The sequence below is a fragment of the Engraulis encrasicolus genome, chromosome 1, assembly GCF_034702125.1.
Source record: "Engraulis encrasicolus isolate BLACKSEA-1 chromosome 1, IST_EnEncr_1.0, whole genome shotgun sequence".
NCBI lineage: Eukaryota > Metazoa > Chordata > Actinopteri > Clupeiformes > Engraulidae > Engraulis > Engraulis encrasicolus.
Genome location: NC_085857.1, coordinates 53996257 through 54120616, shown reverse-complemented (window position 1 = coordinate 54120616; position 124360 = coordinate 53996257). Strand labels below are relative to the sequence as shown.

General features: G+C 42.0%; 5 protein-coding genes and 2 long non-coding RNA genes across 12 annotated transcripts; 3 read left to right on the top strand and 4 right to left on the bottom strand.

Annotated features, from left to right (window-relative positions):
- Nucleotides 1–4671: 4671 nt before the first annotated feature.
- LOC134441266 (uncharacterized) lies at nucleotides 4672–8219 on the bottom strand. Of its 3 annotated transcripts, XR_010033147.1 has the most exons (4): nucleotides 8196–8219; nucleotides 7748–7815; nucleotides 5959–6068; nucleotides 4679–5016 (listed from the first exon to the last, which is right to left on the bottom strand). It is a non-coding gene; the product is annotated as an uncharacterized LOC134441266 (long non-coding RNA). The 3 variants fall into 3 exon arrangements; XR_010033135.1 differs by lacking the exon at nucleotides 8196–8219 and having other exon boundaries at nucleotides 4672–5019; nucleotides 7748–8182; XR_010033132.1 differs by lacking the exon at nucleotides 8196–8219 and having other exon boundaries at nucleotides 4680–5016; nucleotides 7748–8182.
- Nucleotides 8220–15885: 7666 nt separating this feature from the next.
- LOC134454525 (uncharacterized) lies at nucleotides 15886–22800 on the bottom strand. 4 transcript variants are annotated; one of them, XR_010035845.1, is made up of 7 exons: nucleotides 22442–22800; nucleotides 21170–21239; nucleotides 20299–20919; nucleotides 20038–20113; nucleotides 19714–19929; nucleotides 19332–19476; nucleotides 15886–17533 (listed from the first exon to the last, which is right to left on the bottom strand). It is a non-coding gene; the product is annotated as an uncharacterized LOC134454525 (long non-coding RNA). The 4 variants fall into 4 exon arrangements; XR_010035844.1 differs by lacking the exon at nucleotides 22442–22800 and having other exon boundaries at nucleotides 20299–20389; nucleotides 20827–20919; nucleotides 21170–22101; XR_010035843.1 differs by lacking the exon at nucleotides 22442–22800 and having other exon boundaries at nucleotides 21170–22101.
- A 4547-nt stretch (nucleotides 22801–27347) lies between these two features.
- Nucleotides 27348–28736, top strand: LOC134458355 (uncharacterized). Its single transcript, XM_063210641.1, has 3 exons — nucleotides 27348–27362; nucleotides 27538–28352; nucleotides 28709–28736. The coding sequence occupies exons 1-3, from the start codon at nucleotides 27348–27350 to the stop codon at nucleotides 28734–28736; spliced, it is 858 nt and encodes a 285-aa protein (XP_063066711.1).
- Nucleotides 28737–31415: 2679 nt separating this feature from the next.
- On the top strand, nucleotides 31416–87118 carry LOC134454517 (uncharacterized). The gene is made up of 24 exons (XM_063205577.1): nucleotides 31416–31896; nucleotides 35286–35434; nucleotides 36096–36191; nucleotides 46793–46865; nucleotides 52115–52206; nucleotides 53472–53609; nucleotides 56608–56738; nucleotides 58182–58210; nucleotides 58446–58545; nucleotides 60178–60272; nucleotides 61678–61787; nucleotides 62186–62258; nucleotides 63056–63127; nucleotides 64357–65544; nucleotides 66153–71877; nucleotides 72454–72984; nucleotides 73879–74332; nucleotides 76811–77026; nucleotides 77554–79278; nucleotides 79855–80010; nucleotides 81058–81211; nucleotides 84571–84676; nucleotides 86491–86672; nucleotides 86981–87118. The coding sequence occupies exons 1-24, from the start codon at nucleotides 31872–31874 to the stop codon at nucleotides 87037–87039; spliced, it is 11679 nt and encodes a 3892-aa protein (XP_063061647.1). The 5' UTR covers nucleotides 31416–31871; the 3' UTR covers nucleotides 87040–87118.
- Nucleotides 87119–100868: 13750 nt separating this feature from the next.
- On the bottom strand, nucleotides 100869–102981 carry LOC134455025 (histone H4). Its single transcript, XM_063206095.1, has 2 exons — nucleotides 102170–102981; nucleotides 100869–101200 (listed from the first exon to the last, which is right to left on the bottom strand). Exons 1-2 carry the CDS (start codon nucleotides 102196–102198, stop codon nucleotides 100918–100920), a joined length of 312 nt encoding a protein of 103 aa, XP_063062165.1. The 5' UTR covers nucleotides 102199–102981; the 3' UTR covers nucleotides 100869–100917.
- Nucleotides 102982–103045: 64 nt separating this feature from the next.
- Nucleotides 103046–103696, bottom strand: LOC134455003 (histone H2B 1/2-like). Its single transcript, XM_063206081.1, has one exon. The coding sequence runs from the start codon at nucleotides 103666–103668 to the stop codon at nucleotides 103294–103296; it is 375 nt and encodes a 124-aa protein (XP_063062151.1). The 5' UTR covers nucleotides 103669–103696; the 3' UTR covers nucleotides 103046–103293.
- A 7612-nt stretch (nucleotides 103697–111308) lies between these two features.
- LOC134454944 (histone H2A-like) lies at nucleotides 111309–112227 on the top strand. Its single transcript, XM_063206030.1, has one exon. It carries the CDS (start codon nucleotides 111472–111474, stop codon nucleotides 111850–111852), a length of 381 nt encoding a protein of 126 aa, XP_063062100.1. The 5' UTR covers nucleotides 111309–111471; the 3' UTR covers nucleotides 111853–112227.
- Nucleotides 112228–124360: the final 12133 nt, after the last annotated feature.

Genomic DNA, 124360 nt, shown 5'->3' with positions numbered 1-124360 from the left:
AAAGTGTAATTTTTCCAGTCATAATAAATACTTAGAATTTGATGCTGGTGGTAAGTATTCATGAAAAAGGTAACATTAATGAATGGGCAGCATGAATTCTGGAAATAAACAACTACAAATCTCACACAGTCTCCGTTTGAACACTATAATAATCTTACGCGTATCTCTCAGGCTTTACTGAACATCAATCTATGGAATGTTACACAGACACAAGCAATCAATCACCCTGGCGGTGATGGTAACTAGGCATACATAATAGAACACAATGTCTATTCTGAATCCACCACACGTCAGCGAAACCACAGACCTGTATTAACCTAGACTGGCAATGGGCGGTTCTAGCCAGTGGCAGCTTTTCGGATTGACTGGGCGCAGCCATCTTTGCCTTTTTCGCGCCCTGTGGGCTCCTCCCACAGACGTAGCCCCGCCTAGTGGAGACTATCGCAGCTGTGAGCCATAGGAATGCATACGATTTCAAACGGTGATTACAACGTTATCAAAGTGGGTTTCAATCATTTTTTGTAAGATTTTGACAAGTCGTAACGTCTAAATTCTCACTCCACTAATGAAATAACCCTCACTACCTCCAAACGTTTTATTAGAGAGCCTGAAGCTGAGCGGTCTTGCCAGATCGGGCGGTTTCCCGCCCAATCGGGGCCGTTGAGGAAGGCGGTCTGTGGGTAAAAATGGACGAAAATAATCAGTATCATCTGGCAACCCTGAAGCCGACTGTTTCCGTTGCCGCTTGCAGGTTTGTGGATATTTGTGACACTGAATCGGCCATGCTTACGTGTGTAAAGCTTATTTTATGTACTTAACTCAGATGTATTGACAACTGTGAATATAGGTATGTATATTTCTTAAATAAGCCGTACGTTTTCAGTGAAGCTACCGGTAACTGTGCTATTATTAATGCCCCCCCCCCCCCAAGGATGCTGAAGGTAACCTAGCAACAGCACGGCACAGCACATTGCAGCTGTGAAAATAACGAGCCACTTGAGAGCGAGACTTTTCTAGAACATTAATTTATATAGTAGAGCGGCTACAGGAAAAATCGTGCAAATTATGATACAAGCGTGAAATTCGGCAAGTATGTGCTTAAGACCCATACGATCAAATCTACCCGATTGGCCACTTGAAATGGCGGCCATTTTCCAAGATGGCTGCCAAAAAAGACCCCAGAAATTGATTTATTGCATAGAATTGACCTAGAAAATTATGATACAAGCATGAAATTCAACATGTATGTGCTCAAGAACAATATGATCAGATCTACCTGATTGGCCACTTGAAATGGCGGCCATTTTCCAAGATGGCCGCCAAGAAAGACACCAGAAATTGATTTATTACATGTAATTGACCTTGAAAATTATGATACAAGTATGAAATTCAACATATATGTGCTCAAGACCAATACGATCAAATCTACCTGATTGGCCACTTGAAATTGTGGCCATTTTCCAAGATGGCCGCCAAAAAAGACCCCAGAAAGTGATTTATTGCATAAAATTGACCTAGAAAAGTATGATACAAGCATGAAATTCAACATGTATGTGCTTAAGACCAATACGATCAAATCTGTCTGATTTGCCATTTGCAATGGTGGCCATTTTCCAAAATGGCCACCATGAAAAACTCTAAAAATGGATTTGTTGCACAGAATTGAGAAAGGAAATTATGATACAAGCACAACCAAGAAATTTGGCAGTTATGTGCTTAAGACCAACACAATACATTCTAAGTAATTTTTCAGTTTAAAAGACGTCTATTTTCCAAGATGGCCGCCAAAAAATACCATAGAATGGATTTGTTGCACAGGATTGATCAAGCAAGTTATTATACAAGCATCAATTTTGGCATGAATGTGCGAAAAAAAAACAATACAATCAAATCTTTCTGACTCGCCACTTGAAATGGAAGCCATTTTATAATATGGCCACAAAAAGGCTGAATTTAGCCCAGAGGTGAGCAAAAAAAAGAATGAAGTATGCAATTTTGTATGTTTGTGCTTAAGAGCAATAGACCTTTAATCAAATCCACTCATTTGCAATTTGAAAATGTATGGTAGCCATTTTTAAAGATGGCCATCAAAAAGACACTAGAACTTCATTAATTGCAATTAATCTAGCAGATGTGGCCCAAATCAATGTTAACATTCACTGTTTGAATTTCCAATGATTTCATCATAGAACGAAACACTATCAAGCAAAAAGGCACATAACTATAGGCTACCGAGGGTAACCCCGGCTCTCTGAGGCATATGAACCAGACATCTCAGTATGGGTAACGCCCGCGAGCATGAAACTTGCTTTCAATCATGCCGTCAGGCCAATGAGCTGCACAGCTGGGGATCCCGCCCCCTCGGGGACAAAGCCCAGGTGTGCTGGGCTCTGAGCTTCAAACTGAGGCAACTAAACTTTGAGCTTGTGGGTGAGTGTGGCAATCTAGTGAGATGTCTCGATCATCTCCCTCAGAGAACCAGAGTTACCCTCGGCAACCTACAGTTCTCTTTCTGTCGAAACACTCGACATCCCACTATGGGTATTGAAAAACTCCCTTTACCTAGAATGCGCAAACAAAAGCTTGGCCGGGGCACAGACTATTCTCCTGCCGATGCCCAGAGCTGTTGAAGGCGAAGAGGCAGCGTCCATCAGCAGTGATAAGCGTCATGCTCACCCAACGCGCAGCCCGAGACACAACAGCCGCCCAAGGGCTCAGGGTCTTCGTTCCGAACCCGAAGAAGAGAGGCTAGGCACCAGGCACACAAATGCAGCGTCCAGACATCCAATACCACGGAGAGCATGCAGTGGAGGGAACCCAGGGCACGGAAATCACCCGTCTGGGTGTAACCCATGTGGAGCCCACAGAGGTGTAGCGAGGCCCCCAATACCAAGTGGTATTCCCCAATGGCAAACCAGGCCTTGGCACAAGGGGGGATTTCCAGCATGTTCAGTACACAACATCCACAGGTGCAACCGTGCTGGCAGAAAAGACCAAGCTCCAGCAGGGCTGTAGGTCCAAGTTGCGGACGGAGAACCTAGTAGTAACCACCACCACAGCGAGTTGACCAAGCCAGCCCCAATAGATACCCGTTTGAGGGCACACACTATGGTTCCCAAAGTCCAAGGGGGACATCAAAGATACACTTCCCCTCGATCATGCATCCTGGTCGAGCAGGGGCCTGAGATACTTCATTGGAGAAGTATGGTCTAGCTAACCACGGTCGCCCTACCCAGGGACAGCACTCCAGGCAGCACAATTGCCACTCACACTCCTGCTGAACGAATGAGACACACACAGTAAGGGGTGACCGACCCAAGGGAGACACGTGTAATGCGTCCTATTAGGAGAGGCGAGGATCCAGGTGGCCTTGACACGATCAGCCTTCTCACCCTCGGGTAGAGGGCGCAACTGACTAGAGAAGTTGCGTTCCACAGCCTCTGGGAGGAGGCTCTTATCTTTGAATGTTCCAGGCTGACAAGCCAAAGCCATTATATGATAGCTAAATCAAACATGTTAATGTCAAGTCCAGAGCAAATAAACTAAATTCATGACAATTCTTGTTTCTGGTGTACCTTTTGTTTAACAGCAATATCGAGAGAACCACGAATTGCCATTATTGACATATTATTACCGCAGAGTCATGGTATTATTAGCACTGGGCAAAAAGGCTCTGTTTCCGGGGATGTTTGTATGAAGATATTTCTGGATATTTACAATATACGGAGATATATTGATAGATACGGTACTGATACGCTGGTGCCAATTTTCATATATGGAGCATATCCGAATCTCGGAATGGGACAGTTTCGACATGAGACAAATCCGGATGCCGTTTTCTCACCTGATATGGCACGTGCTTCACGTATTTGATGCAGATACTCTCACGGATGTGTTCCATTCTTGTAGTTGTATATCTCCGGATCTGTGAGGCATGGGACGACCCATACCTCCCACGACCAGGCAATAAATTGATTTCACAGGCATTTATGTACATGCCTTTATCACGCTAGGTGTTCTTAGCTTCTTCCCCAAAGTTGTTACAACAATGAACTCACACTTACTGGACAATGTTCATCTATAAACGACTGTGCACCTTGCAGGGAAGCTCAAATCTCAGAATACTTTGTATAATGACAAAAAAAGCTTTCTATTCTATTACTTAGGCCTATTACAACTTAGTCTTGCCTGGTTACCATCCTAATCACGAGTGAGATTGTCTTTCAGATCGAAACGATTGTGGAAGCTGAGGATTTCCCAGGCTAACATGTGACGGGCATGTTGCCACATCTGTGATGTTGCCAAAGTTGCCGAAATTACTTATGCTGACGTTAGGTTAAACTGCCCTACAAAAGGTAAACAGCAGTGCCAACAATGAAACTGAGGGGAAAAAATGCCTTCAAAGACTTGGTAGGTTGGATATTGTAGTTACTGCAAATTTGACATAGCAATATTTGTAAAACAGGGCACATTTTGACCATAATTCTTAGTCACAAGATAAAGGAGGTCTTTATGAAAATCATTTTCAGAATGAACACATTTTCAGAATGAACCTACGGTAATTGGTTACTGCACTTTGCCTTTGTAAGGCAGTATACTTCTTTTCAACATAATATAATAGACACAAATCTACTGCAAAACAACAATTAGGCCACCTTTAAATTACTGCTAAATCCCAGCTAAAATCATATTATAACAGACAATTATTTTGTTGTTTTGAATGTTCTTTCTTTAATTGCTTATTTTACATTTACATTTAATCATATTTCAAGCTTTGTCGGCCGCAGAAGGGGGGGGGATGGGGGGGTCACGAAGGGAGAACCGGCCACTATCGGTCACTCGCTGGCTGGGCTTGCTGGCATCAATTGAAGTACGCCAGCAAGGCGCACACTTCTCCATCTCAGACAGAGCACAACAAATGTGCACTTGTTTCCCCATCAGGCACAAGGCTAGCATCAGCTCCTTTGAGGTAGTCGAGGTCGTCCTCCTCCAGGACATCCTGCGCCACCAGCACCACTGCTTGAAAAGCAACAAAAAAATAGGGCAGTTTTAAACAATGTGTTAAACATTAAAAAATATGTACAGTTCAAAACCCACACTCATGCTTGTTTACCATGAACATGCCAAAGAACTGGTCACATGAGATAATACAGCAGGATTTTCACAAGATTATCCAGCAGATCAACCAAGCATAGTTCAATTGTGGTTTATCCACAGGAGTACAGTAGCTGTCATAGTAATATCCCTTACAAAAATTAACCATGGTTCTACTATTTAACTTTGATACACTATTTGCCATAAACCATGGTTCCCCCAAACCACGTGTTTTAAAACTATGGTCCCCCCCACGTTTCCTTATGCTTGCATCTCTTAAGCCTGGTTTAGACTCGTCCTTTAGTTGGAGGACACGTACTGTCAGCAGGGTAACGGCAGATCAAGTACCCAAACAGCCACCACGCCCTCCCTTTTAGCGCTGAATAGACCCCTTGCCGCGATCAACGTATAGTTCTCCCAGTTTGAATTGTTCGCGATCTGCCACTGCCCCCCCACTGACAGTATGTGTCCCCCAACTGATGGAGGAGTCTTTTTAAAAAAAGATATTATTGTCTTCATAATGACAGTACAGTGCAGATGATGACAGGAAGCAAGTTGGGAGAGAGAGATGGGGAAGGGCTGGCAAAGGACCCAGGCCAGGAATTGAACCCGGGTCGGTCGCATTGCAAACGAGTGCCCTGCCATATGCTCCATGGTAGGGCCTGACGGAGGAGTCAAAACAGACCTTTAGTGTTGGCTGCCCATTTGCAAATACCTTGTACCAAATGCGGTCATTCTAAAAACTAACAATAGTACTCGGAAGAAAGAAAGGGGATATTGGCTAATTGCCCCCTGAAGTGAAGTAGTGACAAAAGAAAGTGATGGCAGTTGTATGATGGGGTTGGTAGTTGTGGTTTTACCTACCCGCTCACGTCTGCTCATCAAATTTTTCCTTTTTTTCTCACGTCATCAGTCTTCCCCGCAAGGCCCAGTTGTTTGACTTTTAAGATTCTCAAAGAATCTATTTCAGGCTTCTGCGAGACAGAAAGAAACTGAGTTAGTCTTTTTTATACATCATAATCACATAAATGAGTTATGAGTAAACTCTCTGGTCCCCAGCTCTACCCAGAATCCTTACTAGCCTGGATGATGGCATTGGTGACCTCGTCACTATTAGGTAATCTACAGCTGAACAGAAAACATACAATGCTGTACACAAGTTTTCATTACTTTATGACTAAACGTGTAATGGTGATCCAAATATACAGTGCACGGCAATAATGACTACACCCCTGTTGAAAAGTAACATTGTGAATATATATATTTTTAAAAACACATAAGTTGTTCCCAAAATGATTATAGAGTAAGTGTAATACAAAAATGTTTTCATCTTATGGCAGAAAAGTAAGGTCAGTAGTATAACTTGAATGACATATTTGTCCATTTTTTTGTGCAATTATGCTATGTTAAACTGTCTGAGAAGGGGCGTGCTGGCCCGAAACGTCTTGAAATTGAAATGGATTTAAAGGGAGGTCATCGTTGTGTGTGTTTCATCCTTGCCTTACAATGAACTTTTACATTATGAGTCCCCACCAGGCCAAAATAGATGTGTGTGAGATTTGAATGAAATCATGTGGAGAGTATGTATCATGATCTGCTTCAGTAGTCACAGTACATGTCGACAAGCATGTTTCTTTTGGTGAAATTCAGCTTCCTCCTGTTGATGGCATCCACACAGCCCCAAACCGTGCAACTCTCACTACCATGCTTGACTTTAAGCATGGGCACTTTTCTTTGTTGAGAAGGATACAGCTGATACTAGGGAGGGGGAGGTGGGGGGCGTGGCCAGGCTTATGATAGGGTCAGGGGGGTGTTTGGAGGCTTGTGATGAGTCCAAGGGGGCGTTTGCTCAAAAAAGGTTGAGAACCACTGATCTAAAGCTAATTTGTTTATCATGGTGTCATTAGATCACAGTACATGGTTCCATATCCTTAGTTTGTTTGACTCTGATGAGACCATGATAAACAAATTTGCATCAGTAGATGGTGTCAAGCATGTGTGGTGGTAAAAAGTGATTTGTAGAAAGAAAAGTGCCTCATGCTGAAAGTCAAGCATGGTAGTAGGACCGAAATGTTTCGGACCTGTACCGATGCCGTCCGCAGTAGGAAGCTGAATTTCACCACTAGAAACATGCTTGTTAACATGTACTGTGACTACTGAACATCATCAGATCATGATACTCTCCATAGGATTTCATTCAAATCTCATATACATCTTGTTTAGCTAGGTCCAGACTCGAAATGTAAAAGTTCAATGTAAGGCAAGGATGAAATGCACAGCGATGACCTCCCTTTTAATCTTTCAAATTTGTGAAGATTCGGGCCAACACGGCCCCTCCATAGACAGTTTAACATAGGGGTGTACTCACCTTTGCACCAGCATAATTTCACAACAATGGACAAATATGTCATTCAAGTTATACTATTGACCTTACTTTTCTGCAGTAAGCTGAAAATATGTTGTATTACACTTACTCTATGGTCATTTTGGAAATAACTTGTGTGTTTATTGAAATATTGTTCAAAATATTACTTTTTCAACAGGAGTGTACTCATCAACATATATGGTCATCTGGTTGCATTACATCTTTCTCTATTAATAGCACTTTGATCACAGAAGTATGGGCTGACATGCTCAGAGTAAACCTGTTTACCTGGCCTGTGGTCCAAGTCGTCACTGCAACTCTTCCTCCAACGCACGATGTGTTCGCCTCACTCATGCCTGATGAAAAAAAAAAATGATAACACAATCACATATTGTTATGCTAAGAAATTTCAATGTGATTCACTAGCCGAAATGGGATAAATGCAGAGAAAGAATTTCCCCTAGGGGACCAAAATTGGCTCCAATCCAAATTGGCTAAAAAATACTGTTACAAACAGTGGACAATTGTTTCTTGAATTTCCCACAGGATGAATAAAGTGCTTAGTAATACAGTGAATAAAGTACCTTATCTGTAAAAGACAGCCTGAACCTTACTGATGTTTTCTCTAGTTTGACGATGAGAACCTCAGGGTTATTTGAGATGGTTAAAATGGAAATTGCACATGTAAAGTCTAGATCATTTTCTTTCCCTTAAAACATGCAGTCAAATATATTACCGACAGGTCCTGAGGAACTCCGGAACAATACAGCCACACTTTCAAGACTATACAAGGTGATAACTTAGTTGTGTGCGACATTCAGACACAAACTGCATGGACAAGTGTCCATGATGTCATTAACTTTTAGATATCACGGAAAATAAGCTTTATGTCAAACAAATCTGTAACCAAATATTAGTCTCCTCCTAGCTAGTTAAAATGTAGCAGGTTACCAAATGTTGTCGTAATTTCAAAATCTAGCCCCTGCAGATATCCGACGTCAATGTCAGTAAAACTGCATACATTCATTCGTGACACCGTATCACTTGCCCAAAGGTTTAGTATTTTTAGGTGGTGGCAGGCTAGCGTTAACATCTGCCTACCAGACCGAAAAAGCTAGGCTAGCTAACATGCTAAGATAACCGTCCTTGTTTAGTGGACAGTACAAGGCGCTGGTTAGTTAGCAAGTTAGCTATACGGTCAGTCAGAAAACATTAGGAAAGTTAAACATTACAATATTCAGGCATGCTTTAATTTTGATCTAGAGCTACTTTAAGACAATACACCGTATGTTCCTCTAATCTGTTACTTCAACTTACCTCAGAATGCCTTAAAGGGTAACGTTTAGGTTAAATTTATAACTAAATATATACTGGATGTTGTCAGGAGAGGTGTTTTGAAACATATATGTGAAATTCACAGTCTATAACAAAGCCAAACTGCAATATTTTTATGAAAATGTATCATTTTACAGCTACTTCTGAAGTATTGGGCTCCTCACTGGCAGAGCCTCTATGACGTAGATAGAGGGAGTCCAACTAAAGTTCTGGCTCAGCTCTCGCTTGTGGATGTTGGCTTACCAACCATTTTGGTTCTAGTAGAGAGGCTGGGAAAAGTGGACAGTTATATTGTATGTGGGCTATTGAAAATGGTCTATTACTGTGTTTGTGCATTGTGTATTAAAAAAGACAGATCAGCGGGTCTATCGGTTTATCTAGAATATGAAACTGTTCTGGGTATCCGCGCTGTCTGTGGCCATGCGTAATTTGCGATTATAAACAGGGGGGCGATATCTAGGCCTATCTCTCCTTTGCTTTCACATGAGAGATGCATTTCATAGGCAAATCTAAAATAGTCTCAAAGTAGACCATTACATAGGCTACTTAGAAATAGCGACTACCGGTACTTTAATATTTTTTCCCAAAAACCGCCTATGCGCCCTCTGTCCATGGTGCTGAAACCGCGGCACTACTCCTATGTGAAGCGCGTTACAGTTTCACGAGGGTGTTGGCTTACAGGCTACAAAAAGACCAAACTATATAATAGGCTATGGTTGAAGGCCCTACCCTTTGCCGACAATGATGAGAAATAATATGGTCACTCACTGTGAGTGGCATTGCGTCAAACGTTTCCTACTCGGTGCAAAACAATAACTCATAGCACCCGAGAAAAATGCCATGTTGTAAAAATGGCATATAGTCTATTTTCAATTTCAGTTCACTGCTCAGTAGGCCTATTACATGAAACTTCAATAAAGCTCATCCACATGCAAGTCACAAAACTGCGTCTTTGTTTTGTGCTGCGCGCACGTTTGAGTGCCGGTTTTACAAATTACGGGGATAAACATGCCAGGTCCAAATTACTAACAGGAAAAGAGGGACGATGACAAAGGAGATGAATCGCCAGGAAGAAAGGGATGATCTTTCTCGCAGAGCAATGTTGTCTGCAAGAGCGAGTCTCGCCTGGTTTTGTGTATGGTTACGACACGCAATCCACCGCTGGACCAGCTGGCTATCAGCAATCGCCGCAAGAATCAAACCTGTTTCAAATCCTGGTCATCTCTCGTGAGTGTAGGGTACTGCATATAGGTTAGTTAAAACATTGCTACGACCCAATTTGGCACACTGTCCACTCCATGTGCTCCTGTGATTATTTAATTTCAAATAGATACGCATCTTTCGCGGCTCACGAATGTCAGAGCAGTTTGATGCAACAGCAGTTTGATGCAATTCTGTTTGATGCTGTGCGCAAAAATGACCATTCTCCTTCACCGGGGCAATGTGGATGCATGTCTCCCGCTGCCCGTCAACGACTAAAGACAATGTCTCGTGATAGTGGTGGGAAATGCAATGTCATCTCATAATCATCTCATATGCGATGTAGGCCTAGGCTATAATCTCGAAGCGTGCAGACGATTTCATCTTGGCCAGTCAGAGATGGCACCAGTTTTTTAAAATGTCTGCACCCTGTGCGCCGGGAAGGCTGTTTTCTTAAAACTAATAAAGAAACCTGCTTCATCATTGGCGGGTATGCAGTGACTTAACTGTTTGCGCAAGAGCCTCCAGTATAAGCACCTGTTCGGCGTGATCTAGCACAGTCGCAACAGTTGCAACCTCGCGCATGCAACTCCATTAAAACGTGGACTTCGGTATGAGGTCTATTCTGAGCAATATGAACCAATCGAGTCGGCTTTGCTACTAAGCAAAATACTTCACTTATGTCTACTTTACTAAGAGGTATTTTGTGTAGGCCTAATATTTGGAGACATCACCTTTCCCTTTCTGCAAAGCGCTTTCGGGAAGCACCTCTCTCTCTCTCTCTCTCTCTCTCTCTCTCTCTCTCTCTCTCTCTCTCTCTCTCTCTCTCTCTCTCATACACACACGCCAACTCGTCCAACTCTTCGCAAGACGACGGCTATGTTTAATGTCACATGGCTTGTCTTGTTGGATAGGCTACCAGGCAAACTTGCAAGCACCTTAAGTTTCGATTGTGCCGCTTGGAGAGGAGGCATTTAAATGTTACAATTTAGGCTATTAAAGTAGGCCTAGGCATCGCCTACACACGTTCCGAATTTTTGTGAACTTTAACACGTTGTGCAAAATGAGTAATTTAAAACGCACCGGTTACAAAACCAGGCCGGCTAGGCCTACTAAATGGGGCCGGTGTCTATTTTTCCGATTTCTCACAACACCCGGTTACAAAACGAGGCCGGCTACTATTAGGAGCCCGGTTACAAATCGAGGAAATACGGTAGCCTAATAACGGTCTGGCACACCCTCATGGCGCTGCTGCAGCGCATTGACATGGAGGAAACCTACAAAAAATATTATTATTTTAAATAATAAAATGGTTCAGACGGTATCTGGTGGATACTGCCACTGTTTAAGGCCATTTAACTTGTTGAAATTTAGCCTATAGGTCTGGAAAGGTGTTACAATATTATAATCTGGCCTATTCTCTGCGGTGCTTAGTATGTCTGTAGAACGTGGCGACTCCCTCTGTCTACGTCGGATTCTAAATGTTTGTTTAAAAGAAGCCGCCGTTATTTTTGACAAAGTTTTCTGAAAATGTTGTTTATGCAATAATTCGGTATTTTGACATATATCACATCTAAATTTATGTATTAAGGTTCTTAAAATGAGATGTAGTGGTGTTTAACCTGCAAGTTACACTTTAAAGTCTGGTCCATCCTCATCATGAAATGACCTCGAACAACCTCGCCAGCCATCTCACTTGGACACCGTCTCGGAGTCCTCATAGTCCCATAGCCTAGAGCTAGAACTAAATAAGGTTTTTTGATGGCTTAACAAGTCTGCGACAGATTTCTGGAAAGTCTGTGATAAAGATGCTGCCAACTAACGTACGACAGAAATCCAGATAGGAAGCGGCGGGCTGCCGCGCAGAGCTTCATAATCATAACGGCAGAGGGAGGGCCAACATTCTATTCAATGCGATTGGCAGCACACGTCATTCAAAATACCGGTATCCAGTCAAAATATCTCCGTATTCACCAAACACAATTCCGGAGTCAAAATATGGCAAGATTTTCACGGATTCTTGAAAAGTCGGGAAATGGTCGAAATCTGGTCCGAATATGCCGCGTGTCATAAAACATATCCAGTCAAAATATCTCCGGATTCAAGCCTATTTTGCCCAGTGTAGCATCTCATAACCTTCGGGGTGTGTGGGGGGGCACTGCCTCCATTAATATTAAATTAAGAACTGGCCTTAGCATGTCATCACCATGCTATATCATATGTCATACTGTGAGTGGCTTACGTGTGTAGGCATTATTACCCCTAAAGTTTAATTCATTTCCCCTCATTTACGAATGCCGGCCATTTTGTAAGATGAGGCCACCATTTTCTCTCTATACTGTACCTGGTTCGAATTACGTGGCTCAGCCCCGCCCCGTATGTATAAAACCCCTGGTCAAGGTATGCTATCGCCTATTCCCCTAGGCCCGACGCCCTAGGCCGGACCCCGACTTCCTCCATCGAGATGTGAGAAGTGCCGGGACACGTCTCCTTGGAGAGACGTCTATTTTAGAAATTATTGAAACTGTAAGTTATCTTGGCCAGGTTAACCCTACGGTCGATATATTTCTTCCTTCAACCGGTTTTTCGTTTGTATTGCATTTGACTTTTGCGGACACTGCTAGGAGAGCAGTGAGTCAGGACCCACGAGGAACTCACGCGCTATAGGATAACTTTTGTACGGACAATTGTTAATCTTTTACTAGTACTGAAATCAAAGGAACCTCCCTAGAGTCGAAAAAGATTCGGTTGAGGCTTGATTGTTTGTGCCCCCAAGAGAGTGGACAGCCGGTATAGTTATTACGCGTGGAACGGACCTACGTGCACCCGCCCTTCTCACTGGACCTTCGCAGGACGGCACCGCAAAGACAATCGGATTACACAACGAAATACCCTTCCTTTCCCGTGCAACGAAGCAAGACCTTTTTGGACACATTGCAGCCTCGCGCCGGAACCGCGTGGTATAGCTTGGAGAACAAAAGGACCTCGTGCGCACGAAGACGCACACACCCACCTCGCCCGAGAGATCAAAGGATTTCTCTCTCTTCCTACCAAGGATAACGCAGTAAGCACGAAATTGGGCAAAGATACGCAGTTAGAACTGTTACATAGCTTTGAGGAGTTGTGTTTAAATATCCACACTTGTAGAGTGTGATATATTTTATTTTGGGTTATTTTGTTCTATCTGTTCTTTCTTTTCTTTCTCTCTTTCTCCCCTCTCATCACCACAGATAGCCACACGCTATTCTTAGTTTACATTAGTTGCAATATTGCCATAGGCCATACTTGCACCCACATGTAAATTACCCACTCACAGAGATACACGTACCAGTGTTTTAAACCATTGAGTCACTGAGTCGAGGACGTAAGCTATTGTCGGAAAAGAGCGCCAAACGCTCCCTTTTCCCTCCCCCCACACATACTGTAAAGCCTTTAGACAAAGGACAGTATTCTCTGATTAGCTTGAATTCTATCTTGAAGATAAGTTCCCGCTTCATCAGCCGAAAGCTTAACGCCCCTCCTCGTATCTCATATTTCGGTCCTGCGCGTAAGCGCTGCGCAGAATCATTTGAGCCATAGTTCATAGAACATACATCTCTCACTCTCTCTCTCCTCCCACCGCTCCGCACACGCGGTGTCAGAGATGCGCGGCTCCATCGAGCGCGCGCCTCCCCCTTCTCTCTCTCTCTTTCTCTCTCTCGCATAGCGTACACACACACACACGCATCCTCTCATACCCCGTGTATATATATTGTATATTTTACCTAAGTTCTTATGCCCTGCAAGTCACATTGGCTGTATCAGTGTTATGACCGGATGATGCTTTTACAATAAATGTACATTGTGGTGAACTGTGTTTGTCTTATTTGAACAATTTCTACGAAGTCAACCAGAAAAGAATTCACACAAAACCTTCAGATTATTTGTCAATAATGGTCATGATTTTATGAGACGGTCATGACTAGGGTTGCCAACCGTCCCTTGAAATACGGAATCATCCCGTATTTGGAAACAAAAGTACGGGTTCCGTATTGATGTGTAACGGGACGCAAATTGTCCCGTATTACCGTGAGAGTCAACACTAGGTTTCAAAATGTAAATGGGATGAATGAATAGGCTGCTACGTGCCGCTAGAAGGCATTTTACGGTAACATTAACATTCTATTCTTTCTCAGCCCCCCTTTCCTACTCTGTGACCAATGATCAGACAGCACACTCCCATCCGCGGGAAACTTAAACAAATCACTGCAGCGCAAACACCTAACAACGCTACGTAATGTACATACTGTACACACGCTGTAATGAGCATCCTGTACATATACTGTACATACTGTATGCACACACTCCACACCCCCTTTTTTAGTAAACAGAATTAGCTTTGGTGATAACTGACATTAAGCTATGGGTGACCAGGTCGAAACCACCGATGATCCCAATACTACTCCTCCGAAAAAAAAACAGAAAAGGCTGCAGAAATACAGGGCTGAGTGGGAGGAGGAAAATCCATGGGTAAAAAAAGTGCCTGAAAACATTTATAAGGCCAACTGTACCGTGTGCCACCGGGCATTTTCAATATCGCATGGCGGGCTGCATGACCTGAAACAGCATGCCTCTAGTGCCGGGCACGCAAACAATATGAGGGGCAAAAAACAAATGCAAACCCTGGACCAGTTTGTCGTCCAACAAGCGTCTCCAGAGGCAGACAAGGTATGTAAAAAAACATCTGGTTTGTTAAAGGCCACCACACCAGCGGCGATACGACTGTGATTAGGAGGAACAAATCTGGAGTCCATCTCAATAAGCCTCTATGATATACCGTCCTCGCCTAGTACAGGAGTGTCATGCAACAGCACAAGCCAATATACTTTTCTCATTTGCACACGGGATGTTGAACAATAAAAGTTCCCCAAAAGTTGTGCCTTGCCCTTGGCTGGCAGCGGGACATCATTTTCTCTACGGGGGTAGGGCACAAGGCATAAGGCCAGGGCCGCGTTATCCTATGGTGCAACCGGTGCAGCAGCACCGGGCCCCACCACTAGAGGGGGCCCCGGACGTCGTGAGATTGGAAAATATGAAACGATATTTTGAGACAATCAATTGTATGTTTGATGCATTTCGCCATCCGTAGGCAAGCAGAGGCGCATATGCATATCTTGTCACCAGGCTAGACAGGCAGCTTGGGCCCCCCAAGACTGTAGCTGGGGAACAGAAGTGGCGATTTGTTACAAGTGTTCTTTCTTTTTAATTTTCACGTGGCCCCCCTACTGAGCCTAGAATCGCCTCTGCATGCACGCAGGAATCGGAGGTCTTCGGAATAATCATTTCAGTCAGATGCTTCTGGTTGTGTGCCACCAGTGAAAACGGTGGTCAATATTTTTTGAGTTTGATGATGGGATGTCTAAAAAAGATGTGAGAAACTCGGCGTCGTCAGCACTTGCTTCAGAAGTACGGATAAACTTCAGCCCGGCATGGATTACCGCATTGAAGAGAAGATTGGCAACGTTAGTCATTTTTGTAAGGTCAGTGTTATAACCCAGTAAACAAAATGACGTTTAAAGGACGTCTTTTTTAGGTCATTTTTGGACGTATAATTTAGGTCATCTGAAGGTGCAGACTGTTACTCCAGACGACGTCTTTTTCGGACGTCTAATGGACGTCCATTTTTGACGTCTGTACTACGTCCATATTAGAGTCATCTCTAGTCCAAATAAGGTCTTAGAGGACATGTTTTTGACGTCATTTTGTAGGTGGTTTTATTGACGTCATCTTTGTGGACGTCTTTTTGACTTCAAATTAACTCTGTGAGTTGTCATTCAAACATAAAAGTGACAGCATTAAAAACCTTGAAACTTCTAGTTTTCAAAATATACAGACAATTATCACATGGAAAGTGACAGGGGGGGTTTACTTTTATTTAGAAAACACTTTTGTTTACAAGGTTCAATCTTCAAAAGTCTTGACTACATACCTCTGCAACGTTTTTTTTTGTAGAGTTGTGTTTACATTCAATTTAAAAAAAAAATTGTATTACATTAACTTTACTGTCATATTATTTTTGTTAGGCTTTTCAGAAGAGGGGGAGATAACAAATGTGATCTTTTTCAAGAATAATTAACATCACTGCGAATTTCATGAAGTATTGATGATTATGACTCGTACACTATCATCTCTTAACAACATTACCGGTGTATTACAAAACCCGAAAGTCTTGAAATTCGAAGTAGTGTTAAATATTCTTGAAAATAACATTCTTATGAAATAGGTTCCAACATATTGGAAGAAAAGACATTGTACCTTGGGTTAAGAGACAGTTCATCTGAATGAAAACTCTGCATTACATCAATGGGTCTTACATCTGCCACATCATATAATTTCACAATCGTCCAGTTTTACAACATATATATTTTTTAAAAATATGATGGTAACACTTTATTTTAACATTACATCGCTTAGCACTAATACATACAATGTTAACCCATTGATGCCTAAAGCACTTGCAGAAAAGGGTGCTGATGCCATACAAAACTCCAGGCGCCAGGGCCAATGTTGCACAACGCAACATCCAGTATCAATGAGTTAATGCCTGTATAAGTAACTTGTAAGGCATGTACTAAGCGAAATCAAACATTTGTTAGGTCCTTACTGAGGTTATATTAGGTAATAAATCCCAAATTGTGCATGAACAAGGCATTTGCGAATACATGCCTAACGTATGTTTGATTTTGCTTAGTGCATGCCTTACAAGTTACTTATACAGCATACAGGCATTAACACTGTATGTATTAGAGCTAATAGATGTAATGATAAAATAAAGTGTTGCCAAAATGATAATCAAAATAATTCCCTGTAATAATCCTAACAAGCATGAACACAGATAAATTGTCATTAAGTGGTAAATTATGGAGAATCGGTCCTTGAGAAGGGACACAAAATGCTCTTTCTTCAGGTGTTACTTGAAGCTGCATAGGCTGTCTGAATGTCAGTGGATTCAAAAGAGTCATTGAAAGATACTCCCATTTCTGTTGTTGTGGACTGGTGTTGTCTACGGAGGTGGTGTCTACATAGTAAGTCCTTGTACACTTGAACAGCCATCTTGGCTGCAAATTATCATCATATCCTGTGCATCTGACAAAGCGTGTACTTGACAAAGATGCCAAACTACTTTCTTGATGTCTGTAGTAACTATTTACATTTTGGGCATAAACACATGTTGTGATCACTGGGCTGCTGGGAAGCTTTGAGAGAAGTTGTAGTGCCTTTGTTCGTTTGTTGGTTGAGATGGGAGCGTCATAAACATATTCAAAGAAGGTGAAAACAGAGCTGAGCTGTGCTGGATATAACAAGTTGCAGACCCAGTAAAGCTTGAACAGCTTGTCAATTGTGCAAGTCAGGCCGTCTGCAACGGGAATGGTCACACGGTCATTCCTGGCGGTTATGACAGACTCTTCAGGTTCCCAATGCAGATCACTAGTGGTTGGGTTGTGGATTCCATCTCAGTGTCAGTAGTGCAGTGAAGAGGGATGTGAAGTTGGTTCCAGACTGAGAAGAAGAAGAAGAAGAAGAAGAAGGAAGAGAGAGAGAGAGAGAGAGAGAGAGAGACATCATCAATAATACTTAATAGCAAGTTGTACTTAACTGATTGAAAGGTATGAAGCATACCAGTCAAACTAAGTATAGCCGAATCAACTACACATGCATTGATATCATGATATCTTCTTAGCTCTTCATTAAACTGAGTGAATTTAATTTCATTCATTTTTCATTTCATTATTTATATACAGTATACGTATGAAGAGTTTATTGCAAAACGGTGTATCTACCTTTTTTTTGCATTTTATTATTGAAAATGGCTTTCCAGAGCTCCTATCACCTATGTGTCAATTCTTGCCATTCAAATATTTTGAGAACATACTTTTTCAACTTACAGTATATCATGCAAGTGAGTACACCCCTCACAGTTTTTGCAGATTTGTGAGTATATATTTTCATAGGAAATCATTAGAGAAATTTCACTTTGACACAATGATTAGTGACCTTTTAACAACATATTTAACCGCTTAAATTTCTTGTTCACTCAGAAAAAAACTAAATACAGCCCTTGATGTTTGAACATGTACTCACAAAAGTGAGTACACCCCAGATTAAAATCCGGTAGAAAAGGGGCTGTGTTGGCTCGAATCGAAACAAAATGAAAAGGGATGAAAGGGGAGGTCATCAGTGTGCGTTTCAACCTTTCTTTGCATTGAACTTTTACATTTTGAGTCTGCATCTGGCTTAAATAGATCGTTGTGAGATTTGAATGCAATCCTATGGAGAATATCATGATCTGCTTCAGTAGTCACAGTGCATGTTGATATGCATGTTTCTTTTAGGTGCATTTCAGATTACCAATGTTGACAGCATCCATGCATCCCCAAACCATGTCAGTCCCGCTACCATGCTTGGCTTTTGATAGGATACATTTTTTTTACTTACTTGTTTACCACCACACATGCTTGACACCATCTAAAGTATATTTGTTTATCTGGGTCTCTTCAGATCACACAACATGGTTCCAGTGATCCATATCCTTGGTCTGTTCATCTCTCTTGAGACCAAGATAAACAAATTTGCTTTAGATAGTGTCAAGCATGTGTGGTGGTAAACAAGTGAGTTTTAGAAAAAAAAAGTGTATCCTCTCAGTAGCCACGCATGGTAGTGGGACTAACATGGTTTGGGGATGCATAAATGCTGTCAACATTGGCAATCTGAAATACACCTAAAACAAACATGCATGTCAACATGCACTGTGACTACTGAAGCAGATCATGATATTCTCCATAGGATTGCATTCCAATCTCACAACGATCTATTTAAGCCAGATGCAGACTCAAAATGTAGTTTAATGCAAAGAAAGGTTGAAACGCACACTGATGACCTCCCTTTTCATTTCAAGACGATTCGAGCCAACACAGCCCCTTCTCTACCGGATTTTAATCTGGGGTGCACTCACTTTTGTGAGTACATGTTCAAACATTAATGGGTGTATTTTGCTTTTTTCTGAGTGAACAAGAAATTAAAGCGGCTAAATAAGTTGTTAAAAGGTCACTAATCATTGTGTCAAAGTGAAATTTCTGTAATGCTTTCCTATGAAAATGTATACTCAAAAATCTGCAAAAACTGTGAGGGGTGTATTCACTTTCGTGATATACTGTATATGAAATTCATTTTGCAATGCGGTATACGTATGAACTTATACAGTATAATATCAGGAAGGAGCCAAGACTGACTTGCACCAACACAGACCCACACGCAAACACACCCAAACGCAAACACACACACACACACACATTCCTACCAAAGATGTCAGCGATGCAGAGTCCTAGCTGGCCAATAGTGTGTGAGGTGTTAAGTTCCGCCTGTCCGTGCAGCAGCAGCAGGTTGGAGGGCGGGACCTTTAGCTTGACTGACAGCTCTTCCACTGCATGCTTCAGAAGCTCTGTCTGCAACACACATACACATAAATATTACTGACACACACATCAGCTGTATAGGGTGATCTACTTTCCATGGCTTCCCCCAACTATAAAACAGAATTATAATACTTCCTGTAAAAAGTCTTTGACTAGGCAAAGCGCTATACAAAACAGATGTACTGCTGTGTGTGTGTGTGTGTGTGTGTGTACCTGTGCTAGTTGTATTTGGTGTATGTCTGGTCTGTGGCGTATCTTTAAGTTTACCAGTCGTGCCGGTGTGTTCTGCTGATGCTGCTGCAAGCGTTTTCATTGGCTGGTTTTCCTGCGAGGGCGTGGACTGCATACGATGGCGATGTCTGCATCGTCAGACTCCTCTCCTTCATCCTCCTCCTTTAATTGGCTAGCTGCCGCAGCAATCCCGGCCCCTCTGGTGATGGACGCAGCAGGGAGCCAAGCGCATCCAGCCTCATGTTAATCTCCCTGTCACACGCACACACATACACACACAATGTAAGGAAAGTTGACAAGTCACTGTAGAGAAAGTGTCAGTGCGTGGCATGCACACAAGTGTGTGTGTTGTGTACTCACGTTAGTTTGCGGTTGGGCCGCCGCAGTGCCTTGAGTGGTGTGGAGGGGGAGGGGGGCGGAACGCCTCAGCACAGTCCTAACACCAACACATACACACACAAGGGTGCATTAACACACATCAACATGATGGATATGGTAAGCATACAGCAATAAATTGGAAAAAATATTGTAGGGGCTACTATGTTGACTCATGGTCTGTGTGTGTGTGTGTGTGTGTGTGTGTGTGTGTGTGTGTGTGTGTGTGTGTGTGTGTACACTCACATTGTGCTTTGCATGGGTTTGGTCACCTGGTCCGAGTCATCTGAGAGTTCGGTACACTGCTTCCCTCACCATCGCTGTCGCTGTCAGAAATCTGTCAAACACACAATATACAGTCTCAAGTTTGCCGTGTTAGCTGTAACTCATCCAAATACTGCTACTTTATACAGCAGGCACATATTTACTGACCAAGTTGCTCTCTATGACAAAAGTGCTATGGGCTACTGTGAAAGGTAAACAAGAAACAACAGGTTAACAACACTTGGCGCTAATTAGTTCTCTACAACTACAAACCGCTGCTGTTCCCTTCCGTTTGGGATCCATATCACCAAACTATAGTTCTCTTGAACTTAACTGCATTGTTATAAGAATATGGCTATGACAGCCTTAAATAGCAGGTTAAAATATGGTCATTGACATTTTGGTGACAAGGTCATAACATGTATCGCAATGAGGTCCTAACAGAGGCTCTGCATGAAAGTGTTTTTAGAGATTAAGACGTTTTAAAAGTAACTATCCTTTGAAAAATACCTGCACAAAGTCAACCAGAAAAGACATCTCAGATTTTACACTGCAGCGGCTTCGGAGTCAGAAGATGTGTGAGAACTGTGTAGCACTTTTCATCTGAAAATGAGAGGAGAAAATTGTACAGCAGTACTTAAATTTCACATTTACCAAAGTATCTGTGTTATAACAATATCACAGTAACATATTTATCACAATTGCATACAATACAACAATAAGAAAAAAAAATCTGAAAAAAAATCTAAAAAAACAAATGAAAGGAGGCAGAGGGCCTGTAAGTGGATGGCAATTAGACACATGATCACATAAATAATATGATACACATGGAAACACACACACACACACTTACCATCAGTCTGATCATCTAACTGTTCAATCAGAGTAGGAGCTTGGACAGATGTGGCCACAAGACCTGGGCCCTGATTAAGAGAGGAGAGAGAGGGGGGGAGAGCACGTTAGTTCCCAGTGCATTGAAGGTACTTTAAAAATCCCGTAGCCATAACTGGTGTTGATACCTTGGTAGTCGCCACACTTCACACGCAGCTGTTCTACTCTGCCACCTAAAACTCAAACTTTGAATCTTCTTTTCAAACGTCATGGTATCGTCACCAATTACCATTGCCTACAATATCTCGTGCGTGTCAGTTTTATCCCTCGAACAGCGTACATCTGGCACGTCGCACCCTCCATCTGAAACAACTGCCGGTATTTTCCCAACACACCGTCATACGAGGTCTACCGAGACAAAACACGACAGCGTTGACCAGTTGCCCAGATCTACCATATTCAACTACATACTGAAACGGTGAAAACCACGACACTTACATGGAACTACGGTTCAAAGCTTGTCTATTGACTGGCCACAACAACTACAACCAAGCCGACATAATGTGATTCGGAAATTCGTTTGTATCACCTTTCATCGAGCCAACACAAAACAGTGGGATACTGCTTGCTTTTACTGGTGCTATTCTTTATCATGTACGAGGCGGATGGTCTGATTTACATGATTTGACGCAGAACTGCTTACGTTTGAAGCGCTGAAGTTTAAAATCGCCTCTATGCTAGCTAGCCCTTGTCTTGCCCCCTCCGATACCTGTTACTAGCAGCATCCACTTTTGCCCCACTACCAGTACTAGCTCTACGTCAATCCATCCGTGGTGTTTCAGTATCCTTGCATAAATCCTGTCAGACTTTCTTTCTTTTATGTTCAGAAAATAGCTTTCAAACTTCACATCAGTAAAGTGCCGCCTGATTTCTTCCACACCAGCTAATTATCAGTTACCCTATTATTCTAGCAACCAATGTTAGCAAACCATCCAATATCACATTTCAAACCTTTACTTTTCCCAACACAACACATTTAACCATTAAGTTAGTCCACATGTGAATTAAAAGAAAATAAATATAATTTATAGTGCAAGCGTTAAAGATCAATAGCTAACTGAGTATCAATAACTAGCTAAATCTGATTGTAGGCTAGCTTAATGTTCACAGAATCACTGAGGCTGTTCCAATGTTCGTACAGCAAAACTTGTGAAGCAGGGTTTGATTTTAACCATACATTAACGGCAACACACGTAATTGTTACGAAATTATACCAATAAAGCGAATTACTTACGCCAGCCTCTCTCGGTGTCTGAAGTCAAGTGAAGTCACCGCATCTTGCATTTCCAACGGTAGAAAAGGCGGGCGGAAGTCTGCTTTCAAATGTCCAGTCACGCGATTGGACAGCCAAACGGCCGTTAGTTTCTCACTTGTAGCACGACCCAGAAATGAACCTCTTAACTTCAGGTTTCACACATTCTGTGAAATATTACACAGAAATGACACATAATCTGTCAATGCTGTCTACACATCCCAATGTGTTATTTTTTTTGACACATCTGTTTAGGCAGTGTGTCCCACCGTGCATTGCACGTTGGAGAGTATCTCTAGTTTGGGATTGCCACACACTCTTTCCCCACCCGATGTGAACAGAAAAAATAGCCTACTAGGAAAACTACTATGGCCTATTTTTAAAAAAAAAAAAGCACAAAAAAAGCAACAGCAACAACAACAATCATGTCGATTTCCCTCACCTGTTTTTGACGTCCAAAAAAGTGACCTAGACTGACGTCCGAATTTTGAACTTCATAATGACGTACAAATAGGGTCATTATTAGACGTCCAAATAAAGGACCTAGTTTGTACGTCATTCTAAGGTCCAAAACTGGTCATGGACCGACGGACGCAATTTAGACCTAATTTCAACGTCTATACGACGTCCAATGTTTAGTGGGAATCGCTTTTTGTAATGGTTGCATAGCGATCACGGACTTGTGCAATCATGTAAGCTAAGCAAACAAGAGCACAGCACACCAACCTAACTTTATCTTATTCTATAGTCAAAACATGGGGAAATAAATCACGCAACCAACTGCGTTCGCGAAACAAATTAGTCTTGCATGTCGCGGAGAGGATCACTTCTGAGGTGTTAGGCCTATTAAAAAAGTGTTCACAATAATGCTGCATAAAGTGCACCAACCAGCACTCAAAGTTCTGACAGTCTGACAACAACAGGGCAAGCCAAGGATTTAGCAAACACTAAAATGATATAGTCGCATTTTCCAAAAGCACTGTTATGGCCATTTCCCTAAAGCACTGTAATAATGTCGATGTTCTGTCAGCGTAGCCTATATCGTTGCGTTCGGGTTTGTGTTCAGTTAGCCTAAAACATGCCTGGGTACCACTCGCAGATTGTTCAGTTAGCAATGGCTCTTATCTGGAAGAAAAAAAACGTGTGTGATACATCCACATCTAAACATTACGAATTTGCACCGTAGTCTACTGTAATGATTGCATACAGTGTAATGCACCATCTAGATGAAAACCGCTGACTTCTTAATTGGTAGGCTATATGGTAGACTACATTTTGAGGGGATTTCGTGACAGCTTCGCTTTGCAGTGGTTCGCTGCTAAGGGATTCCCTCCTTGCGAGTTGCGACAAGCGACACAGCTGAGTAGGCTAGGCTACTTTCCTTTGACAGTCAGTCAGTCTTTCCAAGGCCATTGGAGGTTAAATTATTTAACACGTGTTTACCACGACGGTTTCGATTCGACAAATTGGTCGGCAGCAACGTAGCAAAAATAAGAGACTTGTGCTTCTGTTTGGAAGTTCTAGCTGAGCCGACAAACGGCAGTGCACAGAATCTCCTCCCTGTCAGCTGGCTATGCTTCCTGCGTTGTGACTAGTGAACTCAGCAGGGGGTTCAGCGCACCCTTTTTTGTGTTGGAGTAAACCGTGTAGACTGCGTTTCATGCGTTTTGAATATGGCTCAATTATAATGTGGCGTAGGGGCCCCGGATTGCGTCTGCACCGGGCCTCGGCGAGGGTTAACGCGGCCCTGCATAAGGCGAGGACTGGAGGAGAGTAATTAGATGGATCCTTGCTACGTGCAGTGCGCAATTCTTGCAGAGTGATTGGCTATTTTACGGAGCACGGGCCAAGGGTGCGACAATGTGCCTAATCAAAGAGCGCTCATTGCAAAGAATGTCCTCGACCTCGATTGTCTAAATCGTCCATTTGTCTTTACAGAATGTACACACAAAGCCTAAATCGTGGGCTCTAACTGATAAGGACTGCGCTCGCTGGTATAAGTTGTGCCTGGGTTGTCTCCTGCGCAGCGCACAATCTTATGGTCACGATACAATGTGTAAACTAACGTCGAGCAATCATGATCCATTTGCATTCACAATGAATTGTGCTCAGAAGTTATTGGCCCTATATAACGCGAGCACGAATGAATAACAGCTGGCTAATTGCCTCACTGTCATGTCGGGGGGAAATGATGCGACTTCACCTGTGAGTTCCTATTTCCAATCGCAGCTGGTGTGTGTGGTGCCCATCCAATGAATGCGGCTATACTTGCATGGATGATATAGCCTGGAAAACCAGCGCCACCCGCTGGACGCCAAAAGGTTACATTTAGGCTGGTTTATCAGGCTATGCATGATATATTATTTTATGTTCTATGAAAAAAAAATACAGTAAGCTAATGAATGAATAAGGCTACATGAAAACACACAAATGAATAAAGAATACATAATATGGGCATACTTAAATACAAAAAAATAAATTTCTTACAAGATAGATAGACAGACAGATAGACAGATAGCACTGATTCTTGAAAGTTTGGCAAAAACATGTCCCTGCAGTAAAATATTAATTCTGTTGAAAATCAACTAAATTTTCACAAACAAAATGAACCCAGGTAATGGCCAAGGGGTCTGTCACACGAATACATTTTTGTTTGAAATATTTAAGTGTAATTTTATTACTTTTCATGGCTATAAACCTGTCCACACCCTGTAAAAACGCCTGTCCCAAGGACTGGCATCATCATTTCAATTGACTTAAAATACAAAAATCACTAACAGAATTGAACAATATCACCATGATGTGGAAGACCATATTAAAGTGGTTCTACAGATGTGCACATAGTGGATGTAAAACAATATTTACTATTATTTACTGATTGCTCAAAATGTGTCCAGCATATTGGTCACCACCGTCAGATTTTTTCTAAAAGACAATAAAATCAGGTATGCACAAGGTAATTTTCATTACTGAGGACCCCTTTTCAAACCTTTAGCTCTACTGCCTACTTCACCATCACTGAAGCTCCTGTAAGTTTATTATTTTGTCCTCAATTTGTTAATTTGTTTGGACACTGGTACTGTCCCAACCATAAACTGTCAACACCGTCGGGGGTTTTAATAGTATTGTATTACATTAATGTTAATAAATATAATTTTTTTCAGAAAAGGTATGAAGCACCCAAGAAACAGAGCGAAAATGAAATGGCTAATGTGAACAAACAATGCATAATATTTAAAAGAGTGCTTTTTTGTCTCACACCGTCAGATGTCACCACCGTCAGATTTTGTTCTGCTCATCATGTTGTTCCATATTATACTAAATTGTGCTGGTTAATGAAACATTACTAGGCATGTTAGTAATAATTGTGATCCAAAATGATACTCTAGCCACCACTGAGGTGCATTTGGAGGTTTTTTTGTCAGAAAACCTGACGGTGGTGACATCTGATGGAGTTCACAAAAAAGCACATGTTTTACGTGTTTTTGACATGTTTTAAGAATATGCATACAATAAGTATCTACAGTTATGTTGAATTGTTAAAGTAATTCACTTTAATACAGTAAACATGTGTTTTTACTGTGTTTACATGTGTTTTGTCTGCCGCTGTTGACAAAACAAGAAAGAGCCCATTTTATGAAAAATGTTAAACATGGGGAGCTTGGCCAATGCATTCACTGCACAGCCAAGACCTACATCTATGATAATACACCTCTATATTTTGGATTTGAACAACTTAAAAGCTGTTTTTACCACATTTTCAACAACCAGTGGCTTACTTCCTAGGTAATCTAACTAATGAAGTAAAAACACATGCTCATACTGTGCACACACAAAAATAAAGTGTTTATGCAAGATGCCATTGACTTGAGAGGGCTATTTATTTTGCTAAATGCAGGTACTAATTAGGCCACTTTCACCACTCTCAGATTACTGTCACCACTGTCAGTTCTTCAGTCACCACCGTAAGAAGGAGTTTTGGACATTTTAAAGGAATGTGCTTACAACATTTTCCTCAGGAGTTGTTGAAATATCAAAGTAATAGCCAATTTAAGCCTACACGAATATTTGTGAAATTACAAAAAAATGTTTGTTGTATTTAGGCGTTAAGTAAGCATCGTATGACGGTACATATTTTAAAATTAGAACACATGAAACAGTATTAAAATAGAACAAAAGTGAATTTTCAACATTTAAAGGCATATGTGTGAACCAAAAAATACACATAATCACTTAAAAACTCCAGATACATATGCAACCAAATCAATACAATTTTAATAACTTTTAATTGTGTCTGACGGTGTTGACAAAAAACAAGGTATGATCGGAGAAAAGCCTGATTTCTGAAAAAAATACATAATGGGGAGATTGGCCTTGTGCATTTCTGAAAAGCCAAGACCTTAGTCTACGAGGATATACCATATAATTTTGTAATTCACTTTGTTTTTTTCTGTCAACATTACAACCTGTTTTAGCCACTTTCTCAAGAATCAGTGATAGATAGATAGATGGATAGATGGATAGATGGATAGATAGATAGATAGATAGATAGATAGATAGATGGATAGATGGATAGACTAATGAGCAGGCAGTTATGCACAAACTATTGGCCTACAGTGGAATTTCTCTTCTCATTTACAGGTGACAGCTGCAGAAGTAGCACATGTCTACCATGCTGTTAAGCATGGCCTCAGCTACAACTCATCTGATTGCGCACATAAATTAAATCAAAAGACCCTGTCTGACTCTGCCATCGCTAAGAAGATGTCCTGTGGGAGGACAAAGTCTGAAGCAATAGTGACAGATGTTCTGTCCCCCATGGCAGTAGAGGAGGTTATCAAAGTTCTGAAAAATGATGGAAACCCTCTCCCATTCTCCCTCCACACCGATGCCTCTAATAGGGGTAATAGGAAGATGTTCCCCTTAGGCGTACAGTTTTTCACCCCTAGTGCTGGTATAGTCAACAAGGTCATTGATTTTGTGGAGACTGCAGATGAGACCGCAGATGGGATTGCGAAGATGTTACTCAGCTGCCTCCAAAACCTAGGTCTATCGCCGGAGCAAATCTCTGCCTTCAGTGCAGAGACAATGCAAACGTGAACTACGGCAGGCACAACTCTGTCTTCACCAAATTGAGGGAGACCAACGATGGAATCCTGCGTGGCAATTGCCATGCACACATCATCCACAACACCTTGAAAAAAGCCCTTGACAGCCTCTCAGTGGATGTGGAAAACATAGTGCTCAAGGTGTTTGGTTTCTTTTCACTGTCAGCCAAAAGAAGAGAGTCCCTGAAAGAGTTTTGTGAGTTTTGTGATGTTGAATTCCATGAAATCCTGCGTCATGTGGTGACAAGATGGCTATCTCTCAACCCTGCAATCACACGCCTGTTGCAGAACTGGGTTCCACTGAAGTCGTACCTCGTCAGCATTGGGGACGAATGTCCAAGGCACCTGCAGCGATTGCTGAGGTTGACAGAAGATGCTGCTGAAGTGGAAGAATCAGACACTGTCGAAGTGTATCTGCTATTCTGCAACAATGTCATGTCCCTGTTCGAAGAAGTGGTGAAGAAATTAGAAAGGAATTTAACCACAGCTGTGGACCTCTATGCCATCATGGAATCTTTCCTCAGAGGCCTGAAGCAGAGAAGAGATGATGAGTTCTACGGGTACCTGACCAAAAGAAGGCTACAGCGTCTCATACCATCTGATGCTGATGTTGCCAGGCAGGAGTTCAAAGCCTTCTTAAACCATGCCATCGATTACCTTGAGAAGTGGTTTGACTACTCAGACAAAAACTGGCTCTTCAACCTACAGCCCCTCTCTCTCACATCTGGCAAGATTTCTTTTGATGACCTTGAGAAGATCATTGAACAGCTTCGCCTGGTTGGCAGGTAAGAAGGAGGCAATTGCCAGTGTAATGATAATCCATGATGGCTATAGACAAATAAATACAATTGATAGAAATTATACACAAATAAATACATAAATACACACAATAAATATAGGCCCTATACATGTGCCATTTTTCAACTTCAATCAACTCAATCAGTTCATTATCTTTATATATAGATGGATAATAAATTAGACAACACATGTTGTTAAAATAGTATTCAAAAATATAAAACAATACACTGGATTTGCTTTGATTTTATTCACCACTGTCACAGAAGCCTAGGCATATATACAGTAGCTATATGTAAAACTTCAACCTTTGCCACTGATAACATTTTTTGCTCCCTTTTCGCAGGCTAAATCTCTGCATGGACAACGTCTAGTGTGTGACCGCAAATGGCCTTTTGGCCCACCTCACTGCACCTCAGGAGGACTGGCAAAGCAAACAGACTGCAGAGAGGTGGATGCAGCTTCTCCAGGCAGCTGCCCTGCCCAACCTCCAGGCTGTTGCATCTTTTCTACTCAGCATCCCCTCATCTACTGGCTTTGTGGAGAGGATCTTCTCCCTCATGAATGCAAAATGGTCTGACGTGAGGAACAGATGTTCCACTGCACTCATCAAGGCAGAGCTCATTGTCAGCCTCAACTATGGCATGCCTTGCTCAGAGTTCTACTCAGCAGCCCTAAACAATAAAAGGCTTCTAGCTGCTGCAAGAAGCCAAAAGAAATACAAATGGAAGCAATGAGAGAAATGAGAGTATAGCAGCTCAGCATTAAGAAATAAAGAATGAAGAAAAAAATGCACAGCCACTTTCTGTTCCCGTGGTCCATTATCTTGCAATTGTTGTACGTGTTTTGTGTTCAAAATAAATTGTGAAAACTGTTAACTGTGGAAATGTCTCAGTTACATCATTTGCCCTAAAATTGGTTAAAATGCAGGAAATTGCTCCCTGAACCCCGCTTCATATTTTTGCGCGCCGCCCATAAGAGGTGTCCCTTATTTTTTCCCCAGAGAGTTGGCAACCCTAGTCATGAGCCGTGTTTTATGCAATCATTAATTAGACAATTGACGATTCCATAAGTACACACCTACACATTATTGATACCCAGCGCGAAGAGTTTAACACACTCTTCATGCATCATTTCTTATACTCTTATTCCTCACATATAGTAATAACACATTACATATTTGGAATTGTATAAGAATTGTATACTTATTAATGTAATTATAATTACATTATTGTACTTTCTTACATTTAACGTCATACCCATTAATTGTAGTTGACCCTACATATTTTGGTGCCCTTGCGTGAGGAAGAATATTCCCCGTACCAATTAATGTGGGATTACCCCTACACGTGTCATTGCAGAACATTTTTAATATCTGTATCACTTCCTCATCCATGCTAACATATTTAAGGAGAGTGAACAATTATTTCCACCAAATGTGCAGTTTGCACATATGAAATTTGCAATTTGCAAAATTTCTAGGGTCTTTTTGGCCGCCATCTTGGAAAATGGCCAGCATTTTAAGTAGTAAATAAAGTAGACTTGATTGTAGGCCTATTGGTCTTAATCACATACAAGCCGAATTTCATCATAAATTGCTTGGACAATTCTGTGCAATAAATCATTTTCTAGGGTCTTTTTTTGGGGATATCCATCTTAGAAAATGGCAGCCATTTCAAGTGACTAATTGGGTAAATTTGATTGCACTGGTCTTAAGCACATACATGTTGAATTTCATGCTTGTATCATAATTTGCTAGGTCAATTCTATGCAATAAATCAATGTCTGGGGTCTTTTTGGTGGCCATCTTGGAAAATGGCCACCATTTTAAGTGGCCAATCTGGTAGATTTGATCGTATTGATCTTAAGCACATACATGTTGAATTTCATGCTTGTATCATAATTTTCTAAGTCAATTCTATACAATAAAACAATTTCTGGTGTCTTTTTTGGCAGCCATCTTGGAAAATGGCCGCCATTTCAAGTGGCCAACCAGGTAGATTTGATCATATCGGTCTTAAGCACATACATGTTGAATTTCATGCTTGTATCATACTTTTCTAGGTCAATTCTATGCAATAAATCCATTTCTGGGGCTTTTTTTTGGCAGCCATCTTGGAAAATGGCCGCCATTTCAAGTGGCCAATCAGGTAGATTTGATCGTATATGTCTACACGTTGATTTTCATGCTTTTATCATAAATCTCTAGGTCAATTCTATGCAATAAATCCATTTCTGGAGCCCTTTCTGGCGGCCAAGTGGCCAATCGGGTAGATTTGATTGTATTGGTCTTAGGCACATACCTGCCAAGTTTCATGCTTGTATCATAATTTGCACGATTCTTGCCAAATTGGCCTTGTAGCCGCTCTACTAATACTAGAGCTATTGTTCTAAAGACGTTACACATGGCCTGGTCCAACTTAACTAGTGAACCAGTGTTGCAAAAAAAAATATTTTTTAAAAAAACCATCGGTGCATGACGTCATTACGTAATTACGGGAGTCTCCACCAAGATGGCGGACTACGATTCTGAGGCTCTGAGAAATCCGAAAATTTCGAGGGGCATTGCCAGTCTAGGTTAATACAGGTCTGTGAGCGAAACAGTCATGAAAATCGGCCATTTTGGAAAACGGCGGCCATATTGAATGTTGGTGTAGGAGATGACACCAAAATTCTTCCAGTTGACATTCTGGTCAGTAATAAACAGCATTTCAAGTTTGACAGGAAAATAGGCCTACTTTTACCAGCCAATTACCTGTCTGTCTAAGCTAATAAGACTTCAGGCACATCAGTCTATCAATATTAGCCTATTCTTTTTTATGGAAAGAATGTTGCAATTGGCATGCACACTATGCTTCAACATACCAATGTGAAAATGTACTGACGAATTCCTTGTCCAGAACAGCAGCTCAACGTGAGTCATTTATTGCGTGAGGGGAAAATCGAAAAGCCTCGTGCTGCCTCTATTCAGTAGCAGGTGCCAAGCCTAGAAGTCTGAAAGAATGGATTTTGGAATGCCAGGAAGCTGTTTGCTGGTAGAGCAGCGCGTAGCGACCACTAGCGAGAAGAAGGTAGGGAGGAAATCGCAAAATGGCCGACGCGGAGTTCGTGTACTTCCTAAGTTTCTGTTTCAATTTGGACTGCTTCAGTGAGATTTAAAAATTCTGGCGGGTCGCCCCTGCTCGAAATTGTAAGGTATTCATAATATTTAAGGATTTCAGCGGCGTTTCCCTTGAAAACATGCACGGATTTTAATGGCGTGGCCTCCGGAATGCTTCCTGATTATTGTTTAACAGTGTGGCTGTAGTTTTCAGGACCGACATGTGTGGCGATGTCTTTCTATAATTCTATGTACATCTTTGCAAATGGATTAAGTCTAAAGAGTCTGTCACAAAATCGGCTGAGCTGTTTTCAAGACCATAAACAACATCGGATGATTTCGTCGTTGAGGACAAATATCCCCTGACTATTTAGGAGTGGATGTAAAAATGGTGGCGGAAGACTAAGCCATGGAAGAAGACGATATTGCCAATGGTGATTTACCAACGCTCTTCTATATCATATTTTGCTATTCACTGTACGAAACACGTGCTATGTCAATTTGGCAGTAAACTATGCTTTTTATGCCGGTATACGGCCGGGCAATGCTGTGGACTTGGCCCTAATATGTCCTCCAATGTGTCGCAGCAGCAGTGGTGTAACATTTCAGTGTGACGCACGCAGCTAGTAACAGGCCAACTTTAGCTGCCGTTATGAGCAGAAATAAACACGAGGTTTACATACTAAGCCACAGAAGTCAGTGTGACATTATTGCCGTACTCGCTGTTGGTCCACGATTGCTTATTACCAAAGCAAAAAGTAAATGGTACTCATATCAGAGACATGTCGAGATTTACAGATCGTGGCATGAATAGGTTGTTGACATTAGAGACAGAACATTGCTAGGCAACCTTCAGATGTGTCTGGCGTCTCAGGAACATCCAATTTTGGATTGGTCATTATTGTTGTAAGCACGTGTTACAATGTACCGTCTCTGTAGTTGTCTTTTTGATCATTTCCGATTCTTATCAAGCTCACCTGCTGTCGATATATGATTGAAAACATCTGTCCAACTGTTGTTAGGTAGGTCAGAGTAGGCTAAGTGTATTGACTAGGCATTGATGATGGTGTGGTCAGAATCTTTCTTCAGGAAGATTCTGACCACATTCACCTTGTAGCTCACAGTTACATGCAAAATGTCAGTAATATTGCAAATGGTCCAACATAATAATCAGTAGGAAACAGTGTAATATGCTGGTAACAGAGTAAGTGTGGATCCTGATGAACAATTTGAGCAACATTTTATGCAGGCAATAAATGAATAGGCCTATGCATACAACAGCATGTAACAAATTAGGGGTAACCGGTATGACAATAAACAAGTACGCTTATCTTTGTTATGGCCGGACAGACTGATGTATCAGAAATGCATATTCCGTTGCTTTATTACTATCATGTAATAGACTGTTTACTGTTTAACGTCTTTAGGTCTAATTTGTGACTAAGTTATGTGTATTTCCTTATGCTGGAATTTGTTTGACTGTTTTAGATTGCTTATTGCCTTTCCATGGGCTTGCATCATCTTTGGGTCCATGACAATGTGTTGATGAAGAACTGCTTTGAGAGTTGTGACAAAAAGATACAAGATGAATTTCATTCATGACCAATGAAACGTTTTGAACTCAAAAAGGGGAAATAATGTAAGTTAGCTTAACAAGATCGAAAAAGTCTTCTCAGTAAAAAAAAGTGTCAGTGTCTACCTGCCTCAGGTGCTGGTTATGGGCACACTATTTTTAAAAGCAATTATTTTGTTATCCGTTCACATATGACATGTGGATGAAAACTCAATTGTGACAGGTGCCTTAATATCCCTTAATGGGATATTTTTTAAACCACCGTTTTGAAATGTGTGTTCCAAACCCCAGTTTACGAGTACACGAGAGGCCAAAATCAATATGTTAATACGATATTTATACAAATATTTATATTTACTGGTAAAGGTATCTAAAACTGCAAACTGCTACATCATCAACAGTGGTCCTCAACCTGTTTGAAAAGAAAAAAAAAACCCTCCCCCTGACCTAATCATAAGCATGCCAATGCCCTCCACTCCACAGCATAATGTTAAAGATTATGAAAACAGCACATCCAAACAAGATTTTGAAACTATTAAAAATCTGTGTACGATTACTGATTATGCTGGAAGATTTTTGTACAGCTTTCTAGAATGATGTTAGAGCTTTCATTCACTTTGAATGGGCCTTCCTACAAATAGCACAACAACAATGAAAAAATTGAATAATTGTAATTTACTTTCAACAATACAGAATAAAAGTGTGCTTAAACAGCTACTGAATATCATTCCCAAATTATTGGGAGTTATTGGAGAACAGACAGATTCTGAACCCCCTCTAGCAACTTTGGACAAATAAGCTTAATCCTAAAACTGGAAAAAGTTGTCAGCACGAAATAGAGGACTATAGTGATGCACCGATCAGCATTTTTTTGACCGGTCACCGATCACCAAAATCATGATCTGCCGATTGCTGATCACAAAAGGAATTGAGAAATCCCCATGCCTTTTCAGCAGTGCATGCACCATTTATAGTAATTCAATAATCTATTAATCAACTATATTTTGAATGCCTTTTATTTAAAATAACTACTTTAAAATTGCCTACTTTGGGCCATTTGCCCCGTACAAAGCAGATATAAAACAAAGAGGGGTCAGGAGGACCAAGGTAAATAAAATCACAAAAATAAAGCCAATCAAACAGCAAAACCAAAACTTGCAAGGCCTATTGTGTCTTAAACAAAATCATTTAGTGCCCAATAACAGATGACCAATTTCTTTTTATCATGATGAGCATCTCTGCATTATAACACATTTATGTCCTCAAAGTCAGAAAAACGAAACCTCTCTGCATTTTGAGCCAGCATAAAAAAATCAGATATTTCAATTTAAAAAGACGTCTGTAATTTGAATGTAATCAGGTAGGCCTGTGGAATGTTTATTAACTTTGGTGGATGCAGTTTTACAATTTGCCTTTGTATGTTCTGCAAGTCTAAGTGTATGGCCTTAATGTAAATGTCTAAAACGCTGAGTGTAAAATGAATAATTAAGTTTATTTACATCATAATAGTCATAGTATAATCTGGCAGAAATGTTTAATTGTAAATTCTAAAAACTGTATAACTTAAATTTGAAAATGAAAACGAAATCCATTAATATCATCCAGAGAAAATATGTAAGCTTAATTGTGTTGTTGTGTCTGATTACATTAATATGTAAATGCTTTCGTTTTTTTTTAATTATGTATTATTATTCAAGCATGTATATTGCATCAAGTTATCCTAGCAGCACTGAAAATGTGTCATTTAGTGCAGCATTGATTGTTGTACCATCTGACATGGCAAACATTTCATTCAAACTTTATATGACAATATGCAAAGCCATCAGAACTTTTGTGATAATTAGGAATTGATTCAAATAATTCAATACAGTATCATTTGTAAAGTATAATGTATGGTACTCCTTCGCAAATGTTCGTACCACATTGACAATTTAGAAGTTGACTTGACACAATTTCCCAATTTTGAAATGGCATTAATGAAAATGGGATTCACTTTCTCTTTATTAATATTAAAATGATATGAAATGTATGTTCTGTTCTTTGTATTATTGTTCAACAAGACAAATGTAGGATTATTACAAACTAATACACCATCTGTTTTATTGAGAATTTCTCCTCTTTTGGACAGGTGGAAATATTTGGTTCAAAGCTTTCATTGTTAAGCATTTAACTGTCTTGTGTAAATAAAGGCTTAACCTGACCCCAAGATATTGGAAAAAAAGTCTTGTCTCTGTTTCTTCTTCTCTGCAGAGCTAATGGAGCTGGTGCTGCCGGGAACGGAGGTGTATGATGACCGCATCATGCCCCTCCTCCACAGCTCCTATCTCTATGACGACTCCAGGAAGTGTTTCCAATACAGCTCTGCTCACTTATTCAACAGCCACGCCTTGCAGACCAGGGTGAGTATGGCGACAAGGAGAGCCGTCTAATACGTAGGAGGGTCAAGATTATCCCATTGACCGAGGCGCCAAAATAAGCACCTTTTGTTAAAGGGACACTGTGCAGGAAATGGTCAAAAAAGGTACTGCAACTATGCTACTTATTGAAATTGGGCTGCCTATTGCCAAATGTGATCTTTACATGAAAGTGTACTAAGTATGAAACAAATATTTTCTAGTATGGTCCAAGTACAGTCATTTTTGCAGCTAAAAAAGGCTATTTTTGGAAATTCAAAATGGCGGACCATGGAGAAGATCCCCCTTTTCATGTATGAAAAGTGCAATTTTTCCAGTCATAATGAAAACTTAGAATTTGATGCTGGTGGTAAGTATTCATGAAAAAGGTAACATTAGTGAATGGGCAGCATGAATTCTGGAAATAAACAACTAGAAATCTCACACAGTGTCCCTTTAAGTCTACTTTTGCATGAATGCACATTCTTTAATATGAAATATATTTCCCATAATAACCATCCTTAGACATATAACTGAGGTTATTGATGATGTAGAGTATAGCAAAAAATATAATTAATGTAAAAATTTGTAAAAATCTTATCGTAAAAACGAATTAATAACATATCGTTAAGTAAAACTGATTTGCATTTGTGCATTAATTTGGCAGTATGCTACCTTTCGAGCCGAGAAGCGAGAATGCGGTTACACTGAGACGGAGCTGGAGGAATCTTTTGGATTTCTGCTGTTTGATGACGAGAATAAGGTGAGGCAACACTTAATGGTTTACAATTAGGGCTGCACAATATATCGAAAATGTATCAAAATCGCGATATCAAGAGTGGCGATATGCGTATCGCTAAAATGACTTCATTATCGCAAATAAGTAAAACATTTCTGTGCAGTCCAATCACTTGCTGAATGCGCAAGAAGCCCGCCATGACCAAAGCCGCGCTCCCCCAAACAGACCAACAATTAAGTGATAAGAAAAACAGCCCTATTTACAATGTTAAAAAAGTTAAGTTTAGTTCATTAGCTTATTTGACTGGGACCTTGTACAATACGGTTCTAGTACTAGAGTTAGCTAGATAGTTAATTTACATCTGTGGTCCCTGGGCTGCAGGCTTGTACGAAATTCTAAATTGAAATTCAAAGTAATGCCATAATACGAACACTAGGTGGTGATGGAAGCAGCCCAACAGGTGCCGGGAATAGACAATACCTGCTGGGCATTGCTGCCTGGCTGATATATTATCACGGACCTTGCTAAACACAACTGTGTCTTTCTTTTTGTAAACTGTTTCGTACAGCAAAGATATTTTGAAGTTCCCGCAGCAAGCTAAGACGAAAATGTCAAAAAGACAACATGTGAGGCACTGGGCGAATCACGTCAGCAGAAAAGCACCGCCAGCCAATTAATCTACTTTAGTCCCCTAAACCCCCCTTCGGAGAGTCAGGATTGGTTGCTGAAAAGAAAGGAAATGCCCATATTTGGATAACACAGCCTTCTGACCGAAACTCAGTGCTTTAAAACCACACCAGACATGACAGATGTCGTGTAAAAAGACGAGACGCGGAACACAGTCAAAGGCAGAATTCTTGGTAAATTTAGGCGAAAATGGATGCCGCGGTTGGACAAAATGTGCTGAAACAGACACTTAAATGTGTAATTTTAACGTTTTCTCTATGGTAGTATGGAAGATAAGTTAAAGATGCAAATTAGCCCAAAATCTCAAATTTGACCAGGGCATGAAAAAAATGATATTTCACCCGCCTTAACTATGTTAGGTACTTTGTTGTTTGCAATGCAATTTCCCATTCACCCAAGTTGCTAACAGGTTAGCAACAGGTTAGCAAGTACGCTTTGGAGAAACAAACCCCTGAAATAAGGATGCAATGCTACACGTGCCTTTGTTGTTGTTTCTGCGCCTCGATGCTGGCACACGCTTGTCACAGCTGAATAAAAGGCGTCAAAACCCTGCGACAAATAGCAGTAGAGCAGTAGTAGTAGAATGCTTTATTGTCACTATTTAAATACAGTGAGTATGACGGATGTGTCAGTTTTGGCAGAAGGGCGATGTGGCATTGATCTGGCTGTAGCCTACATAATGCAGACAAAATGTTGTTACGCTGTATTGAGAATAAGCGTCACGGTCCAAAATAAGCGTCACGGTCCAAAATTATAGCGTAACGGGCCGCAACGCACTTTTGCGCTAGCTAGAACCCTGAGACAGGTACGTGTATATCAGCCAATCTGACACTTTGTTTTTGGGCTGAGGTAAGTTTTAATGCAGCTTGTTACAAAAATACCAGCATAACTTCCCATATCAGTGCGCTGTGTGTGGAAAAGCCTATGCAAACAAATAGGGTTGTCCGCAAACAATCGAATAATCGTTGGTCAACCAAAAAAAAATACTAGTCGACCGAATACCGGTCGATTGGTGGCAGGGGGATAAAGACCATGTGCAATAGCCTTTCCACTTCTATGCGTTTATGCCCCCTATAATGTTAATCAAATTTAACCCTTTAAGCGCCAAAGTCGCAGAATTGCGACGATACGTCATCATTAACAAAAGCGCACGTGGATCAAACCAGCGGTCTTAATGGTGTTCATCCCACCTACCAGTAGTTGGCAGACATGCTACCCTTTCAAACAAGACTACGATTACGTCATTTTGCAGTTCACAGAGTCTATGGTGAAGCATTAAAAGACGCGACCACAAAATGCGGAAGTAGCCACTCAATTTTACATGGCTAATGTCAAGTCAAGTCAAGAAGGTTTTATTGTCAATTTCTTTACATGCACTGGTCATACAAAGAATTTGAAATTACATTTCTTGCTTTCCCATACAGACATAGACTAATCTAGGTAAGGATATAGACAGTATAGACATAGACAGTACTTATACATGGACTTAAGACAGTATGGACATAGACAGTGCTCATACAGACATTTAAAGTGCAAGACTGGACAACAGAAGACTTGTAGAGGACATACATTAAGAGGTATTTGTTGTGCTTTTGTGCTTTTCCTAAAAAAAAAGTCCTTTATAGCGTTCTGACATGGTATAGTAGCATTTTGAAGAAAAAATAAATATTAAAAAAGGTCTGTCAAGTACACCAGCAGCAGTGTGTGTGTGTGTGTGTGTGTGTGTGTGTGTGTGTGTGTGTGTATGTGTGTGTATGTGTTTAGTGCAGGTAGAAGGTGCGGTGTGCGTCTTGTGTGTGTGTTCGTGTGTCTGTATGTGTGTGTGTGTGTGTGTGTGTGTGTGTGTGTGTGTGTGTGTGTGTGTGTGTGTGTCAGTGTGTGTATGTTTGGGTTTAGTGCAGAAAGTGCAGTGTGCTTGCGTGTGTGTGTGTGTGTGTGTGTGTGTGTGTGTGTGTGGTGTGTGTGTGTGTGTGTGTGTGTGTGTGCATGTTTTGAGTTAGTGCAGGTTGAAAGTTCAGTTACAAGTATAGTAGTGCAGGTGGAATGTTCAGTCGCAGATATGGTGGTGGGGGATGGGGAGGGGGGGGGTTGTCAGTGGCCTTGCTGGCTAGAGGCTGACAGTGGAGGGAGAGTGGGTTGAGTGTTCAGCATCTTGATCGCTTGGTGCATTGTGCTGCTCGCCAGCCTGGTGGTACGGGAACGGAGGCGCCTGTACCTCTTTCCAGAGGGCAGGAGGCTGAACAGTTTGTGTGCAGGGTGGCTTGTGTCTTTGATGTACTGATGTAATTTAATGTACTGATTATAGAGTGTTAACACACAATGTTTAGTGTAAATCCAAGCATCCATTCAAAAGTTATGACAAACAAACTGTCGGTTATGATGAAAGATGCCTGGCTCGCAAATCGGCCATCTTGAATGTCGGCCATCTTGAAAGTGTTGGCTTCCAAAATTAAATCAGTTCATGTACATATTATAGACAGTTACCATACACATTTTTGTGCAAATCTATGCACAAATATTGTGTTAACACCAACTATATTCATTGGTGGTTGGTCAACGTAATACCACTGAAATACTGTTTTTCGGGGATATAATAAACAGTATTCACTTGTTCTTTCAGTGACAAAAATGTGTTAAATAACTCCCTTGAACTTGTGGGTAAACTTTCAATGTTTTTCTGAGATAAAAACAATTATATTTCTATAAAATAATTCATAATGTTGAATGACCCTTGTTTGGTCTGGGAGGGAAAATGTACACTGGATCCTTTCTGTAACTGCACGATGTTGCCATATGGCAACAAACCTAAAAGTACCCCCCCAAAAAACTTTTTTTTGAAAAAAATTGCAAATATGTCTTAAGAAGTTCATTTTATGTGACAAAAAACACAGTAAGATTTTTTTCCATGATGGGATAATAATGTGTGCAGTATAGGGTTAAGAAATCCCCAAGGTTTTTTTCATCACTATTTCGCTAGCGTGCCTATTCTGAATGAGACATTTTGATATAGATTAATCTAGATTAATTTCATAAATACAGTGAGATTAATCTAGATTTAAAAAAATAATCTATGCCCATCCCTAATATATATATATATTAGGGGTGGGCAAACATGAAAATCTTTAATCACATTAACTCAATGACTTTCTGTGATTAATCATGATTAATCGCATAGCGCGCGAAACCCAAAAATAATAATAATAAATCATGAATAAAATAAATAATAAATAAAATAAAAATATTTTTAATTAATAAAAAAAAAAACTAGAAAAGTCCTCCTAGATCACATACCTCCGCCAAGGTATGGAATAATTAGATAGCCTAATGGACAAAAATAATCACTTTGCCAATATGAACGACTATATTCCTGTCAGAACTTTCAAAATGACACATTCATGTCAGTTCAGTCATTTGCAAAATCTACCTGCTTTGAAACTGAAGCTTGTGATCACGCGCTGATATAGAGCCTAATTACTGAAGGGAATGTAATGATTTTAACCAACAAAACTGAAACAACTACAGAAAGGTAAGGCCTCTTTTTTTGCCTACGATGGTATATGCATCATTCTCATGGGCCACTGGTTAGTCTTGGCGCTGTCGGTTGAAGCGGCATATGCTTCCCCGCATTCCTCAAATCACTATTCACCGCTGTTAATAGTCCACGGGCATTGCTGTCGGAATTTGTGGTCTATCTCGCAACTGGGCTTGATTTTAAATTTAGTGAGGGGGGTGTTTGACCAGCATTGTGAACTTACACAGCCACGAATTCCATATTTTTGGCGATGGTACCCAATTAATTCGACATTGTCAACCAAAATGATCTGCGGTGGTCACTGTCCATCTCGCAATTCACTTCCACGAGGGTGTAGCCTAGGCTACCTGTATAGGCTGCCTGCTGATGAGCAACTTTTTAGGTTGATAGCACTGGTGTGGGAGCTGGCGTCAAAGGAGACAGTCCCACCCTGTTCCTTACTGTTTAGAATGGTGCAGGCTCACCCGTGTGGAATATTTGCTGGTGCTCGGCCATTATGCATGCTGTCGGACTTTCTGATCCCTGTCCATCTCGCAAACAACTTGGGGTTATCTTTAAATGTAGCGAAGGGGATGTAATGAATTTTACCAGCATTTTGAACGTAGGCCTAGAGTCATAAATTATTTTGGCAACGGTAGCCTAATTAATTCGACAGGATTGTGAACCTAAGTCACAGTCCACAACAACATTGTGAACGTACGATCACATATTCCATATTTTTTGACAACGTAATTAATTCGACAGCATTGTGAACCTAAACGATATGCGGGGGTGGTCACTGTCCTTCTCGCAACAGCAATGATAACATAGTAAGGCCACACATCACAAATTGAATAATTTTGGTAGCGGTGGTAGGCCTAATTCATTTGATAGGACTGATTACTGCCTGCCGATGAAGGCTGCCTGCAGATGAACTTTTTAGGTGAAATGCACTTGGTGTTGGAGCTGGCGGCGAAGGAGAGAGTCTCTCCCCTGTTCCTTGCTGAGAAAGGCGCAGGCACGCCTCTGCTCAGTGCTCACCGTGCGCACCTTGTGGCAGGCAGTGGAATAGCAGCGAACTAACAAACAAACACAGACAACACACACACGAAATCAGGCGATCACATAACCTCCTGGCGGAGGTAATTAATAATAATTTGCATATGTACTGTGTAGATAACCTATGTAGGTCTAATATAATATTCCACAATGGAAATGTAGGCTATTTGCCAACCTATCAGTCTAAATGTAGTAGGCTATATGCCTATCCAATGTAGGCCTACTAATGAAACAAATTATTGCATACAATATTACACTAGGGCTATTTAAGATTGTAGGCTACTGAAACTGATATATTAGAAATTATAAACTCAAATTAGGATGGTCTACATGGGCCTACAAGAAAAAAACTTGTCACTTAAAAAAACTATATGTTAAAACGGCTTGCCATAGGCATGCGTCTGTGAGATATGTCCCGCCTTCTCTCACTGTCAAAGACTCCCACCTTCTCTCTTATCTGTCGCTATTTGTAAGGTGTTTCAGCGACTAGAAACTAATTGACTGTCTGTTGGCATTGACAGCAATTACATCTTTCAAAAAAATAACGTTAACATGACTTACACTATCTTAAATGCTGACGAAGTTGCCGATGTCGCGAAATCATAGCCTACCATGTTCATGCAGCCTACTATGCACGCGCAGCGCCATGTACCAAAACGTTGCGTGAGGAATGTAATATCTCGCGGTTCGCTTTTTGATCAGGGCTTTAGTAAGTCCGCTTGGCGTTATTGACAGCTGATAGACAGCCAGCACAACAGTACCCTTTTCATGCTGACCGTACAACAGACTAACCTTGCGAGCTGCAAAGGCGAGCCACATGCTGCTCGATAATTGCGCAAGGAGGACTGTAGAACTGCATAGGCTACCGAAAATGTCCATTCAGAAGTTGACGTCCTTCTGTAGGCTATGCCTGTTTTGTTTTGACTACTTTGACTACTGACATTCTTCTTCTCTGTCAGCACTGCAGTCACTGGAAGCAGCAACAAGCGCGCTGACGCTTTCAAAATAAAAGCGACGAACGACGGTCATAAAAGGCAAAAAAAAAAACCCACTGCTTTATAGCGTTAACAAAATTGTCGGGCGATATTGACCTCAATAGTTAACGCACCGTTAACGCATTAACGTTGCCCAGCCCTAATATATATATATAATTTTAAAAAATGGGGGGGGGGGGGCAATTCGTCGATTAGTCGGAGTAAATGACGACCAACAAAATCCTTGGTCGTGGACAGACCTACAAACAAATGTGATCTCAGATATCACCTAAGAACACACGCTGAAGGAAAACCATACCTGTGCACATGTGCAAAGGCCTTTTCAGATGAGCGTAATATAAGTAAAATATAAAATATAAATAAATATAAATGTAAAATATAAGTCCGATAATTCACTTTGTTTGGTCCGAACCAAATGTTAACATTTTGGTGCGGTTCGCTTTCAGACTGTATACATTTCAGTAAGCGGACCAAATATATAGCACAGACTATCTGAAGTTCACGACATGAAGGGAGTTGGGATAGGCCTACATTTTGTTTCTTTCTCTTTTTGTTTCTTCCTTTTTATTATTATTATTTTTTTTTATTTCTTATTTATTTTTATTTTTTTTCTAATATAGCGTGCGGGCAAGATAACGAGTGCATCGTACATGGAATGGCTCGGTTAGATTACGCAGACAGGCAAGAGAGAGAGTCTGAACCTCACTGGCTGTTCAAAGCCAGATTGTTCAAGAGCGAGTTTTCACCCATAGCTTGACAGCAAGCGTGCTGGCTGGTTTAGTCATAAATATTAGGATAACCACCTCCCTGCAATCATTGTTTTACACTTGGGATATCTGGGAACGGCGCAAAACAGGCTCAGTGTGAAACATTGGCGATCTAATTTCAAGCACCACGCCATTCTTTCTTCTTGAAAATAAACTGTGCACTCCACTGTCATTTGGATACGTTTGCATTGGAATATTGGCTACCATTTGTAGCAATATTTCACGTACTCCATCAGGAAAAAAGAAACATGATGAGCACGGGCATAGCGTTTGGATCATACACACTTGCCAACATGCCACAACAACGGGTAAATTAATTAATCTTCATCACAACTTCTCACAAGTAGCCTATTCCACTAGCCTACATTCCCCGAACACACAGCTAGCAAGCCATGGGGGTAAGTCCTAACATCGTAATTATTGCTACCATTATCAGAATCCATACTGTGCGGACTACAGTGTTTTCTTCCGTTTCTTCAGTAGATGCTTTTCGGATTTGCCCCAATCAACATTTAAAATGCTGTGATGGGTAAATTAACAGAGTAGCCCATCTCTCTTTTTCCCTTCCTGTGTGAGCCCATTCTCGTGAAAATCAACTACAAGCTTCTTGGCCTGTGCTCCACTGACATTAAGCCATCCTCATTCAAAATGTGAATGACCGTACAATAGTGTTGTCACGATACCAATATTTTAGTACCGGTATCGGTATCAACATGTATTTCGGTACTTTTCGGTACTAAAAAAAAAAAAAACCTTTCTATGTCCTGTAATGCAATATTTTTCCAGCTCCCGGTACAAATCACACCAATCTCAATATAACACGGTCATAATAGTCTACTCTGCACTGAAACAGTAGCATTTTTTTTTAAATAATCCCATCCAAATCAAACACAAAATACAAAAACATGAGTGGATATTTATTTGGATAACACACATCACATCATAGTAAGTTACTTTTAATTCAAATGTGATATGGACTGTTAGTGAATGTGCAGTGAATTATTTCTCACTCATTTTCTTGTTTTCACTGCTGGTACATTTTAACCAAAACCCCAACTCAATAGGCTACTACAGGAGCCACTACTTGCTGTTCCCCAGCACTTCAGGGGTTAATCTGAATCTCGCGCTGATCCAATCAGAAGCGCCTCTCTCTCTCTCTCTCACCCACTCACGCAGCAGCAGGATCAAAAGCCCCCTCTTCTCTCTGTCTCCCTCCGTATAAATGAGCTAGTTGTCTCGTAACCTAGCATGTTTAGCTAACTTGCTACAGCTAAAGACGCAATTTTACAGGGTGGATTCACAAAGCAATCAAAAATAATGTCACTAATACAAATTCTGCATACAGTACAGCATGATACTATTCCAACTGTAAGTTAAAGTTACAAATAAAAGTGCTTAGCAATCGCTAACGCTAACTGCTATTCAGTTTGGAGTGTTTATAAGCAGCAGCTGTTGCCGTTTGCCACATTGTTGCATACCGGTACTTTTCAAACGCAGTATTGTACCGTTTTAAATGCCTTTGTACCGAGGTACTTTTTTTATACCGGTATACCGTGCAACCCTACCGTACAATAATGTAGCCTACGCCCACGATTGTGATTGTTTCGGCTATTATTTTATTCCTATTGTTGCAAACAAACCCCTCTGTCGAATTTGCACCAAACATGGACATGCCAAGTTGTGGAGTCGCTTTGTTTACACTCTGTTTCCCATAAATCTCGACAAATGACGGAAGATCCCGAGGTACAAAAACGCAAAAAGTCTGGGATTTGGTCCGGTCTGCTTTCACACCTACAAAAGGTCCGCACCAGGGTTCGTTTGATCCGGACCGAGTCCGACCCTTCAGCTCGGTCTCGGTCCGCTTGTTTGGTCCGGACCAGGATTCGCTGGTTTGTATTCAGACCATCCCAAAAGGTCAGAACCAACGAAAATCTGGTCCGTTTGGTCATTTGGTCCGGACCAAACGTGGTAGGTGTGAATACGGCCATAATGAAATTTCCGTATACGTTTGGAATCACTCTAGTACCTTAAAGGATTTATCTGGAGTTGGAACAAGTTTGCTCATTTTTGCATGTTTGGGATGAAATAAAGTCACTCTAGAGCAAAATCAATGCAAAGGGATGCATTTTGAGAAAGTTTGATAATATCACGTTAGCCTCGTTAGCCATATCAGCTATGCAATATGGTAGAATGGGGGCATCATATCTCAGCGGTTACACACATTTCAAAAACACAACATTTTAAAGTCCCAAGCCCTTCATTTACTCTTGAAAGGTCTGCAGAATGTGTTTTGTGAAGCCAGTACCTTGATAATATCTACTGTTACGGTCAAGCCAACTTTTTGAGACAAAAGTCAACAAAAGTAGATTGCCGAGTGCGTCGCATCATCATGATATCAGCTGTGGTTACGCGGACTGGAAATAATCATGGCTCTGTAATAAGCACGGACTTAAAACATTTGATGTGGACAAGGTATTGGGTGGTATTGTAGATAGTTTGATGTGAAGGGTGTAGGCATAGCCTACCGAATTATGTGTTAGCCTAGGCTAAATATTATTTTTGGTGCTCTTGTGTGAAAAGACCTTGTGCCATTTAACCCTGACGCAGGGCGCCCTCCAGCTCTGTTTCGCTATCGTTGTCGAATTGAACATTTGGTCATGTGTCAGTGCATCGCAAGGCACAGAGAGAGGTGCACGGACACTGTGCAACCTACTAACTGTTCTGTTCAACTTTGCACCAGGCGGCTGCTCAACTTCGGAATGTCGAAGTCAACCCCCTCCAACCCTCTCTTCTCTCTCACTCTCTCTCGCTCTCTCTCTCTGCCCGCATGATTGACAACCTAGACCAAGCTGCGTGAGCAAGCGGTCTCACGTGCAGGATGATTCGAGTTGGTGGGATTACAGAGTTGAAGTATGGTTCCAAACAGTAGCTCTAGCCTAGACTATTTCAAAACGTGTTTTTATTTTCCCAAAAGTAAACGTTCTTGTGGACACCGATGAACAATTAAACAAACCGCTGCATTTTTAGGGTGGCGCGCGCTCCAGTTTGACAGCTGATAATGCCGGTTGGAAGAAAATAGACTACATTTCACTTCCAGATTCCGAAGTTGAGCAGCCGTCTTGAAGCTCTCGGTCCAAAGTTGAACAGAACAGTAGGCTTGTTCGTGCACATCTCTCTGTGCCTTGCGATGCACTGACACATCACCAAATGTTCAAGTCGACTATGATAGCGAGCGAAACAGCTGGAGGGGCGCCCTGCGTTGGGGTTATGGCACAAGGTCTTTTTCACACAAAAGCACCAAAAATAATATTTAGCCTAGGCTAACCCATAATTCGGTATGTCTACACCCTTCACATCAATACTATCTACAATACCACCAAAAAACTTTTCCACATCAAATGTGTTAAATGTGTTAGTCGTGTAGTTTGAGCCTGGCTTTAGTGAGCAAAAAAAAAAATCTAAAACAGTAATTACTATATAGATAATTTTAAGTACTGCATACATTTCAATGACAATTCTGTATTAGGAACCCTGTTTGCATTATCTCACCACCTGTCCCAACCAATCATCTCACTATCTCACCTGTCCCAACCGATCATCTCACAGGCCACTGAGCTGGGGCGGACAGGGCTGCTGGTAGGACATGCAACGTGCTCCACACTTGGGGACCCTTCCAGAGGTGAGGCCATTTTAGTTTCTGTATTCAGAATATTTGTGAAGGTTGAGTCTCTTTAAACACTGCACCTTTCCGTGTTTCACACTAGGGTACCTCTCCAAAGGTGATGCCATTTTAGTTTGTCGATTTTGAATGTTTCTAATAAATGAAAACAAAATTGTTTGTCTATGTTTAAATATTTTCCAAGGTTAAGTCTCTTTTAACACGTTAAAAAATGCCCCCTATTATACGTAGACTGCTACCAGAATGGGAGAAGTCATAATGCATTAGTAAAGGCACTGTGTAATTCCATAGTAGTGCTATGGCAGATCTATGGGAGTGAAATCGTTTTAACGATTATTACAGCGTTCAAGAGCAGTGTTGCCAGATTTTCTACGACAAATAAGCGACTGACGTCCTAAAAACAAGCCCAAAAGAAGCGACTGAGGGGCGTCGTGAAAACAAGCCCAAAAGAAGCGACAGAAAGGGTGGGTTGTCAGTCGCGTGCCTGGTCAGGGAAGACCTTGCTCTTTGTGGGGATCTGCGTGGCAGCTAAAATCCCCACAAGTGACCACAGAAAGTGGGAGTTAACAATATTGTAGTAGGGTCACTTGTAAGGATGAGTGAGAAAAAACAAGTTGCCATTGAGAAACACATTCAAATCACCACCAGAGCAGGAGAAAACTGCAAGCCCAACTCTGAAAAGAACAAGCCCAAAAAAAACGCAACCCGCGACTTTACAAAATGAAAAGCGACTGCTCAAAAAAAGAAGCCCAAAGTCGCGTATAATAAGCGGACTTGGCAACACTGTTCAAGAGGACTGTATGACCCCTGAAACGAAATGAGTTTGAAATCACTGCTTTAAATGTACCGTATGTGCAATGTAATCTTTAGTGAGGCTTGAGCTGGGTTGTGGGTGAGAGGGACAGATTACTGTATGGGCCTACCAGGCACAGGCCCATTGACCCAAGAGTCAAGGGGGCCCTGAAACCCATGCCTAGATATATATTTCCATTCTCACCTTGCGTTAAAATCGTACTTTTAAAAACTGTATTTTCACATTTTCTCAGAGGACAGTCCCCCAACAACATAGACTCTCACATCTGGACTGAAACCCTCAATCTTTTTTTTTAACTACCAACACCCACTGCCTGTCTTCTTGTCTGGCCCAGGGGCCCATGGAATCAAAATCCGTCCCCGATTGGTGCGATCCCTCATGGTCTGTCTGACTCTTGTCAGATACAGATATGAAGGGTTTGGGAGAGTTTGCCAGAAATACGGAATGGAATTTTTGTTTTTTCTTTCTCCAGCAAACTGTCTACTTTAATTTACTATGGCGTGAGGTGTGTGTTCTGAAAGCTTCTAGTTGTTAGATGTTAGTTTCTCGCCCACTGAGCAACTTTGGCCTCAACAGGACAAATGGAAGTGACAAGTGAGGGGGAAAAATGGGGTAGAGCAGGTTTGACCAGGTGTGTGTGTGTGTTTCATGGCCAAGGCTGACTTAGGGAATTTTGTGTTGACTGAAGACAGAGGGCGGAATTCACATGTAACCATTGTTTCGTCACCGTGTAGAATTCCTTAAGTGGAACTCTGCACCCACGTGCCATCTATGAAGGCTGGCCATGGGAGGGGAGGGGAGCAGAGGGTGGGGGCGGTGATTGGTTTTGTGTTCACAACCCTTGAAGACACGGTGTCAATACGTCACAAAACAGTTTGCTGTTTGGAGCACATGTACACTTCATAGGTCTGTTAACAACCTTCGTTCTGTTTGCTGTCCATGGCCTAGCTATTCACGTTAGAAGTAGGGTAGAGGGCGATTTGGAAACCATACATAGGCGTTGTTTTTTTTTTTTTTCGATGAGGTCTGGGAGCTGAAATTGTGTCTTGACTGATGAAACAAAAATGGCGAGGGTTTTAAAGGTTTTTTTTTTTTAATCTCTGAAGGGGTAGAGGTAGAGGGGGTGAGTCATTTCCTTTTAAGGCTTCATTGACTGATAACTCAGTTACCTTGACTTGGACACCAGTGCTGTGGATTCAGTTAATCAGAAGTTGTATCTTTTCAGGCTGTGGATCAAGGCATCTTTATTTGTATAGTGCATTTCATACACAGATGTAGTTCAGCGCAGGCTTTTAGGCAGAATTTTTTTTTAGGGTGTCTAACTTTTTTTAACCTGTCATTGTGCGTGTGCCCCGCGGCGCCTCGACCCGCAGGCACAAGTAGGGCCCTATGAAATCCGTTGAAATTTTTCTCAAATTCCGTTTCATTTTTTCTTTTGAACTTTTTGAACCAAAAAATCTTATTTCTTAGTTATTTAGTTCATACTGGTGGGTGGACAGAGCCAATCACTCATGGTTGAATGGTAGGTAGAGAAAAGAAGATTCAATTACCTGCTACTAGGTTTTTTTTTTGTTATATCAGCCCTCCAAAATGTAATACGGTAGCTGAAATTTACATGCGCATATATTCTATTACACACCCAACAAGAAGGCGAATTCACTTCTGATGCATTCAATTTGGACTCGGGCTGCATCAGGTTTTCTCGAATAAGTTTGGCTATATTGCAAGTGCAGCTACATTAGAGACATTTTTGTTCACGTAATATGTAGGCATTAAATAGCGTCGCAAAGTCCCTACCTACCTTTTCACACAAGCACATGTTTTACAAGACGGCCGTTTTCTTCTGATGATGACTTGACCATTTTTCAAAGTTGCTGCTAAGTTTTGGTCACTATGCTTCGTGGCCAACAAAGTTAACAAGACATGATCAAAGCATTGCCTGTTAAGTTTTTATTTTACAGCGGTCACGTCTGTTGTAACAAACTCCAAACTCGTGCCTCGCATTGGATGATTCCATTGTTTATTAGAGTGTTTTAGTGCGATCTTGGGGTATTCTCCCCCGCAAAATCTTTACACTTCTAATGCTCTTATTAGTATTATTATTATTTCCTGCAATTTGAGGAGCAACTTTTGTTGCTTAAAATGACCACACCATAACATTCTGTAGCTTACATTAGTATGACGTTTTCCACATGGTTTTTCTGCCCAACATAACTTCAAAACTTTTAATGAAGAATCATTGCGACGTTAAGCGACTCGAGGGACAGACTCACAGAAGCGCAAGGGGAGGGGGAAGGGGGGGGACGAGCAGAATGCGCTGCGCTGTGCAGCGCAGCGCAGCGCAGCGTAGGACAGACCTGGAGGATGGAGCCGGTTAGGTGTATTTTATATTTTATCTTCTAAAACTTCCAAAATGGCGGTGTAAATAAAAATCGTCCATCGTGGGAAAGCTCGGACTCTGCGAATTTTGAACATCAGCATGGTTAACGCGAACAAAGTGGAACAAATAGGACGTCTTTAGGGAGTCCTACTAAAAAAGTAGGGCGTCCAATTTTTTTCAAAATAGGGCGTCGAAAAGACGCCCAGACGCCCCCCCTAGCTAAAAGCCTGGTTCAGCGTGCTTCACAAAAACATATAAAAAAATTAAAGTAATAAAGAAAACAGGAAATAGATAACGAAAACATTTAAATAATAATTAGAATCAAAGAAAATTATAAACAAAGTCAACGTTTTGCAAGAAATGGACAAAAAAGGTACTGCAACTATGATGCTCATTGAAACTGGGTTGCCTATTGCTAAATTGGATCTTTTCATGAAAGATAACTAAGTAATAAACTAATATTTTCTAATATGGCCCAAGTACAGTCAGTTTTACAGCTAAAAATGGCTATTTCTGGAAATTCAAAATGGCGGACCATGGAGAAGATCCCACTTTTCTTGTATGAAAAGTGCAATTTTTCCAGTCATAATGAACACTTTGAATTTGATGGTGGTGGTAAATATTCATGAAAAAGATAACATTAGTGAATGAGTAGCATGGATTCTGGAAATAAACAACTTCCACAGCACTCTCCAATAACTGAGGTACTGACTGGTTAGGAGCCAGTCTTTAAGACACTTGTAGTTGGCCTTGCAGCTGCCCATTCACAAACATTGACATACATGTCACCCCACAGGACGCAATTTGTGTTACGAAATTCAACTTGTAGTTAATATTACTGTCTTGAGTTTTATTCACATTCACATCTTAATATAAAGCTAATATTTATGCAATCATGCCAAATGCTTCATACATTATTCAAAATGTTGTTGGTTAATTTATATATATATTATATTCCAGGTTTCATTAATGTTACAGTCACACCGCAGGATATTTGACATATAAACCTTTACATCAATCTTAACAAAAATGTTTCTTCTCATCTAAGACTAATATGAAACATAATGTACCACAGTTTTGTAGGTTTTTAACCAATGTTACGAAAAATAAGGCATCACGTCAACCACCCATGTCCAAAACAAATTTCCCCCGGGGCGTGTAAAAAGAATCTCGAATCTTGAAGTTGTATCTTCTCAGGCGTTCGCCCAGCTATCTTTGCGGTCCCCTTGTGACTTTGTACTCAAGGTGTGGCAGGGTTGTTTTGTGTGCAGCGTTGTCTCTGTTAAAAGCCTTTGTACCAATCTGCCTCCCACCCACAGTCTTCCACATTCTTCAGGCTTAGCTGCCTCGTCTGTGCTGCCACGAACCGATATATGGATTGATGAATGGATGTATTTGAGCATGGGTTCACGGGTAGATGGGTTGATGTTTTTGTGTGTGTGTGTGTGTGTGTGTGTGTGTGTGTGTGTGTGTGTGTGTGTGTGTGTTTGTGTGTGTGTGTGTATGGATGGGTTTTTCGATGGAAGGATGTCTGGATAGATTGATGGGCAGATACAATAAAAGTTAATCTATACAGTTCATCTATCAGTAATACAGGTGCAGTTATGAGGCAGGGAAACCTGATCAGATGATGAATATTCATAAAGCACTGTTCCCTTTTGATCTTTTTAATTCTTGATGAGAGAGCAGCATTTTATGAATATTCATCCTTTGGGTAGATAGGCTACAGTATTTGGGCAGATAGGTTGCTGGATTGGATGGATGTATTGCCATTTTGTTGAGAATGAGATGGACTCTTCCAATATATATATATTTTCCCTCCCAGTTTTTTTTTTGTCTTTGTTTGTTTGTTTCTGTCTTGATTTTCTTAAGATGGGTTGTTGGGTTGAATAGATGTATTATATCTTGTTGAGAATGAGATTGACTATTTTTTCTTTCTTCCTTTCTTTCTTGCCTGCATTCTTTCTTTCTTTCTTTCTTTCTTTCTTTCTTTCTTTCTTTCTTTCTTTCTCTCTTTCTCTCTTTCTTTCTTTCTTCTGTGGTGTGGGTTGCCAGGTGTGTACATCTCTAAGCACTCTGATTGCCTGGACTTCAAGCCCTGGTACAGCGGGAAGACCGGCCATGTCGCCATAGTGAAGATCACCAAGGTAACGGCCTGCAGTGCAGTGAGATATAATTCAGTAATACAAGAACATTATTATTATCTACTATTATTATTATTTTACCAATTATGATATTGATCACTATTATTATTGGTAGTAGTAGTAGTGGTAGTAGTATAGTAGAGGTGCACCGAAATGAAAATTTGGGGCCGAAACCGAAACCGATTAATAATTAATCACTTGGCCGAATTCCGAAACCGAATATTACAATTCAGTCAAAAGTTATCAAAAGTTAGGTTTTTCACAATTTTTAAATATTGGTTAAATCTAAGGTTTACAATAAATGTTTTGACATGTTTTTGAAAGAAAATAAATGTGTATTTGAAGTCTTCAAATGTTAAGAGTAGAACTGAAATTAGTTTAATTAATGCCCATTTTCAATTCATTTTCTATTCGGCCTCCGATTCGGCCACTCAATTGGCTTTCGGCCGAAAACCGAAAGTGTCTTTTTTTCCGTTTTCGGCCGAATATTTTCTGCGGCCGAATTTTCGGTGCACCTATGTAGTATAGTGTAGTAGTATAGGGGATAGCAACACTGCCTTTGAGCTACAGATTTTGCTACAGTTACAGTTATTGCTGACAACTGAGAACTACAATTCAATTTTAAAATTATAATCAGATTTGTATTAAAGGGACACTGTGCAGGAAATGGTCAAAAAAGGTACTGCAACTATGCTGCTCATTGAAACTGGGCTGCCTATTGCCAAATTTGATCTTTACATGAAAGTTTACTAAGTAATAAACACATATTTTCTAGTATGGTCCAAGTACAGTCATTTTGCAGCTAAAAATGGCTATTTTTGGAAATTCAAAATGGCGGACCATGGAAAAGATCCCCCTTTTCATGTATGAAAAGTGCAATTTTTCCAGTCATAATGAATACTTACAATTTGATGCTGGTGGTAAGTATTCATGAAAAAGGTAACATTAGTGAATGGGCAGCATGAATTCTGGAAATAAACAACTAAAAATCTCACACAGTGTCCCTTTAAGTAGAAGTAGAAGTGCTCTTGATGTAATTAAAACACTATGAGTATGAAATTACCAAGTTGTGACACCATGTGATATCATACCAATAGTGATGCACATACATCTGTTTGAGTACTTCTACTTTATACAGCTCTAATTATAATAATTATGAAATAGTGTAGTTGATGTTGAAGTTGTCATGTATGCTTTTTGAAGCTGTCTGTATACTTAAAGAAACAATGTCTTGTGTGGTTGTTGTTGTGGTGTTGCTTGGCAACCAGGGCCGTGTGAAAGAGGTGACTGAGAACTACACCCTGAAGTTCACCCCACCCACCGCCGGCTTCGACTGCCATGAGTCGGACCAGATGCTCAAGGTCACCGCGGCGACAAGCTCCTTTTTAGCCTTCGAAAGAACACAGGTAAAGCTTGTATTGAATATATGGGCTCCGCCATATTACATGTTGGTTGAATTCAAAAAGGAAAAAGGCAAACAGTCCGAATTATGTCCCCAACAAAATCCAAGGATTTATTGTCTCCAAAAAGTATATTACAGCAGTAGTAACCGATGCTATCTAGAACACTGGATACCACACAAAAAGCACAAGTTACACAAGCATTCAGAGCTCTGGAGATGTCCTATCCTAAGTACCCCTGGCCAATAACAAGAGTTATTGCAGTTTAGGAGAAGTTAGGGAATAAAAAAACTGCCCTAAATGTCCCTGTTTGTGTATCTTCTACGTTGGATATGTGGGTGTGTTTTGTCAGTGGATGGGTGCGGTCGTGGATGTGTGCCTATGTGCCAATGGGATGATATGAGGGTGTGTTTTGTCAGTGGATGGGTGCGGTCGTGGGTGTGTGTGTCTATGTGCAGATGAGCCTAGTCTGGAGTGTCGTGTTATTCCAGCGTTGATTTGGCCATCTTCCTCTTGTGGTCTTCCTCTGTGTCCCCCTTTAACCTGTTATTCACTGTTTTTTTCCCATCCCTGACCATTACCTGTGTTATATGCAGGGCTCTAAATTAACACACGCCAACACGCCAAACACGGGTGAAAATTAATTTTGGCTAGTAGAAAAAAATACCTACCCGTCAATTTGGCTAGTAGCGCCCGAGTACAGTAACTTATGATCGGTAAACCGCTGCTCTGACGAACGTTATAGGGCGAGATTTCCTATACTACATTACCCATGGACACTAGCGTCACGACGTAGCCTCCCACCGTGGGCTTTCCAGTGCATCGAGCGTCAACTCCATGCTGTTGCGCGCGCCAGGATTGAAAACATTTCAGACGACCAGCCTTCTGTCAGCTAAGCTGCGCTCACACTATTCTGACAGGCAGCTCTCCTCCTATGCTCTCGTCGCTTTCGCTACAACCCTTTTAACGTCACTACTGCTATATGAACCTTGAACAGGCTGCATTTTTGAAGCAGCGAAACTCTGACCGTTTCAATAACAGGACTAATACGCAGATGCATAGCGCTACTTCTGTTGTGTAGTAGACTATGTTTTGTGCGAGTGATGAGAATGTGGCGGGGGTTAGAGCAAGGTTCTGTGTGTTGGTGAATGCTAGTAGTAGGCCTAATTGTAAATAGTGACGTTAAAAATGAGTGGTTGTGGAACGAAATAGCGACCAGGGCAGAGGAGGAGAGCCGACTGTCAGAGTAGTGTGACCGTAGCTGTCAGTTCAGTTGTCTTCTGAAATGTTCAGAGTCGTGGCGCAACTAAGTTGGAAAGCCCACGCCATCGGAAAGAAAAAAAAAAGCAACCAACGACGAAGCTGTGGAAGTAACAAAGGAAGCGAAGATTCCCGAGATATTATTTACTTTTAATTAAACTAGGCTTCTTGTCATTTTGTTGCGCTTGGTAGAGAAGAGCTCCTCCTCTCCCCTCCTTTTCCCCTCATCTCTTCTCCTTCCTTGGGGTGTGCGTATGTGAGGTTTTGTAGTGTTTGGCTGTGTGCTTGGTTACTGGCCTATGTTAAAGGTGTGTTATGTGAGTGGCTTGTGCGATGTGATTCAGCTGTTTTCAGAGGAATTGAACAAAAACTAATCAAATTAATTAGGCCTAAGTAATGAAAGTAAAAAATAAAGCAGAAGTTAAAAAATAATGAAAAAATATATAGCCTAGGCCTATAATATGCTTAATTATTATGTAGGCATATAGTAGCCTATGCAGGCCTAGTGTATCTGTGTTGTAGAAACAGTTGGACAAAATGACCATTTAATTAGAAAAAAAAAAAACTAGCCTAATGCATAGTTTATTTTGGCGAGATTAAAAAAAATGGCTAGTTGAACTTCTGTTTGGCTGGTAAGAAAAAATGTCCACTAGCCAAATTGGCTGGTGGTGGAAAAAGTTAATTTAGAGCCCTGGTTATATGTGTCTTGAAATGTCCATGAAGGCATTATTTGTATTTATTAGGGCTGGGACTCAATTTAAAGTTTTAATCAATTTAATCTATAGGCTTTGGAATTAGTTAATCGAATTAATCACATTTAAATATCTTACTTGAGAACAGTGAAAAATGAGCTTAATCTAAAAATATTATTACATTTAAAAAAAAAGAGAGAACTCTTCTCAATTTCAGCAGGCTGTTCACCATCAGGCGTAACACTGCCCTCAAATGGTCCAATCCAGAACTATGTAGCTATATTATACTGCGATTAATTTTTGTAATCACGTTAATTAATTAATCTAATCACGTGATTAATTTATCGAAATTAATGTCCCAGCCCTGGTATTTATGTAAACTATTTGATTTTGACACCTTAATTTACCCCCGGGGATCAAGAAAGTTACTCTACACCAGTGGTTCCCAACCTATGGGTCGGGACCCAACTTATGGGTCGCCAAAGATCCACAGTGGGTCACAAAGTCCTCTTGATTTTAAGGTGCTTTATTTTAATACCATATATAGCCCATGTTGAATAAATTACAAAGCATTTCAACCAATGCATAGAAGCAACAAAATGTAAGTAATACATTAAACATTTGTTCCATATTTGACCGAAGACAAATTGAGGAATTAAATGATAACTAAGCTTATTCATGTGACTCTCTCTCTTGTGCGGGCGCTCACACGGTTGGGTAACCAAAGCCTACAATTGTACAAATTTGGGTCCCTGAAGAAAAAGGTTTGGAACCACTGCTCTACACTAAGTGCTGTGGAGTGCTGTGTCACAGTGACAATAGTAATATCCCAGGTGGACTTTCACTCTCACTTATTCACAAAGGTGCACGTTTGGCTTGGAAAGCGGTGGGGACATTGCAATGGCAAACTGTCCGGGTATGCTATTTTTGCATTATATTTGTGAAAAAGTGGTGGGGACAAGCTAGGTTCATCTCAAAAGTGGTATAGTTGTGTTACCACCATCCACACCTAAAATTACGTCCATGCTTATTCGCTGTTTGTTGTTTTGCAGTATTACATGTATGAGATCCCGAGCGGAGGGGAAGACTCAGACCCGTGTCCTCGCCACGTGCTGCCGTTTGCCATCGTAGCCTTCTCCTACGGCAAGCTGGAGGATGAGGACGCAGACACACAGGAGGAAAGGTACGACTATTAGGGTTTTGTCAGCATCCTGTACAATGGCCTTTGGCTCTTTTTAGATGCGTCCAGCATCTCTATAACAGGGTCTGTCTGTCCGTCCGTCTGAAACGCTTTCATTACATTTCCGTCCGTCTGAAACGCTTTCATTCAATTGTTGTCTGTCTGAAACGCTTTCTTTAAATTGTTCCTTCCTGTGGCCACAAGGCGGCAGACTACGGAGCGAATGCGTGCAAGCATAGCCTTTCTACACTAAACCGGATGCTAACGTTGGCGAAAAGTAGCCTAGCCACAGGCTAACTGACAAACGTGAGGCCAACAACTCAGCCGATCGTGATGTACGCCACAAATAGACCAATCGACCTCATATTTAGACACTACAATGTTGATTTCTGCCTTCGATTTTCATCAGTTAAGAAATCTAGCGTCGGATTAACACATTATTAAGGTAGTAAAGCGAGTTGCCGCCATGTTTGTTTTCCAGAATCACTCGGGTAGAGAGCTCACGTGCAGCATTCTGGGTAATTGAGTTTCACGTTATTAATGCACAAAATGCGTGTAATGCTGCAGTGAGTTTAAAAAATCAAACCAACTGCCATTTGGAAGGGCAATGGTGCTTTTCGTTGCGCTCAGAGAGAGTACAGGAGAGAACGCGTCTTTCGTAATTGCTTTGCAGTCGTGTGCATTTGATAAACTCTGGCACGGAAGTTCACTGCTTTGTGCCTTGACGGTGAAGCTGGTATTGAAAAAAAAGTCCATAATTCACCTAAAGGCTCAACCCATAAGCGCATGATTCACCCAAACGGTTTTATTTATTTATTTGTCGATGTTTAGATTCTTTCCCACATGCACATAATTCTGAAATGGCGTGATACTAAAGGTTGTTAGGCCTAATAAATGTCTGGTAATTTGTAATGTAGCCTACTTCATCTAGGCTATGTGAAATTTCAAATCATAGCCTATGGTTATTTTCCAAATCCAAGAATGATTAAGCTTATTATACCCTAAACTGCAAAAAATAAAGCCATGTCTCGCCATTTTGCTGCCTTGCTGCCTGCCACAATATTTGGAGTGTCCATGATGACCAATAAACAAAAAGTACATCCTCGGGGGGCGTTGACAGGCTAGGAGGAGGCCAGGGGGGCGTTTGGGGGGGAAAATGGCATAGTTGGAACTGGCATAGAGGGACGCATCTGTTGTCCGCCTGTCGGCCTTGTTTAATTAGACGTCAGGGTGATGCAACCACAGCTATTGCCAGTGCTGTTTTAATTAAATGAATATATTTAGTAGTTAGAAATCATTATACAAATATTGTATATGTTTTTTTAGATAATCCAGTGAAGCAATGATCTATAAACAGTTTCATAGTTTTGCTTCATTTTGGATCTAAGTTGATAATGAGATGTGTTTTTTTTTCACTGCTCTGATCTCTCTTGTTTTGTGTTTTAGTTTGCGTGTGGAAAGTGAGGAAAAAACAGGTAATTTATTGTGATTATAGATGTTTATCTTGTTTTCTGTTTATTGTTGTGTCTTTTGCATGACCTGTTAGTCAAGTAGAACAATCTATGTAAAATTAATTTACAGTTTGAACATTCATAGTAATAGTTAGATAATAATGATAGTGGTAGTAGTAGTAGTAATAATAATAATGATAATAATATTAATTATAATACCAACAACAAGAACAACAAATTATTTCATTTTGGTGTTCAGCATTTGACTACAAGCCCTGGACTGGCCAGCTTGCTGTTGACTCCGTGGTGTTGGATATTGGACTGAAGTCACAGTCGGGAGCTTTACTACCAGCAAAGCTGTGAGTTTATCTCATTTCCTCTCTCTTATAAACTTTATTACAGGCTCACCACTATCATACACCAATAAAACAAGTGGAAGCTAGTGAAGGCACTCATACCAGTGTTTGCTTATGTCTTAGCTAGAGCCCAACCCTGGTGCTGAAAAAAGAAGCAATGTTAAAAAATAAAATAAAAAAGAAAACACGTTCACACACTGCTTTTTTGCATACCGGTAGCTGGTTTTGTAATATATAGCTAGCTAGAACCATAGTTAGCTGCAGTGCCTGGAACCGGTAGCCTATATAACATGCTAATTAGCAAAATATCACAAAACCAGCCTACCGGTATGCAAATCTTACATTATAAATCAAATATGGGTCTTCTACACCTTGAAGCTGTCGAAATCATTGACCCAGATGCAATGCAGAAAGGCGCGGTGGATAGGGGTATGGTCGTCGTTTGCGGTTGTTGACTTTTGTATTGACAAGTTGCGGCCATTCGGTACGGTACGTTCATGAAAGGTTTGGTATGAATGTGTTATGAAACAATCATGAATGCTTCGTGTAGACGTTATAACAGCTGTTATGAATGTGTTATGCAGTAACACGTCAAGTAAAGTGTTACCAAGAAAAGTTATTTAAATGACTTTGAACATGGCATGGCTGTCAAGCTGAAAGGGCTCGATTTGAGTATTTTAGAAAATACTGATCTACTGAGATATTCACACACAACCATCTCTAGGGTTTACCATGAATGGTACGAAAAAGGAAAACAATGCAGTGAGCAGCGATTCTGTGGGCAAAAATACCTTGTTGATGGTAGAGGTCAGAGGAAAATGACCAGACTGATTTGAGCTGATACAAAGGCAACATTAAGTCCAATAACCACTCATTGCAACCAAGGTATGCATAAGAGAATCCCTGATTACACGTGAAATCAAATCTTGGGGCAAATGGGCAGAAAACCACAGAAAACAGAAAACCACATTTGGTGCCACTCCTGTTAGCTAAGAACAGGAAAATGATGCAACAATTTGGACAGGCTCACCATAAACGACACTAGAAGATCGGAAAAAATGTTGAGTCTTGATATCAACTGCAACACTCAGGTGGAATGGTCAGAATTTGGCGTCAACAGCATAAAAACATGGGTCAACCCTGCCTTACATCAACTTTTCAGGCTGGGGATACAATGGCATAAAGATATTGTTTTAGCACCATTTGGGCCAATTAGTACCAATTTATCTTTTGTTGGAATGCCACAACCAACCTAAGTATTGCTGCAGGCAGTTCTGAAGGCAAAAGTGGGTCCAACCCAGCAGTAGAGAGGTGTTCTTAATTAAGTGGCCGGTGAGTGTAGTTTCTGACCTTGAGAAATCTGGAATTCCACCCACTTTGTTCGGGAACCAATCATCTCTGAGCAGCTCCAACAGTGCTGGGTAGTGGCGTAGTAGAACTTGGTTTAAGCTTTGGCACAGCCTTGTCTGGCCTTGACCAGTAGCAAACCAAGGGAGGCGGAAGAACCGTGCCTTTTGGGAAATGCTAGTCGTTATACAAATGGTCAGACTAAAGTCTCGAAATGTGATTTGAAAGTCGATGATTATCAGGCAGGCAAACTCATACCTGTGTTCCCATTGTTGTGAATGTTTTCAGGCCGGAGCAGTTGACTGCTGAAAGCGTGATGAGGGTGTCGGATCTGAAGGCTGTATTGCCCAAGGAAGTGTTCCAGACCTGTTTCTCTGGCGAGAGTAAGTGACGAGTGGCAAGCCCATGTGTTAAATAAATATGATTTAAGCCCATGTTTTTAATAAATATGATTTAAGCCCATGTGTTTAATAAATACGATTTAAGCCCATGTGTTAAATAAATATGATTTAAGCCCATGTGTTTAATAAATATGATTTTATAGATGTGCAAGTTGACTTTCATTGTACCAAACATACAACATTTTTCATCCTTCAATGATATTGCAGGTTGTGATGCCATTTTAGCTCTGGTTTGGCTGAGCCAGACCTTGCAGACAGCAGGCACGTCAATGATCACTTGTCGATGTAGTTTAATATTTCTCAATGGGATCTTTACTGCCCCCCTAGGGCTGGGGAGCCCTAGGGGGACGTTGAGAAAGGTAAAGCTGAGAGAGGTCGGTGCTTAGTTGCCCTAGGAGGGCATTAGTCCATCTTGTGTTCTAATACTAAGGTCGGCTTATGATGAGGCCAAGGGGCAGTTGGCAGGCTTGTGATGAGATCCAGGGTGCGTTAATTAAAAAAAAAAGTTGAGAACCACTGATCTAGTTCAATTCCCAACAGGGCTGTGGATAAATTGTGAGGTGTGTCCAGACACCTGTAAGAACACATTGTAAAAAAAATTGATTGGTAAGAAATTAGTTCACGGATTTCCCAAAATATCCTAAATATCTTTCCCTAACTAAACCTATTCGCAATATTCAAGCATATGGTGAAAGTCAACACAGGATTCCTCTGGGCCAGATTCGCAGTTTCTGGCAAGAGATAGATGGCAAACCTCACTCCACTTTCATTGCTAAGGGAAGTGTCCCAAACCGGTTTCTCTGTCGAAATTCAGTGGCAAGCCCCAACATGTGTCAACCGCACAATGTTGCTACACCGTTAATCATTGTACGTACAGTACGTGCGTGTATGTGCAGTCTATATGTACATGTATTAATGTCTTCCATAAACTTGCACAACTCCTGAATCTGGTACTCCTTCAGTATTTTAAGACAGAAAAAAATTATGATCAACTGCAAAGATGACTCACAACGCAATCAATTGAGGAACAAAGAAAAAGACCTTGAAAGAAAAAGGTGTGTGTGTGAGTGTGTTTCTCCTTCTAAATGATTGAGTTGTTTTTGAACAAACGCCCCATTGACCTCATCATAAGCCTGACAACGACCCCTTAGTATTAAAATATGAAATGGACTAATGCACCCCAATTGCAACTAAGCTCCGCCCCCTTTTAGATGTATCCATCTCAACGCCCCCCTAGAGCTCCCCAACACCCCCTGGGGGGTTGTACCGCCCCCGTTGAGAAACACTAATTTAACCCAAGGGGAGGTGTAAAAGGAACTTATTTCCAAAAATGGCACAATATCACTTTCACTAGGAAGCTTGTTCTGCTGTTATGTCTTTTGTGCAGTTTTCGTTGGAGGAAAGTGCTGCAGCCTCTATGAGGTTTTCTCCAACGATGAGGACGACGACAACTCCTCCCTCTACCTCCTCACAAACGAACTGAAGGAGAAGGACTTGGTGAGTTCAGTGTGTGTGTGTGTGTGTGTGTGTGTGTGTGTGTTTGTGTGTGTGTGTGTGTGTGTGTGTGTGTGTGTTTGTGTGTTTGAAATTGCACACTTGAAGTTCTTGTGGATTGCAATTTTCTTTTTGAAAATTTGACATTATGCATTATTTAACTCATTCATTCATTGAAGAACTAACTTGTTGGATTGGTTGGTTGATTGCCTCCCTCTTCTATGTTTGTAATGTAAGTTTTTGTTAAATGCAATTTATTATCAAATGAACTGAGAATCATTTGCTTATTGTAATGATAAATTAATTGATCAAGTGGTTGATTTATTGATTAGTTGATTGGTTGATTGACTGTGTTGCTCTTCCCTGATTGGTTGATTGACTGTGCTTCTCTCCCCTAATAGGCCCTTGTTTTCCTGTTGAGTGACTCTGGAGTGCTCATCATGTTACACTCTGCCTACTTCCTCTCTTATGAAGGTAAATCATTCATTGTGAATAATATGTGTGTGTGTGTGTGTGTGTGTGTGTGTGTGTGTGTGTGTGTGTGTGTGTGTGTGTGTGTGTGTGTGTGTGTGTGTGAAAGAGAGAGAGAGAGAGAGAGAGAGAGCGAGAGAGAGAGAGAGAGAGAGAGAGAGAGAGAGAGAGAGAGAGAGAGAGAGAGGAGAGAGAGAGAGAGAGAGAGAGAGAGAGAGAGAGAGAGAGAGAGAGAGAGAGAGCTGTTTGTGTGTGTGTGTGTTTGTGCAATTTGTGTATACGTAGGGTGGGATGTGTGTTGCTGCAGCGTGTGTGTGTGAGCAGAGAGGTACTTTTTCACTCTACTCTAACTTCACATCTTCCTTTCATGTAGAGATGATGTATTAATCTCAGAAGGTAATCAGGAAATTAATGCATACACTGGCACATCCATCCATCATTTCAATGTGTTAAAAAAACTTCTTTTAGCTTTAAAATAGTGAAATGTTTTAATGTAATATTTTCAGTAATTGATTTAAATTATTGAATAATGTTTTTTGTAAGTATTTTGGGGGGCTTTTGGCTTTTATTATTATAGGACAGTGTGAGAGTAGACAGGAAATGACTGGGAGAGAGAGATGGGGCAAGGGCAGGAAATGACCCCGGCCGGACTCGAACCGGGGTCTCAGTGGGCAATGTAAGCCCAAATGTGGGGGGCTTAGCACTATAAGAATGTATGTCGCTTTTGGAAGTGTAATTTAAAGTAGTGTAAGTACTTAGTACAAGTACTGAGTCATTCGTTTTGCTGTCTTGTATTGCAGGTGCCGGTACTGAGGAAGTGGATGCGCTCTACGGCTTGTTCATATTTCCAGACTCACACGTCATTCACAAAGGTGTGTTGCGGACTGTATGTGTGTGTTTTCACTAGGGATGGGCATACGGTGAAAATTTCTTCGTCGATCGTCGGGAGAATTAATGATTAATAATCGGTTAACCATTAACATTTTTATATTAAAAACAGCACACATTTAGGCCCACCATGCCATATACTCTTGTATAACAAAAATACATCAAAAACATCATGTTTTTCTTCGAGGATTTGTTTTTATTAACAACACAAGTGTCAAGTAATTAACAAGAAAAGTTAAACCCGAATTGGTGCGCAATGCGCAAACGAGGGAGGCTTCAAGTTGCGAGCAAACAACGAAGGCACATAGCGGTGCAGACATCGAGGCGAGGCTAGGTTGAGATGAATCACCACCGTCTTTTACAAGGCTTGGATGCGCGGTGTTCAAGTGATACATCATGGTCGTTATCGATTAACTGTATTTGTAATTCACATTGCAGTAATTACAGTACACTTTGTCATTTTCTAACCGAAAATGGTCCCACGCCACACTTCGCCGAGACCTCTTCATGGTTAGGCAAAGCCCGCTCTATTGAAGCTCGCATAACAAACAAGTCAAGCCAGGGTACGGTGATGGTGAGATATTGCCCCCTGCTGCCTAAATTAAGTAGGTGTAACAGCGAAATGCATTGCATTGAGGACATGCACTAATGACCTACATTCAAGTTTTTTTGTTTTTTCGTCAGCGAAAATTAATTTCTTCGACTAAATGTTTAATGATCAATTATCGGTTAATCGGTTAATTATGCCCATCCCTAGTATTCACACACACACACACACAATGGTTTTGGAATGAAAGATGTGGTACTGATAGTATGTGTGCTCACATATACACACACTAATTCATTTTTGAATGGTAGACTTACAATGAATGACCGTAAACACCAGTTGTGTATTTCAGATTGCATACAATTTATGTTCTATTCTATGCTATTTTGCTTTTTTTTCCCCTAAATCAGTGAAAGACTAGATATCCATTTCCTAAATTTACATTGCAATAGAAGTGGAAACCTTCACACGCCACAAATGTTTATTTTTTCAGACGTTTGAAATTAAAATGAACTTTGGTTTTTAAATATTTATTTTTCTCTCCCTCAAGACACCCATTTCAATATGATGGTTATTCATGATATTATGGTAAGATATGACGATAGTAATTCAAATGGAAAAAATTAACTCGTTTTTTGTTTTCTTGTTATGTTTCCCCTCATCTAGACAGCAAGAACAACCAAAAGAAGTCTGCGCTCTCCCTGCGAATCAGCAAGGTCCTGCCGGCGCTCAACTTCGCAGAGACTGAAGTGGAGAAGTCCCTGTCCACATCTGTGTTGGCGTCTGCTGCGTCGCCATCGTCTGCTGCCACGTCGTTGTTGTCGGCGATCTGCGACCTCCGCTTGTCCCTGGAGCCTCACCTGCGTCGCTACGGCGCCCTCATCCAGCCGGCAGTGGGGTCCGACAGCGACGACACCAGCGTGCCCCAGCGTGAGGCCGCCATGTTCCCAGACCAGTACGACTGCATCGCCCACCTCGCCTACCCGCTGCCCTGCTGGACGGAGCTATCCCAGCTCCGGGTCGCCACCTACTTCCAGGACCCAGCGTCGTTCGTGATCCCACTGAAGCGGGCGGCTGAGCTGGTCCGCCAGCAGCCGCAGGGTCGGGACGACGATGATGATGTGTATTACTATATATCGTCTCCGGAACCGGAGGAGACGCTGCCCTCTTCCTCCTCATGTGGCGGCGGTGGTGAAGATGGCAGTGTCACCGATGTGCCATGCAGTGCAGAGAACAGTGTCATTGGTGTGCCATGCAGTGCAGAGAACAGTGTCATTGATATACCTAGCAGTGTAGATAACAGTGTTGACAAAATATCATGCAGTCTTGAGAACAGTGTCATTGATATATCATGCAGTGAAGAGAACAGTGTCACCGATGCACCATGCAGTGCAGATAAAAGTTGCACCGATCTTCCATGCATCACAGACAACATCATTGTGGATAAGCCCTGTTATACAGACAAAAACGGCAATGACACGGCCCGCAGCGCAGACAGTAGCGTCACCAAGATGCTATCCAGTGAAGCGAATGTCAGCAAAGACAGCAGCATTCCCATGGTGCAATCCAGTGAAGAAAACATCAGTAAAGACAGGCCATGCAGTCAAGTAAACACCACCTCAGATATGCCACATGATTCAGACAAAAGTGGCAAGGATGAGCCTCCACTCTCTGAAAGGTCTGATGTGGTGTCAGACACATGCAGTGCAAACGGTAGCATCACCAAGACACTAAACAGTGAATCAAACAGCAGCAAAGACATGCTGTGCATTCCACTCCCTGAAAGGACTTCAGCTCTGCACCCTGATGTGGTGTCAGATAAGCAAACAACAACTGAGGAAGATAACATTACAGGTAGGAAATGCAACTGTCTTTTAAAACCATTTATTTCTCTTGCTTTTTATCACTTGCATTGTGTGCAAGTTTGATTGTTAATTGGGCTGGGACATTAATGCATTCATTTCGATTTATTAATCACGCGATTCGATTAATTAACGCAATTAAAAACAATTATCGCAGTATAATATAGCTAACTTACATAGTTTTGGATTAGACCAGCGGAGGGCAGTATTACGCCTGATGGTGAACAACCTGCTGAAATTGAGAAGAGTTCTCTGTTCTTTTAAAAATTAATAATATCTTTAGCTTATGGATTGTAATTATTCAAAATCCATTTGAAAAAATTATATATTTTTCACTGTTCTCAAGTCAGATATTTAAATGCAATTAATTCGAAGAATTAATTTCAAAGCCTATAGATTAATTTGATTAAAACATTTAATTGAGTCCCAGCCCTAATTGTTACATTTATACATTTGAATGCTTGTTATCCTTATGCTGCAAAAATGCTTTATTATGTTGCTAAAATCGCTTGCTGTTTTTTGTTTAGTTAGACACGGTGCTGCAGTGTTTGGCACTGTGTTTAAATGCTTTATGAATTAAATTTACTTACTTACTTGCAGAGCACTCCTCACCCAGTGCATCCAACACCACCACGACCTTAGCAGTGGATTCCAAAAGCAAAGTGCCGTCAGAGAAAGAGAATCTTCCAGAGCACAATGCATCCACCACCACCACCACGACCGCAGCAGTGCCTGACAGGGTGTATTCCACCAAGAAAGTGCCATCACAAGATCCTCAAGAGGAAGGGGGTCGACCAGAGTTGTCTGGGCAGCACAACCCTGCAGAGGTGGTCGGATCAGCTTTCGAGAAGCTAAGAGCGCTGTTTGACCTGTCCGGCTCCGATTCCGCAGAAGAACTAGAGGGGGATGGTCCTACTGCGCCACAGGAGGCTAGCGGTGACGCTGAGTTGTCCACTGGCTTAAGTTCAGACCAGGCACACCGCCACACAATAGAGGCCGGGGATGACAGGTTTTCTGAAGGGGGACTGGACGATGATGATGAGGAGGAGGAGGTTAACATGCCTTCCTTTCAGTTGGACAAGTCTTATGGGTCAGAGGAAAGTGACAACGAACAGCAGCCAGTTAAGTCAACTGTTAAGGTTGACATTTGCATTTCAGAACAGCGGCCACTCTCTGGAACTGCACAGTCACCTTTTCAGATGGATGTTGCTCCCCAAGAGACGAATGATGCCTCAGAAAAACCTGGACAGCGTAATGTGACAGAACCATCTCCTTTACTAAAGTTGTTCCAGAGGCGGCCTTACTTGCCAAACAAAGGTGCGGACACACGCAAGGACTTGAGTCACAGGGATTCAGAAATATCTAGCCCCAAGGCGCACACAACGGTGTGTGACGCAGAGATTTTAGCTCATGGGACTACACCGCATGATAAAAAAACTGTTAGTGCATTACCTGATAAAGAGAAGTCTTCTGATAAATCCTATGGCGATAAATTAACAGATAACAGTGTTGACAAAACACAATGCAGTGAAGAGAACAGTGTCACCAATGTACCATGTAGTGCAGATAAAAGCCGCACCGATATTCCATGCATCACAGACAACATAGTGATTGTGGATAAGTCATGTAATACAGAGAAAAGCAGCAAGGACACGGCACACAGTGCAGACCGTATCATCACCAAGGTGCTATCGAGTGAAGCGAATGACAGCAAAGACAGTAGCATTCCCAAGGTGCAATCTAGTGAAGAGAACATCAGCAAAGACCGGCCATGTAATCAAGTAAATGCTGCCGCAGATATGCCACATGATTCAGACAAAAGTGGCAAGGATGAGCCTCCACTCCCTGAAAGGACTTCAGCTCTGCACCCTGATGTGGTGTCAAACACATTCAGTGCAAACAGTAGCATCACCAAGATGCTATCCATTGAATCAAACAGTAGCAAAGACATTAGCGTCACCAAGATGCAATCAGAAGATAAGTCTTCTGATAACTCCAATGACCTTAAATTAGTTGGACGTCGTTCATCTCAAAGGGTTTGCCAAAATGCATTACCCGATAAAGATAAATCTTCTGATAAATCCAATGACGACAAATTAGTTAGACGTCGTTTTTCTGAAAGGATTCGTCCTCATGGGACTACACCGCATGATAAAAAATCTGTTAGTGCATTGCCCGATAAAGAGAAGTCTTCTGATAAATCCAATGACGACAAATTAGTTGGACGTCGTTTTTCTGAAAGGGTTCGCCCTCATGAGACAACACCACATGATAAAAAATCTGTTACTGCATCTGAAAGGGTTCGGCGAAGCGTAGTCCTCAAAAGACCTGAGGCGAGTGACAAACGGAGAGATGTGCGCAGTTCCACTGATACTATCGTTTTAGGTGGTGATCATACCCCCATCAAGACGCCAACTAGCCAGGGTAAAAAGGAGAAATCTGTTCGTGCATTGCCAGGTAAAGATAAGTCTTTTGATAGATCCAATGACAATAGATTACGGCGTTCAGTCCTCAAAAGACCTGAGGCGAGCGACAAACAGGGAGCAAATGTGAGCAGTTCCACTGACGGTCTCGTGGTAGGCAATCATACCCCTGTGAAGACGCCAACTAGCCAGAGTGATAAAAAGGTGAAATCTGTTAGTGCATTGCCCGACAAAGACAAGTCTTCTGATAAATCCAATGACGATAAATTACGTCGGAGAGATGTGAATAGTTCCACTGATACCCCCATGAACACGCCAACGTCAACTAGCCAGGGTGAGAGAAAGGAAGACTCCGCCCCTGCAGTTAGTGTAGCTGCGGCGGGTGCAGGTGATCATGCCCCCATGAACACACCAATGCCAACTAGCCAGAGTGAGAAAAAGGAGGAATCCTCCCCTGTAGTTAGTGAGAAAGAGGATTCCTTCCCTGTAGTTGGTGTAACAGCGGCGGATGCGGCTGTGGAAGTCAACAACGCAAGCGAGAATCTCCATATTACGTTTGAAGCAAAAGCAGAGCTGCCTTCAGAACAGCGGCCAGTCAGTGGTCTACCCGTGCCACCTGTTAAGGTTGGCATTAGCGTTCCAGATTCCCCTCCTCGAGAGACAGATGATAAACCTCAGGCTTGCCTGCCAGCGCTCTCACCTGCAGAGAGTGAGAAGGAGAACTTCTCCCCTAAAAGGTGTAGTTCGTCAGAGGATGCCCATGAGTCGAGTGGCAACAAAAATTGCCACAGTCAGGACGGGGCACCCACAGAGCTGCCTCCAAAAACAAAACAGTGCTGCGTCATGGCTCTTTACCCATCTGGTTCTCCAACAAAGCCCTGCTCTGTTGTTCTTTGTCCGTCTCCAATGAAGCCCTGCTCTGTGACTCTTAACCCATCTCCTTCAAAGCACACTGTGAGTAGTCATCCATGTCCTCCTCAAACAGACACCTCACACGTTACTCCTCTGCACCCATGTTCTGCCCAAAAAAGGCCCTCTTCCATGACTCCTCATCCACAAATAGACACCTTATCTATGGCTCCTTGTCCTCAAACAGAAACCTTACCTGTGACTTCTCATCCAATTCCTGCCCAAACGAATCAATCTTCTATGACTCCTCTTCCATGCCCTCGCCAAACAGAGACCTTAACAGCAACTCCCCTTCCACAGAAAGAAAGTTTACCAGTGACCTCTCCTCAACAAAGAGAAACTTTACCCGTGATCCCTGTTCCACAAAAAGAATATTTACCAGTGACTTCTGTTCAACAAAGAAAAACTTTACCTGCTACTACTCGTCCACAACAAGACGCCTGCTCTGTGACTCCTTGCGTCTCTCCCCCTCCTCCTCCTCCTCCTCCATCGGCAGAGCAGCTTGCGCGGGCACACACGTTACCTGTGGTGCCACATGTAAAAGCACGCACCTTATCTGTGACTCTCTCAGAAGCACACAACGTACCTGTTGTGTCTCCTGATCAGCCTGCACCCACCTTACCTGTTACCTGTACCTCACCTAACCGACCTATACAAGCGGACACCTTACCTGTTGACCGACCTATACAAGCGGACACCTTACCTGTTGTACTACCTCCTTCTACACAGAAAGAAAATGTACCATTGACTTCTGCTCAACAAAGAGAAACTTTACCCATGACCCCTGGTCAACAAAAACAAAATGTACCTGCTACTCCTCATCCACAACATGAGACCTGCTCTGTGACTCCTTGTCCATCTCCTCCATCAGCAGAGCAACCCACCTTTCCTTTGGTGCCACCTGCACAATCACTCACTACACCTGTCGTGACTCCTCATCAGTCTCCACCCGCCTCACCTGTTACTCCTCCTTCTGCAGCATGCAACCAGACTGGGAAGGTTTCAGAGGAGGAAGGCGCCGGGACCAAGGAGTCCCAGGGAGTGAGTGATGGGGCACGTCAGCAATCGCCATCTCTACCAGACAAACTTCCCGTTCCATCTGGCCATCCATGCAAGACTGACAAGGAGGAGGTGGTCAGCGCTACTTCACCTTCCCCTGCGAAGACCCAGAGACCCTTGAAGTCAGACAAAGAGGAGAAAAGCGTTTGCTCTGCGGTCGGACTAGGCATGAGTGTTCTTGACAGTGCAGAGGTGTTGCCAAAAGACAATGGGTCAAACGGGGCAGTGCCCATGTTGAAAAGTCTTGCGAGGAAAGTAAGGGATAAGGTAGATGGTCCTCTGTCGAAATCGACACCCCCACGGTCACAGACAGTTGGCCCTGTTGTTGACAGCTCCTCAGGGACTCTTCATCAATGTCCTTCTCAAGCAGACACCTCACGAGTTACTCCTCCTCGCCCACGTTCTGTCCAAGAGAAGCCCTCTTTGGATGAGGAGTCACGCAAGACAGACACCTTATCTGCGACTCCTTTTCCACAAACAGAAACCTTACCTTTGACTTCTCACCCACCTGATCAACCAAATGCGTCTTCTATGACTCATCTCCCATGCCCTCGCCAAGCAGAGACCTTAACAAGAACTAATTTTCCACAGAAAGACAATTTACCAGTGACTTCTGCTCAACCCAGGAAAACTTTACCAGTGACCCCTGTTCAACAAATAGGAACTTCCCCTGCTACAGACAACTTGGGTGTTATTCCTCCTTGCCCATGTTCTGCCCAAAAGAAGCACTCTGTGGACGAGGAGTCATGCAAGACAGACTCCTTACCAAAAACAGAAACCTTACCTGTGACCTCAGACACCTCACATGTTACTCCTACACGCCCATGTTCTGCCCAAACAAATCCCTCTTCTATTATTCCTCTTTTATGCCCTCGCCAAGCAGAGACCGTACTTGTGACTAATTTTCCACAGAAAGAAAATGTACCATTGACATTTGCTCAACAAAGAGAAACTGCCCAAAAGAAGCCCTCTGTGGATGAGAAGTCATGGAAGAAAGACACATTACCAAAAACAGAAACCTTACCTGTAACTCCTCACACAATTCCTGCCCAAACCAATCCGTCTTCTGTGACTCCTCATCCATGCCCTCGCCAAGAAGAGACTTTACCCTTGATTCCTCAGTCTGTGGAAGGAGAAGTTCAGCTGAAGACGAGGCGTAGTGCACGGACAGAGAAGGGCGGCCCGGCCTTACCTTTGTCAAGACGTGTCTCATCTTCCTTGGCAAAACGTGACACAAGTGGTGAGAGTGACTTGAAATCGCCACCTAGTGCAGCAGACCACAATTATTCCTTGCGGTCTCAAAAACAGAGCCCAAGCCTGCCGCAACAAGAGACGTCTGCTGAAAAAGACATGAAAGTTCGTCGCAGAGGTCAAAGGATCGACTATCGAAAACTAGCCAAGGGCGAGGAGGCCACCTGTGAGGAAAAAGCTAACAAGAAAAGGACACGGCATGTGGCCGGTCTGGATGTTAAGATGATCATCACTGACTGTGGGAGCGTGTTCGTACCGCACGGTTCTGACATGCAGCCTGAGGACGTGCAGCTGGTGAGAAAGAGGCAGAAAGATACCGATCGTAGAAAGAGCTTGAGCTCAACAAGCGTTTCGACGTGCTCAAGCGAAGCTCAACCGTCCACGGCCCTGTTCCCAGACTCCACAGAGTACTCGGGAAAGGTCAAGTGCGAGGCAGTCAAGGAGGACGCGAAAGGTCAAAAGTGCCTTTCAAGGTCACCAGACGGAGAGAGGCCGGCGCTCAAAATGGCGGAGCAGGACCAGAAAGCGGTTGATGACGAGGCCGAGGTTTTTTTCACCTTTTTGTCATCTGAAACCGAAGAGCCAGCTGAGTCTGACATGGATGCCTCTTCTTCCACGGTAGCAGATGCTTCCGGAACTGCTGGCGGTTCCGCGAACTCTGAGCGCAAGATCCGGAATAAGAGGTATATGGATAAATTAATTTCAGTTCTACCATTTATGATTATTATAGTCTAAATACCATTCTATGCTCTCTGTATTTATGGCCATTGTCTGCTTTGCTGCTCTCCAACCTTTCTGTCCGCTCAAAGTGCATGAACTCAAATCTATTTTGCTTTTCTTATAAAAGTCATGTTCTTATTCTTATTTCTAAAATTTTCCAGATTATGTCTAAATTAAATTATAATAAAATGTCTAAGGCACTGTGCTGTTACACATTACCAGGGTTCAGTTCCACGGGTCATTTTCCAAACCTCCCCTATTGCTCTCTACCTAACTTGAACTTCTAGAAGGCTGATTGTACTCAAGTGTGTGCTATATGTTAAATGTGTAATAATGTGTATTAAGTTGTTGTGTATTTTTGTATTTACGTAAATTGACAGACACCTTAATTTCCTTTGGGATTAATACAAGTACTATACTCTACAGCTTCAGGAAGAGCACTGTTCTAACCATCAGCGAGCTGAAGGCAGTAAAAGGTCAACAGATGTTTTAATTTTACTTAACTTACTTTAACTTTTTTCTAAATTGCCCTCCGTTAGGAAGTACACAGTGACGCCGATCAGCGGCCTGAAGGCTGTGTTCCGGGCAGGCAGGCGCTGCAGGTCACTCGGGGCCTCATTGCTGAAGCAGTGGCAGAAGATCAACTCCAAGGACATCTTCAAAGAGCCCGGTTCTTACTCAGATGGCGACATGAGCTTCACTAAAGAACTTCAGGGCTCTGACGACGGCAGCATTGGCAGTGCTTTGCTGGAGATTCCACTCGAGCCAATCCCGGAGCCCGTGACCAAAGAGAGGACGAAAGTGAAACGCAGCGGAAGCAACGGCAACGACACCGAGGCGCGTGGTAAAGGCAAAGGCCAAGGCATGGCAGGTCCGACTCCTCCTGCGATGCCCCAGCAGCACCACAAGAGGGAGCTCCGCGCGTCCGCTTTCCAGCAGCAGAGGAGGATCGTGCAAAACGGTGAACTGATCGAGGTCTCGCGGACGTGGCGTGAGGCATATGACTTCGGTCTGGACAGCAAGTTCGTTAAGAACCCGCATGATGCCACCGTGTCCAGAGCGCTACATGGGTGAGTCTTGTTTCCGCAATGCGACAATGATTGTTTGCATTGCTTTATCGTTTTAGAGAATGATCTCTTTGTTTGATGTGTCTAGTTTTGATCAAGAAAACAGAGTGTGCGCACATCAGTGGCACAGGTGCTGGACAAAACAAAATAACTGAAGTAAATGATAAATGTCCGCAACACTGTTAATGCTGCCAATTGTTAAATGACACAACGTTTCGGACATCAGTCCTTCCTCAAGTGCAACCATTTTGATCCAGAACCTGTTGACTTTGTTTTGAACATCCACACACACACACACACACACACACACACACACACACACACACACACACACACACACACACACACACACACACACACCTTTGCTCAAAGTGTGAAAAATAGGAAACAGGAAATAAAGTACCAAGATGGCGTTGCTCAGTGCTTGCTGAACTTGATATCTAATGTTCAATATCTATGATATGGCAAGAGACAGACTTTAGATCAGAGGGTTGCGGGTTCGTAGCACCCCTCATCCAATCCCTATCTCATTTCATGGTTGAGGCGCCCTTGAGCAAGGAACCTAACCCGAACACACTCTGCTCCAGGGACTGTAACCAATGCCCTGTACCTAAAATAATTGTAAGTGGCTTCAGATAAAAAATAGTTTTTTTTCTTCCGGTTCCTAACACCCGCAGGCCGTGGAACTTCGACCTGATAGACTGTTGGCACATGAATGTAAAACTAGAAATGTCAGAAATTCTTCTGGATCATCAGATCGTCCTTTTGAACCGATACAGGCAGTAATGACCGATAAACTTGCATCTTATATGTTAAATAGCGATAACTGATCCAAAATCAGTTATCTTTACCCCTCCAATAATAATGTTACTTTCTTTCGGTTTCTTAAACTTTCAGGCCATGGAACTTCGACCAGAGTGATTCGGAGGAGGAGACCAATCTGATCTTCCACATCTGGATTGGCCTCTTCTACAGCCAGACGGCCCCGCGCTTCTTCCACACCGATGCACATCAGAACCCCCTCCAGAAGGACAAACCGGTGGACTTCCTCAACGCGAAACCAGACCTCATGCCCGCTAAAGTCGCTAAGCAGAAAGACTCTGCGCTCGTGGCCTTGTCGAAAACTGGTATTGGCACAAGCACGGAATTCCTGAGCGGTGCCACACAGGCAGTCTATCACTCAGTCAAGGGCAGCGGACAACACCACTGTGTCGGCAGTGTGTACGCTTACGTTGTTGATCCCATGGCTAGCTTGCTAATGCTAGCATCAGATCCTAGCGATCCGCTGGATCTCTCTGGCAACAAGCACCATGGGGACACTTCAGTGTCGCAGGCTGCGGTGGAGACTGAGGTAAGGAGCTCCATCATTTTTTTCTGTCTGTCTTTCACTCGTTCTCATTCTCTTTCCCTTTTTCTTTTCTGTGTCCTTTCTTATGCTGTTTTTTCACTATTTCTTTCTTTTTCACTACTTTTTCTACAGTATGTCTTTTCGTTTTTGTAGCAGTTTTAGAATCCAATGTGTTCTATTGTCACCGTCACTCTCCTCCCTACTGGTCAAACCAGAGAGGCCCATGTGTGTTTCTCTCCCTTTCACTCTTTCATTCACACACACTCTTTCTTTTCCCCTCTCTCTCTCTCTCTCTCTCTCTCTCTCTCTCTCTCTCTCTCTCTCTCTCTCTCTCTCTCTCTCTGTCCATCATTCTTGTGCACAGCGCTTGAACTTAATGGTGTCCCGATGTCCCGGGGACCATAAAAAATGTTGGGGGGACACAAAGTTATCATTTCTGGTACAATGCCGGGACCATCCAAAAATATCAATGAAAAGATTCTAAAAGTAGGCTATTATATTTGCAAAGCCATTACACAGGGACATTAACTCGTTACTCAACACCAACCATCAGCGAAATAGAAACTGAAAACTTTGCGATAACACTTGTGTTCTAGAATGTTGATTAAGATTTCGCAGCTGCGACTGCAAGCGCGTTCTTGTGTTCTTCTGAGCACATCGGAGTGCTGAGAGGTTGTCTCGTTGGTTATGCCATTTCACCCTGAACTAGAAATGCTCTCCGAGAAAACGGGCTCTGGATTGTTGATTTTGCAAGCCAACAAGGATATTTTCCAGTAGACATGGTTAAGCTGTGAGAAGAATGGAGTTTGGTTTTGCTAATATTTCAGGTAAGCAAAGCAACAGCCCCAAACAATGCGCAGTTGCCTGTTGCCACCTGTCGCGTGCTTATCTGCCCAAAACACCAGAAACGCGAGCTGCTTCTAAAGTAGATTAACCCTCATTCATACATATCAGCAACTGCCTGTACAATTACTTTACAGTAACAAATAGTTAGGGAAACGGCAAGCAAGCTAACAGGGGTAGTTGTTAGCCGAGAACATCAAGCAGTGTCATTCAAATTTGGCTGGAAACGAAGGCGCTATATTCTGAACATTGTCATACAAATGCAGTTATTTAATTAATGTTGAAGTATCCGTGTATTGTTTCTGTGCTGGTAAAAGCAAAAATGCCTAGTAGCCAAGGTCTAATTGAAAAGGGAAAAAGTCCACCACATTTTTTTGACTTCATTGATTACAAGCACGAAGAACGCACTTCAATTTTACAGCATTGCCAGCCCATTGTTTCTCTTCAATCCCTCTCTTTTTCCCCCTACCCTCCCTCTCCATGCTAGCCTCTCTCCCTCTCTCTCTCGAAAGTGAAGTAAGTATGCGGCTGTAGTTTTTTCTCTTGTGCATTTATTTTTCAAATGTCTTGATGTCAATGTAATGTCAATTTAAAACGGAAAGGAAACGTCTTGCAATGCGTTGTCATGCGGCCCAAAAACCTACCGCATCTTCCACCTACCCTGATTATCATCGACTTTCACATTTCTTGGAGACTGAAGCTGTTGCATCACTAGGAGGGCACGGCCTGGCTATCTTCCACCGGCATGCCCATCACAACCAGTGGCCAAAGTCAGACTAGGTTCTACTATTTCACTTTTTAACTAAAGCTAAACAGACACTGAATTGTTATTGATGTATAGTAGTAGACTATACGAAAGCTGTTTTTCCGTAAATAGCCTATACAACAGAGTAACAGGCTGGCTGGTTGCAATAGAGTCTGCAATACATGATGGGTAGGCTATATTGGTGCATAAAGCAATCAGTTTGACAAATATAATGTCATTGAATGCAGGTTTCCTCAAATCACCATGTTCATTCTTGAAAAATGAAATTTAAGCTTACATGGTTACTCAAGGCATTTTTCTATACAAGTCATGATTCATGATTTAACACACCCTCGTTTTTTTCTTAAAAACCTGAATTCACAGTTGCACTGCTAAAAAAAATCATAGTCACACATGAAATTGAACGTGGACATAATTTTGGCCTACCACTTATTTAGGAACGAAAAAAATGGGGACACTTCTGTTTACATTCGGGACAATACAAAGTGTAATTCGGGACCATGGCGGGACACAAAGGAAAAAAGTAAATTTCTAGCCCTGCTTGTGCAGTTACATGTCACTAGAGAGTAATGGACTTTCACTCTTCTTTTTTTCTCTTTGACTGTTTCTTCAACTGAAATGCTTTATTTTACTTTCTCTTTCTTTTTTTCCTTCTTGGACTCAATCTTTCAGTAGGCAGTTGGTTTTGGTCACAGGTTTGAATGATCCCAGTGCGTTTGGTTGTCACTGTCTCTGCCCCCAGGCATCTGAGAGCCCCACATGTGTTTCTCTCTCTCTGTCACTGTTTCATTCACTCTCACTCTTCCTTTCACCCGCCCCTATCTCCCTCCCTCTCTTTTTTCACTTCCCCCTATCTGTCTCTCACTACACAGGCCATGCCGGAGAGCCCTATGTGTGAGGTTCTGGACCTCTCCATGAAGGGCAAGAAGCGTCAGCGTGAAGATGATGAGGAGGACGAGGACCGAGTCACCCCTGGCAACACTGCTGCGGGTCGGCTGGGGATGGGAGTGGGAGGAGGTGGCGGCGGTGAGACGCTCCGGGACGTCAACATGCCCTTGGACATGAGGACACTGGTCACCTGCACAAAGGTGAGTTTTTAAACTCACTCTCATTACACAACACTATACTTAAAAGGTGCACTGCAATGTTTTTTTTTAGCAGTTTCTTTTCAAAATTCATGCTGCCCATTCAGAAATGTTGCCTTTTTCACAAATAGTTACAACCACATCAACTAGAACCACTCAAAAAATTCATCTTCAGGTCCGCCATTTTCAATTTCCAGAAATAGACATTTTTTTAGCTGCAAAATATACTGTACTTGAGTCATACTAGTAAATATTAGTTTATTATTTAATAAATGAAAACATAGGCAGCACAGTCCTACACAATGCACCTTTTAATATTCATATCTACACATCCCATTTCTAAATTGTTTGATTTTGTTTAATGGTGTGTGTGTATGTGAATGTGTTTGTGCATTGTAGTCCATTTTGCATGCATATATTTCTTTGTTCCTTTGTTAATTTATTTGATTTGTCAATTGATTGTTGTGTCTCTCATTTCCATTCCCCGCATTCCTGTTCTTCCTGTTTTGTTCTTGTTCATGGTTTTGAAGGAGGACGATGATGAGATCAGCAGCGCAGAGAGGACTGTGGCAGACGATTGCGAAAGCCCCGCTGCTACAATGGCCAATTCCCCCACTGCAAACACACTCAAACACGCTCACACCACCGCAAGCTCTCACAGCGCTCCACTCAAGAAGGAGACACAGGGTAATAACAACCCAGCAAGCAGCAGTGATCCACTCAAAGAGCCGTTGGGGAATAACAACTCAGCGAGCAGCAGTGCTCCACTCAAGAAGGACACCCAGGGTAACAATAACCCAGCAAGCTCTCACAGCTCCCTGCTCAAGAAGGAGGTGTTGGGTAGTAATAACCCAGCGAGCAGCAGTTCTCCACTGAAGGAGTCATTGGGTTGTAGCAATAACCCAGCAAGCTCTCACAGCACCTCGCTCAAGAAGGAGGTGTTGGGTAATAACAACCCAGCAAGCTCTCACAGTGCTACACTCAAGAAGGAGCCGTTGGGTAGTAATAACCCAGCAAGCTCTCACAGCGCTCCACTGAAGAAGGAGACCTTAGGGAACATCATCACGGTGAGCACTGGGCCACAGGGCCGGTCTGGAAAGGTGGTAATAGTGATGGAGTCGACACATGTGTCAAACAAGAAGGAGGCGTCGGGTAAGACGGCAGCAGCAGCAATCAGCACTCCTTCTGGAAGCAGAGAGGAGGAGGAGGTGGCATCGGAGGTGAAACGAGGTGGGTCAAACAGCGAGGATTTGTTGGCTAAAGCCGTGAAGAGCAGCGAAAAGGAGTTGAATATTGTAGCAGCGAGCAGCACTCTGAGTCTTGCTGGAAGGCAGGTGGTGGACGCTGCATCGGCTAAAACAGCAGGGAGCAGTACTCTGGCTGTTTCTGGAGTACCCATGGCAGAATTGAAACGTGGGTCAGCATCGGCCAGCATTGAACTGAACAGTGCTGTGAGTCTTTCTGGAAAGGAAACGGTGGAAGTGAAATGTGGGACAGACAAAAAGGACACTGTGTCAGGAACTACAGTAACGAGCAGTACTCTGGGCCTTTCTGGAGGGCTGATGAGTTCTGGAAAACAGGTGGTGGAGTTGAGACGTGGCTCAGACAAGGAGGAGAGCAAAGGCTCTGCTGCTTCAGGTAATCAAGCTGAACTGAGCACAGCTCTGGGTCTTTCTGGAATACCAATGGTGGAATTAAAACGGGTGCCAGTCAGGAGGGAGGCTGCGTCGGCCAACAGTGAACTGAGCAATACTATGGGCATTTCTGGAAAGGGAGTAGTGGACTGGAAACGCGTGTCAGAGAAGCAGGAGACTCCCTCGGGTAAAGTTGAACGGACTAGTGCACTGGGCCTCTCTGAAAAGGAGATGGACGAGTTGAAGCGTGTGCCAGTCAAGAGGGTGGCTGCGTCAGCCAACAGTGAACGGACCAGTGCTCTTGGTCTTTCTGGAAAGGGAGCAGTGGATGCTAAATGTGGCAAGGAGGAGGCTGTCTCGGGTAAAGCTGAACGGACTAGTGCTCTTGGTCTTTCCGGAGAGGAGATGGGAGAGTTGAAATCTGGGACAGCCAAGCAGGAGACTGCCTCGGGTAAAGTTGAAGTGCGCACAGCTCTGAGACTTTCTGGAAAGGAGATGGTGGAGTTGTTTGGCCGCCTGCAAGAGGATCGAAACCTTGGTGTCACCCAGGACGGCGGCGACATCAAGTATCGATTCTACATCCTGGAGACGTCAGATGATGCCTTCTTCAGAGAGACAAAGGTAGGGCATAGCAAGGAATTTCTACAGAATGGTGTGTATCAGTTGTGGGTAGACATGTCCTAATGGCCTAATGCAGTGTTTCCCAACCAGGGGTACGTGTACCACTAGGGGTACGCGAGCACACTGCAGGGGGTACTTGGAAAGATATTATTATAACAAATGTATGGAGCAGTCACATCAGGACAGGGAAAGCAATATAAAACATGAATTAGGGGGTACTCATGGCACAACAAAGAGGTTTAGGGGGTACGCGAGACAAAAAAGGTTGGGAAACACTGCCCTAATGATTAGGAGGAATTTTTACAGAGTTGTGGGTAGCTGTGGCCTAATGGTTAAGGAGATGGGTTTTGGATCAGAGGGTTGAATGTTTGAATCCCTCCCTACCACACACCTAACCCCACACTCCTCACAACCAGCTGATCCAGGGTCTGTAACCAATACCCTGTACTTGCAGTAACTGTAGTTAACTAGTAATAGTTGGATAAGAGCATCAGCTAATTGTACCGTAATTATTATCAATATCATTAGGCTAACAATTGGCAAAAAAATGAAATCTGACCATTTTGTGATTCACAGGAGAAGCTTGAGGCTGACGGGCATGTTGCCGTGGGAACGCAGCAGTTGGACCTGGTCACGCCCTACCCTTCTTCCTCCTCCTCTTCTTCTTCCTCCTCTTCTTTGCCGTTACTCGTGGTGGTACGGAACCAGGACATCGCCAACCACATCTGCCAGGTATGGAAAGAGACCTGTAAACTGTTGTGGCCTTTTGGTGTGAGTTTGGGGAGTGAAGTTGGCACGTGAGTAAGTGCATTGTGTTGTGTTGTGTTGTGTTGCCATTGCAAAAGGACATACGTCCTCAAAACAGATGACATTCCAGTATGGCAAGTAGTGAACTAGGTTCAGTTAACCTTGAGGTGGTAAATCATTTAATACAAGAGCCTTATTAATAATAATAATACAAGAGCAAGAGTCCTTATTTTCTTAACTAAATCACACCCGTGGGTTATCTATTAGCAATTAGATTCACCACTTCTTGGTTCTTGGAATACTCGTTTTATGTCATTGTGTATACCCTCTCAGATCCCTGGTTGCCTGGTTAACACCAGACCTAATCACAAGTGAGATCTTTCAGATCGAAACGATTGTGTAGAACTAAAGGCAGTATGGGAGTTCCCAGGCTAGATCCCTGGGGGAGTATTCCAAGAACTTAGTGAAGTGATGAGCCTATAAGTCAACCTCCATGAAGTGGTAAATCTGCTAATAGACACTCCCCCAGGTGTCATTTAGTTGAATGTGGTGGTGCAGGTTATGATTTAAAAGCTTTTCAAAACATTCTGGTTCATAGTACACATTTAAACTATTATATATATCGTTTTTGTTTTCTTTGGGTATCACAAAACATAATATGATATTAAAAAGTGGCAGTTATTCCTTCCCCATAAAGCAGTGCATGACATCATGTTGGGGACTGGAGACCAACGATTCGATAGCCTCTCTGCTGAGGGGGAGTCCCCAATGTGACATCATCACTTAATTCTGTTTAAAATATAAAGGTTAATACATGGACTCCAACACCATTTTCATTGGTAAATGCATCTTAAGTGCATTATATTAATCATCAGTAGTGGTTAACCTGCACCACCACCTTTCAGAAAATGAGGGTTCCAAGCACTTCTATTAGGTTATTTACCACTAACTCAAGATCAATTTAACCTGGATTACTACACTGGTCTCCTCTCCCTAAAGTCACCTAATGTTACTTTGCTTCCACCTTTCCAGATCCCTGCTCTCCTGTCTCTGAAGTCGTCTCCCAGTGTGGTGTTTGCTGGCGTGGATCGCCCAGACGACGTTCGCCTCCGCACGCACGAGGAGCTGTTCTCACGCGGAGGATTCGTACTCTACGACGGCGCCAAGCTCAAGGAACTCACACTCGGTACGTATAGGGTGTGTGCGTGCATGCGTGCTTGCTTGCGTGTGTGCATGCGTCTGTCTGTCTGTCTGTCTGTCTGTCTGTCTGTCTGTCTGTCGAAGCTCAAGAAACTCACGCTTGGTACGTATGGGGTGTGTGTGTGTAACTTGTGGCTACTCTTTACATGCAACACCTACTAGCTGTTGCTATCTTCCCACCAAAATACACAATTCACACAAGACTGAATGAATGATTGTATTCACCATTCTAAATATTATACATCCACACTTCCAGTTGAGGGTGAGAACTGCTCCCATTCCAGGGAAAGGTGCAGGACAAAGGCTGACTGAACATTTGGAACGAGGAGTCTGTACACTTCAAATCCTTTTGTCTTTGATTCTCAACACCTGCTAGCTGTCGCCATCTTCCCACCAAAACACACATTTTATTAATGAATGAAGGAATGTTTTCATTTCTCATGTAAAATAAACAAATACATGATTAAGATACATGATCCTGAACATTTGACCTGCCCCCCCTATTAACACTTAACACATCTTCCCACCCACATACATATTGTATACATCCATACATCCTCATTGCACTGTGTATTTTCTTGCCATTAGTGTCTGTTCCTCTGAGCGCTCTTCAATAACAAGACCAGGAAAGAGCATGACAAAAAAACAATGTAGTCATGCACATGTGATCACACAGAGACGTGTCTTACAAGAAGCTGTGCATGTATGCATAAAACATGCAGACACAGCTGCTCTCTCTCTCTCTCTCACACACACACACACACACACACACACACACACACACACACACACACACACCATCTATGCAGACACGCGCGCATACATACACACACGCGGCATAAACACATGCTGAAACACATATGCTGACTGTGCGAACGCATGCACGCACGCACGCACGCGCACACACACACACACACACACACACACACGCGCACACACACAGACAAATCCAGAGAAGCACGCACACACTCAGTTCCTTCCGTGCTGAGCTCTGTATGTGCTGCAGACACAACAGCATGCTGTGGGGGGAGGGGCCGTTGCCATGGCAACTCTGAAATCCAACGTCTCAGATTGCACACACACACATACAACCACGTGCACACACACGCGCACACACACACACACACACACACACACACACACACACACACACACACACACACACACACGCGCACACACACACACACACACACACACACACCGTGAGGGTGGGGAGGATAAAGCTAAAGCACAGACATGGCCTTTGCTGACTGCTGTGATCAGGTTTGGTTGACCCAAATAAAGAACTTTACAGCATTAGGCCATTCCACGTCACTGTATACTAACAAAGTATTCAAATTAAACACAAACAATTTCCACTATGATCACAAGGGTTATAAATGAACACCAACCAACCTGCCAAATGCTGGTGACATTTCAGTTTGACTGGCAGAAACGCCAAATTTACGTGCCACTTTGACCCAGTAGTGAGTGCGTTTTTGGCTAGTAAGATTAGCATCTACTAGCTATTTTAGCTGGTTATTAATTCATTTATAGCCCTGCTGATCACCAATGCAATGAAAATACGTGCCTGATTATTATCGCTTTCGATGGCGTTATGTCACTAGGAGGGTGTGGCCTGGCTATCAAAATACATTTTATTGTCTTTTTTCCACAAACTCGCTAGACAAGTAAGTCTTAGTTGCCAAGGGGACGGACCTTGACCAGGTCCCAGGGCAGAGTCAACATCCAAATTCCATGGCCGACCATTAAAAAGTATCGCAGGGTTAGATCTTTACGCAACCCACCCAGATAGCCTCAGAGTTGTGTTAAAACTGTGTTGAGGATGATTTTAATCTGTGCTGGGTTTGTCCTCGTAGAAGAGGAAGAACAAAAACCTCACAAAATTCCTTTCACAAAATTCACGGGTTGGTCCATATCACGGTATCAAAGCCGCGGTGCACTGGTAATATTACATTATATTACATTTATAATGTAATGATGCACAAGTTGAATTTGACCTTTAACATGTGTCTGAGCTGAGTATGTGTGGGGTTGTTGAGGTGTGTGTGTGTGTGTGTGTGTGTGTGTGTGTGTGTGTGTGTGTGTGTGTGTGTGTGTGTGTGTGTGTGTGTGTGTGTGTGTGTGTGTGTGTGTGTGTGTGTGTGTGTGTGTGTGTGTGTGTGTGTGTGTGTTAGTTGTTTATAATATCTAATATATTGAACACTCACGGGCCACTTCAGTAGGAACACCTCTCTAGTGCTGGGTTGGACCCCTTTTTCCTTCAGAACTGCCTGCAACAATACTCGGGTAGGCTGAGGCATTCCAATGAAGATAAATTGGTACTAATTGGCCCAAATAGTGCTAAGAAAATATCCTCATGCCAATATGTTATATTTCAGCCTGAAACATTGATGTAAGGCAGGGTTGACCTATGTTTTCATGTTGTTGGCGCCAAAGTCTGTCCATTCCACCTGAGTGTTGCAGTAGATATTCAAGACTCATTAGATCAGGCAACATTTTTCCGATCTTCTAGTGTCGTTTATGGTGAGCCTGTGCAAATTGTTGCCTCATTTTCCTGTTCTTAGCTGACAGGAGTGGCACCAAATGTGGTTTTCTGCTGCTGTAGCCCATTTGCCTCAAGATTTGATGTGCTGTGTAATCAGAGATTCTCTTATGCATACCTCGGTTGTAATGAGTGGTTATTTGACTTAATGTTGCCTTTGTATCAGCTCAAACCAGTCTCGCCATTCTCCTCTGACCTCTGCCATCAACAAGGCATTTTTGCCCACAGAATTTCTGATCACTGTTATTTTTTTTTAATCTATTTTTTTTCGGACCGTTCTTTGTAAATATGATGGTTGTGTGTGAATATCCCAGTAGATCAGTCTTTTCTGAAATACTCAAATCAAGCCCTTTTGGCACCAACAGCCATGCCATATTCAAAGTCATTTAAATATCCTTTCTTCCCCATTATGATGCTCGGTTTCAACTGCATCAGCTCATCTCGATCATGTCTACATGCATGAATGCTTTGAGTTGCCACCATGTGATTGGCCGCTCAGAAATTTGCCTCAATCAACAGTTGTTACAGGTGTTCCTAATAAAGTGGTCGGTGAGTGCATATCTCTGTGTAGCTTGCATGGAGTTGGTATTGTTGTTGTTTTTTTATATATATAATGTCATGTTGTATTATATATCTCCTTCTCCTCAAGGTTGGATGGAGCACTTGGTCTCATTGCTAATATTATATATCTAATATAATATATTGTATATCTCTCTCCAGGTTGTGTGTAGGTGTTGCTTATAATATGTGATATATATAATACTGTATATATCTAATATATTATGCTATCTCTCCTGTAGCGTGTATGGAGCGCGTGGCATCATTGCTGCGCCAGCTGGGCAGGAAGGGGAAGTGGAAATGGTATCTACACTACAGAGACAGCAGAGCACTCCGCGAGGAAGCACGGTACACACACACACACACACACACACACACACACACACACACACACACACACACACACACACACACACACACACACACACACACACACACACCGTCTTCTCTCATCATATCCTTTACACACACACACACACACACACACACACACTGCCATCTCACCTCGTACCCTCTACACATACACTCACCTCCTATCCTCTTCCCTCCGTTGTTCTCCTCCTCTCTGCTGCGTTTTCTCTTTTCGTTATCTCAACAATTGTCTTTTCTCCTTTTCTTCTCCTCAACTGTCCTCTCCCCCTCTCCCCACTAAAGCCTGTAACTGGAGCGCACGCACACACACACACACACGCAGGCGCGCATAAACAAATACTAAAACACACGTGCTGACCCGTACTGTCAACACATGCGCCCACACACACATACAAAAAAAAAAAACAGAAACACACATTCTGGTACATGAGGCATCCATAATCTTAAATCCTAAAGGTGCACTGTGTAACATTTTTAGTAGTTTATTTCCAGAATTCATGCTGCCTATTCAGTATACATTGTGAGTGGGAAAATTGCTCTTTTCATACATGAAAAGGGGGATCTTCTCCATGGTCCGCTATTCAGAATTTCCAGAAATAGACATTTTTAGCTGAAATACATACTGTACTTTGGTCATATTAGTGAATACTTATTCATTAATTAGTAAATATCCATGAAGAGATCAAATTTGGCCGTTGCCAGCACAGTTTCATTGATCATTATAGTTGCAATACCTACTCTGGCCACCATCTTACACAGTGCACCTTTAAAGCATAAACATAATTCATTAAACAATTCAAAAGTTTATTTTTTAATAATATCCATTTGTATGTGTTCAAGGGCCTCAACTTTTAATAGACTGGGATCTTTATTATTGACACTCTGGATGGTATGGCATTTCCAGAGCACCCATAATAAAGATTCCAGCCAGGGTTTACTTGCCAGATGAGGCTGATGATTTCCAGCACCAAAAAATCTCAAAACCTGCCTGGAAGCACTAAATCCCGTCCAATTCTATTGATTTCTATGGCCATTTTTCCCCGCACACGGCCATCCTAAACAGCCCAATTGGGCAGGAAACCGCCCAATCTGGCAACACTGATCCCAGCCTATTAAAAGTTGAAGCCCCTGGAACACATACAAATGTCCCCTAGAGGGGGCGATGGGCTATAAACATTACTTTAAAGAGAAGCATCCTGGATACATACCTTAGACACCCTGAATTATGCAGGCCTTAATGAAAAGATTGATTTCAGACTTTATTTGTGAAAATACATCTTATTAAAAAATAATCTCTTGAATTGTTTTACTAATGATGACGTTTTAAAGGATTTAAATATGGATGCTTCATATACCAGAATGTGTATGTCCTTCCTACTTTGTAAGCCATTAGTTCATTTTTTTTCTATTGTTGTGATTATGATAATGTGACTGCATACGTCCAGTTTACAGTGGAAATTATAAGCATGTGTATTTGTTGATTTAAACATGTTTACCCTACCTGAACTACCATGTGGCCATGTGAACTGATAAATAGGTCACACAGAGGAAGTCTTTCTTGTCGCACCCTGATGAAGACCCGGTGTGGTTGAAATCGGTTGGCCTTTTTTAGACATGTAGCCTACCTGAGTTTAAAATAAAGGGTTGTTGATTTAAATATACTTGTCTCTATGCAAGCGTTGCCTGAAGCAGACCCAACAGCCTCCAAGTTTTGATGAAACACTAAGTCATATTGTAAACATACACTTCAGTACTACCACATAACGCCAAACTCTCTACCCCCCTTGCAGCACCAGTGAGGTGGCTCGCAGGAAGAAACACTTCCTGGATGGCTGCCAGGAGGCGGGGCTTGTGGAGGTGCTGCCCTATCACGACTGTGACATCATGTCACGTGACCCGCCGCCCTACCTGCCCTGCTTGGTCCGCCTGCAGGCTCAGAATGTAATGCGCCGCTTCCCAGTTTTTATTACAGGTACCACAGAGCTGTGTATGTGTGTGTGGGGTGGGGGTTACTGTTTATTTTAGTGTGTGTCTGCCTGTGTCTCTAGTGTGTGTGCGCGCGGCACACGTGTGTGTTACTGTGTGCGTGCGCACGCGTGCGTGTGTTTTCGATATTGTACATGTATTGTACATGCATGAAGTTTTTTGTGTGCATTGTTGCATCTGTGTTTTAGGGTGCGAGTATGTGTTTTTATGTTTGTATATTTTATTGTAGTATTTTAGATAGATCACTAATATGCGTTTAATCTTTTCTTGTCTTTTTTTTTTTTCCTTTTCCAGGTCAAACGGACAACTCCTTCGGGAGCAGTGGGATCTTCACAACAGACACATTTTTTTAAATGTTTTATTCTATAAATGTGTAATTTGTATTTGTTTTATATTAAAATAGTTACAAATGTTCCTCGAATACAAACTGTATTTGGAATGTGTGGGTATTTTGTCTTTAATGAACAAACAAACCACATGAATTCTTCCTAGTCACCTCGATTTGCTCTGAACAGCTTTTTTTCCATCGATTTTGTACTCTGAATCTTAAATGATGTTGCTGTTATGGCTTTCATACCGGTATTATTAAAAAAAATGTTTGTTCACAAATACTGCAGGAAAAAATGAAATGTGTACATGCTGTATTTGAATTCTGAATTGGATTAACCCATTTTAGCCTAGCCCTTTTTGGGACAAGGTGCACTCTGCCTTTAAAACCTAAATATCTCAGCCCCCGAAGCACATAAAAGCATTAAATAAGTTGCATTTAAAAGCTAGGACCAAGAGCAACGGGATATTTGTCGCGGACTTTTCAGTTTTCATGAATCTATATCTCATTTCATACTTAATGTGCTATTCAAATGAGTAGTAGTAGTATGTAGTATAGTCTGTTAGTCTCATGTGCTCTGAGAATTATGGTAAATACCAAACACTGACATGGGAAACGCACATCAACGCTCCCCTTGTTTAGTTTAGTTAAGTTTAGTTTAGTTTAGTTTAGTTTATTGGTTTATTTCATCAGGGACCATGTGCAAAGTACATTAGTTACATAGTAAAGAGATGACCTGCACCAGATTATAGCTAAAAGCTCATTTCCATCTGCAGTCCCTGGGCAGGTAAGAAAACATACAATCCAGTAAAATGGGAGCAGCCACTCAGACATACAACCCCTGACACACACACACACACACACACACACACACACACACACACACACACACACACACACACACACACACACACACACACACACACACACACACAATAAAAAGATGTCATAGGCTAAAAAAAACTACAATGTGCAAAATGTCAAAACAGGCATGTGCAAAACTATAAGTGGTCACAAGACTGGTTAGATGAAAGCCATTTCTTCACTTCATGTGAAAATGAATGAAAGTTTGTAAAGCTTTTTATGTGGGTCGGAAGGACATTCCATTGTTTCGTTGCCCTGAAGGAAAAAGCAGATTGTGCAAATGCTGTTACCCGGGTTGGGAGAGTACAGTTTCCTCTGGTGGTAGATCTAGTTGTTCTTCTAATTTGTTCAGAGCACGGATGTATGAAGGTTTTCAGAGGTGGGGGAGCGGAATTGTGAATAATTTTGTGCACAAGGCGCACATCAGAATATAAAATTAGGTCGTCAAAACTGAGCAAGTTATACTTGTCCAGTATGGCACAGTGGTGAAATTGAGATGGATGTTGATGGATTTCATGGTAGTCTTGTTAGCCTGAGACCAGCTTGACATACAGTAGTGTAAATGAGACATTATCATAGCATTTACATAGGTCTTAGCAGCATCTATAGTTAAAGAATTGCGAATATGTCTAAAATTTGCAATGCTATATTTCACAGTGTTGCCCAGTTTTTTAATGTGTTTCTTAAAAGTTAATGTGGAATCTAAAGTCACTTCCAAATATTTAAACTCATCAACATTTTTCAATGGTTTTTCATTTACATATACGTTTGGTACAGAATTTAGTTTATATCTATTTTTAAAAAACATAGTGACCGTTTTATCAGTGTTGAGTGTGAGACAAGAATTGGCCAGCCACTTGGTAACCTTAGTGAGTGTTTGTGTCAGTCTACTTGCAACTTCTTCTGGGTCTTTACCATGTGTGAACAACACTGTGTCATCAGCATACATCAATATCCCCACACCGTCACATACTTGTGGGAGATCATTGATGTGAGCGCTGAACAGTAATGGTCCCAAAGTCGAAACTGGCCCAAAGTCGAAACCAGATTTGCCTTAATGTGTTCAAAAAAAAAACCAGCATGCCGTGTCAGTAGAGTGGTTTGCTCTAAATCCAAAACTGCATGGCCTGTAATAAGGCATTTTTATTGAAGTGTGCTATTAGCTGTTCAGACGCCGTTTTTTCAATGACCTTGGAAATAGCAGGCAGTATACTTATTGGCCTATAATTGGTAACACTATGTCTATCCCCTGCTTTAAAGATTGGTGTTACTATAGCGGTTTTGAAGTTATTGGGGAAGGGGTTTTCCTCCAATGACCTGTTCACAATATACGTGATGGGAGATAAGACATCCTTAAAGTATTTCAGTAGAGATGTGTCAAAGCCCCAGATGTATTTTGCCTTGGAGTTTGATATTAAAATTGTATCTATTTTTGCTTCATCTATATTTTTTAAATTTACTGAAGTAACATTGCTTTCCACCATTTTTGGCAAATTGTGTTATTTTACACTGGACAACTCTGCATTTTTTTTTTGGGGGGGGGGGAGATTGGATAATATGGGCAGTCATGGGTACGCGGTTGGGGTGTCAGACTTGTAGCCCAAAGGTTGCCGGTTCGACTCCCGACCAGCCAGGTTGGTGGGGGGAGTAATTAACCAGTGCTCTCTCCCATCCTCCTCCGTGACTGAGGTGCCCTGAGTATGGTACTGTCCCGCTGCACTGCTCCCATTGGGGCGCCATTGGGGGCTGCCCCCATGCACGGGTGAGGCATACATGCAATTTTGTTGTGTGCAGTGAATACTTGTGTGCTGTGGAGTGCTGTGTGACAATGGGAGTTGGAGTTTCCCAATCGGGCTTTCACTATCTATTTCATTATCTACTTCTCAGAGCACATGAAAGGCACATCAGACTAACAGTTGAGCTTACTACACTCTAGTGTGAAATTAAAATGCATGCAGAGCACACACACACACACAGGAGATGGACTATGGCTAGTGCTTGAGTGGTATATTCCCAAAGTCCTTAATAGTCTTACATCAGAGCTGTACATAAAGATAAGGTATCTATAAACGGCTCTGTCTTACATTAGCAGATGATGCCATCTTCTGGTTAGATGTTGAACTATATTTATGGCGCCTACTGAGAACTTCACAAAAGCCTGCTACTGCTTTTTGGTCGCCAATGGACGGGTACTTGCCGATAACTCTCATTTTTATAACGATAACTCTCATTTTTATGAATCAACCACAACAACACAACATTTAACCCTTTAATGCATAAGCCATTGGACTCACACTAACGCATAACATGGGTCTAAATAGACCCGCATTCATTTCCAATGTATTTCTGAGCATTAATCATGTATTCTCTCACACAACTTCTAAAACCAATACATTTTATCCCATAATTCTTCTAAAAGTAATTACATAGGTGGTCCTTAATTCAAAAAAGTATTTTTTAAAATGTTCTTATATTTTTATTTTACAAAAAAACATGAATTTGGAATTAAATCACTCATTTCTAGACGTGGACCGAAAATGGCCCGCATTCATTTCTAATGGAAGTCTAAATCTTTCACTGTAATAACTTCCACAATTAATGTATTTTAATAGCTAGTGGATTAAAAGTTGTGATTTAGGCTGTTTTAATGCACAAAATGGGTGTTATTTTTTGTATCTTATATAAATAAACACACAAATAATTTCCCCCATTATTGCAGATATAGCCTTAGTCTGAAGTGTTTCACGTTAGGAACTAAAATATATTTAAAAGGATTCCAGTCAGGAACAAGTAAACTGTTTTTGACCACTGTTGACCACTGCTGACCTATTGGATTTAAGCATTCCAAGTCATGCATATTTGTATAATAAGAGACGGTGTGATCGGAGGAGCCCAATAGCCTATATCAGGGCATAATTAATGTGCATAATTATTAGGCAACTTTGCTTTCCTATGGGACAATATGCCACAAAATACCTCTAAAAAACTCCAAAAATACTATAAACAATTTTGATGTCTTCCAGAGGGGTGTGGCTGTCTTGAAATATTGGTCACATCCGTCTAAAGCACTGTTACAAAGCCATCAGTGTCACATGACATGAGCTCACAAAGTCACTACCAGATTTAGAAGAATTGAAGATGAAACTACCACAAAAGTATTACCTACAGTGATGTTATATTCCAGAACTGAAACCTACATTGAGTGTCCACAAGAACATTGTATTCAGCACTCAGAGACATGGCCAAGGTAAAACAGGCTGAAACCTGAAGACCACTCAACAAGAAACTTAAGTCAAGACTGGGTCAAGAAATGTCTACAGACAGTTTTGGTTTTATGAACTAGTGAAGATAACTGTTAATGGACCAGGTAGATGAGTCTATGGCTAGATCAGCAATGTGCACACTTACATGAGTTCCTGAGTTCCACTCAAATGCCAGCAAAGTACTGCATAAATACCATGGTCTTCAAAAAATGCAAATATATTCCTCTCAATGATCCAGCCATGGGCCCATCCACCGTGTCTGTCAAGAGTCACTTTCCCAAGTCCATATAGATCTAACTTTGAAAACTCTGTCCCCAGGAATTTTTGACCCAGTCTTGACTTAATTAACTTGTCTAGTGTCATCCCTTCTTACCTTGGCCATATCTCTGAGTGTCCAGAAGAACAGGGCATTGAGCACTCAGTGTAGGTTTCTGTTGTATAATATTATAGGACTGCAGGGTAATACTTTTTTGTAGCTCCACCTTAAATTCTTCTCAATTTTTGGCTGTGACATTCCTTACGAGACTGATGACTTTGTAATGATGCATTTCATAATTCTGTGGTAAAGTGACCAACGTCTTGCCAATTCCACGACAGCCACATCCCTCTAGAAGACTTCAAAATTGTTAATCGACTTTTCAGAGTTTATTACATCTATTTTGTGGCCCATTTTCCAAGAACACAACAAAGTTGCTTAATAATTATGCACACCTGATATAAGGTGTTGGGCACCTTTGACCCCAGCACCATATTTTTATACAAATATGCATGGCCTGGAATGCTTAAATCCGATAGGTTTTCAAGTTCATATAGATTCCTGTTGGAAAATAAGCATAACAAAGACAATATGGTCAAAAAACATGTTTGCCTAATAATTCTGTATATAAAAAATGAATGCGGATCATTTTTGACCCTTGTGTGTAAATATCATATAATTGAATAAAAGATGTCTATTTCAAAGAATAACCATAAAGTATTTGAATTAAGTATTAATGTTGGGAGTTGTTGGAAAATAGGCTAGATTCTGAGGTCCTGAAATATAATGCATTGTCTTACAGCAAGTTGTTCAGGTATTCATTTGTGTTTGCAGGAAATTCTACAATATTTGGTTATGATTAAAAACATTAAAATAAATGTGTTCTGTTGATGGGCACTCAAACCACTGAGTAGGCCCAATGACCCCATGTGCCAATCATGAGATGAAGATGTTGAGTAATTGCCCATTCCTTTTAGGAGAGCCTACAGAACTCATCAAACATTGTTGTGAGACAAGCTGAAAACTGTCATGTGATGTTTGATTAACTGATTGCTTATTTTCTGAATAAGTCTGAAGTCCATACCAAACTCCTTGAAGTATCATTCGTTCTAGAACACAGGATACAGTGATGTCACTCAGAAGCGAAACTATTTGACTTAATCCTTTTTAGGAGGCCAGGAGTAGGTGACAATGGGCAAACGACTAACATTGGATTTCAATCTTTTCAGAGCCAAAGACCCTCAAATATGTCAAAAGAATGTGCTGTTGTATGTGTATTGCTTGATTAAATTTACAGAACTCAGGAAGTCCACAGATGAGGTCATGAAGACCTAGAGTGATGAAATCAAGGCCCACCCGGAAATGAAGACAGCAGTTTACAATCGACACAGATTAGGCATATTCTGGGTTAACTAACAAATCACGTAATTGCTTACACATAACCACACCCATACACCCACAAACCATAAATACCAACAGATAGGGGAGATTCAGTAGGTCCTAATTTTTGTTATCGGTCAGGGCGAGAGAAGGTTAGGATCTCCGGAACGTTCCGTAATGCTTTCGCTGTGATTGTCATTTTTATGTAGTAGACTCTGCAGTTCTGGAAAGCTGTAGTGTTTACTGTGTATGGGCCATTGCTGGTATTCTGGATATTACCAGTGGTGGTCATTTTGTTATTTGGTAATTTTAGAAAATAAATAGATTAATTTGGCTTTTGGAGTTTTTGATTCCTTTGACTCGGATTTTGAACATGCAAGAAGTAGAGACCAAGACGGTAAACTTCAACAATTTGGTGAGCCCGACGTGATTCGAGCAAAAGGAATTAAAAATAGGATATATTTTTTTCTTTTGAAGAACATTTTACTTTTCACATTAGGATTTACATTTTTTTCCCTGGAGGATATCGCAGTCGGGTGACAACAACGAGAAACGTGGCCAAACAACCAGGTAAGCAGAAACCAGTTAAATCAAATTCTGCGATTGGCTATTCCAAATTGTGTGTTGTTACTTTGTTGCATATTCCTCCTTGTATTTGACGGCGACAGCGAAAGCATCATTAGGCCTATTTGTTTGTTTGGTATTGTCTTTGACTGTATTACATGTTGTGGTTTGCACATAGTCTAAGTTGGGAATGAGGGCTTTATCAGGTGTACAGTAGGGTAGACTGAGTACAGTTGAGTACAGGGTACAGTTTAGACAAACCAAATATCTCTGGGTAACAACGTAACTCTGATCTAATTTTTGCTGTGGACATGCGCATCGATATCCTCCTTGATCATGGGAAATTTGAAACCAGCACAGAACGCAGATCCAAAGATATTGGGAAAATGCTGTTTTCGACAGGTCAGATTTACCTCACCAGGTTCCTTCAAAAATGAATATCTAATGACCATTAGTTATCCCCTTGATATAAGTTACATGATTGCAAGCCATGGTATGTGCTCTAAAAGCAGACATATTTCCTGACATCATAACAGTTAAAACCATTTTAATATCTTTATCAATGTGTGATCTGGCCAGAAGGGGACAGTTTAGACGCTAGCCTGTAGTGCTAATTTCACTATGTAAAACCAATGTAAAGATGCTAACGGGTACAGTTGAGTACAGTATTTTGCTATCGGCCATGCTATTAGCTCCCATGGCTATTACCTCCCATTGATTAGAATGGTGTCTCAACTGTACTCTGCTATGTCTCAACTGTACCCCACCGTTTTTTAGCTAGGGTACAGTCGGGACAAAAGTGCACCTTTTTTGTTTGATTAATTAAACATCCTAGAGATATAATTCCTTGATTATATATTTGCCCACATCCTGAAAATATGTTCTGTCCAAAACAACTTTCTTTTTAGGACCTTTTAATGGTCTAATTTCTGCGTGGAAGGGGACAAAAATAAAAGTGTACCCAACTGTACTCAGTCTACCCTAATAGAGGAGTTTGGTGCTTCCCCGTGGGAGGATTGGGTTCGAAATAGCCCATCTAACTATGTAACAAGTAATTGCGGACATCAAGGTTTCCCCATCTGTTAAAAATCGAAGAGATCTGGGATCTGCGAATCTCAACTAGACAAGAACCTTGGAGGTTAGACAGAAGGTTGTTGAAATATCTGCCCTGAAAGAACGGTTGAATGTGAACGGAACTTTTTGCGGTCCAGATGGTCGTCAGTTGTGAATTTGGTCGAGTTGAGAGTGAGGGGCTTTTATCGGAAGTCAGAGGGCAGTTCGGTGTTTCCCCCTTGAAGATTAAATATCTGAAAGGTAAATTTGGTAATAGCGGTCATCGAGGCTTCCTCAATCCGGTAAAAACAGAAGGGGTCGAGTAATCTCAACTGGAGGAGAACCTGGGGTTCAAAGGAAGTAAGTGAGGTCTGGATCGGAGAGGTCTGGGACCTCTGGAGGGTCTGGGACCCTCCCAAAGTAGTTACTGATACGCATCAGGGAGATCCGCGCGCTGTTGAGCTTGGAGTTCAACGAATAGGCCTATTATTGTATTGTTTTGATTTGTTTTCTTTTGGTTAGGTTTCACTCTGGTAATTATTGGTATCAGGACTGAGCTGTGAACCTTAGTGTGTGGACCGGGTACCCGTGTGTATGTGAGAGCGTGTTTGCGCGAGTGTTTGAGAAGGGAGTAACGTACTAGCGAGTACGAAATGAGCGGTCATTCTGCTGAAGGCAGGATGTACGGAGGGAATGTATTAAATTTGGAGTCAGAATTACGAGAAGTGAGTAACGTACTAGCGAGTACGAAATGAGTGGTCATTCTGCTGAAGGCAGGATGTACGGAGGAAATGTATTGAATTTGGAGTCAGAATTACGAGAGAAGGATAAAATGAGGTGGAACACTGTTTCGGAACAGTGGGAGGAGATATTGAGAGCGTTGCTTGGCCATTCATTGGAGAAACAAAGAGATGGAATCTGTTTAATCTGTGAGCAATTAATGTCACAGGATACGCACTTTGTGTTTACTAACATGTAGCCAGGCTACATAGGTGCTCTGTGTTTGTCTGCCATTGTATGTCAATGGGCCATATATGTGTCTGAAGAATGTGTGACTACTGGCCAGTTGTTTGTTTGTGTGTGTGATTGTTTGGACTTTTGAGAGTGCATGTGCAAAGGTCGAATACGAACATGAGAAGGATATTTTTTTTTTTTTTCACGTAAAGGCCCAACCAAGACAGTTGGAATATATCCGGTGGAGAAAAAGAACAGAGTGGATGAATAGGCTATAAGCCGTTTAGTTTTACTGACATGAATTCGATCCTGGAAAAAAATGCCTTCACCCGTCGAAAGGGGTGCACCGTGGTTGTCCAAATTGATGAAAGCTAGGCTATATGTCACAAAAGATAACGATTGGCGATTGGCGCGCACTGTTGTGTAAACAAACAAGCGCGTGGGAATGACAGATAGTGGAAACAGAAGCAAGAACGAACCTTTTGCCAGATTCATACCCATTTGCGTTATACGCAGCTGACATAGGCACTGCAATGCGTAAACGTCACCCAGTGCCCGATGGAGCAAAAAGTAAGGAATTTTGGACAGACATAGCCGGAAACCATCCAAGCTCTGACAAGCTGCAAACTGCTATGTTCAGAATGGCCATTCTAGAAGCAATCCCAAAGCCGGTACGAGAAACGATGTTAAATGATCCAAATTTGCCCTATAGTACTAGGCCTACAGAATACTGGGAACGCCATCTCAAGCACCACATGAAACAGTATAGTGCAAAACGCGAGGAAGAGAAACTAAGCACTGATACAGCACATGCACAACTAGTTAAGTTGCAATTAGCTGAGTCCAAAAGAGCGACGGAATCGAAACACAATTGATACAACTCATGTTACAACACAGCAGTCACAAATTCTTCATCCAATCCTGAAGTTGGTCCAATTTCATTAAGGGGTTAGGGACAACGTGGTGGGATTCAGAGGACGGGGAACAGGGAGTAGCGATGCCCAAGGTAGGGTCATGTATGGGGGGTGTTTTGCTTATAGTGGGACCGGGCACTGAGTGAGAGACTGCCAGTGGAATGCCTACACAACACGGAGGGCACTGCACCTACTTCAAAGCTGAAACCAGAGAAAAAACAAGCACAAGCACACCAAGCGCACACTGGAGCCGGAGCAAGCCTATCCCATGGACAATACACAAAGGGGATTTGGGACCTAGAGCTCACAAAGGAGAAGGGTTGGGGGACCCCTTCTGGCCTATGAAAAATTGAAAGACTATGTCAAGATTGTTTGGTAACACTACTGCTTAACTCACACCAGAAGTGACGCCCTTGGGTGCCATTTATACACCCATATCCCTTTTATCTGACCCCTACCACGTAACATTGATTAAGATGAAAACATACGCACAGGCGTGTTTAAGACAGTTAGTGGGAATCAGTGGGACTGTTTACCCTACATCTACATTGGGAAAGAAGGGGTGGCTGCTGGGGTTGAATTATACACATTGCATTATAAGCTACACATAGTCTACCCAACACCACGCGGAAGTTTGTATAAGAGTACACAATACTGACTGAACAAACATAATTAGCTAAAAACACGATGGCCTTCCCAATACTCTCTGTACATTGATTTGACTGATGATTTTTTTATTGTTTGTTCTGTTTGTCACAACAGGAATAGGCCTACTCCTTAGACCTATGGATATTTTGAGGTTTTTATTTTTATTTTTTATTATTAAGATTTTTTACGATACCGTTCAGACATTAAATGTGTGGTGTACCTGGTTACACAATTGTTGTGGGTTCTTCTGAAACAACACGGCGTGTTATTTCAGAAGAAAGGGGGAGATAGGCATATTAGGCCTAGGCCTACATGTGCGACCGTGACACTGGACTCGACTTAAGACAGACGAGATTTGAGAAAAGACTGCAGTACACCACACATCACATACATAGCCTACATTAAGGAAATAACGACAGATAACAAAGGGTGTTGGAAAACACATTGTTGAGTGTTGGAGGTTGGTAAAGATTGGAAGCGGTTATGCGGCAATGAGGAAACAAGGCCATGGTTTTACAGGGGTTCACTATGGAAAAGGTAACAAAGAACGTTTGGCAGCAGTGCAAGCTTCTCACAAGGACATCGGAAATCAAGGATTTTTTCCACAGAGAACGTTCGATATGGAAAGGATTTGGAGAGAGCACGAAAGGGCGTCTTCGGAAAAGACGTTGATGCGAGTGACCATTTGGAAATAACTGATGGACTGGTTGGGGGCCGTGCGGCCAAAACACTGATGGTTGGTAGAGGACATGAATGGGAGACCGTTGTCTCCGGGCTGGTAAAATAACTTTGGCAGAAGGTCTGTGGTTTGAAAGAAAAAAAAAAAAAAAAAAAAAACTGTTGCAATGAACTTGGACACATTGGTGGATTGTGGAACGCATACCCATAAGGATTTGGACCAAACGCCCAAGAGCAAATTGGTAAGGTTGGTATAGGCCTACATACAATTATGAGCTGGGTCAACACTCTGACTCATGGTGCTGAGGTCAGTAAGAAACTAGGCAAACAGTAAGCCCTGGACCAACGCTAGGTTCGAACATGAAGATTTCGCACGTTGCAATGTAAACCATATTATGATAAACTAATTACTTTGATGTCAGATTTCTCCACACAGGTTGCAGATGGAAGAGGAACCAACGAGACAGGAGACGAGGAATTGAAATTGGCTCCTTCCAAAAGCTATTGAGCGCAGTAGACCGAACCGAGTTGAGCGAATTACACACAATAGGCCTATTCACCTTGAGGGAAAGGCGCACAGGGTTACATTGAAACAAGCTTGCGGAAGCGCAAAGAATGGGGAAAGGCATAAGCCTGCAGCTTAATGCATGCGGGGCACTACTATCACTAACACCACTAATACTAACCCTACTAACGCTAACATGTTTCCTTTTACATTGTGGTATTTGATGATGCTTTATAATGAAACGGGATCCTACAGGAGACGCCACCATTCAACGTAGCCTAACAATAAGAAACTGCCGTATAACACCTCAAGGAACTGGTAGTGGAAAAGGGGGTCCCAATGTTGCGGAAATTGGTGGTATTGAATGGAGAAATTTCAATTTTAGGTTTTGTTATAGCAGGAGGATAAGCAGTGGAGGATTTTTATAATTATTATTGTTATTATGAATTATTTAATTTGTCTTTTACATATTTGTTTTCATTTGTTTGTATTTCTAACCCTTTACATTTTTCCACAGCCTTCGGCAATGGAACTCACTGTGGTTTCCACATTAATATAATGTCTTGGTGCAATGACAAATTGGGTGATGAGCAGATGATGTGGTATTCTCTTTGCACTAGGTTTCTGAGGCGAACAACTTAGGTTCCAGAAATGAACAAGAGAAGTTGACCAAGGAAAGCTATGTGGTCATGTTGGTTACAGAGTCTAACACTGAGGTCTAACAAATTTGATGAGGTCATATTAATTATGACCTCACGAAAGGGACTGTTGGAAAATAGGCTAGATTCTGAGGTCCTGAAATATAATGCATTGTCTTACAGCAAGTTGTTCAGGTATTCATTTGTGTTTGCAGGAAATTCTACAATATTTGGTTATGATTAAAAACATTAAAATAAATGTGTTCTGTTGATGGGCACTCAAACCACTGAGTAGGCCCAATGACCCCATGTGCCAATCATGAGATGAAGATGTTGAGTAATTGCCCATTCCTTTTAGGAGAGCCTACAGAACTCATCAAACATTGTTGTGAGACAAGCTGAAAACTGTCATGTGATGTTTGATTAACTGATTGCTTATTTTCTGAATAAGTCTGAAGTCCATACCAAACTCCTTGAAGTATCATTCGTTCTAGAACACAGGATACAGTGATGTCACTCAGAAGCGAAACTATTTGACTTAATCCTTTTTAGGAGGCCAGGAGTAGGTGACAATGGGCAAACGACTAACATTGGATTTCAATCTTTTCAGAGCCAAAGACCCTCAAATATGTCAAAAGAATGTGCTGTTGTATGTGTATTGCTTGATTAAATTTACAGAACTCAGGAAGTCCACAGATGAGGTCATGAAGACCTAGAGTGATGAAATCAAGGCCCACCCGGAAATGAAGACAGCAGTTTACAATCGACACAGATTAGGCATATTCTGGGTTAACTAACAAATCACGTAATTGCTTACACATAACCACACCCATACACCCACAAACCATAAATACCAACAGATAGGGGAGATTCAGTAGGTCCTAATTTTTGTTATCGGTCAGGGCGAGAGAAGGTTAGGATCTCCGGAACGTTCCGTAATGCTTTCGCTGTGATTGTCATTTTTATGTAGTAGACTCTGCAGTTCTGGAAAGCTGTAGTGTTTACTGTGTATGGGCCATTGCTGGTATTCTGGATATTACCAGTGGTGGTCATTTTGTTATTTGGTAATTTTAGAAAATAAATAGATTAATTTGGCTTTTGGAGTTTTTGATTCCTTTGACTCGGATTTTGAACATGCAAGAAGTAGAGACCAAGACGGTAAACTTCAACAGCGTTAATACTCCATAAATGACAAAAAGTTGGACTTTTAGTAAAAGAATCAAAATCCTTTTCCAATATGGCTAAGAGACATTAAGCTTGTGATGAAATTACATAGGAAATGAATGCGGGTCTATTTAGACCCATGTGTCTAAATATCATATAGTTATATAAAATGACTTCTATATCAAAGAATAACCATCAAGTATTTAAAATAAGTATTGATGTTGGGAGTTAATACTCCATAAATGATAAAAAGTTGGACTTTTAGTAAAAGAATCAAAATCCTTTTCCAATATGGCTAAGAGACATTAAGCTTGTGATGAAATTACATAGGAAATGAATGCGGGTCTATTTAGACCCATGTGTCTAAATATCATATAGTTATATAAAATGACTTCTATATCAAAGAATAACCATCAAGTATTTAAAATAAGTATTGATGTTGGGAGTTAATACTCCATAAATGACAAAAAGTAGGATTTTGATTCTTTTACTAAAAATCCATTCTCAATATGGCTAAGAGACATTAAGCTTGTGATGAAATTACATAGGAAATGAATGCGGGTCTATTTAGACCCATGTTATGCGTTAAAGGGGTAGTAACCAAAAAAGTGTTTTCACGCAAAAAGTTATGATGCATAAAAATAAATTAAGTCATCTAAGGGACAAAAACAAGTCAATTGAGGAATTCATGGAGTGCTGAGTAAGAAAAATGTATTCTTACAAAGATATAGAAATTTTAAACTCAGCCGGGTCTATTTAGACCCATGTTATGCGTTAAAGGGTTAAGAACACGCTTTTGTAGCCTGCACATGCCCATATTTAACAGTCAACAGTCCTTAATCAGCTGTTGTTTTCCAGACTTCATGAACTCGTGATTCAATCGTACTGATTTAGATACCGGTAGACTATTACAAAGTCAAATCTCCTGGTAAATGGTACGGAAATAAAAATGGAAAATTCTTTTAAAACAGTGTTGGTGGCTCTTAAAAGAGCCTTTGGTTTCCTGGTATTGGAAAATGCTTTCAGCCTCCGAATCCGTACAGAGTACGGCCCTGGCGTTTCAGAGCATAGACCACATCCATGGCAGTCACGGTCTTCCTCTTGGCGTGCTCGGTGTAGGTGACGGCATCGCGGATCACGTTCTCCAGGAACACCTTCAGCACACCACGAGTCTCCTCGTAGATCAGACCGGAGATACGCTTCACGCCACCACGGCGAGCCAGGCGGCGGATGGCGGGCTTGGTGATGCCCTGGATGTTATCACGAAGGACTTTACGATGACGCTTTGCGCCTCCCTTTCCAAGTAGTAATGTGTCGTTCACGAACGAACCGTTCGTTTTGAACGAGTCTTTGAAGTGAACGAAGCGAACTAGTTCCCCGCCTCTCGTTCACTTCGTTCGTTGGTGAATCACCGGTCTGTCACTAGTCAGTCAGACAGTAGCAGAAGTGGCCGTCCAATGAGCATTTTAATCTGCGCAAAGGGGCACCACTTTATCTCTTAATGTGATATCTTAATATTACCAGAGTTTTTACACATACCGGGTATTTAGTTCATAATTTAGAAGAGCTCAGCAGTTCACATAGTCCACAGTTCACAGCTCTGAACGAGCTGAGCTCTCGTTCCTGAACGAGGAGCCAGTGAACTGCAGCCAATGGTTTCCATGACCACGAATACACAACTTAACGTGGCAGAGACAAAGGCATACTTCTAGTTGGAAATGCCACTTGTAAATTATATTTTATTCTTTTTTTAATGGGTGATACTGTTCAATACATAAAATTAATCTGCAAAATAGGTTTCAGGTGATATGTTTAGACACGAGGAGCACCTTAGATCTACACAGCACAGCGAGAACGAACTGTATTGAGCCCGCGAACGAGAGACCAGCCTGGGCGCATAGCAACAGTCTCCATGACCACGAATAAACAACTTAACGTGGCAGAGACGAAGGCATACTTTTTGGTTAAAACAGCTTGTAATTGGGCTTTTTTAAATGTGTGCTGCTGTTAAATAAATAATATAACTAGGCAAAATGAGTTAAGTTGATATGTTTGGACATGAGAAGCACACAGGCAAAGTATGAATGCCCCCCTCCTCCTCTCGTTCACTGAACTAGTTCGCTCGTCATTCACCCCTTGCTCTCCTGCATTGTGGCGTGACGTAATCAAAATGAACGACTGAACGAACTGTGAACGAACGAATTCCTCAGCAGAACTGAACGAAGAGAACGAACTGGCGCGAAAGAATCGCCATGCCCTTCACTATTTCCAAGTCCCTTACCTCCTTTGCCTCTTCCAGACATTTTACAAAGAGATCAGCTGATATTCTATTCAATGATTTTCTAAGACTGAAACTGAGGGCGCGCAGGTAGGTAATTCATTTCGACAACGACGACCTGAGTGAAACCATGTAGTTGCCTCCGGTCCGGCCCCTTTTTTCAGCGAGCACGTGCCACCCCTAAAGAATGACGTAAACATAACGTCAGTTGAAATTCAGTGTTGACTGTTATAAAATCATTCAGATTTTTCTGTTTATTGTCCAAAATGTACATACATATGATTTTTTATATATATGTTCCAATTTCAATGATTATTTTATTGTGTCAGGGAATTTCTCAAAACGTTTTGCACGTATTGCAGTGTGTGTTGTCTCATTTTAGTGTTCTGTAATTTTGGAATCGTTTACTTTGATAAACCCTTTAGGTAGGCTACTTTTTGCCGTCCTTCCCCGATATGGGTACGTTGAACCCAACACCAGATATTTAACTGGTTAAAAAGTGATCCCAGGGTAAATGGAAATATATAGATGTATATAATATATATAGATATCTCTGTATGTAGTACCGTCAACTGGACAATTTGTACAATCGCTTAAACTCCAAATAAACACGATTCAAATGTTTGTCCAAACAAAGGGATATCGTTTCACCAGGTCGGCAAGGTCTTTGTGATTGTCTGCAAAAGTCGTATGCTACAACTTAAAATCACATTGGATTAATGGTGCATTCCAGTCCCAAATCATCCTAGTAAGAGATCGCACTTATCCAACCTCCTACTACGAAAAACGCTCTGGAACGCCAGTCGAAGTGGGAAGGAACTCCAACTAGCGAGGTCGGGGTACACTACCCCCACCTCAACAAATCGAAGTCGGATAATGGCGGCGCCCTTGGAGCCATTATTTAAAATGTCAATAAATAGTGAAACTATTTCTCTTTTGTGCAGCTGTTCCAAACACAGCATTTTTACTCTAACTCAAGATAAACTTTGTGTCAACATAAATGTATCTATTTACTATCAATGGGTAAAAATCACCTCACTTGTGTGACAGTTTGGCTTTGCTTTTGATGAGAATGTGGGTGGCTCTTAAAAGAGCCTTTGGATGTAAATAGTAAACTAGTTTACTTGGCACTGGTGTACTTGGTCACGGCCTTGGTTCCTTCGGACACGGCGTGCTTGGCCAGCTCACCGGGCAGAAGCAGACGCACTGCGGTCTGAATCTCCCGGGAGGAGACAGTGCGGCGCTTGTTATAATGAGCCAGGCGGGAAGCCTCACCGGCGATACGCTCAAAGATGTCATTCACGAAGGAGTTCATGATGCCCATCGCCTTAGAGGAGATACCGGTGTCGGGGTGAACCTGCTTCAGGACCTTGTAGACATAGATGGCGTAACTTTCCCTCCTGGTCCTCCTACGCTTCTTGCCGGACTTCGCTGCCGTTTTGGTAACGGCCTTCTTGGATCCCTTCTTGGGTGCAGACTTCGCTGGTTCAGGCATGCTGTTGAAGTTGTTTATCTTTCAGATCAGATGTACCGTTAGAAATGTTCGCCACGAATATATACGCTGCAATATGCAAATAGGTGACTGATCCTCTGCGAATGGAAAGGCATGAGATCTTACATCACACCAATCTGACAACACGATTGGTTACTTGTTTTTAGATGAGCAGGTCAACCCCCCACATTTCAGTTTGTTTGTCCCTCCCCCTCCCTTGTCCCTGTCAACCAGACAGTATTATTTATTAATTCTTTCATTCATTTATTTATTTATTTATTGGAAGAAAAAAACACCGAACAAAAAACGTGGAAAGAAATGAGACATCTCAAAAACCGAACCAAGACAGAAAAAAAGCACCAGAGATTTAAGAGTAGCCAGGACCTCTTACTGGCTAAAGTCCAAAGAAGGTATAGGCCTACTACAGGAAGAAAAAAAAAACAGAACAAAAGTAAGATAATATTATCATTATTTATCACATTCCTTTTTAATTTCCAGGTCTTGCCATGCTTTTAAACATAATCTTTGTTACTAGGTGTTTCAAAAACATGATACATGTATGATTCTAGTTTAATACTCTTTTCATTTTTGAAAATAAAAATACCCAGCGCTACAATAGTACTTAAATATTTATTTTCTGCTGGAAATCCCCAAATTACATTACGTGAAGATAGTGTCAAGGCAAGTCCCTGCCCAGCCAGCCAACCAACCCAACAACCTGTGCCAGAACTGAACCACAATAGGCCTACCAAAATAAATGCATAATGTCCTAACCTTGAAAATGATGTGGAGCCGTTGCTATACTTTGTGATGATAAAAAGAAATTATATATATATCCAAGTTGATTTTATGTCCTAACCATTAGTTTTTAATAACTGGACGACAGATACACACATCAGTATTAGACTGATACTATTTTCCATGTAGATTGTATTGCTGAGATGGTATTGCTGCAGATACTGTAGTTTTAGACAAAATACTCCATATTGAAATAAAAGATTCATAAGTATGAAATTCTCCATTCCCATACATCATTAACAAAAAGCACATTATTATCTAAAAAAATAATTTCCAGTAGATAGGCGTTTTGTCTATACAAATGTTTGAATTTAACCACAATATTTGCTGTATGATCTCTAATGCATTTCTTGGCTCAGAGTACAGTGAAATACAGGGGTGGGGAACCTTTTTCATTCGAGGGGCCACTTCAAATGATCCGAGGGCCGTAAAAGTCCTCAGAGGGCCGTATTATGAACACAAACCAGGATTTCCCCCTGCACTTTAACCCTATATTGAAGGTAGCCACCTTTAAAACAGACCCCACCTTCTCTAGGTCCCATGAATATAACTTAATTGTATTGCAAATGTATTTTCTAAGATTCCTTTACAAAATATGTCATATTTCATGTGAAGCTGCATGACATTAACTATATCGGGGGCCGGATAAAACTAGCCTGGCGACGCCATCCGATGTACTCCACCCAAAGATTTTGGCTCTGCACATCAGGCTCGTTCGTGACGAGGCAGTAAGATTTTTGCTTGGCAGTGGGCATGCGCACTTTGCCAGTTTGATGCAATAGACTCATTTGCAACCACGCAGTAAAAGATTTGATCAAAACGTGATTTGCTTGGTCTTAAAAAGGCGGGGATAACTGCGTCGCAACCAAGCTGGATACATCAGGACGACGAGATTTCAACAACGGCAAAGAAGGTGGATCTATAGGTCTGTGGGTGGATCTACCTTTTTTGACAGCGGGTGTACCAGGTCGCCCTCTCGTGGAAATAAATAATCACTGCGCTAATTCCATGACGCGCTTACCAACGTTGGCACATGCTTGTAAAATCCGAGACACTCTCTGCTCTCCGAAGAGAAATCAGATGGTCTTGAGGTAGAGACAGGCTACAGGTTGCCACTCGGTGAATAATGGTTCGACTCTTATAGTCGAGTACATCTATGGCCAAAATAGACCAAACCCCAAACAAATTGATACAAATGGTTTTTCAACAGATTTCAATACATCCAGCTGTCCTTACTAACATACTAAAAATCTAGGAAAATCTAACTTCAGGAAAGGTGTCATTTTCAAGTTCAAAGTTTTTTCAAATAAAGGTTATTACATGATAATTACATTGGCATGAATTAACATGTTTTCAGGATCTGTTTGGTTGGAGTGCTGTTAGGGTGGATAAAGACACTACTGCTATGGTAATATCCATGTAGGCCTACTGTTTGTCAGGGCACATCATCAGTGATGAATCATGGCGTCACTGGGTGTTTTGGGTCTTTCAGCAGCTGAACTGACTAGACAGGAGCCACTACATGTGTAAGTAGAGGACAAGGTGAAACGTTACTTACTGGAGACAATGTCCTGAAAGGAACATAGGGCTTTAGCATAGCTTTCAGGTACCAGAGTAGGGCCTGTTGTAGCTTTATATGCAAGGGTCAGGGCCTTGTATTCAATTAGGGCATGGAAAAGAGGAGTGACATGCAGTGACATTTGCAAAGGGCTTATTGCACAAGCTGGAAGACCAGTCAGGAGGGAGTTGCAGTAGTTCAGGTCAGATGGACAATATCAGAAGTTGAGTCATTCAGGTCAGATACAGTCTGATTTTATGTATATTTAACAGTGAGAAGCGACATGACTGGGAAACTGAGGCTATGTGGTCAGAGAATGATAGATGGTCATCAACAATGACAGATTTCTTGTGGCCTTATTTGAGGCAATAGTAGCAGAATCCATATTGAGTTCGATATCATGGCAACCTAAATCTTTTTCTGGGATCACCAGCAGTGCAGTTTGAGCGAGGCTCAACTGAAGGTGGCATTCCTTCATACTTGTGGATAGTTCAGAGAGGCAAGCGGAAATGTGTGTGTAGACCGTGGAGTCATCTGGCACAAAGTACAGATATACAGGTGACTGTGCTTCACCGGTGTAACAGTAGTATGAGAAGCTGTAAGAACAGATAACATGGCCCAGTGATGTGTACATGGCAAATACGTAGGAGTCCCAGCACCAGCCCTTAGAACACCTCTGTGTAGAGGCTATGATTTGAGGACGGCTGACCTTGCCCTTGATACATGCTAAGAATGATAGCATCAGACTCAAAGAATGTCTGGGAGAACTTGAGAAACATAAAACTCAATTATTTACATCTAAGAGAGATGTTAAATAATCATGTTTTGAAAAAATAAATGCTAGCTGGTGTGTCTGCACAAAGATGTTTAGATTTACTACAAAACAAAAAGAGATGTCCATAATCTCTTCTGAAGATATCTTCTGGCTTACTAGAAACAAAATAAAAGAGTTATTTTGAGCTTGGCCTTTTCAGATTTTGAGTTTTTGCATTTTGAAATGTAATGCATATTTAATTAGATATAGTCCAATTACCATATTAAAACATAACATTTCAGAAAACTTGCAATACATTTTTTTTCTCACAAATATGTGAGTAATCACCAGAGTAAGTTTCATGGTGATATCGGCAAGCTACATTTTTTGGCCTATTCACCTGGAGTGTCTCTCGACCCATACAATAAGCCTATGGCAGCCATGTTGAAAATAACTCATTTCCCAAAGTCAGATTTTACTAGATTTTTAGTATGTCATTTAGCAGGTCCAATAGTAATATAATCCATAAAATAACCTTTTGTATCAATTTTTTTGGGGTTAAACCCTAAATGTACTCGCCTATAGTCAAATTTGTGATGATTTGGCTTCAGTTCCATGTAATAATTCAGTTAATTAGTACTCACTTTTATTTAGGCTTTTCATTTTGTGTTTTGGGACCAAAGTCATCATTCAGATAGGACAGTTTTAAAATGACATAAGAGCGCCAATCCATCTTGCGGGGATTGAACCCAGGGGCCTCATGTACAAAGAAGTGCGTGGATTTCCTACCAAGAAAGTGCGGACGCGAAAATCTTGGAAGTTACTTACGGACAAAAAAATCCGGATGTATCAATAAGTGCGTAACCAGGTTTTGACGTGAAATCTTGCGCACATGCACGAGCACACACGGGCCCAAGTCTCCGCCTTGCCTCCTCCCTTAAATATTCTATATGAATATTCTAATTAGTATAAACAGACCCATTCATGTGCATTCATTGGTTGATAGAATTGGAAAGGGAACGCGGGAAGGGGAACGCGGGAAATATATTTCATGCGAGGTGAAGGCGCTGTTTCGGAGGTAGCCAATTTAAAAGGAAAAAGGCTGCGCGCCTTACAAAATTACTTTGGCGTGTATAAAATCAGGCATCGTTAGCCTAATACTTAATGTGAGGACTGCAGAAAAATCTGTCATGTTATACTGCAGTACAATGGTTTCCCAACAATTGATATTAAGGCATCAAAACACATTGCGATGAGGCAGTCGCCAAGGCTTCAGAGAAATAAACATTTATGTCGGGTAGGCCTATAAATATGAAAGATGACACATGTAGGCTACGCCACATAGGCCTATGAATATCTTGCAGCCAATACTCAGTTAGCCTATAAAATCACCTGTTAGGCCTAATGGATGGACTAATTTTACAGTAGGCCTAGTGTTATTAAAAGAGAAAGACAGGCACTGCGGTGAGGACGTTCCCAACAAATGCGAGAAGACACGCAGATCCAGAAAATATTCAATGTTTAATAGCTGCTTAATACTTGAAATAATAGGCCCCTACTGAAAGTGAAAAGTGAAAGCCCATTGGGAAACTCCAACTCCCATTGTCATTGTGACACAGCACTCCACAGCACACAAGTGAACACTGCACACTGCACACAACGAAATTGCATTTATGCCTCACCCGTGCAAGGGGGCAGCCCTCAGTGGCGCCCCATGGGGAGCAGTGCGGTGGGACGGTACCATGCTCAGGGTACCTCAGTCATGGAGGAGGATGGGGGAGAGCACTGGTTGATTACTCCCCCCACCAACCTAGCGGGTCGGGAGTCGAACCGGCAACCTCTGGGATGCAAGTCTGACGCCCTAACCGCTCACCCATGACTGCTGATGGGCATCCAATTTCGTTGTAATTCCAGGATAGTTCCATGAGTCCGTTTCATTTTAACCAGCTGCCTCAACAATAATATGATTGAGGTGGTTTTCTTCATTTTTTTAAATCACGCGCCTCAACATTAAAATCCACGTTTAACTGGCTGCATCTCTGCAATATTTCCGACCGCGTGCAACACATGTAGTTGCGCTGCATGCCTCTGAGTGCCGCCAAAAAGACGCAATGCACCACTTACGACAACTTCCACAGCAGCCCTGAAATTCGCGTGGAGATCCGCAGGTTTCCACGTCTACATCTGACCGTGGCCGTCGAAAACAACTTAAGTAGCTTTTTTGTCCGTAAGTGAGCTTCGTACATGAGGCCCCTGGTGTTCAATATGTAGCTTTACCATGGCGCCCCAACCACAAAGGCCACTCTGTTTCTTCACTTTCATACATAAAAGACAACACGAGTCACTCGCAACAGGTCTGTTTCCACATTCACCATCAGCAGCTAAAGACTTCCTGTGTTTCGATATAGTTTCGAACCGGGGACATCACGAATGGAAGCCAGGCGCGCAACCACTACTCTCCGTTTGAGCAGGCAGCTCATAGCGTTTTTGTAACCAACGGCATACACTCCTAACGTGGCGAAGATGCATGGAGCATGTGACGACAGGGTGGTTTGTTTCTTTTTTACTGTTGTAAGTGGGTTGTGCGACCATACATATGGATGATACCACTCATTTCAGCATGTAGAAAATGAAGCACGTTCAACTACACACACATGAATCACATGAGCTATGAACACCAATCACGGCAGATTCCTCACATCATGGAGGAGGTCTTCTGCCCAGCAGTAGCTTTTTGTTACTGCGTGGCTGCTTGACAAAACTTTTGTTCCCGCGATGGTTCAACGCCATGTGTCACGACTGCCAAGCAGAGGTCACTCCCTTCAACTGCGTCGTGAACGGCAATTCTAACCAGGATGCTTCACGCGGACACAGTGAGCATGCTTGCTGCCTAGCAAATTTTCAACCTGGTTGAAAAAACGCCATCATGAATGGGACTATTGTGGTGTGTAGTTTTCTTACCACAATGCATCAAACTGGCAAAGTGCGCATGCCCACTGCCTAGCAAAAATCTTACTGCGTCGTCATGAACGAGCCTATTGTATGGCAAAAGTCTCGAGCTCGGTTCTCTCAGTTTAGCCAATCAGCAAACTGACGCAGAACTCATCCGCGATGTCCGTTACTGATTGGTTAAGGTAACTGCATTCACACTTTCGTTTTGATATTTGTTTGCTTTTGCGACACTATATCGTAACAGGCATGCTAATAAAGCACAATATGGGCAGAATATGAGTTTTTAATTTGAGTTTTAATTTAAATGGTAGAGTAAGATCAGACCATCTCTCACCCTCCACGGAGACGGATTTCTCTTCGCTTTTGCCAGACTGATTGATGGAGTCAACAGTCGGCTTTTTGCACAGGCTAGGATAAAACGGCCTCAAGGGCCGCAAACGGCCCTCGAGACATCCCCATGCCTGCTTTAAAGGTGTGCAGGAAATGGTCAAAAATGGTACTGCAACTATGCAGCTCATTGAAACTGGGCTGTCTATTGCCAAATTTGATCTTTTCATGAAAGTTTACTAAGTAATAAACTAACATTTTATAGTATGGCAAAAGTACAGTAATTTTCTGGAAATTCAAAATGGTGGACCATGGAGAAGATCCCCTTTTTCATGTATGAAAAGTGTAATTTTTCCGGAATATTTATAATTTGATGGTGGTGGTATTCATGAAAAAGGCAACATTAGTGAATGGGTAGCATGAATTATGGAAATAAACAACTAAAAATACTACACAGTGTACCTTTAAAGAGAGGTGATCGAAATGCACATTTGAATTATCGGTGTAGTAACATGCTTAGGCTATCAAACTGGCAAAGTGCGCATGCCCACTGCCTAGCAAAAATCTTACTGCCTCGTCACGAACGAGCCTATTATCTAGGCCAACCTATGGGTCGGGACCCAACTTATGGGTCGCCAAAGATGCACAGGGGGTCGCGGAGCCCTCTTAATTCTAAGGGGTTTCATATTAAAAAGCCCTTGTTGAATAAATGGCAAAGCATTTAACTAATGTAACTAAATGTAAGTGCTACATTAAACATTTATTCTATATTTGACCAAAGACAAATTGAGGAATAAAATGACTAAAATAAGTTTTTGCAGGAAACAGAGGACATCTTGTGACTCCCTCTCGTGCGGGTGCTTGCAGGTTGGGTCAACAAACCTTACAATAGTAAAAACATGGGTCCCTGACGGAAAAGGTTGGGAACCAATGATCTAGGCCCTTTAATCAACCACAAGGCCATTATGACAAAGAAACACGAGTAATCACAACACAATCTATAGTGCCGTCAAAACACAAACAATAATCATACCAAAATTAACACATTATATTTTCATACATTTTGATGGATTGAATGTAAACCAAATGTGAATGACGCTTGCAAAAGACACCACTGTGCTTGACCAGGAGAAAACTGATGTCTTGTCAATAAAGCAATCAATCAATCAATGTGCCTCTTTACTGAAGACACCACTGTGCTTGACCAGGAGAAAACTGATGTCTTGTCAATAAAGCAATCAATCAATTAATGTGCCTCTTTACTGAATCTCTGTCGTGATTGGCTCTTACTATTGCCGCACTAGCCAATGGGAGAAGTGAAGTCCCCTGATATATAAACGGCGAGGAACTCGTACAGGGGGCGTGAATATTTCGTAAGTAACATTAAACCTTGTATTGTACGTGATCGACGAGCATAATGAGTGGAAGACGCAATACCGGTGAAAAGGCGAGAGCTAAGGCCAAGACTCGTTCATCTAGGGCTGGACTCCAGTTCCCCGTAGGCCGCGTACACAGGTTGCTCCGGAAGGGCAACTACTATGGTGAGCGTGTTGGAGCCGGTGCTCCTGTCTACCTGGCCGCCGTGCTGGAGTACCTGACCGCTGAGATCCTGGAGTTGACCGGCAACGCTGCCCGCGACAACAAGAAGACTCGCATCATCCCGCGCCATCTGCAGCTGGCTGTCCGCAACGACGAGGAATTGAACAAACTGCTCGGCGGAGTGACCATCGCCCAGGGAGGCGTGCTGCCCAACATCCAGTCTGTGCTGCTGCCCAAGAAGACCGAGAAGTCCAAATAAACCCCGGGTTTACTCGACTGCAAACGGCTCTTTTGAGAGCCACCCAAAACTTAATTGAGAGCGTATCCATTCTGTGTGTACCCTACTCACAGGAGCTGCAATAGTTTTTGCTAGAACTACTGTAATCAATGGGTCTTACACATGACCGTACACCGCAGTTTATACATGGAGCTCTAAACCACAAGATCACACAACCAACAACGTTGTTCTACATCTCTGAAAAAAAATCGCCTGCCATCGTTTGGTTTTCAGTCATGGGTTTTGAAATTAATGTATAATTCACATGACTGCCTATTTTGACGTTGTTAGTGAAAATTTGCGCCTCCCAGTGGTAGAAGTCCGACTTGGGGGCACATCAAAAGGTCATAGGTCAACTATAATGATGGTGCAGCAGCAGATGTAATTCATTAAATTAAAAAAAGATATGAAACGAATATTCATCTATTATTCAAATTCTATATTTTGCCTATTTCTAAAACATCAACCCAACTTCAAATCAATTTTCCGGGCATAACTTGTTAAAGCGGCAACTTAAAACTGTGCGGTATCCATACTATTGACTCCCTCGTTTGTCCCTAGTATGGCTGGCTGCGGAAATAACATGGGCCACATTTGTTGAATCCATATCTCACAAAATTCTGATTCAAACATCAACATGTCGAAACAACACACCTCTAACATTACCTGAAAAAAACTCACGTTGCATTTCAGCCACACAAATCCAGAGGCTCTCTGTGATTATGCACCTCCCATATGCCATGGGTAATGAAATAGAACCAAGTCACCATTTTCAGCACGGGTCCAGGATCGGCAGGCACAAAAAACAGCCATCCCTCGTACACTGATAATTATTAAGATGATATCAAATGACACAACAGTGTATGCTTGTGGTAAATTGGAACATGCCTGTTTCGCAGATTATGGAATGTGGCTGCTGTGCTGTCTTTGACACATGAAACCTAGCTTGGCACTTTCAGCTACTTTAAAAACGTATGGTGTGGTAGCCTAATAGCATGGTTTAATGTAATCTATAGCCTAGAAATCTAGACGCCCCTAGCGACCGCAAATTGAATTTGCTCCCGGGGGCAGTCTAGCGGACAGGCTATTATCAGACCACTAGGCCTACTGTAGGTGTAGAATGAAATTGCTGCCCCAATTTCTAATAAGACACATGCCATTAAAAACGAGACATTTGGGAGCTTTGAAAGTCTTTGAGTAGCTTACTAAATAGATGGGAATGACACCTAGGCTGTGTCTCAAATGACGCACTTTAGTCAGTGCACTGACAGGCAGTGCACACAGTGCACTGAGGTCTTTAGTGCATAGTTTTGTGGAAAAATTTGAGCACTATGCACTGTGCCCTCGCTGGAAGTGACGGCTGATCATGGCATTAGCTCGCCAAAATATGATTTGGCTATTCAATGCACAACATCTGGTGCTTGTATTTCCATGTCCTTCACCCCAAAGGACAACAATCACACAATACTTTGGTTGGCATGAAAAGGTTTGTGTCCCATCAACATTACTTACAGAATTAAGAGACTGTTGACCAAACTCTTCTACTGAACTGAATGCCACATTTCCTCTGTGTCATTGTCAACATGGCCTCCGTGTAGTGCGTGCAGCATAGAGGTAGAAAATAACACTAGAGAGGACCCCGCCCCCCTTTTTATGGCAATCTGTAGCGGCCATTATCTGGAGGTAGATCAGAGAACTGGAAATTAACGGAGAACGAGGCTCACCTCTGTCAAAAAAAGATTAATCATGTGAAAATGTCCACCAACACACTATACAAGGACAATAGTTGAAGTGTGTTGCTAACTATGTTCATAAAAGACATTATTTGATTTTTAAATGTATTTTATCGACTCATGTGATTTTAGTAGATATTTAGCCTGCCATTTCAAATCTGGTGTTTGATTAATGTGTTACTTCATATTCACACAGTTTTAGTCAATTTTTTGACAGGGGTGGGCGTGTTCTCCATTGACTTGCATTGCCCGAAGGTACCTACACTACCTACGGAAGTTGGGAAGCTCCATCTGCCATTTCCCAGTGCTGTCGCAAATTGCTGTGTCCTCTCTAGTGTTATTTTCTACCTCTATGGCGTGCAGTGTCCATCATTCAAGCACTGCATTTTTCCGCCATTGTTAGGGGATCATCCTGGTACTTTCAGTGCACTGGCTCAACTGAAAATTTCAGCGTGAGCGCCCTAGGCACTGAAAAACAGTGCCCGAAGTGCACAAGTGCGGCATGTGAGACATGGCCCTAGTCTACCAAGCTAGTGGCTAGCCAACCTGTCGTCAATAACACAGAGACAGGTATCCAGCCTTGTATGCCTGCCCCAAATTCTAATAAGATCCATGTAATTAAAAACGAGACATTTGTGAGCTTTGAAAGTCTTTAAGTAGCTTACTAAATAGATGGGAATGACACCTAGTCTACCGAGCTAGCGGCTAGCCAACCTGTCGTCAATTACACAGAGCTAGGTATCCAGCCGTGTATTAGTTATGGGTATACAGCTAGCTAGCTAACACCGAACATGCCATGTTGACAACAATCATAAATATAACCATTTAACAAGCCCCAAATTGCTCAACATTTCGCTGGTTGATCAAGGAGGGCCATGTGGCATTTTTGAACTGTGTAAGTGAAAACACGATTTATAAGGAAACTTATTTGTGGCTGTGGTGATCACACATATTCACCGCTACGACGGCTCGGAGTTGCCGCTTCACCTACAAAGGGGCGTGTCGCGTGTACGTTCTGAAAGACAGCTGTGACGTTACACAGAAGTGTGTGGGGATTGGTTGTTCCACCATCCTGTTGCGTGGCGTTGAGTGCCAAGGCATTTTGATAGACAACCTTTTATCCTGCCCACACTCTCTCCAAGCTCACCTAGACCCCTGTACAGCTTTTTGCTGTACTGGTCTGGCTCGCTAGGCTAGTAATCTCAATAAACAACGGCGTTATCTTATGCCCATTATTATGCAGACAATTTGGAAGTCGGCAGGCAGTTTTTGACACAGATGTTCGTGCTCGGACAGAGGGTCGATTGCATTGCATAATAACTCCACGACCGACGGCCATGGTGTCGTAACTACACACAGGCCTCAACCCGCAGCGCATTGTCCGAGGACTCTTGTTAGTACTAGGTGCTACAGTGCAATGGCAGAGAGGAATAACATATAGCCTAAATAGCATACTGCTGTCCTGGTAATGTGGCGGTCAGTCAGACTCACCTGTCTTCGCACTCGAGCAGTAGCCTAGCAGGGACATATCCGTCGGCATACCTGCTATCCATAGTTGGGACTGCTTGTGTCAATAGTCTAGAAGTCTCCTATTTCCAACCATGTCCACGATCTCCACATTTTTGGGGTAAAGAACAGGAGGGGTGGAAATGCCCGGAGCACAACATTGATGTTAATGTCTCTTCAAAAATCAAGCCGATGCCTCCATACATTACAGCGCTGCTTTGCCCTCTCCTTGTCAGTATTAGTTCCAGTATTTTTGACGTTAGGAAACTTGTGCAGAGAGATGCCTTCAGAGAAGCTAGTACTTGTTGCAACTAGCACCATTTGGACCGCCACGTACACAATATTTTCAACCGTGCTTTGATTTACTTCCCATAGACGCTGCCATTGACTAGGCTACTATAACTTTGTGGGTTCGAAGTTGGACTGTGTCAACCCAACCGTATCTCGGTCATTTCGTTTCATTTCGTTTTCACGAAGAAAAAAAAATGGGGAAATTAACTTTAAACTTCGTGGTGCATTCACGTTATTGCCCGTTTTTCGTGGTTGGGCAACGCTTCCGCTGCATATTCATTTGAATTGCCCGACTGCTGCCTAGCGACCCACTAGTTTGACGCCCTTTCGGTACCGTCACATGGTAATCAAACATTTCAAACAAGCAATTTAGGGATAGGTTTTTTGCTTTATAAGTCATCTTTCTTGAATGGCCATAAGGCCTTTAAGGCACTGGCAACAAGGGTTTACAATTGATGGCACTATTATCACGTTTGGATTGAATGGGGATTGAACCTGGGACCCTGGGCTTGATCTGGGCTTCGTTACCATTCCACTAGGCCATTGTCCCCCCTGTAACAGCCAAGGACACTGGCGACAGTTCACAGTAGATTTGGTGGTGTGCTAAAATCGGAGGCAGGAGCGGGACGTGTACCGAGGTCGTCTGTCATGGCACACCACCACTCTTCCCCCATGCCATTGATCAATCTGTTAATAGGGGCCAAAAAGATTGGGTCAAGATCCAATAAAAAAGGAGAAAGAAGAAGAGAAAAAGGAAAAAAGTGGGGCAAAGGGAGGGTAAAAGAAAGAGGAGGGGGGGGGGGGGGTTTGGTTAAGGTTAGGGTTAGGGTGAGGGGCTAAACCTAAATGTTTATGGGGGGGGGGGGGTTGTTGGGTTTGTGTGTTTGGTTTAGGGTTGGGGTTAGGTTTAGGGTTAGGGGACAGAGTCTGTTTAGTATCAAAATAAATAAATAGTGATCTTTAATTTTTCTATTGGTTTCCAGGACCTGTTTAGAATACGTTTGGACAAACAATATCGTTTCGGTGACCGTATCCTCTTGAGGATTAGGGTCTCGCCCAAAGGTACGTCTAACCTCTGCTTTAATAGCTCTAAGGAACCTCTGTGAATAACCTCTAGGTCTAAGGGCCTTAAAAAGTTCCTGAGTAGCCATCTCCACATCATCCTCAAAGGTACAGATCCTCCTGCACCTTAGGAGTTGTGATTTGACAATACCTTTAAAAGTATAGGAAGGATGGAAAGAGGCTTTGTGCAACAAAGCATGGGTGTCAGTGGATTTAAAAAATACTTTTGAGGCCAGGGTTTTACTGTCATCCTCCTGAACAAAAAAAACCTCTGTGTCCAAGAATTGGATAAATGATGAATGGTTGTGGTATGTAATCTGAATAGTCTTGTGATGCATACCCAGAACATTAATAAAATCATGAAAAGCCTGTATAGTGTCTGTCCAAATACCAAAGATATCGTCAAGGAACCTGAGATAAATTAAAGGTTTTACTTTGCATTTGGCTAATGCCTCACGCTCCCATTTTGCCATGTATAGATTTGCATAGGAGGGTGCGAAAATTTTACCCATTGCTGTACCCTGGATCTGTAGGAAATATTGACCATCAAAATACAGGTCATTTCTTGTGAGACCCAGCTCTAAAAGCTCCAGGATCTCAACATCCGGTCTCTCTGCATTTGGGTACCGTTGAAATGCCTCTCTGACAGCATCCATCCCTAATTCGGTCTCTATATTAGTATAGAGTGAGGTTACATCCACCGTGAACAGGATGGCGTGCAGAGGTACCCTGACAGTTCTTATCTTGTCCAGAAAATAATCATAGGTATCCTTGATATAGCTTGGATGCAGCTGTGAGATTGGGTTGAGAAATGAATCAATATATTTTGCAACCCTACAATGGGTCGCGCAGCCGGGATACGATGGGGGACAGGCCATGTACTAGGATCTTTGTGAGTCTTTGGTAATTAATAAAAATAGTGGGGTTTGGGAATATCTGGACCAGTGAGGTAATGAAATTGTTTCTGCGTAATGAATTCTTTATCCTGTAAGGTCTTTAAGATGGGAAAAATCATGTTTTTAGTTTGTAACGGTGTGGTGATTGGGGGAACTGCAATTTAAAAAAAAAATTAAATCCCAAAACACTGTCAGCAAAAAAATATCAGTGAATCAGTCAATGTTTGAGAAAAGAGAAAAGCATGAGACGAGGCAGTTCCTTACACTTTCAAATCTTCATTAATTAAATTTTCATTAATCCAACACAAAAATGTATATCCAACAAAAAGGGTATTAAATCCAAAGGGCATTGTGTAATCCAATATGTCCCAAGAAAAAATATATTTCCAAGTCGTTGTTATCAACTCTCCAAAAATAGGAAAAAATGAGAGGAAGAAGATAGAGAAGATAAGTGTAGTGTTGTAATGTGGGTGTGTGGAATTGTGTGCGTTTCTGGGCTTTTGGTGGAGTTGTGTTGTAACTTGTCAAGGTGTGTAGGCCTACTATTGTTTGGGGGTGAAGGGCAAGACGGAGAGAGCAGCGAAGTTAGTGGCAATATCCAGCCAGTTCATTTACTCACGAGTCTTCTTATTAAAGAGGGAACCACCCAGGTCCTTTTAGACGATGTATTCCATTCTTCTAGGCAAAGATAATGTTGGCACGCTTACGACAGTTCTTTCGGATTTCACGAAGGCTCCGTAGCAATAGTGCCAAACGTAACTGTGTTAGATCCAGGCTGGATACTCGGGCTCACGAATATTACTGTGTTTTGTGCGTGTGTGCGTGTTGCTACTCTCCTTTTGGAGTGAGTGAGGGGAGTTTAAGAAACAATAGGAAACTAGAATGCCACGCTGATTGCAATTGCGCTCAGCTGCGCTTAATTGGGACGAGCTCCGAGCTCAGCGCAGGTGAGTGGGGGAGGGGAAGAAGACAGACCGTCACAAGTTTCCTCCTGGAGGGAATGATCCAACTTCCTATAGTGATCTACGTTATGCAGTTGTCTATAGGCTTCCTGGAGGTAGTTTGCCCTATCTTGAATAATAATTTGCGAGCCTTTATCTGCAGGTTTAATAACAATCTCAGAGCGTCTGGCTAGGCTCTGGAGTGACCTTGTTTGGAGGGGAGTGAGGTTAGGGTGAGGGTCAATATCCTGAATGCCACCTATGACTCGCTGATCCTTTTTAATAGTGGATTGAACTTCCTGGCAAATCTTAGAGGCCCATGTGGAGGGGTCCTGGAAACTATAATCCCTATCCGTTGACTAAAAATCAAAGAAGTCCAGAAGTTTAAGTTTTCTATGGTATGCGTGCAGGTCTTTAAAATATTCTGCTCTATTGAAGGTCCTTGGGGTAGGAATAAAGGTAAGTCCCTTTTCCAGGACCTCCTCTTCCCCTCGGCAGATTAACTATCACGTTTTAAGTGTGTTATCAACATATTCATAAGAATCTGAATTAGAAATCACATGTAGAAAAACACAGATAAAGCATACAGATACATGAATTGATTAAGGTGTTGTGGTGGAACTTCTGAGGTCCTCAGTTAGCACAACACCATAAAAATGGCTGAAATGTCAACGGTGTTACCGTCAATGGTGTTACAATTAAGTATGACAGTCAGGGTTGCCAGATGAGGCTGCTGATTTCCAGCCCAAAAAAAGATCAAAATCCGCCCTAAAAGCCCGCCCAATTCTATTGATTTATATGGCAGTGGGAAGGTTTTTCTGATAGATGCCATTTTTACCCGCACACGGCCATCCTAAGCAGCCCAATTGGGCGGGAACCAGCCCAATCTGGCAACACTGATGACAGTTGAGGAGGAGTATGTTTTTGCCAATTTATATCCATATTGACAGACAAACAAACAAAATAATTTGTGTTCTAGGGAGATGGGTTTGTCTGCTCTGTTTTTTCTCCTAAAAAAAGTGCTGACTTGTTCCCCTGCATGGGCGTCATTTTAGGGGGGGATGGTGGGGACATGTCCATACCACTTTTGATTCAAACCTAGCTAGTCCCCATCAGTTTTTCATAAATATAATGCAAAAACAGCATATCCGGACAATTTGCCATTAAGATGTCCCCACCACTTTTCGAGTCAAACCTACACCTTTGTTCCCCTGCACTGTTGACCGTAACACAGTTGAGTAACACGGTTGACTGTTTTGAAAGTGTTTTTGCGCTATTGATCCCTTATGTGTTGGAAAAATCCTATGAACATACACTAGGGATTATCTCTGGAGAAGGAAGTCTTGTATAAGGAGGGTGACTATATTCAAATCAGACGTTACAGGGATTTATGATGAAAAATGTGTCAGTCTGTATCACAGTGACTCATAAAATCCTACTTATGAAGCTGAACAATCACATTTTCTATATCAGTTGCACAGATTAATGACAACATTACTGCTAAGGGACATAAGCACTTTCAAACATATATTGTTTCAACATAGTATACATATATTGTTTCAACATAGTATACATAGTATTTGTCCATAACACTGTTGACAAAATAATTAAGCAAATGTTCGCTTCCATTAGAGTATTTATCAAATGATTTAAGATTAAGCTTGGCAATTTGTTTGTTTGGAAACTTAAATATATACACTATGTAAGCATCTAGGTCATTTAGTTGAAAAAAAATACTGATAATTGACATTTTGCTTTTGCCAAAAGCGTAGGGGAATCGTAGAATCACTCATATGTCTCATTCCAAGCACTTGTGTCAGTGCACTGATTGTTAGCACACAGTGCACTGACGAATTCAGTGCATAGTGTCGTGGAAAAGTTTGAGCACTATGCATAGTGACGGCATGGCATTAGCTTGCCAAAATATTGGTTACGGTTTACAATGCACAGCGATCTCCTGCTTGTATTTGGGTGGTTGACGTGACGCCTTGTTTTTACGTACAGTAACATTGGTTAAAAACCTACAAAACTGTTATTTTTTCCTGAAAGAACATGTGGTACAGAAGGACACACAGAGAGAGATCGTCATAGCGGACTGGACTGCATAAACAAACCCCACTCCTGCACAATTTATCTGCATGCTTCCCATACAGCTTCTAGTGCAGGTTCAGTTGTGAGTTTAGGAACATTTCATATAGATTTTTCCATTCAGCATTTTTTTACTTCTAGGACCCCCCCGAATACAAATCCACCTGTTTCCAATTTTTTCCTTAATATTTGGTAGAAAATCCAAGATGGCTTCAATTGTGTACAGAAAATTCTCCATTAGCCTAATGCTGCTTTAAGGTTTGAATTTCTTCGATTAATCTTTTTTTTCAATTTCCAGGCCAACATTGAATAGAAAACAACTTTTCCAATGTTTTCCTTCATTTTTAGTGGCAAAATCCAAGATGACTGAAATCATATTTGGCAAAATTGGCATATTTAGTATTTTAAAGTCTATAAAGCCATTGTAGACTTTTATTGGTAATATTTGTTACATGACTGTGAAGTCAGCCATCACATCAGCTAAATAAATTTCGAAGTCCAAGAGACCAACATTTTGTATATCAAAATCAACATTAACATAATGCTTTTAGGTCTATAAAGCCATGCATTCATGAATTTTAGCACATAAGATTTTGAATTCCTTCATGTAGGTACAGTACCTGTTATGCAGTGCTACCTGTACTGCATTGGCTGCCTGTGTTAAGGCCAAGGCCCACATAGTTGCTATAGGGTTGGCTTCAGCTTATCTGAAGGCTATGAAACCATATGGTCTGCCCAGGCTGTTGCATTCCAACAATCTTGCCATGTTCTCTGCTCATAGAACTAAGCTTTTTGGGAAGACCTTTGGCATCATGAAGTATAGGTGGAAGAGGTGTGAATGTATAATGAAAGAAAAATACCAATTACTGCTATAAAATGAAATTAAACTGCGTCTCCCTCGACGCTGCTGCACAGTATTCTCTATAATATTGTGTGGAATAAGGTGGTCCTCTTGTCCATTCTTATGGATAGTTGCTCTATGAACTGAATTAAAAGGATTTTCTTTTCCTTCCTGATCAGTCTAGAGAGTTTAGTTGGAGGCAACTGGCCTTCTTTTTGCAACTGGTCAATTGCAAGCCAACATTTGCGCACAAGATTTAAAGTGTGTCACCCCAGATTCCAGATGCTCTTCCTCTGAGACTGAGACATCTTGATGATGGACAGTGGGCTCCACTCCTGTCATAAATCACACCTGCTCCACGTGTTATGATATTGAGGAACTTGTCAAGTGCCTACAGGATTTGTACAGGAAGGTGTTACATCCTGCTGGGCATTGCTGCCTGTCGCACCTCCTCCGGTGCCCATGGGACAGCTGCAGGGTCATCAGTTGGGAACCACCGTTTCATCAACGTTTCGCCCCTTTAATCCCGAAACGTCTCCGGTGGCGGGGCAGTGACAGGGACGTCTCCCTGTCACCCCCTGCAGCTGATAGATGTTATCCCTGCGGCTGTTTTCTGGGGGTTAGTTGTTATTCCCCCAGCTCCTGTCCTTCCTCCGCAGCCAGAGCCAAAAGCTACCTTTTTCTACCTCCTCTGCCAGCTCCTTTGTTGCCTTCTTTAGCCTTCCTCCAGTGACTCTCACATCCTTCAGAAGGCGTATGGTCGACAGCCCCATAAAGCCTCGGCATCCAACTTCGACTGGATATATGGAAGTCTTCCAGCCAGCCTCCCAGCACTCCGCAGCCAGTTTGGTGTACTTGGCCTTTTTCCGTTCAAAGGCTGCCTCAATCCCTTCCTCCGATGGTACAGTGAGCTCTATTAGAGCTACCGCTCTTGCCTTTGCAGACCAAGCCACTATGTCTGGCCGGAGAGATGTGGTGGTGATCTCTGTGGGAAAGTGAAGCTTTCTATCCAAGTCAACCTTCATGCTCCACTCCTGGCCGGGAGTGAAGGGCCTTGTTTCTTTTTACCTGATGCTTCCAATTCCTCCTTCCGCAATAAAGATGGTAGAGTCCTCAGCAGGCGATGGTATTCTGCTACCCTGTCTGCACTCCTCCAGCACCTCGGCTAGCTTTCTCAGGACCTGGTCATGACACCATCTGTAGCGACCCTGAGAGAGCGCGATTTTGCAGCCTGACAGGATGTGCTGGAGGCTTGCGCTGGGAGCACTGCAGAGTGCACAACATTCCTCCTTTCCGAACCACTGGCTGAGGTTCCGAGGACAGGGAAGCGTGTCATACGTTGAGCGGATAAGGAAGCTGAGTCTTGCCTGTGGGATCTTCCATATGTCTGACCAACTGATGTTTCTGTTTGAGATTCCCTCCCAGGTTGTCCAGCTTCCTTGACGACCCTGAGACACGGGCTTGATCTTTTATAGCGGTCTTCCTCCATCCTTGTCACCTCCGCCACCACCATCTCCTTCCTTTCCTTGCGGTGGGCCTTGGACCAGAAGCGTGGTGCATCTCCCCATCCTAGGCCTGCTCTTCCTACCTGGACTCTTCCCACGATTTCCTTGTGTTGCAGCCGACTGACAGCTTGGTCGACCTCTGTCTGGGCATTCCACTTGCGGCCAGTTAGGACCCTGGCATTGGCTTTCCTCACTGACTCGTCTGTGGACTCCCGAAGCTCGAGCACCAACCTGGTCTTTTCTTGCCTGTAGCCCAGCTGCAGAGATTTCAATGGTAGCTGGAGCATGTTTCTCCCGAACAGAGGCACCGTGGCAGCCCCAACCACTTTGGCAATAAAGGCTTTCTATTCTATTCTATTCTTTTCTATTCTATTCTATTATGAGAATAATGAAAACAAATAATTGCATAAGGTGTTGTATTTTAACATGAAAGAAAGTGAGGTTGAGATGGAAAACACTGCAACAACTTTTGAAATATAGTTCATTTCAGTAAGTATGAAAACATTTCTATAAATGACCAAATACAGAACACTTTTTATCATGACTGTGAGTGTTCTGCCAGCGTAACGGATACCACCAGTTAGGGTGTGGCATTAAAACCTGCCATGATGAGTTTACCCAGACTGCACGCACGCAATGTACAAGACAACCATCTGATACACCTGCCAACATCCTGGAGGATTGTTGCCTAAAGCAAATAAATGTCCTGGTCTATATCAAGATAAATATGGCTAAAAACCAGCTCAACTTGTTTCAGTCATTTTGAGTTTGTTGACCAACTCTTCTGAACTGAACGCCACATTTCCTCAGTTCCATTGTCAACAACTCCATCTCTCTCTAGGTCGTCCTCAGACGAGCCTTCCATCGTTGCCTCCAGTCATCCCGATTCTCCATACATCTTTTCAGTTCGCCGCTACTCTGGGCTCCCGCGTCTTTCTTGAGTATGTCCACATATGTTACTGTGGGACGTCCTCTGAGTGATGGTTCCCACAGAACCATCAGTTTGCTGGCAGGCAGTTCTTGGTGCCATTGGCAATGTCCTGCAAGTCTCATTCTCCTTACTTATTGATTAACATGGAGGCCGTGTAGTGCGCGCAGTATCCATCTTTCAAGCACTGCGTTTTCCGCCATTGTTAGGGCGTTCATTCGGGCGCTTTCAGTGCACTGACTCAACCGAAATTTTAGCGTGAGCGCCCTAGTATGCACTGAAACACAGTGCCCGAAGTGCACAAGTGCGTGGATTGAGACACAGGGTCTCTCTCTCCACACTCACTTCTTGTCAAACCTTCACTGTCAGAAATAAAAGCATTTGTAGGCCTAGTAGAAGCAGTAGTAGTAATGGTACAATTATTACTAGTAATATTAGATAATCACATGTAGTATTATATTGACGTAGGCCAATATAGGCCCCAATAGTGGGCACTGACCTGAAGTATTGTATTCAGGTCAATGGTAGTGAGTAGTGGTGTAACCAGCTGCCATTACCAGGCTAATCCACTAGGGGGAGTCCTCATGTATGTGATTGACGACTTCATCCCTTTTGAGTCTCACCGTGGCGCCACATCAGACATTTGACAGAGACCTGTTCATGCTACGTGCATCAGAAGTAGAGGGCATCTTCATTGTG

Coding starts and splice junctions, on each gene's coding strand:
- LOC134458355 (XM_063210641.1), top strand. Junction 28,353..28,708: donor CAGCTTCGCCTGGTTGGCAG/GTAAGAAGGAGG, acceptor CCCTTTTCGCAG/GCTAAATCTCTGCATGGACA.
- LOC134454517 (XM_063205577.1), top strand. CDS start 31,872: ATGGAAGAAGACGATATTGCCAATG. Junction 53,610..56,607: donor TAGCCTTCGAAAGAACACAG/GTAAAGCTTGTA, acceptor GTTGTTTTGCAG/TATTACATGTATGAGATCCC. Junction 63,128..64,356: donor CTCACACGTCATTCACAAAG/GTGTGTTGCGGA, acceptor CCCCTCATCTAG/ACAGCAAGAACAACCAAAAG.
- LOC134455025 (XM_063206095.1), bottom strand. CDS start 102,198: ATGTCTGGAAGAGGCAAAGGAGGTAAGGG. Junction 101,201..102,169: donor AGAGGCAAAGGAGGTAAGGG/ACTTGGAAATAG, acceptor CGACACATTACT/ACTTGGAAAGGGAGGCGCAA.
- LOC134455003 (XM_063206081.1), bottom strand. CDS start 103,668: ATGCCTGAACCAGCGAAGTCTGCACCCAAGAAGGGATCCAAGAAGGCC.
- LOC134454944 (XM_063206030.1), top strand. CDS start 111,472: ATGAGTGGAAGACGCAATACCGGTGAAAAGGCGAGAGCTAAGGCCAAG.